The sequence below is a fragment of the Coregonus lavaretus genome (genome assembly GCF_964263955.1).
Source record: "Coregonus lavaretus genome assembly, chromosome: 11".
Lineage (NCBI taxonomy): Eukaryota > Metazoa > Chordata > Actinopteri > Salmoniformes > Salmonidae > Coregonus > Coregonus lavaretus.
Genome location: NC_139998.1, coordinates 5518445 through 5662623, shown reverse-complemented (window position 1 = coordinate 5662623; position 144179 = coordinate 5518445). Strand labels below are relative to the sequence as shown.

Sequence of the window (144179 nt, the reverse complement as noted above, 5' to 3'; positions counted from 1 at the left end):
CAAATTATTTTTACAATGATGGCAAGAGGCAAAAGGCCTCCTGTGGGATGGGGGCTGGGATAAAAATAAATAAATACAAAAAAACTATGGAAGAGAAAAAGGACAACACAGACAGAAGACAACAGCACAAATACAACAGCACAAATACAACAGCAAAGAAACAGTTGATGTGTTCATGTGCATGCAGGCGTGTGTGTGAAGTAAAACAACATGCTTCCTTACATAAGACAATGCAAACTAATGACAACTAGAAACAACTACATCTCAAAAACCTCTTCATCTATTTGTCCTTTGAACTCCTCCAGGGACGCTCCTGGTGTTAAAGGTTGGCTTAGAGGGAATTCCAAGACCAGGGGGCTGAGTAATTAAGGACCTTTTTCCATGCTCGGTTAAAACTTTCAGGACTCTTAGAATAAAACAAGATTGAGAATTGCGCTTATATGTGTTTTCATTTAGAGCTAGAAGAGAGGATAGATAAAATGGCAGTTTTCCTAAAATGGCCTTATAAATAAGAATGTACCAGTGTTTGAGCATGCGTGTTGCTAGTGATGTCCACTCGACAGCACTGTAGAGATCACAATGGTGAGTCAAGAGCCTTCAGTGTAGAGCTTGAGGCTTGCACATAAATACAGTGAACAAAAATATAAACGCAACATGTAAAGTATTGATTCCATGTTTTTTGAGCTGAAATAAAAGATCCCAAAAATGTTCCATACGTACAAAAAGCTTATTACTCTAAACTTTTGTGCACAAATTTGTTTACATCCCTGTTAGTGAGCATTTCTCCTTTGCCAAGATAATCCATCTATCTGACAGGTGTGGCATATCAAGAAGCTGATTAAACAGCACGATCATTACACAGGTGCACCTTGTGCTGGGGACAATAAAAGGCCACTCTAAAATGTGCAGTTTTGTCACACAACACATTGCCACAGTTTTGAGGGAGCGTGCAACTGGCATGCTGACTGCAGGAATGTCCACCAGAGCTGTTGCCAGATCATTTAATGTTCATTTCTCTACCATAAGAGAACATCGTTTTAGAGAATTTGGCAGTACGTCCAATTGGCCTCACAACCGCAGACCACGTGTATGGCATCGTGTGGGCGAGCGGTTTGCTGATGTCAATGTTGTGAACAGAGTCCCCCATGATGGTGGTGGGGTTATAGTATGGGCAGGTATAAGCTACAGACAATGAACACAATTGCATTTTATCAGCGGCAATTTGAATGCACAGAGATACCGTGACGAGATCCTAAGGCCCATTGTCGGGCCATTCATCCGCCGCCATCAGCTCATGTTTCAGCATGATAATGCACGGCCCCAATGATTCAAGGATCTGTACATAATTCCTGGAAGCTGAAAATATCCCAGTTGTTCCATGGCCTGCATACTCACCAGACATGTCACACATTGAGCATGTTTGGGATGCTCTGGATCGACGTGTACGACAGCATGTTCTAGTTCTCACCAATATCAAGCAACTTCGCACAGCCATTGAAGAGGAGTGGTACAAGATTCCACAGGCCACAATCAACAGCCTGATTAACTCTATGTGAAGGAGATGTGTCGCACTGCATGAGGCAAATGGTGGTCACACCAGATACTGACTGGTTTTCTGATCCACGATCCTACCTTTTTTAAAGGTATCTGTGTCCAACAGATGCATATCCCAGTCATGTGAAATCCATAGATTAGGGCCTAATGAATTTATTTGAATTGACTAATTTCCTTATATGAACTGTAACTCAGTAACATCTTTGAAACTGTTGCATGATGAGTTTATATTTTTGTTCAATATAGTATCACCATAGTCCAATACGGAGAGAAAAGTACAATGAATCAACTCCTTTCTGGAGGCAAAAAAAGCAAGCTTTGTGCCATTAATAAAACCCAATAAGCAGCTTGAGTTTCCTGACAAGGTTCTCTAAATGGGTGGTGAAGCTCAACTTCTCATCCACCCAAACTCCCAGATATTTGTACGTTTTGACTTGCTCTATAGAATGTCCTTCCATGGTAGTACTTAATATTGGAAAATATCATGCATTTTGTTTTAGAGGAATTCAGAACAAGCTTCAAATCGTATTTAAAGCTGTTTGAGCTTTTTCAGAAGCCAAAGTCAAAATGTTGCCTCTTGAATAGAAAACAGTGACATCCGCATAAAAATATACATCACCTGTCTCAATATGTTGTTGATATAGATAATAAACAGCAGGGGACCTAAAATGTATCCTTGAAGCACACCCGAGCACAGGTAGTTCACAAACCAGTCCAGAGCATGACCAGTATTCCCAACACACTTCAATCTCTGCACCAAGACAGTGTGGTCCACAGTGTCAAATGCCTTTGACAAGTCTATGAACACAGATACACAATGCAGTTTTCTATCCAGGGCACAGTGAATATAATTCAAACTTTCAAAGTTGCTGTGACAGTGCTGTGGCCAGACCTGAAACCTGATTGCATACCACTCAAAATATTGTTTTCCTGGAGGTAGGCCTTAAGCTGCTTATTGACTAGGGACTCCAATACCTTTGCCAGGATAGAAAACTTAGATATGGGCCCGATAGTTATTCAGTACAGTGGGATCACCTTGTGTGACTCCAGATGTTCCTAATGATCAGTAGCTAGATGATGTGATGTCTGATCTGGACTAGCTGTGACCGCTAACTGGATTCTTTATCGCATGAACGGATGTCAAAACAGCATCAGCATTATGTTACTCTTCTGCTGTCTCTACTGATTTCTCACTGTTTCTCATTGGCAGCCTTCAAATCAAATCAAATCAAATCAAATGTTATTGGTCACATGCGCCGAATACAACAGGTGCAGACATTACAGTGAAATGCTTACTTACAGCCCTTAACCAACAGTGCATTTATTTTAAACAAAAAAAGTAAAAATAAAACAACAACAACAAAAAAAAGTGTTGAGAAAAAAAAGAGCAGAAGTAAAATAAAGTGACAGTAGGGAGGCTATATATACAGGGGGGTACCGTTGCAGAGTCAATGTGCGGGGGCACCGGCTAGTTGAGGTAGTTGAGGTAGTTGAGGTAATATGTACATGTGGGTAGAGTTAAAGTGACTATGCATAAATACTTAACAGAGTAGCAGCAGCGTAAAAAGGATGGGGTGGGGGGGCAGTGCAAATAGTCCGGGTAGCCATGATTAGCTGTTCAGGAGTCTTATGGCTTGGGGGTAGAAGCTGTTGAGAAGTCTTTTGGACCTAGACTTGGCACTCCGGTACCGCTTGCCGTGCGGTAGCAGAGAGAACAGTCTATGACTAGGGTGGCTGGAGTCTTTGACAATTTTGAGGGCCTTCCTCTGACACCGCCTGGTATAGAGGTCCTGGATGGCAGGAAGCTTTGCCCCAGTGATGTACTGGGCCGTACGCACTACCCTCTGTAGTGCCTTGCGGTCGGAGGCCAAGCAGTTGCCATACCAGGCGGTGATGCAACCAGTCAGGATGCTCTCGATGGTGCAGCTGTAGAATTTTTTGAGGATCTGAGGACCCATGCCAAATCTTTTTAGTCTCCTGAGGGGGAATAGGCTTTGTCGTGCCCTCTTCACGACTGTCTTGGTGTGTTTGGACCATGATAGTTCGTTGGTGATGTGGACACCAAGGAACTTGAAGCTCTCAACCTGTTCCACTACAGCCCCGTCGATGAGAATGGGGGCGTGCTCAGTCCTCTTTTTTTTCCTGTAGTCTTTCTCTCCTACTCTTCTGCTGTTTCTCACTGTTTCTCACTGTTTCTCACTGTTTCTCACTGTTTCTTACTGTTTCTCATTGTTTCTCACTGTTTCTCACTGTTTCTCACTGTTTCTCACTGTTTCCTCAGTGTTTCTCACTGTTTCCCACTGTTTCTCACTGTTTCCTCAGTGTTTCTCACTGTTTCCCACTGTTTCTCACTGTTTCTCATTGTTTCTCACTGTTTCTCACAGTTTCTCACTAATTATCACTGTTTCTCCCTGTTTCTCATTGTTTCTCATTGTTTCTCATTGTTTCACACTGTAAGTCTTTCTTTCTGCTCTCCACTACGGAGTTCTGAACAAGACACAAAATACATGTCCATTTATATCTGTTCTCAGAAAGTGGAGCAGTGGAACTGTAATTACGACTAACTGCGATGTGTTTCACTCTAAATGTGATTATAGAGGAATCATGTGTTCCCAGAAGATAAACCAAGCATTTTCTCCCCCTAAAGGCATACCCCTTCATTTGAAAAATCAACAAAACAGGAGCCCTCCCATGGGCATTGTTTACAAACTATGGAGTATAACATATTTATTTTGGGTTCTGATGGGGTTTGACTGTTGAACTAAGCTCATGAAGCATTTATAGGTGATATTCTTCAAGTATCAACAGCTATATCATCAATGGCTATTTTAAAACTCCCAAAATGAATGTACCTATCGCAGACCGTAGTTTTAAGCCTGTTTACCTGAAGCTGTGAAACAAGCAGTTATTGTGGTTACATTCCTGCTCCAATTAGGCACCCAGAACATTGTGTGTGTGTGTGTGTGTGTGTGTGTGTGTGTGTGTGTGTGTGTGTGTGTGTGTGTGTGTGTGTGTGTGTGTGTGTGTGTGTGTGTGTGTGTGTGTGCGTGCGCGCGCGTGCGTGCGTGCGTGCGTGCGTGCCCACTAGGTGCCTACTGTGTGCTTTTGAAGAGTGATGTGATGTAATTAATTATGTATTAGGATGACTGTCAAGGGGCCTGTATGACTTCTGATAGAATTGAACAAGAGTTGAATGGGGTACAAGATGGGCACTGTACGGCAGGATATGCGAGTTAGTGAACAGAAGGCTAAAGTTGTGTGGTGTACTGTACGATTAAGGTGAATGGAGTGAGTGAGGTACTGTAGCGTTTAGCTGTCAACTGAGGAAATAGGGGCTGTGTGCTTCTAAAGAGAGATGTGAAATAATCAGTTATGTGTTAGGATGACTGTTGAGGGGATTGATTTCTACACTTACATGTCTCACACACATAATTGCCGTTTCTGTTTCATTCGTACTTCCTTGACTCTAAATTCGGTATTGCAGGATATAAGAGTTGATGAACAGAAAGTTAAATATGTTGTGTGATACAGTCAGAGTAAATGGAAGTTATTGTAAAGCAAGAGTTAGTTTCAAAACTATAAGCGCAACATGCAACAATTTCAAAGATTTTACTAAGTTACAGTTCATAGAAGGAAATCAGTCAATTTAAATAAATTCATTAGGCCCTAATCTATAGATTTCACATGACTGGGCAGGAGCGCAGCCATGGGCCCACCCACTTGGCATAGCCCCCCCCCCCCCCCCCCCCCCCCCACTCAGACGATCCCGCAGGTGAAGAAGCCGGATGTGGAGGTCCTGGGCTGGCATGGTTACATGTGGTCTGCGGTGGTGAGGCCGGTTAGACGTACTGCCAAATTCTCTAATTGGAGGCGGCTTATGGTAGAGAAATTAACATTAAATTATCAGGCAACAGCTCTGGTGGACATTCTTGTAGTCAGCATGCCAATTGCACGCTCGCTAAAAACTTGAGACATCTGTGGCACTGTGTTGTGTGACATTTTACAGTGGCTTTTTATTGTCCCCAGCCCAAGGTCCACCTGTGTAATGATCAGGCTGTTTAATCAGCTTCTTGATATGCCACACCTGTCAGGTGGAAGGATTATCTTGGCAAAGGAGAAATGCTCACTAACAGGGATGTAAACAAATTTGTGCAAAAAAATTGCGAGTGTTTATTTCAGCTCATGAAACATGGGACCAAAACTTTACATGTTGCGTTTATATTTTTGTTCAGTACATATACTGCAAACATGTGATTGTACAGGGTATAGAGTGGCTTGCGAAAGTATTCACCCACCTTGGCATTTTTCCTATTTTGTTGTTTTACAACCTGGAATTTAAATGGATTTTTGGGGGGTTTGTATCATTTGATTTACACAACATGCCTACCACTTTGAAGATGCAAAATATTTTTTGGGTGAAACAAACAAGAAATAAGACAAAAAAACTTGCAAATTTTAGCTTGCATAACTATTCACCCCCCCAAAGTAAATATTTTTGTAGAGCCACCATTTTCAGCAATTACAGCTGCAAATCTCTTGGGGTATGTCTCTATAAGCTTGGCACATCAAGGCACTGGGATTTTTGCCCATTCTTCAAGGCAAAACTGCTCCAGCTCCTTCAAGTTGGATGGGTTCCGCTGGTGTACAGCAATCTTTAAGTCATACCACAGATTCTCAATTGGATTGAGGTCTGGGCATTGACTACGCAATTCCAAGACATTTAAATGTTTCCCCTTAAACCACTTGAGTGTTGCTTTAGCAGTATGCTTAGGGTCATTGTCCTGCTGGAATGTGAACCTCCGTCCCAGTCTCAAATCTCTGGAAGACTGAAACAGGTTTCCCTCAAGAATTTCCCTGTATTTAGTGCCATCCATCATTCCTTCAACTCTGACCAATTTCCCAGTCCCTGCAAATGAAAAACATTCCCCCAGCATTATGCTGCCACCACCATGCTTCACTGTGGGGATGGTGTTCTTGGGGTGATGAGAGGTGTTGGGTTTGCGCCAGACATAGCGTTTTCCTTGATGGCCAAAAAGCTCAATTTTAGTCTCATCTGACCAGAGTACCTTCTTCCATATGTTTGGGGAGTCTCCCACATGCCTTTTGGCGAACACCAAACGTGTTTGTTTATTTATTTCTTAAAACAATGGCTTTTTTCTGGCCACTTTTCCATAAAGCCCAGCTCTGTGGAGTGTACGGCTTAAAGTGTTCCTATGGACAGATACTCCAATCTCCGCTGTGGAGCTTTGCAGCTCCTTCAGGGTTATCTTTGGTATCTTTGTTGCCTCTCTGATTAATGCCCTCCTTGCCTGGTCCGTGAGTTTTGGTGGGCGGCCCCCTCTTGGCAGGTTTGTGGTGGTGCCATATTCTTAAATTTTTTTTAGAATGGATTTAATGGTGGTCCGTGGGATGTTCAAAGTTTCTGATATTTTTTTATAACCCAACCCTGATCTGTACAACCCTGACCTGTTTGGAGAGCTCTTTGGTCTTCATGGTGCCGCTTGCTTGGTGGTGTCCCTTGTTTAGTGGTGTTGCAGACTCTGGGGCCTTTCAGAACAGGTGTATATATACTGAGATCATGTGACACTTCGATTGCACACAGGTGGACTTTATTTAACTAATTATGTGACTTCTGAAGGCAATTTGTTGCACCAGATCTTATTTAGGGGCTTCATAGCAAAGGGGGTGAATACATATGCACGCACCACTTTTCTGTTATTTATTTTTTTGAATTCTTTGAAACAAGTAATTTTTTTCATTTCACTTCACCAATTTGGACTATTTTGTGTATGTCCATTACATGAAATCCAAATAAAAATCCATTTAAATTACAGGTTGTAATGCAACAAAATAGGGAAAACGCCAAGGGAGAGGAATACTTTTGCAAAGTACTGTACGTGCGTGCGTATGTGCGCACGTGACATGGAAATAATTACCTGTGTCAGTGCTGTACATGTTGCCCCTCAGCTGTGAGATTGTGTGAGATTGTAAGATTGGGCCCTCTGGGCTACTGTAGCACATTAACTAGACAGTCTGGGATATATTGGGCAATAGGAAAATGTATCACTTGGTACACACACACACACACGCTCACACACCGTTAGTTAATGTTTTACTCTCTGTCCCTCGCTGCTTTCTCTCTCTTCTCCTCTCTCTTCTCTTTCTCTTTGCCTATGTTTCTCTCTCTCACCTTGTAAACAATGTTTCCAACGTCTCTCTCGCCCTTCTCCTACCACTTTTTTGGAGTACTTCCACACTGCTCTAAAACAAACGTCTATCCATTTCGTTTTGAAAATAGACCTGACCTGGAGGTCAAGTTGTTGTGCTGGAGGAATGAATCCTGGTCCCGTGTGCGTGTGTGTGTGTGCGTGTGCGCGTGTGTGTACCAAGTGATATATTTTCCTATTTCCCGATATATCCCAGACTGTCTGATGACTGCTGACAATCCGGATATGCTGTTATGCCTTATATAGCCTGAGACTGTTTTTAGCATTAAAGTACTTGGGTAATGACACAGTTTGTGGATAAGGTGTCATATTCTGTCCAATGTATTGACATCGTAAGAACAGCTGTTGTTAGATTGTGGTGTTTTATCACATTTCAGTGTCTCTAAACGGTAGTTTCAGAGTGTTGTTAGGAAAGTTGGGGCACATTGCTGAGTGGTGACTTACTGTAGCTACTTAGACACCATCCCTCCATTCCTCCATCCCTTCATCTCGCCATCCACTGTCCAGCCAATGACTGTAGCTTACTTTCTTTTTTATTTAACAGAAAACACTACATAACAAACAGGACTATAAGGACATAGGAATAGGCACAAAATAGTATTACAAAAAGCGACAACACAACCATGAAACGTGGATGAGGGGGGGGAGAAAGAAGGAAAGAAAGTAGCAGAGGACAGTAACTTACTGTCACCCCACCTTCTAGAAAAAGGAGAAAATAATGTGTGGTTTGTAGTAAAAGGAGAAGAAACATGTCAAAAATCTGAGTTATGTTTGCTAGCTAAGCTACAATGTATATTTTACCAACACTTCCATGGATGGATGTCTTTGTGAATTAATTCATAAACCCCAAAAAACACTGTGTCTTTGTTTACTGTAAGCTTTGTGCGTTTGAGAGATTGACCTTGTTTAGTAAATGTCAGTGCATTACATTCAAGCTTTATGTTGAATAATGAGATTTTTGTTCCTGACCAATGTCAAGTCTGGGCTCTGTGCTCCTACACAATGTATATGTATTTCACTCTACAACTGCGTCAATATGCACAAACTTCAATACACTGTAGGAGCTGTATCACTAGATGGCGATGTTGGATATAATGCTGTAAAGGCCCAGAGGAAAGAGACATCTCTGGAGCAGCTTTTATGAAAGTAAACATAAAATAATAGCCTTGCGGCTGGTTTCCCCGAACAAGATTAGATTAAACCTGTAGATCAGGGATGCTCAAACTTTTGGTTTTGGTGGGCCAAAATATAATCTGAGTGGTGGGCCGCAGATCGAACAAATAGACATTATGTTTTTAAGCAATAAGGTCAGAGGGGGTGTGGTATATCGACAATATACCACGGCTAAGGGCTGTTCTTACGCATGATGCAACGCGGAATGCCACAAACCCCGGAGGTACCTTATTGCTATTATAAACTGGTTACCAATGTAATTTGAACAGTAAAATGTAATTTTTTGTCATACTGTGGCCAATCAGCATTCAAGGCTCATACCACCCGGTTTATAATTAGAAATATAAAAGGTAAACAATTGCTTTTTAGTAAGCAATCATAAAATCACATAAACATTAATGAAATTGTAGCCATATACACTATACTGTATGTACAAAAGTATGTGGACACCCCTTCAAATTAGTGGATTTGGCTATTTCAGCCACACCCATTGCTGACAGGTCTATAAAATCGAGCACACAGCCATGCAATCTCCATAGACAAACATTGGCAGTAGAATGGCCTTACTGAAGAGCTCAGTGACTTTCAACGTGGCACTGTCATTGGATAACTCTGTAGCTCAGCTGGTAGAGCACAGCGCTTGTAATGCCAAGGTAGTAGGTTCGATCCCTGGGACCACCCATACACAAAAAAAATTATGCACGCATGACTGTAAGTTGCTTTGGATAAAAGCGTCTGCTAAATGGCATATTATTATGCCAACAAAAATCGAGTGTTAAAAATCGTCTGTCCTCGGTTGCAACACTCACTATCGAGTTCCAAACTGCTTCGGAAAGCAACGTCAGCACAAGAACTGTTCGTTGGGAGCTTCATGAAATGGGTTTCCATGGCCGAGCAGCCGCACACAAGCCTAAGATCACCATGCGTCGGCTGGAGTGGTGTAAAGCTCGCAGCCATTGGACCCTGGAGCAGTGGAAATGCGTTCTCTGGAGTGATGAATCACCATCTGGCAGTTCGACGGGCAAATCTGGGATTGGCGGATGCTAGGAGAATGCTACCTGCCCCAATGCATAGTGCCAACTGTAAAGTTTGGTGGGAGAGGAATACTGGTCTGGAGGCCACAGCATACAATGACATTCTAGACGATTCTGTGCTTACAACTTTGTGGCAACAGTTTGGGGAAGGCCCTTTCCTGTTTCAGCAGTGCACAAAGCGAGGTCCATACAGAAATGGTTTGTCGAGATCAGTGTGGAAGAATTTGACTGGCCTGCACAGAGCCCTGACCTCAACCCCATCGAACCCCATGACTTATGCCATGTCCATATGATATCCGAGTGAGAGTGACTAATAAAATCAATGGGGGCCCTCTGGAAGTCAGGGCCCCTGGGCACATGCCCTGCATGCCAGGTCAGTAATTTGGTGACGATTAGACTACTACAAGGTTTAGATAGCTGGCTAGACTACCTTACCTAGCAATAAAAATAAAATTGTTTAGCTGACATCAGATAATTGAGTGACATAAGAAGTGGAAAACTGCTGATGCACAACCAAATTTCGAAATTGCACCTTGTGTATTGTAATTTTCTAACTCTCAAATAAAAAACAAAACAAAATCTGTGAGGCAAAACCAAATGTTGTCACGGGCCAAACCCCAGTTTGATCGGTCTTGCTGTAGATACTTCTGGATAAAAAAAAATTACTCAAGGGAGTTCCCTAACAAACTGGGATTTTCGGACACGTGTGAACACAAAAAAACATATACAGTACCAGTCAAAAGTTTGGACATACCTATTCATTCAAGGATTTTCTTAATTTTTACTATTTTCTACAATGTAGAATAATAGTGAAGACATCAAAACTATGAAATAACACATATGGAATCATGTAGTAACCCAAAAAGTGTTAAACAAATCAAAATATAAATGTTATATTTCAGATTCTTCAAATTGCCACCCTTTGCCTTGATGACAGCTTTGCACGCTCTTGGCATTCTCTCAACCAGCTTCACGTGGAATGCTTTTCCAACAGTCTTGAAGGAGTTTCCACATATGCTGAGCACTTGTTGGCTGCTTTTCCTTCACTCTGCCGTCCGACTCATCCCAAACCATCTCAATTGGGTTGAGGTCAGGGGATTGTGGATGCCAGGTCATCTGATGCAGCACAAATGATAGTCCTACTAAGCACAAACCAGATGGGATGGCATATCGCTGCAGAATGCTGTGTAGTAATACTGGTTAAGTGTGCCTTGAATTCTAAATAAATCACAGACAGTGTCACCAGCAGAGCACCCCCACACCATAACACCTCCTCCTCCATGCTTTACCGTGGGAACTACACATGCGGAGATCATCCGTTCACCCACACCACGTCTCACAACGACACGCCGGTTGGAACCAAAAATCTCCAAATTGGACTCCAGACCAAAGGACACATTTCCAGCGGTCTAATGTCCATTGCTCGTGTTTCTTGGCCCAAGCAGGTCTCTTCTTATTATTGGTGTCCTTTAGTAGTGGTTTCTTTGCAGCAAGTCTGTGACTTGAACTCTGTGAGGCATTTATTTGGGCTGCAATTTCTGAGGCTGTTAACTCTAATGAACGTATCCTCTGCAGCTGAGGTAACTCTGGGTCTTCCATTCCTGTGGCGGTCCTCATGAGAACCAGTTTCATCATAGTGCTTGATGGTTTTTGTGACTGCACTTTAAGAAACTTTCAAAGTTCTTGAAATGTTCTGTATTTACTGACCTTCATGTCTTAAAGTAGTGATGGACTATCGTTTGTCTTTGCTTATTTGAGCTGTTCTTGCCATAATATGGACTTGGTCATTTACCAAATAGGGCTATCTTCTGTATACCCCCCTTACCTCCTTGTCACAACACAACTGATTGGCTGAAACGCATTAAGAAGGAAAGAAATTCCACAAATTAACTTTTAACAAGGCACACCTGTTAATTGAAATGCATTCCAGGTGACTACCTCATGAAGCTGGTTGAGAGAATGCCAAGAGTGTGCAAAGTTGTCATCAAGGCAAAGGGTGGCTATTTGAAGAATCTCAAATATAACATATATTTTGATTTGTTTAACACTTTTTTGGTTACAACATGATTCCATATGTGTTATTTTATAGTTTGATGTCTTCACTATTATTCTACAATGTAGAAAATAGTAAAAATAAAGAAAACCCCTTGAATGAGTAGGTGTGTCCAAACTTTTGACTGGTACTGTATATTTATATATATATCTATATATTAGTTTGTTATTACATTTTCACAAGTCACGTGGTTTTCAGACATGTGTGAAGTTTCACATGTACATTTTCCAAGTGTTTTCCCCTCATGAAAAAAAAATCCCCACATGACATTTTTTGTTCACACGTTTATTTTTCACATGTTTATTTTTCACCATTTCCAGCTACAGTGCCTTCAGAATCTTTTCATACCCCTTGACTTATTCCACATTTTGTTGTGTTACAGCCTAAATTCAAATACTCATTTCTCACCCATTATCACATTTCAGGAGAAGACCCAGATGCAGACAGTGTCGAAGTAATAAAAGTTTATTACAAAAACAGGGGGCAGGCAAATGACACGTCAAGGTCAGGCAGAGGTCAGTAATCCAGATCAGAGTCCAAAAGTTACAGAACGGCAGGCAGTCTCAGGGTCAGCTCAGGCAGAGGTCAATAATCCAGGTTGGTGTGACAAGGTACAGTACGGCAGGCAGGGTCAGGGCAGGCAGAATGGTCAAAACCGGGAAAACTAGAAAACCGGAACTTGAGAAAGCCAGGAGCAAGGGGAAAACCGCTGGTAGGCTTGACGAAACAAAACGAACTGGCAACAGACAAACAGAGAACACAGGTATAAATACACTGGGGATAATGGGGAAGATGGGTGACACCTGGAGGGGGGTGGAGACAATTACAAAGACAGGTGAAACAGATTAGGGTGTGACAACCATCTACACACAATACCCCATGTTTTTAGAAATGTTTGCAAATGTACTGAAAATGAAATACAGAAGTATCTCATTTACATAAGTAATCACACCCCTGAGTCAATACATGTTATAATAACCTTTGGCAGCGATTACAGCTGTGAGTCTTTCTGGGTAATTCTCTAAGAGCTTTCCACACCTGGATTGTGCAACATGCCCATTATTCTTTTCAAAATTCTTCAAGCTCTATCAAATTGGTTGTTGATCATTGCTAGACAGCCATTTTCAAGTCTTGCCATAGATGTTCAAGCCGATTTAAGTAAAAACTGTAACTAGGCCACTCAGGAACATTCACTGTTGTTTTGGTAAGCAACTCCAGTGTATATTTGGCCTTGTGTTTTAGGTTATTGTCCTGCTGAAAGGTACATTTGTCTCCCAGTGTCTGTTGGAAAGCAGATTGAACCAGGTTTTCCTGTAGGGTTTTGCCTGTGCTTAGCTCTATTCCATTTATTTTTATCAACAAAAAAAACTCCCTAGTCCTTGCTGATGACAAGCATACCTATGATGTGACGCAGCCACCACCATGCTTGAAAATATGAAGAGTGGTACTCAGTCATGTGTTGTGTTGGATTTGCCCCACACATAACCCTTTGTATTCAGGACATGAAGTTAATTTCTTTGCCAGTTATGATTTTCATATAAGCATTGTAGGCTACTCAACTGTGCCCAGAAAACATGTAACTGCCCACAAACTGAACAGCCTAATTCTAGCTGGCTAGTAGATTGAGATGCTGTCCATTTAAGTAAGTAAGTAAGCCGGTGTTTGGAGGATATATTGGCACGGTTGTTGTTAGGCCCAAGATGAAGTCGAGGGCCGGCAAACTGAGCCAATATATCATCCAAACACCGGCTTCGAGGGCATTATCACTTTTATACAACGGGTTACCAACCTTTTCAATTAATGAAATGTTTTTCATTTTTCATACTATTTCATCCTTCCACAAGATATAGTCCCGACACAAATCTAAGGTTGCTACCCATGCCGGCTGGTCGTTCGTTCTATCGGTTCGGTTGCCAGAGACGCGACCCAGTCGTTCAGTCTTTTTGTTCTGTATCTATGGACACGACCCAGTCGTTCGTTCTAAATGTTCCATTGCCATACTGGCTGAAAACGTTCTTATCCCTTGCTTGCTAGCTAGCCAACTACGGCTAATTTACAGTCACGTCAAACAGTGCAGCCAGAATAACAACAGTAGCTGCATTTGCATTTGCTTAAGCCATTTTCCTAGTGACATTTATTTGGACACATCCATAACAATGAGCTAATGAGGCGTGATTTCGCCTGGCATAGAAAATGTGCTCTCTCGTCAGAACACTGTTGCTCAGAGGAGCTAGCCAACAACACAGCTAACACAATCACTTCAAACTGAAGCTGGAAAGACTGCAAAATAGCTGCACTTCGTTTCGTTTGACCTTTTTTCAATTTACATTTCTTTGTATATATCCATAAAGATGATGCCAGCTGATTCATGATTTAGACTGGCTGAGAAACGCTACCTGCCTGTCTGTCTGTCTCATCCCGACTCCCAACACGTTCATTACTATGGGACAGCTGGAGATCGAATTTGAATATTGAAACAATGTTGCAAATGTCGGAGAGACAGACAGCAAGGTTATTACAAATCTCTGCTGTTGAAAACGAAATGTTAGTCTAAAAGAAATGTGAGATAATGTCTAGATGCTTTTTATAGTGGAGATCAAGTTTAGAAATTGCCTGGCTGGGCTGATGAGACAGTGGATTGCGCAATCAGATGGAACAGAGTAAATAGGCATTTTAACGTCATAGATTTAGCCGGTGCTAACTTGTGGAATAGACACCAGCTGGAATGCGGTTTTAACCAATCAGTATTCAGGATTAGACTCACCCGTTGTATAATCACGCTATATACCCCACGGAGCTCCACTATGTTATTCATGTTTTTCATAATTATTTTAAAAAACCTGACAAAAATCCAGTGTTTCTATTTCAAACAGTTTTGTTATATTTCAGTCTTCTGTGATCTATATAAAGTGTAATATTGGGATGCAAACTCAAAATGTTATACATTTCAACTCTATATCTGACATGGTAAAGGTGTTTTTTTAACCCCATAACCATGTGTGAGGTGAATACGTTTGTTTCAAATTAGACTTGTTTAAGACTACCAAGAATCACTCTGTGTGACCCTGATTGAGCCCACTGCAGTAAAAGGTTAACCATGTTTTGCAAATGCAGCTACTGTTGTTATTCTGGCTGCACTGTTTGACGTGACCGGATGGGTCACCTTAATAATGCTACTGCAACATGTTAACGTCATCTTTTCACATGTGAGGAGAATAATATTACTTCAACCCCACATGTGAACCTGCAAATTAGATTTTCACATGTGAATGTTTTTCACATGTGAAACTACATATCCGATTTTCACATGTGAACGTTTTTAACAAATGTCACATGTGAACTGCAATTCACATGTGAGGTGAAACATGTTATTCTCCTCACATGTGAAAAGGTGGTGTCAACATGTGAACTCTAAATGTAATACATGTGAAAATATGGTTTAATGTGTCAAATTTAAGCTCAACATGAAAACAGCTACAGTACTTCACATGTGAATATGCGATTTTCACATGTGAAACTGCAAGTTTGACAAGGTTTCTTCATTTAAAGGGCTGTTTAGTCCAATCTGTGTCTGGGGAAGTGTCTCTTGAAGTAAAAGGTCTTCAAGAATGTATAGCTGAGTGATCTGAAGTGGTGTTGTGTTTCTACCATAGACTATATGGTTTCAACCATCTATAATTCTATCTTTTTTTCAATTTCTCCCTCTCAGATGAGCCCTGTGGAGATCTGAAAGCGGAGAGCAGCCCCAGCCTAAGCCCCAGCATGGACAATGAGATCACAGCCAAGGAGAGAGGACTACTGGAGAACAACGAAAAGGAGACAATGGACAGAGATCAGGAGGAGGAGGTAGAGAAGCTCTTATATTTGTTGGTGCTATCTTTTGTAGTCTTTATTCGTCTGGCATGCTTATGGAACTTTCTATGGGTCCTGACTTTGTATTCAGTTTTTTTTTTAAATCTGCTGCTGTTTGACATTACATTTTCAAACACATCGTTTCCATGTGCTTGATACCATTCCATTCACTCCATTCCAGCCATTATTATGAGCCGTCCTTCCCTCACCAGCCTCCTGTGCTATCTCTATATCTATCAATCTTTATCTAGGAGGAGGAGAAGGGGAGAAGGGAGCAGCAGGAGCCCCTGTCTGAGGAGCAGGAGCTGGAGGAGTTGAGGAGCCAGGTGCTGCAGCTCCTTCTGGAGTTAGAGGAGGCCAGGGAGATGTCCAACAAACACCAGGAGGCCTTCCACGAGCTACAGGGTAAGAGAGTAGTTGCGAAATGGCTAGCAAATTAGCTGTTAGCTGTGGTTCATTAGCAGTGCCATACTATAGGGCAGGCTTCTCCAACCCTGTTCCTGGAGAGCTACCCTCCTGTAGGTTTTCGCTCCAACCCCAGTTGTAACTAACCTGGTGCAGCTGATCAACCAGCTAATTATTAGAATCAGGTGTGCTCGATTAGGGTTGGAGTGAAAACCTACAGGATGGTAGCTCTCCAGGAACAGGGTTGGAGAGCCCTGCTATACGGTGTCCAATCAAAAACACATATTTTGACCAATGGGTAAATGTTTTTCCTCTAAGAAAACCAATGGTCCAAACCTCATGTTTCTATCATCATCCATTCAAAAGTTATTGGAGTTTTTACCCTTGTAGGATGGCCAAAATTAAGTCAATAGAGGCCAGATGCTCTGCGAGTTTTACTCTCCAGCTGAACTCTTCATCTTTCTTCTTGCAGGAGAAAAAAACAAAAACATTATAGAGGTACGATAGATGACATGTAGTATTTTCATATTTTAGTATATGCTTTTCATATTAATGCGAAATTCATGTTCTAATTTAGAAGATTTCTCACAAAAACAAGTGTATCTCTGTAAAATGTAAACGGAGCACTGAGCGTACTGCAAGCTTTTTATTTTCAAAGCCTTTTACATTTAATTCAGCCCATGTCATGCTATTAAAAAATGTGCGACCCGCGGAACCAACTTTGAAGATGACCACCACGACATGTAAAATCCACAAAAGTTGCTGTGAGAAACCTGCACCGCGCTGTCGACGGAGCTTATTATCGGATGTATTAGGTTAGGAAATCTGACTTTTTGTATGTACTGTTAGAAAAAGACCCCACTGAACGATTCAGAACATAAACAATCATATTGGTCTTGGTAAAATGTATTTTATAACATAAGGAAGTGAAATGTCATCACCGAAGTGGTTTTTCACCCACTCTGGGCAAAGTAGGTGGACACCCTACATACTGCAGTCATATTACCTTCCCTGAGATTACAGGTGACAGACTAGTCTCTTGGTCTGTCCTCAGTTCTTTAGAAATTCTGTTTACAACTTTGTAAATGTTTATCTCAAACAGGATCAGTTCCTCATAGTCACTGAATAGAGAGCTGCATTATGTCTTAGTAATGATGAGCTAGATGTTATGTCTCATACACACTGACTAAGGCCTTAGTGCTGAGGACATAGTGAGCCAACTCAGCTCAGTGAGAACAGCTCATGCTGAGGACTTTTAGAGTGGTGAGCTCAGTATCAGTTGTTTGTCTGGCATGCAGCAGGCATTTCACAGACAGACAGCTGCATGCTCACAGCATGCTCACAGCATGCTCAGACACACAGACACATACACTGACATACACACACACACGCACACACACGCATTCAGCACGCTCAGGGACAGGCTCCATGGAAGCGTCCAGGTTGGGTTGGACCGCACTATGATGTCATCACTCCCCATACGCTGGGGACGGAACGGGATGTCTGGGACACTCCCACTGGGCACGAGCCCTCGGGCATGCTCAGCTGTTCTTCAGGCCCACTGCTGACTCACATGCACACACGCACACACACCGCCACATCCCACCCACTACAGCTGTCTCCCGTCAGGGAGGCGCCTCTAGGTATCCATGGTGAATATTCAACCAAGGCTGAGGTGTGGAGAAGAAAGGTGCTAACTTAGGTCCTCACATAGAATGTCACAGTAGAGTGATTTAGAGGTCTTCACGGATCCACCTCTATCCAAATATACCCGAGACCCCATCCGGGACCCGAGCAGGTCTGGATCCAGAATTCTAATGCCACGGGTCTAGAGGCGGTGAGAAGAGTGGAAGGAACGAGTGGCGGGGACGAAACAATGGTAGTAGAGCCATCACGGCCAGTCAAGGTTTCTCATCAACCGAGGGATCGTGAAATGTTACATGTTAAAAGGTGGACTTTGGATTATTTATTGTAATGGTCATAAACTGTACAGCACAAGCGGAGAAGAAGTTGGAGAAAATTGGAATCATTGTGAATGCAGCTGAACGTTTCTTGGGTCTTCGTGATTTCACAGCCGAGGCCTTGCAAGAAATCCTGTCGGTGAATGTTCCGCCTTCCAAGGCCCCTTAGCCTGTGTAGGGATGTATTTTGGAATGGACTGTGATTGAATAAGTGGGATGTTTTTTTTCTAGTTCAATACCCCGTCCAGCTGGTGGCGGTAATGCACCATTAATATTGGATGCCAACCACCATTAATATTGGATGCCAACCCCCATTAATATTGGATGCCAACCACCATTAATACTGAATGCCAACCACCCTTAATACTGGATGCCAACCCCCATTAATACTGGATGCCAACCACCATTAATACTGGATGCCAACCACCATCAATACTGGATGCCAACCAGCATTAAACCCCATCGAAGAAGAAGATGAAGAGGAACAGATTTAGCTAGCTAGTTTCCAGACTGAAATAAGAGAAATATCTGGATAAATCTTTGGACAAATCTTTTTGCCAGAGCTGGCGCTACAGACGGATATATTTGGTTGAGTAATACAGGACTATTAAAGGCCCAGTGCACTACTTTTGTAAAAAAAATAATATATTTAAAAAAACAAACAACTTTTTTTGATTTGATTTTTTGATTTTTCAGGGGGTGCTGCAGCACCCTCAGGACCCCTACTTCCCGCGGCTATGTGTAGAACTATCATCAACACATGCTTCCATATTCCCCCTTCTCGCTAGGAGCATTTGTGTGCCCAGGCCCCATAGGTATGTCGAAGGGTCCACCCAGGTCACCAATTTAGCTGACCAATGTAGAGAGAGACAAGTGCCTTAGCAGAATGCAATATAAAGCTAGTGTGGTCCAGAGGAGAACTCTACCATTTATGGCAAAAGCCTGGGCTCCGGGCGGGGACAATACAATTCTCCACACTGCATGTTACAATAGCAAAATAATGCTTACACTCTACATTGAATTTAGTCTTTGAGATGCTCAAACAAGCACGTATATCTGTAGTTGGTGTTCTTCAACTCTAAAATGCACTAGACTGTGTAGGACAAAACCAACAAAGACAGGCAAATGCATATGTGGTCCCAATGTCTAAATAGTGACTGCAGGGCTAGTTTAAACTGCAGTAGGATGGTGAGTGAATCACAGGTGAGTGAATCAGTCCATGTGTAGCCGGCGCGGTGTGCTCGTTGCCGACTACTGCGTTGTGTTCCGGTGCACTGAAGACAAGACACTGGCGTACTTGAAGGCACTTTATTGTGTACAACTCTCTCAATCTGTTCAACATCAAGGAGAGAAAATGTTCAAAACTCTACCCTCGACCAGAATCCGCCTCTCTCAGTCGAGTAGAATGCAGACTCAGTATAATCACATTCAAAAATCCAAGGAATAAAATACAACATAATTGGAAAATAAACATCGCATCTGGTGTATATCTTATGTATGTGTCATATTGCATGTTATCTCTGCCAAAAACTCTGAGCTTTTAGCCTTTACATTAATACTGTGCAACATGACATAAACCATCTTTCAAATAGGTAATACATACAGTAATATGCACGAAGCAACATGTAATCCTTCACATTTGAGCTTTTCAGTGCCATTAAACACTAATCAATACATGAAAACATTTTAAATGAACACATATTTTTAACCTGATATAGGGAATACATACCTGTTCAACATCAAGGAGAGAAAATGTTCAAAACTCTACCCTCGACCAGAATCCGCCTAACATAAAAAAAACTACTGAAACGTGGGCTTCAACACAAGAGGATAGAATGACGATCGCTAACTTACAGCTAAACAAAACACGAGGTTAGCTAAGTTAGCAATTTCTCAAACTCTCAAAAATAGCTAAATTCACGACACAGCTTGATTAAATGTATGTACACTCATCATATAATATACATACAAGTTACTATGTGCACTGAAACGTTTTAGTTTTAACAGGTATATCAAGTTTATATCACGCCGAAGTGAACACATACCTCTCTCAGTCGAGTAGAATGCAGACTGAGAAAAGCATGAGACAACTCCGCATATAACCAAACCAACACTCTAGAGGGCGCACTTACACAACTAACTCTCCCAATATCTGTAAACTACACGAAATGCTGAACAATACAATATTTTGGTGAAATCAACTCACAAAATAAAATAAAAAATAGAAAATGAACGGTTGCAAAAATCTGTAATTCTTTGACCTGTTACACATGCTTGGTGAATAGCACTTGGTTGATCTCTGGGAGCAGGACACAGGAGAGCTAAATAGATCATGTGAGACAAAAGTGAGAGACAAGAATATATAAAATAAATCATCACAGCAAAGGAATGTAGTTTGTGAGCTAGAAAATGAACATCCTGACAGTCTGAGGCAGGGTGCGATGCAATCATCCTACTCCAACTATAGACAGGGATAATGTGGCATTAATTATTTGTCAGTATGAATGAAGTTAGTGCGTCCTTCCTTGATCACTGTACTAGATTTACACTACTTGTCCTATAGATTTTTGTAGTCTTAAATTATTACTTGGAATAAACTGATAGCTAAAACACTCCTTGTCCCGGAATGACATACTAGCTAGTGATGAAGCTATCTGCTCCTGGTAGCTAGCAACAGATCTACTAGCAAGCTAACTAACAAGCTAGCTACATTACTAAGGTTCCTGTGTTCTAAGTTGGGAGTCATTTTACAGCTTGCATTGATGGTATCGCGTTTCTATAACTAAATAGTTAGATTAAATAGTTAAAAATATTTCCTGATGATAGCAATTTGTCGGACGGAGATCTCTCTCGAGCTGTCATCATCAGCTGTCTACTACCTTAGATACGAATAACGTGATCAGCAGAGATACAGTACTACAATGGATAGTACACATGTTTTGATTGGTTTACAGTTTAGTGTTCGGCGGCATTTGCCTGTCCAGCTAGCGGACATAAAAGTAAGTATTTAGAAAAACTTGGCAACAATTTACATTGCCAACCAACGGAAATGTGTTCAGAATAAATATGTAAATGTAAATATACACAATATATAAAAAACAGCTAGCTTGCTACGGCCCACCACCTATTGCTGTTGTTCGCAATCAAAAGTCATCAAAGCGGCAATAGGCTACAGTAATAGAGACTGCATGTGGGGCAAAAGTTAGGAGATATCTAATCAATGGAAGATGGAATTAAAATGATGGAATTAAAAGTTAAAGGAGATGCTAGGCTACAACGACCAAGAGCCAACATGTAGGCTGCTACTTAATATTCTGAATGGAGTTGTTGTTGTTTGTAACTGTAGAATGAGAAAGTGCATGCACTGCAGCCTCAATTAGCCTAGCTAGCTAACGTTAGCTAGCTTAACTATCTTCTCCCGGTTTGATGCAGTCAAGACCAGTACTACATAATCATATTTGATGATAAATAACCTAGCTATGGCAGCTATTAGTCTACTATAGCGTGAGTCGGCTTGGTTGGTTGCTGTCTCTCATATCTCCCTCCCTTCTCCCTGCTCCCTGTGTCACAGTACAGCCCCTCCCCTGCCTGCTAGAGCGGCACCTCTCTCTCCCGCCTCTCTCGCTTTCTTCTTCTTCTTGGGTGGGGTTTATTGGTGGCTGGCATCCAACGTTATGGTACATTACTGCCACCTACTGTACTGGAGTGTAGGCCAGAGACAAGGAGAAACTAAATCTTACCTGCAGCCCCGTTTCTCTTAAAAAAAGATAACAACGTATTTGAGACTGTATGTAATGACATTGTACTCAATATACTCAAACAAATGTCCTGTATCCCTTTCTCCCTCATACTAGATCTCAGCCTCTCTCTTTCCGTCTCATACTGCCCACACTGTATCAATACATGCTCCACTGTCTCTGTTTCCTGGCAATAATCACACTTTCCTTTTGGATGCTTTCCTATCACATTTAAAGTCTTATTCAAACGGCTGTGTCCCATCCTTAATCTTGTAACAATAGCCTCCTCTCTTCTCCTCTCGCGCTTTATGAGCTCAGGTTAATAATGTAGCTTAATGATATGCTACTTCCCTCACTCGGATCAGACCGGGTCTGGATCTGACCAGGTTTATACGGAACGGGTCTAGTTGTCCTCAAGTCTGTTCGGAACGTGTCTCTATATTAATTAATTTATGCATATTGGGTCCGGGTGAGAAATCCCCAGGTCCATTTCGGAATTAGCCAACTTTTTGGTCCCGTGAAGAGTAATTCACTACTGTATTGTCACATCACATACAGTGGGGGAAAAAAGTATTCAGTTAGCCACCAATTGTGCAAGTTCTCCCACTTAAAAAGATGAGAGAGGCCTGTAATTTTCATCATAGGTACACGTCAACTATGACAGACAAATTGAGGAAAAAAAATCCAGAAAATCACATTGTAGGATTTTTAATGAATTTATTTGCAAATTATGGTGGAAAATAAGTATTTGGTCACCTACAAACAAGCAAGATTTCTGGCTCTCACAGACCTGTAACTTCTTCTTTAAGAGGCTCCTCTGTCCTCCACTCGTTACCTGTATTAATGGCACCTGTTTGAACTTGTTATCAGTATAAAAGACACCTGTCCACAACCTCAAACACTCACACTCCAAACTCCACTATGGCCAAGACCAAAGAGCTGTCAAAGGACACCAGAAACAAAATTGTAGACCTGCACCAGGCTGGGAAGACTGAATCTGCAATAGGTAAGCAGCTTGGTTTGAAGAAATCAACTGTGGGAGCAATTATTAGGAAATGGAAGACATACAAGACCACTGATAATCTCCCTCGATCTGGGGCTCCACGCAAGATCTCACCCTGTGGGGTCAAAATGATCACAAGAACGGTGAGCAAAAATCCCAGAACCACACGGGGGGACCTAGTGAATGACCTGCAGAGAGCTGGGACCAAAGTAACAAAGCCTACCATCAGTAACACACTACGCCGCCAGGGACTCAAATCCTGCAGTGCCAGACGTGTCCCCCTGCTTAAGCCAGTACATGTCCAGGCCCGTCTGAAGTTTGCTAGAGTGCATTTGGATGATCCAGAAGAGGATTGGGAGAATGTCAGATGAAACCAAAATAGAACTTTTTGGTAAAAACTCAACTCGTCGTGTTTGGAGGACAAAGAATGCTGAGTTGCATCCAAAGAACACCATACCTACTGTGAAGCATGGGGGTGGAAACATCATGCTTTGGGGCTGTTTTTCTGCAAAGGAACCAGGACGACTGATCAGTGTAAAGGAAAGAATGAATGGGGCCATGTATCGTGAGATTTTGAGTGAAAACCTCCTTCCATCAGCAAGGGCATTGAAGATGAAACGTGGCTGGGTCTTTCAGCATGACAATGATCCCAAACACACCGCCCGGGCAACGAAGGAGTGGCTTCGTAAAAAGCATTTCAAGGTCCTGGAGTGGCCTAGCCAGTCTCCAGATCTCAACCCCATAGAAAATCTTTGGAGGGAGTTGAAAGTCCGTGTTGCCCAGCGACAGCCCCAAAACATCACTGCTCTAGAGGAGATCTGCATGGAGGAATGGGCCAAAATACCAGCAACAGTGTGTGAAAACCTTGTGAAGACTTACAGAAAACTTTTGACCTGTGTCATTGCCAACAAAGGGTATATAACAAAGTATTGAGAAACTTTTGTTATTGACCAAATACTTATTTTCCACCATAATTTGCAAATAAATTCATTAAAAATCCTACAATGTGATTTTCTAGATTTTTTTTTCTCATTTTGTCTGTCATAGTTGACGTGTACCTATGATGAAAATTACAGGCCTCTCTCATCTTTTTAAGTGGGAGAACTTGCACAATTGGTGGCTGACTAAATACTTTTTTCCCCCACTGTCCCAGTTATGTATATGGGTGTAAAACCTCAAGGCTTGCTAACAAGACCATTGGTGTGGATGTAGACTTTTAAGGCTTTGGAAATAAATATAATATATGAATAAGGCCAATATCGATGCTTCAGAAAAATGTCACAAGTGAGAATAAACCCCTAGACCATAAACTGCTGACTCTTTCTTTCTCTCATACCTCTCTCCTGTTCTCTCCCTCCCTGTGTGCCTTTACAGGTCTGCTGGAGGATGAGCGTCTGGCCAGTGCCCATCAGGCAGAAGCCTTCGCACGACAGGTCCACAACCTGCAAGGTACTGTCTGCAGCAGATGTATATAGTGCTGAATTTGGTGCCAATAATAAAGCACCAGAGAGGATCAGTATATATCACGAGGCCCTCCAGCATCGGTATTTAGAACGTTTGGGATGTACATATCATGACTCACACGTCACAGCAGCCACAGAGCTGAAACAATTACATGTAAGGCTGTTTGACACAAAGATTGCTAATGGGGAAAATGTTTTGATTGGTAATGAATAGACAATTCATCAATGTCCAATCACCATATGGAATTCCATTGTCCCACCTAACCTCTAATGATAAGTTTACATTTGAGGGGCCATAGAGACAGTGTGTGTCCCAAATTGCACCCTATTATTTATATAGCGCACTACTTTTGATCAGGGCCCATAGGGGATGCCCCCACAGAAAGGCTACATCGACAGAAAGGCTGTGTTGCATAAGTGTGAGGTGATGTAATTGACTGTAAAGTGTTAAATGTGTGTGTCGTCATTTGTCTTACGGGGATCTGAGTCAATTGTCTGTTGTCAATGTCTGGGGCTCACTGACAGCACATTTACAACCAGTTACATCGGCTACTCTTGCAAATCCCAACTTACTTTTCTCCCAGGCACACCCATATGCTCATGCACACTGTTATCAGATCTCCTCACTTATCACTACCTAGCTCCTTGTGGCCTAGAACTAGCACACCTGATTCAACTAGTCAATGGCTTGATGATTATTTGACAGGTTGAATCAGGTGAGCTAGCTCTGGAATAGATCAAATGGAACAGCTAATGGTCCCCAAGGAGAGGTTTGAGGAACACTGCTGTACGTATAACCATTTAAACTCTTGTCCCTGTATGTCTCCCTCCCCAGCCCAGCTGCGTTCAGTACAGGAGGAGATGGACTCTCTAGAGGAGGAGAAGGAGAGTGAGCTGACTGAGGCTCATGAGGAGCTACGCCTCGCCCAGGAGGAGGTGCTGCTTTACCTTATGCTATTTTACTTTACTTAAGCTACTTTACTTTAGACTATTCAACTTTACTTTAGGCTATTCTACTTTACTTTAGGCTATTCTACTTTACTTTAGGCTATTCTACTTTACTTTAGGCTATTCAACTTTACTTTAGGCTATTCTACTTTACTTTAGGCTATTCTACTTTACTTTAGGCTATTCTACTTTACTTTAGGCTATTCTACTTTACTTTAGGCTATTCAACTTTACTTTTGGCTATTCTACTTTACTTTAGGCTATTCTACTTTACTTTAGGCTATTCAACTTTACTTTAGGCTATTTTACTTTACTTTAGGATACTTTACTTTACTTAAGCTACTTTACTTTAGGCTATTCAACTTTACTTTAGGCTATTTTACTTTACTTGAGGATACTTTACTTTATTTTAAGCTATTTTACTTTAAGTTACTTTACTTTACTTTAGGCTACTTTACTTTAGGGCTATTCTACTTTAGGTTATTCTACTTTTTGTTAGGCTGTTTTACTTTACTTTAGGCTATTCAACTTTACTTTACTAGTTCCAGAAGTATGGTATGTGTTCTCTGCAAGTGATGGTGAGTTTGTGACTGTTCTGTTCCTTGTGTTACAGGTGGTGCTGCTGAGCTTGATTGATTTATTGATTGATTATTTGCAGGTTCTGCTTCTGCAGCAGGCGGCTGAGGAGGCAGCGGCCGAGAGTGAGAACGACATTGCGTCCCTGCAGGAGGAGCTGTGTCGCCTCCGGGCCCAGCTGGGGAGGCTCAACGGTGAAGCGCAGGAATACGAGCTGGAGATCACCACTCTGAGAGCAGAGATCAGCATGAAGAGTCAAAGGAGGGAGGAAGAGAGGAAAGGAGGTGAGAGAGAGGGGAGGAGGTGAGGAGAGGAGTGGGAGGAGAGGAGCAGCAATATGAGCTGGAGATCACCACGCTGCGAGTCGAGATCTGGGAAGGTCTTCACAGTAAATTTGCTGATCTTATTATGCCTGACCCCTGACCTTGTCCACCGGCCAGGTCAAAGCAGCATAAGCAAAGGGCTTTTCTAGACCCTTCCTCCCTTCCCTGAGTCACACCCTAACCCTCACCACCAGAGCAGAGCAGTGATGTCATGTATTGGGAGTGTGTCCCTGACATGTCATGGTGCCTCCCCCCTACCTCCCCCCTGCCTTGCCCTGACTAACTCAGAGGGTGACATCACTGTCACCCTTGGTATCCCAAACACACACCCCTATCACCCCACCACCACCCCTGCAGTTCCCTGGGTGAGAGTGAGCGGTGCAGTGTAAAACACGTTTGTAATGTTTCAGCCTTTTCCCCGACCCCTTTTATTAAACCCAAACACTGATTTATGTCTTTGACTGTGAGATTCTAACCATGATGCAGCTAGCAATAACACAGACAGTACCTCATGCACAGGTTTCATCATGTTATCAGTATAGATGCCTAGACAGAGCAGTCTAGGAGTGGGAGAGTCAGTAGGGTTTGGGTCACAGTTTTATGGGTGTCAAATTCCAGTCTGACGTTAGGTTTACAGACAGTAGGTCTTTCTCTTTCTGTGTCTGTCATTGATGTCTATTTACAGTGGGCAGAGTACAGACATGTACAATAGGCTTAATGGTTTTGATGGGTAGGGCACATAAGTAAAGACTCAAGAGTTGATACTTTAGTTAAACCTGCCATGTGCATAGTGAGGAGTGGTACATCTATCATACCCCCACGTTTACCTGTGGTCACACAAACAGAACTTGTGGAGGATGTGTTGCTGTGTAGCTCTTGGGTTGTGTTCATTAGGGGACACAGTAGCAAAATGTTTCAAAATGAGCAACGGAAAACAAGTGTTTCTTATTGGACAAGTTCAGAGAGTACCTCCCTAGATCACTCCGTTTCAGACCGTTTTCTTACGTTTCGTGCCGACTGAACAGGACCCTGATGTGTGACGATCCTGTTGTGTTCTGTCAGGTGACGTAGGTACATTGAGGCAGGAGTGTGTCACGTTGAGGGAGGAGTGTGAGACTCTGAAGGACGACAACAGACGCCTGTCTGAGAGACTACAGCTCCTCCAGCTACAGAGGACAGGGTGAGAAGACACATACAATTATTTGGCCACTTAGTCTGCTTTCATTATCTGCTAACCATTTCAACTGAACAAAAATATAAACGCAACATGCAACAATTTTTTACTGAGTTACAGTTCATATAAGGCAATCAGTCAATTGAAATAAATAAATTAGTCCCTAATCTATCTATGGATTTCACATGACTGGGAATACAGATATGCATCTGTTGGTCACAGATACCTTAAAGAAAAGGTAGGGGCGTCGATCAGAAAAACAGTCAGTATCTGGTGTGACCACCATTTGCCTCATGCAGGGAAACCCATCCTTCGCATAGAGTTGATCAGGCTTCCAGGAATTGTGTACAGATCCTTGCGACATGGGGCCGTGCATTATCATGCTGAAACATGAGGTGATGGCGGCGGATGAATGGAACAACAATGGGCCTCAGGATCTCGTCATCGTATCTCTGTGCATTCAAATTGCCATCGATAAAATGCAATTGTGTTCTTTGTCTGTAGCTTATGCCTGCCCATACCATAACCCCACCGCCCCCATGGGGCACTCTGTTCACAACAGCAAACTGCTCGCCCACACATTTACGTCATTTAGCAGACGCTCTTATCCAGAGCGACTTACAGTTAGTGAATACATAATTTTTTTTATACTGGCCCCCCGTGGGAATCGAACCCACAACCCTGGCATTGCAAACACCATGCTCTATCAACTGAGCTACATCCCTGCCGGCCATTCCCTCCCCTACACGACGCTGGGCCAATTGTGCGCCGCCCATGAGTCTCCCGGTCGCGTCAGAGCCTGGATTCGAACCAGGATCTCTAGTGGCACAGTTAGCACTGCGATGCAGTGCCTTAGACCACTGCGCCACTCAGGAGTACACACAACACCATACACACTGTCTGCCATCTGCCCGGTACAGTTGAAACCTGGATTAATCCGTGAAGAGCACATTATCTTGGCAAATGAGAAATGCTCACTAACAGGGACGTAAACAAATGTGTGCGTAATGAAAATGTCTCTGATCTTTTATTTCAGCTCATGAAACATGGGACCAACACATTACATATAGCGTTTATATTTTTGTTCAGTGTAGTAAAAAGCATAAGATTTCATTGTTGACCATATCAATTCTTCTTCTTCTTCTTTTCACCTAATCCACTTTGTGATTTTCCTCTCTCCTCTTGCTCCACACCAGCTCCAACAGCGTATACCTGTCCCTGAAGGAGGGTGAGATAGCTGGTACGGGAGTGGGGGTGGGCACAGAGGAGGGGGGCATGGCAGAGAGCTATATGACCATGGCTGAGTGCCAGTCTACGAGCCCGGGCACCAACTGCCGCCTGGTGGACGCCTCCATCCAGAAGAACATCTCGTTCGATGGGAAACCCATGACCCCCACCGGCTGGAATGGAGGATTTGGGGAGATCTTCTCACTGAGGGACCAGCTGAAACAGGCTGAGGAGAAGGCCTTGCTGGTAGAGAGACAGGTATGTTATGGTAATGGAACGGTACGGTACAGTACAGTCTGATAGATGGATCTGGAAAGGAAGATTCAGGGAGATCTTCTTTCTGAGGGACCAGGTGATAAAAGGCAGGGGAAGACCTCGCTGGTACAGAGACAGGTATGTTAGTCACCAGACTGTGCCATAGTCACTGTAGTAGTGGATGCCCACTGACTATTAGAGCAGTTTTAATCAGACAGATTCAGAAGAAAACGATAAAGCCACGCTTAGCACAGTAGCAAAGAAAAACAACAGAGCAGCAGCTGCACAACCACTGACTACCCTGACTACCCTGTAAGTAGCTAATGTTCTTTATTAGGCGCTGCAGCAATGGACAACGACAAAATGTACAGACCTGGCCTGTAATATGTCAGGATGAACCTCTGTTCTGAAGTGTTCAACAAGTGTTCTTTCTAGGGAGTGTTTACTTGCCACTGTGCTTCTGCTTGCTATTTGAGGTCTAAGCCGGGTTACTGTAAAGATCTTTGTGACAGCTGTGGATGTAAAAAGGGCTTTGTTAATAAATGTGATTGATTGATCCTTTATGTTCTACTCTGTCTCCCTCAGTGTGATGGGTTGAAGATGGAGCTGCGGGAGCTGCAGGTACTGTATGACTGCAGCCAGAGGGAGAGGGCGGAGCTGGAGGAGGAGCTACTGCACTGCAAGGCAGAGCTTGAGAGGTTGGCTGGAGGGGGGCAGGTGAGAGGTCACACTGGGGTTAGAGGTCAGGGGTCACGATAATGATAGGAGTTAATAATGGTATATTGCATATCTATCAGAAGGCTTTTTGGGGCGTATGGGATCTATTCTAACTATTTCTGACTGTTTTCTGACTTCAACGTTTCTCTGCTTGAGATTTTTGACTGTTGTGTTTTAAACTTTCAAGTTTACGCAAATGAAAACAAGAAATATAGCACACACATCACACCTATTCTGTGTCTGTTTATTCCACGTGTTATGTGTGTAGATACTGTTGAAATATTTTTATTTGAACCTTTATTTAAGCAGGGAAATCCCATTGAGACCAAGGCCTCTTTTACAATCAATACAAATGTACAACATTTACAAATACAACATACAAAATACAAATTACTCCATCATCAACTTACAAAACACAATCATACAAAACAAACACATTCTTCAGTAAAAAGGTAAACAATTAGCTGTCTGAATTGCCCTAGCGGCACCAAAGCATTACATTTTAAAGAGTTCTGGAGATTATTCCACAAGTAAGGTGGACATTTTTTAAAAGGAGATTTACCTAATTTAGTGGAGATTGAAGGGATTTCCAGAGTTAACCATCCCTGAGACCGGGTCTGATAGCTCGTACGTCTGTAGGTTAAGGGAGTATTTTGCTTTTTTACAACCAAATCTACATTTTTTATGTAAATGTAATGTTATAGAAGGGTCCAGACACTTGTTTTGTGATTTCACTTGTTTTTGAGAAACTTATCCCCAACCAACAATTAATTTTCTCATCCTTGTTGTGCAGTATGGTGGTTCTAACAAAACATGAACAAAGGCTCCAAAAACACCAAAATAAGTCCTTTTAGAAACGGAAAAGCTCTCAGTATAGTGATGAAGGTCTTTACATGAAATCCACAACGTTATATTCCAATTTGTTGCAACTCGAGCGATACCTCACTGTCCGTTCTACAGGTAACTGCCAAAATAAAGGAAACACTAGAGTAAACTATGAATACAAAGTACATTGAAAGTAGGTGCTTCCACACAGGAAGATCCAGACACTTGTAGAATCTATGCCAAGGCGCATTGAAGCTGTTCTGGCAACTCGTGGTGGCCCAACGTCCGTTTAAGACACGTTATGTTTACTTTATTTTGACAGTTACCTGCAGCAGCAGGCTAATAGGAGAATGGAACAGCTGGATAGGGGAAACGGCTCGAGTTGCACAAAATGTAATAAACCGTTGTGGATAAAGACAATTGAATGTGGACAAAAAGACCTGCATCACGATACTTAGAGCGTTTCTGTTTCTAAAAGGACGTATTTGGGTGTTTTTTTGAGCATTTGTTCATGTTTTTTCCTCATCCCACAACGAGGATGAGGAAATTAATGGCTAGTTGTGGTAAGTTTCTCAAAAACAGGTGAAATTGCAAAAAAAGTGTCTTGACCCTTCTAGAACATGCCATTTATATGGAAATATAGATTTGTTTGTAAAAAAGCACACTTTTCCTTTAACAATGAAATAAGGTACAGCAGAAGTTAGTGCAAGGGCTTTATAAACAAAGATGGTGCAATGCGTCGATCTATGAGACTTCAGAGAGGGCCAGCCTACTTTTTGATACAGAAAGCAGTGAGGTGTATTGAAACTCTCGCCCATTACAAAGCGCAGTGTGCAATGATAAACTGCCTCCAATGGCTTCAAATCAGTGGCAGCCGCATTCATCACCATAATCTATAACCGGTATGAATGTCGACTGAATGATTTGTTTTCTGCTATTTAACGAAAGGCATGCCCTATTCCTATAAAGGAAGCCCATTTTAATTCTTAACTTGTTAACTAACTCGTCAATATGGTTTTTAAAGATTGCTTTTCGTCAATCCAGATAACCAGATATTTATAAGCAGGGACACGATCAATGTGGGCACCATTCAATAAAACATCAGATAGATTTTTAAGCTTTCTGGAAAATAACATGTACTTAGTTTTACCTGCATTAAGTACCAATTTCAGTTCCACAAAGGCTTTCTGCAAAGCAGAAAATGAAGACTGTAGTTCTGAAAGAGCCTTGTCAAAATAAGGGGCAACAGAGAATACACAACAGTATCATCCAATATTGTTTATATAGATAGTAAAAAGTACAGGGCCCAAAATCGACCCTTGTGGGAGACCTTTAGTAATATCAAGGAAACCTGACTTAACACCATCAGAAGAAACACATAATGTGCTTTCTGTCAGGTAGTTTTCAAACCAATTGCACGCTGCCTGACTCAGACCAATTTCAGACTGTCTACAAATGAATAATGAATGATCAACAGTGTCGAACGCCTTCGACAGGTTTATGAAAAGGCCAGCACAATGCTGCCTTTTGTCCATACCATTTACAATGTCATTTAACACCAAAGAAGCAGCGTATATAGCGCTTTGACCTGGCCTGAAACCAGATTGATGGAAATGTAGAATACATTTTGAAGCTAGAAAATATATAACCTGAGTGTTGATTAAAGATTCAGAAAATGTTGCTAGGCAAGACAGTTTAGCGATCGGGCGATAGTTATTCATGTCGGAGGGATCACTAACTTTGTGGAGAGGGAGCACATGGGCAGCCTTCCAAACCGTAGGGATGATTGCGCAATCAGGGGAACAGAAAGCTGCAGCAAGAAAGGATCAAGCAAATCATCCCCAAATGATTTTTTAAAATATAAATCTTAAGCAAGGCATCTAGCACATCATAAGTAGTAAGTTGTTGAAATGACAACAGGGATTCACTAGAAGATTATGGATCTTCCATTGAGCCAGCTAGAGGCTGGGAGAGGGAAGAGCAGTCAACTGACTGACTGTCAGTTAAACCACCAGTTCTTTCAAATAAAAAACCTGCTGAGATAACATGCGGATGAAAGGTACTTACTAAATGTTTCTCAGTAATGATCCAGAATCTGACACAACTTGCTTAGGCAGTCAGTGCATTAACTGTTTTCCAAAATGTAGACAGATTACCAGAGTCTGAGCTAGAACTCAGAAAGTAGCTTGATTTCGCTTTCTTAAAAGTGGTTATTTCGCAGTTGCCTGAAAATCTACCAACCAGCTACTGAGTCAGTTTTTTCTAGCCTTAACCCAGGCCAGGCAGGCCTGATTTTTCATCGTAAAGAGATCTGAAAGTTCTATAGAGAACCAAGGATTTGTTCTATTTTTTTACTCTAAGGCGTTTGAAGATGAGAAAAATTCTAAAGCCAATTCTGGGTTAGGCATTCAGTTGATCGAGGAAATCGCTGAGTAATACAAATCATGAAGAAACCCTTCGGGAGAATTTTTTTTTAAAAAAAGTTTATCTTCATAATTATACGAGGATCAGTGGTTTTCTGTTTGGTATCTCTAATACATGCAATAGGACAGTGATCACTGAGATAATTTGCAAAGACACCAATGGACAAGTACTTATGTGGGCTTGTTTTCAGAATTAGGTCAATCGGAGAGGATTTTGCTTCTTTGTTTTTTTACATTAATCCATGTGGGTTCTGAAATCAGTTGAGTCAAGTCAAGACAAATATTATTTAAATGATCTGAGGCCAGGGTAAGCCCATTTATGTTAAAATCCCATAAAACTACCAATTCAGATGACAGAAAAGGGCTTAAATACTTGAAATAGAGCTACATATATACAGTGTCTTCAGAAAGTATTCATACCCCTTGACTTATTCCACATTTTGTTGTGTTACAGCCTGAATTAAAAAAAAAAATCGTACACGTAGTGAAAACATATTTTTTGAAACTTTAGCAAATGTATTTCAAATGAAATACAGAAATATCTCATTTACATAAGTATTCACACCCCTGAGTCAATACTTTGTAGAAGCACTTTTTGGCAGAAATTAAAGCTGTGAGTCTTTCTGGGTAAATCTCTAAGAGATTTCAAGCTCTATCAAATTGTTTGTTGATCATTGCTAGACAACCATTTTCAGGTCTTGCCATAGATTTCCAAGTAGATTTAAGTCAAAACTGTAACTCGGCCACTCAGGAATGTTCACTGTCTTCTTGGTAAGCAACTCCAGTGTAGATTTGGCCCTTGTGTTTTAGGTCCTGCTGAAATGTGTCACCAGTGTCTGGTGGAAAGCAGACTGAACCAGATTTTCCTCTAGGATTTTGCCTATGCTTAGCTCCATTCCTTTTCCTTTTAATCCTGAATAACTACCCAGTCCTTAACGATTGCAAGCATACCCATAACATGATGCAGCCACCACTATGCTTGAAAATATGGAGAGTGGTACTCAGCAATGTGTTGGATTGGATTTGCCCCAAACATAACACTTTGTATTTAGGACAAAAAGTGAATTGCTTTGCCACATTTTTTTGCAATATTACTTTAGTGCCTTGTGGCAAACAGGATGCATGTTTTGGAATATTTTTATTCTGTCCAGGCTTCCTTCATTTCACTCTGTCAATTAGGTTAGTATTGTGGAGTAACTACAATGTTGTTGATCCATCCTCAGTTTTCTCCTATATCGGCCATTAAACTCTGTAACTGTTTTAAAGTCACCGTTGGCCTCATGGTGAAATCCCTGAGGGGTTTCCTTCCTCTCCGGCAACTGAGTTAAGAAGGACACCTGTATCTTTGTAGTGACTGGGTGTATTTATACACCTTTGAAAGTGTAATTAATAACTTCACCATGCTCAAAGGGATATTCATTGTCTGCTTTTTGAATTTTTAACCATCTACCAATAGGTGCCCTTCTTTGTGATGCATTGGAAAATCTCCCTGGTCGTTGTGTTTGAAATTCACTGCTCAACTGAGGGACCTTACAGATAATTGTATGTGTGGGGTACAGAGATGAGGAAGTTATTCCAAAATCATGCTAAACACTATTATTGCACAAAGAGTGAGTCCATGCAACTTATTATGTGACTTGTCAAGCCAATTCTTACTCCTGAACTTATTTAGGCTTAACATAACAAAGGGGTTGAATACTTATTGACTCAAAACATTTCAGCTCTTCATTTTTAATCAATTTTTAAAAATGTTTAAAAACAAAATTCCATTTTGACATTATGGGGTATTGTGTGGGCCGTTGACAAAAAAGGATACATTTAATCAAATTTTAAATCAGGATGTAGCACAACAAAATGTGGAAGAAGTCAAGGGGTGTGAATACTATCTGAAGGGACTTTATATTGATAAATGTGTTTATATACATAATTTACTGTATATTATTATATGCTTTGATAAAAGCTGACAATGACTGTCAGATCATATCAAAGAACATGCTTGAGGGCTATGATCTCTGTCTGTATGTGGCACTGCAAATTGCCCTCCACTTTGTCTGTGTCATGCCCTCCCTATGGCAGCACTGTCCCTTGTGTCAAACTGTCTGCCTGTCCCTACTCAGTCTCAGTCTAAAAATACTGTGCTTTGTGTTATATGTCCACATGCTTTATGTGTTTAATGTACACATGGGAAATTAATGAGGAAAGAGTTAGGAGATTTTCACCATGTGTTTCAAGATCTTGTTTTGTGTCACTATTTTCCATTTTTGATTTTTGTTTGTTTTGTCACAATAGACAATTTCAGTCACATATGCACATAAATACTCACACACACTGTACTAACATATTTCATACTTTTTTTCTTAAAATCTTTGTAAGAATCTGGTGGCTTACTTTGGCATAATAAATTCTTATGCACTGTCGATCAGTCGAATCAACGGGATCTATCTATCTACCTTTCCATCCCTACCCTATTTGTATCAGTCCACACCATAACTCCCCTACCCCTTCATAGCAAGGCCATTCATGTTTCATTTTGGATTTATTTGGGTGATTTGTGGTGTCCATATGTAAACGTTTTTGCCCTCCACTCATTTATTATTTTGTTCTCTCCATTCCCCCCTCCATCTTCATCCACCCCTCCCTCCTTTTATTTTCCTCATCCAGTGCAACATCCATTCGTCTGAGTCCCCTGTTCTCTCCATCCCCTTCATAGGAATGATTGTAATATTGGGAGTGGTTTGGTGCTGGTTGTCCGAGCTGGCGTCCCAGAAAGCAAGGTAGGAGGAAGGATACTTCTCTGTCTGTCGGTCCTCTGCATTTTGTTATGTCCATATAGATGTTACTGTATGTAAAGTTAAGTAACTTAAAGTAAAGGGAAGTTACTTAAAGTGAAGTATCTTAAAGTAAAGTAATTTTAAGTAAATAAAGTAAGTTAAAGTAAAGTACCTTGCAGGGGAATGGAAGCATTTTACAAGCTAGGCCATGTAAAACAATCTAAACAAACCCTAAATACATGTTCTGGTTGTTTGCCATACAGAAATTGCTACTTTGAATAACTTTTAATATTTTGACTTCGGAGCCAATGCTAATTTGTGACTAGGCCCTGCCATTAAAATTGCCATGGTATCGACGCAAGCTGCAATGTCATTGACTGGGTCCAAAAATTTGGAAAGTTGATTTATTATTGTACAGTAAGGGGTGACAGCTTTCACATCCCAATATTAAAAGTTTCCACCCTAAAAATGAAACATGACGTGCTACATTATCATGATAATGGTGTGTAGCTACGTTTGTTAGCTAGCTACATAGCTACTGTAGCTAGCTAGCAAGCTTGACCAGAGAGAGAGAGCACTGCATTGTGGGTTTTGAAGTCGATTTAGCTGCAACAGATTTCCACAACGATTTTCACGTTGCTCCCAATCTTATTATAAGGACAGAAACATTTGTTTGCAAAAAATGTTGTTCTCACATATTAGAGTTATTGAACATTGTAAATAATAGGAATTAGTGGTTTGGGGTGGATTATTCCTTTAAGCAAAATTACTATGAAATGCAAGATGTATTTGCATTGAACCCTTGATGCCTATTGTGCAATATAGCTAAGCCCTGTTAAACTTCCAAGTAAACAATAGTCCCTTTTATTATCACAGTACAGTAGCTACGGTAGGCCTAGGCTATGTTGGCTAATAGCCAGTGGCGTAAAGTACTTAAGTAAAAATACTTTAAAGTACTACTTAAGTCGTTTTTTGGGGTATCTGTACTTTACTTTACTATATATATTTTTGACAACTTTTACTTTTACTCCACTACATCCCTAAAACATTTTCCAATTCACGCACTTAAAGAGAAAATCCCTGGTCATCCCTACTGCATCTGATCTGGCGGATTCACTAAACACAAACGCTTTGTTTGTAAATTATGTCTGAGGGTTGGAGTGTGCCCCTGGCTATCCGTAAATTTAAAAACCAAGAAAATCGTTCCGTCTGGTTTGCATAATATAAGGAATTTACTAAGTATATTTTAGCAATTACATTTACTTCTGATACTTAAGTATATTTAAAACCAAATACTTTTAGACTTTTACTCAAGTAGTATTTTACTGGGTGACTTTCACTTTTACTTGAGTCATTTTCTATTAAGGTATCTTTACTTTTACTCAAGTATGACAATTGGGTACTTTTTCCACCACTGCATATAGCTGGCTCTTGGCTCTGAGTGGGGGCTCCATATCATGGAGAGGAGGCAGAGGCTTAATATTATTATTATTATTTCTCAACTCTCAATATTTACAGTTTAACAACGTTTTAACCAAGATGGATTTGAGATAGGAATATGAGCATCGTGGGTAGCGCTCGTCTGCTCTTTGCGGTGATTGCATAGGTATATAGACATGGTTGTAGGCCTATGCTGCAACGTTTTTAGGACATTACATTTTAGTTTTACTGGGGGAGGTCGGGTAATGTAATTATGTGCATGAGCACAAAACACCACATCCATCATTTTTGTCCCATGCGAATCTCCAAGGTCCTCTGATAATACTAGATAATACTGTATAATGACATCCCTGTGTTTTCCGAGACGTTACAGTTTGACAGGTGCTGCTCGCAGTTTGAGCAAGAAAACAAGAACTAATTTGATAAATTGATGCTTAAAACTGTGTTGTGCATATATTTCAAATGAATGGCCTACATTTATCAACTTAAACCGTGAATACTTTTGTTAACGTTTTGTGCCAATGAATGGAAGTTCAACATTGCCAAAAGTCAGTTTAATTAAATGTGCAATAACAAAGTATTGTGCCTAGGCCTATTTAATGATACCCTGGGCCGGCGCCAGAATGCCTTTTTTTTCACGGGAACTCCTATGTGGATATACAGTATGTATAAATATATATATATTTATATATGTATATATTATGTGTTCAATAAATTGTCTTCGTCGAGTGCCTTTGTTACAACTATGAAACAGAAAGCATTGGTGTTGGAACCCGGTATAAGCTTCTTCTTATAACTTCTTATAACTACAACATACAAATAAATACCCCAGCCACCAACAAGCAAGGTCAGCAAGATGCATGGTCAAATGACGAAAACATCAGTAGCCTAAACATCATTACAAGTACCAAGTGTGCTTGATAATGGTGAAAATCATCACAAAAGCAATAACGGCATTATGAATATAAGTGTTGATATGACAGCAGTCAAAAAGTAAACTATCAGTTGGAGCATGTCCATGTCACATAGGCTAAACAACGAAAGCTGTTGAGTGCGTTGCTGATTTTATTTCTTGCTTGAAATGTAGGGCCTGCTCCCCCAGTGATTACATTTTGTGGTGAAATAGCCCGTAGAATATTCACAGGCTTGTTCTATTCCAAACGGTGCCACCCTGCACAGTGCGCACAGGTTCTGGCTTTTCTTTTTAGCTTAGAACTCGGATTTTGTAGAAACGCTAACGAGTGCATCCATTCGTCTAGGTCTTCTTGCCATTGTAAATTACGCACGCTCTCACTGTGTACTCCAAGTAGTCCAGAGTAGACTGATAGAGTACAAAACATTTTGAGATTATAATTAGAATAGATCAATACAATAGAATGGCCCGCCCTGTTCTTCATTTACAATTGGTGATTACATCATTATGCATAGTTCGCTTCCCCTAGCTCATCAACTCATCCATTCTTCCCATCATAATAATAATAATATGCCATTTAGCAGACGCTTTTCTCCAAAGCGACTTACAGTCATGTGTGCATACATTTTTACGTATGGGTGGTCCCGGGGCTCGAACCCACTACCCTGGCGTTACAAGCGCCATGCTCTACCAATTGAGCATACTTTAGCCTACTTACTTAGGCTAATCTCTTACTATACTGAACAAAAATATAAACGGAACATGCAACAATTTCAAAGATTTTGCTGAGTTACAGTTCATATAAGGAAATCAGTCAATTGAAATAAATTCATTAGGCCCTAATCTATGGATTTCACATGACTGGGCAGGGGTGCAGCCATGGGTGGGCCTGTGAGGGCATAGGCCCACCCACTTAGGAGCCAGGCCCAGACAATCAGTGAGTTTTCCCCTATAAAAGGACTTTATTACAGACAGAAATACTCCTTTTATTGTGTGAAATTAGTTTAGGTATAGTTTAGGTTAACTTTCGAGGCAATTATGGGGTGATTTTCAACTGGGCACGGCATCTTCGACTATCGGGAGAAAGAGGGGAGCAGGCCCTACTGTTGAGAGAAGGAGGGGCAACGGGGAAAACCATATATGACATGCCCTCTTAAAACTGTCTATAACACCAGTTCTGTTTGTGATATTAAGATTCTAACAACAACAAGGCCAGAGGGGGGCATGACTTAAAAAATTGCAGAGTAATATATTGCTTACATTCATGAGCAGTCCAAATGACTGCTTTAGCAGTTCTATTGTGGGTTTTATTGTAACGACATGTAACTGTACAAATGTGTTAGCCTGCTTTTTAATGTGGCATGAACACAACCAGTCATGATGTTTTCATCTGATTGTAAAACTGATTGTAATCACTTCAAAAAGTAGGTTACCGTTGCACATTAGTCCAAAATAGCATCCGATCGACTGAAACAGCGCCCTTCTGTCTTACAATATGTAGCCCCATGTATCTGATGCGGTCTGGCAAAATAATTATGTCATGCCATACTCTTCTAGTCCAGACAGCATCAGATACACGGGCTACACATACTGAGACAGAGGGGCGCTGTTTCGCTTGCTCAGATGCTTTATGTGACAATGATGGGTCTTTCTGTCGGCGCGTGTCTCAGTTAAATACATTATCAATATTTAAATATTTTATTTGGATGGGCAAGGAGGTACGTTAGGGCGGGCCAGGCCCCCTAAGACCCGCCCATAACACCGGCCCTGCCCTGGCTGTAAATGTAGGCAATAGATTGCAAAGCAGAGCATCCCCTGTTTCCCATTGAGCTAAACTCTTTGAAAATGGAAAGTTTACGTTCTCATCCATAAACGCATCTCCAGTTCAAGTGTGCTGTTCAGCAATTCACATCAGCAGGATGGGGATATTTTCATTACGAGAGACGTCTACCGTGGTCGCTAAAATAATAATAATAATAACACTTTCTCATTTTAAATATTATGGGGACACCTATACATTTGGCAGCCAAGCACGAGTTATTAGTAAAGCCTATTATGTTCTAGACATATCTTCAAAAACGACGTAAAATAAAAACCTCCAGGCTTCATTCTGTGTTGTTGTTTTTATCGCACTGCTTTGCTTTATCTTGGCCAGGTCGCAGTTGTAAATGAGAACTTGTTCTCAACTGGCTTACCTGGTTAAATAAAGGTGAAAAAATAATAATAATAATTCATAAGAGTCAATAGAAAATAAAAATAATAAAAATAAAGAATTACAGGGGGCAGTTTGGAAAAACGAATCCTGTACTAATCGTCATCTTAAATAACGCACATGCTGGGGTAATACTTACATAAAGGGGTGAAAGTAGATTTCATTTCTTACCGGTATGGGACACCCAAGTCGTGCACAAATTCACTAATCCCCTTTTAAAAAATCTGCAATTCTGGAGTAAAATATAGCAACAATAGCCTAACTGTCAATCCCAAATTCGTGAAAATCACTGGTTTAGGTTGCACATCAGAATATCTTATATTAATTATGCGTTCCTATTTGTAGGTTCTGGGCTTTTTAACAGTTTTTCAAATACAGCCTGGAGTTTTGTAGGCAACTCTCTTAAAAACAATAGGCTAATAACATCCTTCATTGGATTGTGTTGTAGGCCTAGTGCAAGATAATTGTCAAATTGATAAGATGTAAAGGGGACTTTATGTGAGTTGAGTGCTTGCGTGCTTGCGAAGCTCACATTACATACAGCGCCTGTCATCCCAACATCTGATATGTGTTTCTTGCACAGTGAAATTCGCTGATGCAGCTATGTGGGCCTACAGTTTTAGTTAAAAACACCTTGCAAAATATAAGAAATAACTGTAATTGTCTGTGTAGGATAATGGAAAGACACAGTGTATAAAATAAATTGATGGGGAGAGTTTAAAGGTGAAAAAGTAGACCTATGGCTAGTAGGCTATAACATTGTGATGCTGATGTAATTCACAACCATTAGGAAAATAGAAATTCCAGCAACCTGTCACCTACATAATGATTAACCGTTTACCAATTTTAGTTAAGCATGTGGTGGTCAATACTGACACGACATTTTAATTTGAGTGACTAAACTCTAGAAACCCCAATGGTGGAACAAGCACCCCCACGACGCCAGGACAGCGGGGTCACTGACCACCTTCCGGAGACACTTGAAACCCTACCTCTTTAAGGAATACCTGGAATAGTATAAAGTAATCATTTTTCCCCCACCCCCCATAAAAATAAGCACAAGTGGTAAATCCACTACAGGAGGCCTATTAGGCATTATATTTAGCCTACGAATGATGGATATGAATGAGCTTTTAAATAGGTAGCCTACATCTTTAGCCTATTAAACTTCACTGTTCTCCTGCGCAATAACGCACCTCCGCTTGCCTCTCCGCTGACCTTTTAGCTATTCCTCTAAGCTTTTGTTGAGTCATAGGGAAAACTAGGCTACAACTTTTCGGTCAGTTATTTTGAATACGTTTTTTTACTATTAGCATATTTGAGGAGAGAAGCAACCTTGCTTTTGGTTGCTGAATGTAAATACATCATAGGCTAAATAAACTGGCGGGAAAAGTTTGACAGGAGAGAGAGCACAATGGAGTGATCACATCTGCTGCTGCTGGTGAATTGATACATTGTTGCACTGACAGTATGCACCGGACAGGCAGTCTACTGGGAAAAATAAGATCCAAAAGAGTTTACAACCATTAGAAAAATAGAAATGACCTGCAAACCACTTGAGCAACGAGCATTACAGGCCATCATAAAACGGCATTCCAAAATGTTTCTACCCAGTCACTGATGTAATAATATGAACCAAAAAGCATGACGATTTACAGTTACAGTTAGAACCTAGTGTTTCCATTTCCCTTTAAAGTAAAGTAAAGTAAGACAGAAGTGGGTTCAAATCCATCTTGAAGGACCACTAAGACTGTCAGAGATTTTATTTAGGTTACTACTGCTGTTGGTTTGATCAGGTTTTCAGAGTTGACATAGGAGTTGAGATGTATGATTGATACTGTATGTTTAAGCAATAAGGCCCGTGGGGGTGTGGTATATTGGTAATATACCACGGCTAAGGGCTGTTCTTCTGCACAAAGCAAGGCAGAGTGCCTGGATACAGCCCTTAGCCGTGGTATATTGGCCATTAACAACAAACCCCTGAGGTGCCTTATTGTTATTATAAACTAGTTACCAACGTAATTAGAGCTGTAAAAATAAATGTTTTGTCATACCCGTGGTATACGGTCTGATATACCACGTTGTCAGCAAATCAGCATTCAGGGCTCGAACCACCCAATATATAAATGTGGATAATTACTAGTCTGGTGCCAGTCAATTTGTGCTTTAGCCAACTCTCTTCATTCATTGTCATGCAAGGCAGAGAGAAGTTGGCTACAGCAAATACAGTATGGTACCGGACAAGGTAATTGCTAGCTAGAGGGTGGCAATTAGAATGTCACATTTATCATAAGATGTACACTACCAGTCAAAGGTTTGGACACACCTACTCATTCCAGGGGTTTTCTTTAAAAAAAAATGTAAAGTGTAGAATAATAGTGAAGACATCAAAACTATAAATTAACACATATGGAATCATGTAGTAACCAAAAAAGTGTTAAACAAATCAAAATATGTTTTATATTTGAGATTCTTCAAAGTAGCTACCATTTGCCTTGATGACAGCTTTGCACACTCTTGGCATTCTCTCAATCAGCTTCATGAGGTAGTCACCTGGAATGCATTTCAATTAACAGGTATGCCTTCTTAAAAGTAAATTTTTGGAATTTCTTTCCTTCTTATTGCGTTTGAGCCAATCAGTAGTGTTGTGACAAGGTAGTTGGGTATACAGAAGATAGCCCTATTTGGTAAAATACCAAGTCCATATTATGGCAAGAACAGCTCAAATAAGCAAAGAGAAACGACATTCCATCATTACTTTAAGACATGAAGGTCAGTCAATACGGAACATTTCAAGAAGTGCAGTCGCTAAAACCATCAAGCACTATGATGAAACTGGCTCTCATGAGGACCGCCACAGGAATGGAAGACCCAGAGTTTCCTCTGCTGCAGAGGATAAGTTCATTAGAGTTACCAGCCTCAGAAATTGCAGCCCAAATAAATGCTTCACATAAATTAGTTCAAGTCACAGACACATCTCAACATCAATTGTTCAGAGGGGACTGTGTGAATCAGGCCTTCATGGTTGAATTGCTGCAAAGAAACCACTACTAAAGGACACCAATAATAAGAAGAGACCTGCTTGGGCCAAGAAACACGAACAATGGACATTTGTCCTTTGGTCTGGAGTCCAAATTGGAGATTTTTGGTTCCAACCGCCGTGTCTTTGTGAGACGTGTTGTGGGTGAACGGATGATCTCTGCATGTGTATTTCCCACCGTAACGCATGGAGGAGGAGGTGTTACGGTGTGGGGGTGCTTTGCTGGTGACACTGTCTGTGATTTATTTAGAATTCAAGGCACCCTTAACCAGCATGGCTACCACAGCGTTCTGCAGCGATACACCATCCCATCTGGTTGGGCTTAGTGGGACTATCATTTGTTTTTCAACAGGACAATGACCCAACACACCTCCAGGCTGTGTACCAAGAAGTAGAGTGATGGAGTGCTGCATCAGATGACCTGGCCTCCACAATCCCCCGACCTCAACCCAATTGAGATGGTTTGGGATGATTTGGACCGCAGAGTGAAGGAAAAGCAGCCAACAAGTGCTCAGCATATGTGGGAACTCCTTCAAGACTGTTGGAAAAGCATTCCAGGTGAATCTGGTTGAGAGAATGCCAAGAGTGTGCAAAGCTGTCATAAAGGCAAAGGGTGGCTATTTGAAGAATCTCAAATATAAAATATATTTGGATTTGTTTAACACTTTTTTGGTTACCACATGATTCCATATGTGTTATTTCTTACTTTTGATGTCTTCACTATTATTCTACAATGTAGAAAATAGTGAAAATTAAGAAAAACCCTTGAATGAGTAGGTGTGTCCAAACTTTAGACTGGTACTGTACATGCATAAAACATACCAAGTATTTTTGAGTGACAGACATGGGACGGTGGGCAGTTTCACACAGTGCTTTCCAGTATGACATCACTGTTAGATTTTAGATTATTGTTTGTTGTAAGTTCAGCAAATTGTTTAATGCCGAAGATGGACATATTTGTAATTTGAATATTTGGTGACAGTTTTCAGTGTACGAATGGGGTAAATGTGTTTGTGTGAGCATGTTTATTTCATATTTTTCTTTTTTGTATGCCTTACTAAGTGTGCATAGGTCTCTAAAAGCCACCTCTAACCTGTTGTCTCTGCATCCTCAGGGGAGTGATATAGAATGGAACCCTATTCTGACAGTCACAGCTGTGCTTCTGAACATGGCTAGCTTGTTGAGAGCCTTGACCCGATGTTGAGCAGAATGACAACAACTGTATACGGACAAAGACAGTGATGTCTGCTTATAGACCACTACCTTCCATTCCACCCTCCTATCACATCTATCTGGGACCCTACCTGGGCACCAACAACAGATCAGACACCATTCCTCTAATTCATAGCTTGGAAGCAGTAAAATATCTTTAGATGGCAACTATTCAGAAAACCAGAGGAAAATGGGAGATAAAGTGATGTGCTGCCACAGCTTTTCAGCTGAAAACAGATGGATTCATTTTCTCTCCTGTTCTGGGGGACACATGGCAAGACCCAAGAGTGTCTTCATGAAGCTAAGAAGAGAGTGTGAATACATAGTTCCAATGGGAGAGTACCTGTTGCCCCTAAATCTGTCTACTCCTGTAGTATCTTATTCCTTTCCTGTCTCTCTGTTGATGTGCTTTTAGCTCAACTCCTGGTCTTGACAATGGGACTGGATTATTCCTCCTGAGTTTGAATGTCTTGTATTATTCTTATACAACTCTCACCTTGTATCTTTCTACATTTATTTATTATGTTCATATCAATGTTGAGTTCTCTATTGATTTTTCTTTGTGATTGGTCCTCTTTTAACAATAGCAACCTCTGCATCTTGCACAATTGCTGAATTAAAACTCTTAATTCATGATATTGTAAATAAGTCCTAACAACATTTTTTCTTCAAATATAATTATATCTATGTGTAATTAATTATTTAAAGCACCTGTCAAACTCATTCCACGGAGGGCCGAGTGTCTGCAGGTTTTCGCTCCACCCTTGTACTTGATTGATTAATTAAGGTTGCTAATTAGTAAGCAACTCCCCTCACTTGGTTGTCTAGGTCTTAATTGAAAGGAAAAACCAAAAAGGAAGCCCCCCAAAAAAACAAAGACACTAAGCACTCTGTGGAATTAGTTTGGCACCCCTGATTTAAAGGAATATGTCAAATACATGAAATAATTGCATGTCTGTGCCAGTGACTTGTGAATAGCTAAAACCATGGGTTTTTTCTAAATTAAAGTGAAATTAGTCATGAAGATCTAGTCTAGAGTGACAGATACTTTCCCTAAAGGCAATACCTAATTTATAACACATACACTATCACATTTGTTCTCATCAATATACAGTGTTGTGAAAAGGTTTTAGCTCCCTTTCTAATTTTCTCTACTTTTGCATATTTTTTTATACTGAATGTTATCAGATCTTCAACCAAAACCTAATATTAGATAAAGGGAACCTGAGTGAACAAATAACACAACAATGACATACATATTTCATTTATTTCATAAACAAAGTTATACAACACCCAATGCCCCTGGTTGAAAAAGTAATTTCCCCCTTACACTCAATAACTACATCTTGACAGACAAGGTGGAACTTAGTGACTCACCTCCTCCAACAAATACTGTATCTTTCTGCTGCTAAACTTACTGAACTTCAGTCTTTAATTCCTATATGACTGCAATAGTGCATACCTTTAGCTGCAATGACTCCACCCAAACGCTTCCTGTAGTTGATCAGTCTCTCACATTGCTGTAGGGGAATTTTGGCCCACTCTTTACATTTACATTTAAGTCATTTAGCAGACGCTCTTATCCAGAGCGACTTACAAATTGCAGAACTACTTTAACTCAACTACATTTGGGGGTTTTCAAGCATGAACTGCTCGTTTCAAGTCCTGCCACAACATCTCAATTGGGAGTAGGTCTGGACTTCACATTTGTTGCCTTTTAGCCATTTTCATGTAGACTTGAATGTGTGTTTTGGATCATTGTCTTGCTGCATGACCCAGCTGCGCTTCAGCTTCATCTCACAGACGGATGGCCTGACATTCTCCTGTAGAATTCAAGCCTATGTTTAACCACGACCTCACCCACATAGGAGTGTCCTAGCTACGTTTGTCCACAGTCACTGTCACTTATTTTGTTTAACTGAATTTAACTTAGCCCAGGGCACTGTCAGACAGACTTGGGTAAAACATCTCAAATCAGTTCAAATACCTCATCCGTGCATGATTGAGCTTGTTTATTGAAAGCACCAATACAATAGTCCCACAATTGCAAACCACACCCATCTGGCACTCCAGGCAGGCTAGAGAAAACACTCAAAGTATTTTAAAGATTTCAAATAGTATTTGAACCCAGGTCTGTCGCCGGTAAAGCCTGCAACGCTACTGACTGCACTGTCATACTGTGACAGTGGAATCAGCCACCAGAAATGTCAAGCATGCCCCGTCAGTTTATTTCAGATGCCAGATTAAAATGAGTCTGCTCACATGCCAAGCAGGGTCACATTTGGAGGTGTCTCTTACACGCCTTTGATGTCTTCACCAGTTCACCTTGAAATGGGAAATGTTTTGTGCAGTAACACATTCATGTTATATGACCTCTTCGTAATGTTTTGATCATGTTACCTACTTATTTGAATATACAGTAGCAGCTATTCAGACAGTGGGTATTTAACTTTGAACGTGTGAATATCTCAAAACGCCTGTACACACTAATCATAATTGAGTTGTCCCTGTATCCTCTATCTCTTTTATTACTCAAAATACTATTATTATTCAGTATCAGTACTCTCGTTAAAATGTGTAGAGAAAGGAACCTACAGGTGTTTTTATGAGAAGGACAACTGACTTAGTGTCTTGGCTTAGTGTTTGCGCATGTAGTTGAGACTGAGATGTCATTAAAATGGATTGTTCAGATTGTTCTAGTTTCAGCATGAGAATGTTGACAGTCAGCATTCCATAGTTTAATGATGATCTTGTGGTCATACCAGAGATAGTACATTTACTTTCTACCATATCTGGTCATAACATGACGATAAGCATGAGTGTGGTGGTGGCCGAGGGTTGGTAGACCAAGTGGCAGCTAAACCAGTTTGATTGCAGAAGCCATTCTTGAAATTGGATTGTTATGTCAACTATTAACATGTTTTTTTGCTAATTCCAAATATGTCTAGATTGAACCGTCCTATTTGTCACATTAAAATCCAAGGCAGCATTTTAAATGTTTTAAATTCTCTGTTAACACCTGGGAAATTTTGTGATGCAGTAAAAGGTCCTCTGTAGCTCAGCTGGTAGAGCACGGCGCTTGTAACGCCAAGGTAGTGGGTTCGATCCCCGGGACCACCCATACACAAAAAATGTATGCACGCATGACTGTAAGTCGCTTTGGATAAAAGCGTCTGCTAAATGGCATATTATTATTATTATTTATTATTAAAAGCATAGCTATTTCAGAATTTAAAAAAATGCATGCTACATATAGTCTAAGAGAAAAGTTATAGTTAATTTATGTTTAATATGATGTTTCTGTTCTACTTTGTATTTGATGTAAATAGTCAGAAGTGTTATGGAGTAATGGGAGAGATATATTTCTCCATTTGTAATAGCTTTGTAGAAAGTCAATCTATTTTGAAAGAGCAGTGTATATTTGATAGCCAAATGATGCTATATGTAAAATACTATTTATGGTGGGTTTATATTCATAATTGTTTTCAATACCTATGTTTGGTTGAGTAGTCACTGGATGCATATAGAGGTTGTTTTTGGTCTTAGTTGCCAGTATGAGTATGCTATCCCTAAAAATAAACAACCCACCAAAAGCAATACTGATCCTGTATTTCCTAGCATTCTACATTTGCCTCTGTTACAGATACAAATGTATCTTAATTTTCGTTGTGGGACATCTAATAGTAGACAACAGTTAGTTCTCATTCAAGGTCCTACATCTTGACAGACAAGGTGGAACTTAGTGACTCACCTCCTCCAACAAATACTGTATATTTCTGCTGCTAAACTTACTGAACTTCAGTCTTTAATTCCTATATGACTGCAATAGTGCATATGAATGTTGCTTTATCCTGAACATGATTGTTTAAGATTATTTTACCTATACTTCATAGCAAATGCTACTGTATGTATATGAGTTATGAGCCTCTATATTATAGTTCTCAGTTTTCTGCTTTGCATTTGTTTCCCTTTGACTTTGTTGTTTTGAATGTACAGTAGTCGTGGTCATTTTGATACCTGGAGGTATATTTTGTACAGTAAATGATTAGAAAAATAAATTATAATCCATATAATGTGTCAGTGCCAATGATACGTATAAACACATACTGTATGTATGATTAATATATGTGCCTTCAGAAAGGATTCACACCCCTTGACTTTTTCACATTTTGTTGTGTAAAAAAAAAAATCTACAATCTACCCAAAATACTCTGCAATGTTAAAGTGGAAGATTTAAAAAAAAAAAATGTGTTTACACTAATATACACTTGCTCTTTCCAGGACATAGACTGACTAGGTGAATCCAGGTGAAAGCTATGATCCCTTATTGATGTCATTTGTTAAATCCACTTCTATAGTGTAGATGAAGGGAAGGAGACAGGTTAAAGAAGGATTTTTAAGCCTTGAGACAATTGAGACATGGATTGTGTATGTTTGCCATTCAGAGGATGAATGGGCAAGACAAAATATTTAAGTGCCTTTGAACGGGGTATGGTGGTAGGTGCCAGGCTCACCGGTTTGTGTCAAGAACTGCAATGCTGCTGCTTCACTCTACGGTCCGACTCATCCCAAACCATCTCAATTTGGTTGAGGTTTGTGGAGGCCAGGTCATCTGATGCAGCACTCCATCACTCTCCTTCTTGGAAAATAGCCCTTACACAGCATGGAGGTGTGTTGGGTCATTGTCCTGTTGAAAAAAAATGATAGTCCCATTAAACCCAAACCAGATGGGATGGCGTATCGCTGCAGAATGCTGTGGCAGCCATGCTGGTTAAGTATGCCTTGAATTCTAAATATATCACTGACAGTGTCACCAGTAAAGCACCCCACACCTCCTCCTAACTATAATGAACTTATCCTCTGCAACAGAGGTAACTCTGGGTCTTCCTTTCCTGTGGCGATCCTCATGAGAGCCAGTTTCATCATAGCGCTTGATGGTTTTTGCGACTGCACTTGAAGAAACTTTCAAAGTTCTTGCAATGTTCCGTATTGACTGACCTTAATGTCTTAAAGTAATGATGGACTGTAATTTCTCTTTGCTTATTTGAGCTGTTCTTGCCATAATTTGGACTTGGTATTTTACCAAATAGGGCTATATTCTGTATACCCCCCCTACCTTGTCACAACACAACTGTTTGGCTCAAACGCATTAAGAAGGAAAGAAATTCCACAAATTAACTTTTAAGAAGGCACACCTGTTAATTGAAATGCATACCATGTGACTACCTCATGAAGCTGGTTGAGAGAATGCCCAGAGTGTGCAAAGCTGTCATCAAGGCAAAGGGTGGCTACTTTGAAGAACCTCAAATATAAAATATATTTAGATTTGTTTAACCATTTTTTGGTTACTACATGATTCCATATGTTTTATTTCATAGTTTTGATGTCTTCACTATTATTCTACAATGTAGAAAATAGTAAAAATAAAGAAAACCCCTGGAATGAGTAGGTGTGACCAAACTTTTGACTGGTACTGTATATACAGTTGAAGTCGGAAGTTTACATACACCTTAGCCAAATACATTTAAACTCAGTTTTTCACAATTCCTGACATTTAATCCTAGTAAAAAATTCCCTGTCTTAGGTCAGTTAGGATCACCACTTTTATTTTAAGAATGTGAAATATCAGAATAATAATAGTGGAGAGAATGATTTATTTCAGCTTTTATTTCTTTCATCACATTCCCAGTGGGTCAGAAGTTTACATACACTCAATTAGTATTTGGTAGCATTGCCTTTAAATTTTTCAACTTGGGTCAAACGTTTTGGGTAGCCTTCCACAAGCTTCCTACAATAAGTTGGGTGAATTTTGGCCCATTCCTCCTGACAGAGCTGGTGTAACTGAGTCAGGTTTTTAGGCCTCCTTGCTCGCACACGCTTTTTCAGTTCTGCCCACAAATTGTCTATATGATTGAGGTCAGGGCTTTGTGATGGCCACTCCAATAACTTTACTTTGTTGTCCTTAAGCCATTTTGCCACAACTTTGGAAGTATGCTTGGGGTCATTGTCCATTTGGAAGAACCATTTGCGACCAAGCTTTAACTTCCTGACTGATGTCTTGAGATGTTGCTTCAATATATCCACATCATTTTCCTTCCTTATGATGCCATCTATTTTGTGAAGCGCACCAATCCCTCCTGCAGCAAAGTACCCCCACAGCATGATGCTGCCACCCCCGTGCTTCACGGTTGGCATGGTGTTCTTCGGCTTGCAAGCAACCCCCTTTTTCCTCCAAACATAACGATGGTCATTATGGCCAAACAGTTCTATTTTTGTTTCATCAGACCAGAGGACATTTCTCCAAAAAGTTTGATCTTTGTCCCCATGTGCAGTTGCAAACCGTAGTATGGCTTTGTTATGGCGGTTTTGGAGCAGTGGCTTCTTCCTTGCCGGACGGCCTTTCAGGTTATGTCGATATAGGACTCGTTTTACTGTGGATATGTTTCCTTCAGCATCTTCACAAGGTCCTTTGCTGTTGTTCTGGGATTGATTTGCACTTTTCGCACCAAAGTACGTTCATCTCTAGGAGACAGAACGCGTCTCCTTCCTGAGGGGTATGACAGCTGCGTGGTCCCATGGTGTTTATACTTGCATACTATTATTTGTACAGATGAACGTGGTACCTTCAGGCGTTTGGAAATTGCTCCCAAGGATGAACCAGACTTGTGGAGGTCTACAATTTTTTTCTGAGGTCTTGGCTGATTTCTTTTGATTTTCCCATGATATCAAGCAAAGAGGCACTGAGTTTGAAGGTAGGCCTTGAAATACATCCACAGGTACACCTCCAATTGACTCAAATGATGTCAATTAGCCTATCAGAATCTTCTAAAGCCATGACATCATTTTCTGGAATTTTCAAAGCTGTTTAAAGGCACAGTCAACTTAGTGTATGTAAATTTCTGACCCACAGGAATTGTGATACAGTGAATTATAAGTGAAATAATCTGTCTGTAAACAATTGTTTGAAAAATTACTTGTGTCATGCACAAAGTAGATGTTCTAACCGACTTGCCAAAACTATAGTTTGTTACCAAGAACTTTGTGGAGTGGTTGAAAAACTAGTTTTAATGACTCCAACCTAAGTGTATGTAAACTTCCGACTTCAACTGTATGTACAAAATAATATATGGGGGATTGGAAATGATGCAGACAATTACATTGATGGAAGCTACAATCTATCTTCAATTATTTAAGCTGATCTACCCCCTAAATTTTTTTTTAACAAAAATAAAAAATAGTTTTACATGGTACCCAAAAGGGTTCTATCTGGAACCAAAAAGGGTTCTTCAGGGTTCTCCTATGGGGACAGCCGAATAACCCTTTTAGGTTCTAGATAGCACCTTTTTTCTAAGAGTGTACCAATCTTTGTCTATTTATTGAGGCTACCAGACAGCCCTTTTTATTATTTTGTATACAACACATTTTGATTATGTAATAATTAATTTAAACAACAAATTCCAAATGCAAGCATCATAAGTAAATGATCGATTTCAAGCAATTTTGACATACCAAAAGACCAGTAGGCCTATGCTAGTAATTGGTGCTTGATGCCCTATTGCTGGTGAGCTTGCAAAGTAAACAGGTCATATTTCGATCACCAATAAATTTTTGGAGCTGCATATTTATTTATGGCAATCCTCTCGTCTTACAATTTGACGTTTTCGCTGCACCCGATCCTATAGATGTACGGCAAATCAGCAATCTGTTCGCTACCTCAGTGGTTCTCAAACCTTTTGACATTTTTGACCCCAAAAAAGTAGTGGTTCAAACTTGCAACCTCCCACGCACGTGAACGTTTGCACACGTGCTGCGCAAATGTAGCCTGTCATTACAGCCATAAATGGTGATACAAAAGTAAGATACAGAAATATACTGTGATTTACACCTGCATTTTGAGCTGAAAGTCATTAATGTTTGCAATCAATATCAACTATTGATATCATGTCACATTGTCACCTCTGGAGTGCAGAACAAGCAGGATCATATGGCCTACCTGTATGCAATGCAGGTTGCAGGATCGGATGGAAAGCATGATCTGTCTGAAGCGTTTTTCTTCCTCATATCGTAAATAATTCCCCAGAATATTGTAATAAAGTTCGCTTGACCTCCCGAGAGGCAGGGCAAGTACTGGATTGAGCAGAGTAGCGTGACGCTAACACCACCTTAGTTTGGCCGGTATGGTCCATCGTTAGAGGATAGGACACACCAAAACTCCACATAGATATAGCAAACAATGATCTTTATTAAATACACAATTTCAGATGACAGCGTGCATGAAATGCAAGGCAACCTACTAAATTCCTGCAGTCTCTGTAACCCAATCAGGAGTGCTGCAATGACCCGAAGAAGGGGTAAGGCACACAGGCTATTAAGTGCAATAACGTGCTAAAAAGTGACACTACACACTAGTGAGATATACAGTTAAGGAGAACTAAACATCCAAGGCTCTACTACTACTTCACTGCAAACCGGACCTATCCCAATTAAACGCAATTGTACAAACACACAAATTCACTGAATACAGGGTCCTGAGACCCACACGTGATAATAAAGTCATAGAACCCCCCACTTTGAGCTACGTAGTCTGCAATTTCCGTTCTGTTCGCCCCACATAACCCACAATGTATTTTTACAAACACTGATAAAGCTTAGCTAATTAATTTGCATGTCCAAGAACAACAACAAAGCGCAGCACGGTCTTTTCCCAAAAGCCAGGGAGGTGGCTTGCCCTCCTACCAACCCCACTATCTTATCTGGTTCCCCAAATTCCCCGTCACTACCTGTCTTCATCGCCGACTGCCCTACCCAGCAGCGAACGACAACCTCCCACCATTAAGGTGAGTGCAATGCGGATACTTGCAAAGGCTACAAGCCCACCGTTCATCAAAGCACAGCTCCCCCACCAAGACCTGCCTGCGCACTCAGCTCTGCCTTACATCAGTTTCTCAGAGTCCCGGGCAGTCTTGCAAGCAGGCACAGGTTTGAGCAATTAGTTCATGATTTAGTGACATCCTCCCTTACAAGCTGTCCCACAGCTTTGGACCACACTGGTGGCCTCCGGTCTCGCACTGGTCGTGCCCCCTGAGAAGGTTGGGCTCCCGTTGACCTCTCTCCCAATGAAGGAGATTCTGCTGGTGCCTTCCGTTGCTGAAGGAGGCCGGAGACCCATCTCGTGGATGCTGGAGGTCAGATGACCCCTCTTGTGTGGTAGATTCAGCTGGCAACATCAGCCCTGGATACTGGAGGTTGGATGACCCCTCTCGTGGGCTAGATGCAGCTGGTAACACCAAACCTGGATGCGGATCTCTTGAAGTGGTCGTAGGATTCGATACATCCCCTCTCCTGGAGAAGCCACAACAGACAGGACCCACGGCCGGTGATACCCCCGACTAGGTCATGGGTTGACCTCCGACTGCGGGGAGGCATGTGGGGATGAGCAGGAGTTGCTAAATCCCTCTCCACCCCCCCCAGCCGGGGTGTACTGGAGTCTCTGCAAATGAACAAGGAACAAAGGGTTTGAGTCGATTGAAATGAACCACAGTTTCGGGACCTCCCTCTGCCAGTGCTATCCGATACAGTACATCTGAAACCCACTCTAGCACTTTGAAAGGGCCTTTGTAGCCCCCGCCTCCTAGCCTTATTTCGAACCCAAACCAATTCACCTACAGAATAATATCGAAAATTGGCCCGAAAATCTAAGTTAGCTTTCTGCAGACCGGAGGCTATAGCTTGGTGTCTTTTCAATGCCCCCACTACTGTAGACAAAGTGTCAGCCAGTGTCGATACATATTCACTGACAGATGTAAACTTTTCCCTGTGATCTATGTCAAGCGTCACATAGACTGGAAGAACAGTTTCCTGACAAAACAGCACTTTGTATGGGGTAAACCCGATACTTGCATGAATGCTACTGCAATAGGCCATCAAATCAAATCAAATTGTATTTGCCACATGCGCTGAATACAACAGGTGTAGACCTTACAGTGAAATGCTTTTCAAACTGTCCAGCCCAATCAGACCATTCCCGCCCCATACCGGTAAATGTTTTGGGCATAAAGACAGGGCACACAGACGGCATGTTGGGGGGAAGGGGCTGACCATTATGTGGGGCGGGGGCTGCCATCTGGGCAACACCTGCGCCTAAGTTTGGTGTGTCCTCATTGTCTGACATTTTTGTCTAAGAGAACCCACCGCTGCCACCAGTATAATAAAGCTTGCTAGACCACCCGAGAGGTGGGGCAAGTACTGGATTGAGCAGAGTAGCGTGACGCTGCCACCACCTTTGTTTGGCCGGTATGGTCCGGCGTCAGAGGATAGGACACACAAAAACTAAACAAAGATATAGCAAACAATGATCTTTATTAAATACACAAATTCATAAGACAGTGTGCATGAAATGCAAGGCAAACTACTAAATTCTTGCAGTCTCTGTAACCCAATCAGCAGAGCTGAATGACCTGAAGATGGTGTAAGGCACACAGGCTATTAAGTGCAATAACGTGCTAAAAAGAGAAATAAACATCAAAGGTTCTACTACTACTTCACTGCAAACCGGGCCTAGCTCAATGAAACACAATTGTACAAACATGCAAATTGACTGCACACAGGGGCATAATAGCCTACACACGGTCCAGAGACCCACACGTTATAATAAAATCATAGAACCCAATATGTTATATATTCATCCTGTACTGAAGTGCGATGTTACAGCCACAGTAGATATAGACATACAGTGCCTTCGGAAAGTATTCAGACCCCTTGACTTTTTCCACATTTTGTTACGTTACAGCCTTATTCTAAAATGGATGAAATAAAAAGAAATCTACACACAATACCCCATAACGACAAAGCGAAAACCAGTTTTTATAAATATTTGCAAATGTATAAAAAAACAGAAACAGAAATACCTTATTTACATAAGTATTCAGATCCTTTGCTATGAGACTCGAAATTGAGCTCAGGTGCATCCTGTTTCCATTGATCATCATTGAGATGTTTCTACAACTTGATTGGAGTCCACCTGTGGTAAATTCAAACTGATTGGACAAGATTTGGAAAGGCACACACCTGTCTATATCACAGTTGACAGTGCATGTCAGAGCAAAAACCAGCCATGAGGTCGAAGGAATTGTCCCTAGAGCTCCGAGACAGGATTGTGTCGAGGCACAGATCTGGGGAAGGGTACCAAAAAATTTCTGCAGCATCGAAGGTCCCCAAGAACACAGTGGCCTCCATCATTCTTAAATGGAAGAAGTTTGTAACCACCAAGACTCTTCCTGGAGTTGGCTGTCCGGACAAACTGAGCAAACGGGAGAGAAGGGCCTTGGTCAGGGAGGTGACCAAGAACCCGATGGTCACCCTGACAGAGCTCTAGAGTTCCTCTGTGGAGATGGGAGAACCTTCCAGAAGGACAACCATCTGCAGCGCTCCACCAATCAGGCCTTTATGGTAGAGTGGCCAGACGGAAGTCACTCTTCAGTAAAAGGCACATGACAGCCTGCTTGGAGTGGGGTGGTGGCACAGGAATCCTCATCTCTCCCAAGTGGACATTCTCTCTTTTTCCCCTGACCCATCTGTCTATCTCCTCATTTGAATTCCATGCTGTCACAGTCACTAGCCCATTCAAGCTTAACATCCTTGTCATTTATCGCCCTCCAGGTTCCCTTGGAGAGTTCATCAATGAGCTTGACGCCTTGATAAGTTCACCCAAAGTTCTGGGTGACTTCAACCTCCCTACGTCTACCTTTGACTCATTTCTCTCTGCCTCCTTCTTTCCACTCCTCTCCTCTTTTGACCTCACCCTCTCACCGTCCCCCCCTACTCACAAGGCAGGCAATACGCTTGACCTCATCTTTACTAGATGCTGTTCTTCTACTAATCTCACTGCAACTCCCCTCCATGTCTCCGACCACTACTTTGTATCCTTTTCTCTCTCGCTCTCCTCCAACACTACTCACTCTGCCCCTACTCAGATGGTAATGCGCCGTCGCAACCTTCGCTCTCTCTCTCCCGCTACTCTCTCCTCTTCCATCCTATCATCTCTTCCCTCTGCTCAATCCTTCTCCCTCCAATCTCCTGATTCTGTCTCCTCAACCCTCCTCTCCTCCCTTTCTGCATCCTTCGACTCTCTATGTCCCCTATCCTCCCGGCCGGCTCGGTCCTCCCCTCCTGCTCCGTGGCTTGACGACTCATTGCGAGCTCACAGAACAGGGCTCCGGGCAGCCGAGCGGAAATGGTAGAAAACTAGACTCCCTGCGGACCTGGCATCTTTTCACTCCCTCCTCTCTACATTTTCTTCATCTGTTTCTGCTGCTAAAGCCACTTTCTACCACTCTAAATTCCAAGCATCTGCCTCTAACCCTAGGAAGCTCTTTGCCACCTTCTCCTCCCTGCTGAATCCGCCTCCTCCTCCCCCCCCCCCTCCCTCTCTGTGGATGACTTCGTCAACCATTTTGAAAAGAAGGTTGACGACATCCGATCCTCGTTTGTTAAGTCAAATGACACTGCTGGTCCTGCTCACACTGCCCTACCCTATGCTTTGACTTCTTTCTCCCCTCTCTCTCCAGATGAAATCTTGCGACTTGTGACGGCCGGCCGCCCAACAACCTGCCCGCTTGACCCTATCCCCTCCTCTCTTCTCCAGACCATCTCCAGTGACCTTCTCCCTTACCTCACCTTGCTCATCAACTCATCCTTGACCGCTGGCTATGTCCCTTCCGTCTTCAAGAGAGCGAGAGTTGCACCCCTTCTCAAAAAAACAACACTCGATCCCTCCGATGTCAACAACTACAGACCAGTATCCCTTCTTTCTTTTCTCTCCAAAACTCTTGAGTGTGCCGTCTTTAGCCAACTCTCTTGCTATCTCTCTCAGAATGACCATCTTGATCCAAACCAGTCAGGTTTCAAGACTGGTCATTCAACTGAGACTGCTCTTCTCTGTGTCACGGAGGCTCTCCGCACTGCTAAAGCTAACTCTCTCTCCTCTGCTCTTGTCCTTCTAGACCTGTCTGCTGCCTTTGATACTGTGAACCATCAGATCCTCCTCTCCACCCTCTCCGAGCTGGGCATCTCCGGCGCGGCTCACTCTTGGATTGCGTCCTACCTGACCGGTCGCTCCTATCAAGTGGCATGGCGAGAATCTGTCTCCGCACCACGTGCTCTCAGCACTGGTGTCCCCCAGGGCTCAGTTCTAGGCCCTCTCCTATTCTCGCTATACACCAAGTCACTTGGCTCTGTCATATCCTCACATGGCCTCTCCTATCATTGCTACGCAGACGACACACAACTAATCTTCTCCTTTCCCCCTTCTGATAACCAGGTGGCGAATCGCATCTCTGCATGTCTGGCAGACATATCAGTGTGGATGACGGATCACCACCTCAAGCTGAACCTCAGCAAGACGGAGCTGCTCTTCCTCCCGGGGAAGGACTGTCCGCTCCATGATCTCGCCATCACGGTTGACAACTCCGTTGTGTCCTCCTCCCAGAGTGCGAAGAGCCTTGGCGTGACCCAGGACAACACCCTGTCGTTCTCCGCTAACATCAAGGCGGTGACCCGATCCTGCAGGTTCATGCTCTACAACATTCGGAGAGTACGACCCTGCCTTACACAGGAAGCGGCACAGGTCCTAATCCAGGCACTTGTCATCTCCCGTCTGGATTACTGCAACTCGCTGTTGGCTGGGCTCCCTGCCTGTGCCATTAAACCCCTACAACTCATCCAGAATGCCGCTGCCCGTCTGGTGTTCAACCTTCCCAAGTTCTCTCACGTCACCCCGCTCCTCCGCACACTCCACTGGCTTCCAGTTGAAGCTCGCATCTGTTACAAGACCATGGTGCTTGCCTATGGAGCTGTGAGGGGAACGGCACCTCCGTACCTTCAGGCTCTGATCAGTCCCTACACCCAAACGAGGGCATTGCGTTCATCCACCTCTGGCCTGCTCCCCTTCCTCTGCGGAAGCATAGTTCCCGCTCAGCCCAGTCAAAACCTTCCGGAGACATTTGAAACCCCACCTCTTTAAGGAATACCTGGGATAGGATAAAGTAATCCTTCTACCCCCCCCCCCCCCCCCTAAAAAAAAATAAAAAAAATAAATAAATTGTAAAGTGGTTATCCCACTGGCTATAGGGTAATTTGTAAGTCGCTCTGAATAAGAGCGTCTGCTAAATGACGTAAATGTAAATGTAAAAATAAATAAAAATTAGCAAACATTTCTGAAATCCTGTTTTTGCTTAGTCATTATGGGGTATTGTGTGCAAAAACAATTTAATCAATTTTAGAGTAAGGCTGTAACCTAACAAAATGTGGAAACAGTCAAAGGGCACTGTATAGCCAGTAGGCTGATAAAATTATAACCCACCCAAACTAGGCCTTTCTGAAATATGAAAATGATCAATGAAATCATCAGGTAGCCTATTGTTCTGGCAAAGATGTGTCCATATTAGATTGCTAAACTGTATTTTATATGGATAATATGAACGTAGGTAGGCTACTCTGTTTTTGCCAGGCAAAATCATAGTAATAATTAAACAAGTGCTTTCTGGTCACTAATATGGATATGTGCGCCCGCCTTTGCACGCCAATGCTGATGACTGGTCATTGGTTCTGAAGCACAGATTAGATTTATTTTTACAATAATTTGGTGCAATGCCGTAGGCCTATGTTAGTGACCAGATTTATTAAGTGTAGTAGGGTGATGTTGTTACCCTAGATTATGCACAGGCATTTAATTTTGAAGGAGTTGTACAGAGGACTTTTATTTTGATAGAGCAGAAAGGACTGGGTCAATGGGTCACCTCAAGAGATGATTAATTAAAAAAAATATTAATTTGCATTCCGTTGTATGTGTATTATTTTATCACAGCTGGGTTGCTGTCATTTTATTTGATGTAAAAGAACTAAACTGTATTATCTCATGTTTAAAAAAGTGTGTAATGTCAGATTGTATAGTGCATCCTTGGTCCATATAGTGGGTTTGGTCCATATAAAATACAAATGGTAAGCTATGTGAAGCCTAATAAAATATGTATAAAAAAATGTCATCCCCAGGTCGAAGCTTCGGCGACAGGGCCTTCTCCAGGGTTGCCCCTGGGCTCTGGAACTCCCTCCCTCCAACCATCCGTGACTCGCAGTCCATCACTATTTTTCCGTCACTCCTAAAGCCCCACCTCTTTGACAAGACATTCTTTCTCTCCGGCAACTCAGTTTGGAAGGACCTCTGTATTACATTGACATTTAGCAGACGCTCTTATCCACCATGACTTTCAGGAGCAATTAGGGTTAAGTGCCTTGCTCAAGAGCACAACAACAGATTTTTCACCTAGCTGGCTCTGGGATTTAAACCAGCGACGTTTTGGTTACTGGCCGAACACTCTTAACTGCTAGGCTACCTTTGTAGTGACTGGGTGAATTGATACACCATCCAAAGCCTAATTAACAGCTTCACCATGCTCAAAGGGATATTTATTGTCTGCTTTTTTTTATTTGACCAATTTACCAAGCAGTGCCTTTCTTTGTGAGGCATTGTAAAACTTCCCTGGTCTTTGTGGTTGAATCTTTGCTTGAAACTTACTACTCAACTTAGGGATCTTAAAGATAATTGTATGTGTGGGGTACAGAGATTGGGTAGTCATTCAAAAATAATGTCAACCACTATTATTGCACACAGAGTGAGTTCATACAACTTATTATGTGATTTGTTAAGCAAATGTTTACTCCTGAACTTATTTAGGCTTGCCATAACAAAGGGTTTGAATACTTTTTGACTCAAGACATTTCAACTTTTCATATTTAAAAAAATAATTAAAAACCAAATTCCCCTTTGACAATATGGGGTATTATGTGTATCTCAGTGACACAAAATCTCAATTTACTGCATTTTATATTCAGGCTGTCACACAACAAAATGTGGAAAAAGTCAAGGGGTGTGAATACTTTCTGAAGGCACAGGCCGCATAACTATTACATTTTCATTTTACATTTTCGTCATTTAGCAGACGCTCTTATCCAGAGCGACTTACAAATTGGTGCATTCACCTTATGATAGCCAGTGGGACAACCACTTTACAATATATACAGTGGGGAGAACAAGTATTTGATACACTGCCGATTTTGCAGGTTTTCCTACTTACAAAGCATGTAGAGGTCTGTAATTTTTATCATAGGTACACTTCAACTGTGAGAGACAGAATCTAAAACAAAAATCCAGAAAATCACATTGTATGATTTTTAAGTAATTAATTTGCATTTTATTGCATGACATAAGTATTTGATACATCAGAAAAGCAGAACTTAATATTTGGTACAGAAACCTTTGTTTGCAATTACAGAGATCATACGTTTCCTGTAGGTCTTGACCAGGTTTGCACACACTGCAGCAGGGATTTTGGCCCACTCCTCCATTCAGACCTTCTCCAGATCCTTCAGGTTTCGGGGCTGTCGCTGGGCAATACGGACTTTCAGCTCCCTCCAAAGATTTTCTATTGGGTTCAGGTCTGGAGACTGGCTAGGCCACTCCAGGACCTTGAGATGCTTCTTACGGAGCCACTCCTTAGTTGCCCTGGCTGTGTGTTTCGGGTCATTGTCATGCTGGAAGACCCAGCCACGACCCATCTTCAATGCTCTTACCGAGGGAAGGAGGTTGTTGGCCAAGATCTCGCGATACATGGCCCCATCCATCCTCCCCTCAATACGGTGCAGTCGTCCTGTCCCCTTTGCAGAAAAGCATCCCCAAAGAATGATGTTTCCACCTCCATGCTTCACGGTTGGGATGGTGTTCTTGGGGTTGTACTCATCCTCCAAACACGAGTGGAGCGAGTGGAGTTTAGACCAAAAAGCTATATATTTGTCTCATCAGACCACATGACCTTCTCCCATTCCTCCTCTGGATCATCCAGATGGTCATTGGCAAACTTCAGACGGGCCTGGACATGCGCTGGCTTGTTTGGGTGTAGGGACTGATCAGAGCCTGAAGGTACGGAGGTGCCGTTCCCCTCACAGCTCCGTAGGCAAGCACCATGGTCTTGTAGCAGATGCAGGCTTCAACTGGAAGCCAGTGGAGTGTGCGGAGGAGTTGGGTGACGTGAGAGAACTTGGGAAGGTTGAACACCAGACAGGCTGCAGCGTTCTGGATGAGTTGTAGGGGTTTAATGGCACAGGCAGGGATCCCAGCCAACAGCGAGTTGCAGTAATCCAGACGGGAGATGACAAGTGCCTGGATTAGGACCTGTGCCGCTTCCTGTGTAAGGTAGGGTCGTACTCTGTGAATGTTGTAGAGCATGAACCTACAGGATCGGGTCACCGCTTTGATGCTAGCGGAGAACGACAGGGTGTTGTCCAGGGTCACGCCAAGGTTCTTTGCACTCTGGGAGGAGGAGACAACGGAGTTGTCAACCGTGATGGCGAGATCATGGAGCGGGCAGTCCTTCCCCGGGAGGAAGAGCAGCTCTGTCTTGCCGAGGTTCAGCTTCTATGTCTGAGTCCCAAATGGCACCCTATCCTTACATACAGTGCCTTCTGAAGGTATTCATACCCCTTGACTTATTCCACATTTTGTTGTGTTACAGCCAGAATATATACAGTGGGGAAAACATGTATTTAGTCAGCCACCAATTGTGCAAGTTCTCCCACTTAAAAATATGAGAGAGGCCTGTAATTTTCATCATAGGTACACGTCTACTATGACAGACAAATTGAGGGAAAAAAATCCAGAAAGTCACATTGTAGGATTTTTTATGAATTTATTTGCAAATTATGGTAGAAAATAAGTATTTGGTCACCTACAAACAAGCAAGATTTCTGGCTCTCACAGACCTGTAACTTCTTCTTTAAGAGGCTCCTCTGTCCTCCACTCGTTACCTGTATTAATGGCACCTGTTTGAACTTGTTATCAGTATAAAAGACACCTGTCCACAACCTCAAACAGTCACACTCCAAACTGCACTATGGCCAAGACCAAAGAGCTGTCAAAGGACACCAGAAACAAAATTGTAGACCTGCACCAGGCTGGGAAGACTGAATCTGCAATAGGTAAGCAGCTTGGTTTGAAGAAATCAACTGTGGGAGCAATTATTAGGAAATGGAAGACATACAAGACCACTGATAATCTCCCTCGATCTGGGGCTCCACGCAAGATCTCACCCGTGGGGTCAAAATGATCACAAGAACGGTGAGCAAAAATCCCAGAACCACACGGGGGGACCTAGTGAATGACCTGCAGAGAGCTGGGACCAAAGTAACAAAGCCTACCATCAGTAACACACTAAGCCGCCAGGGACTCAAATCCTGCAGTGCCAGATGTGTCCCCCTGCTTAAGCCAGTACATGTCCAGGCCCGTCTGAAGTTTGCTAGAGTGCATTTGGATGATCCAGAAGAGGATTGGGAGAATGTCATATGGTCATATGAAACCAAAATATAACTTTTTTGGTAAAAACTCAACTCGTCGTGTTTGGAGGACAAAGAATGCTGAGTTGCATCCAAAGAACACCATACCTACTGTGAAGCATGGGGGTGGAAACATCATGCTTTGGGGCTGTTTTTCTGCAAAGGGACCAGGACGACTGATCCGTGTAAAGGAAAGAATGTATGGGGCCATGTATCGTGAGATTTTCAGTGAAAACCTCCTTCTATCAGCAAGGGCATTGAAGATGAAACGTGGCTGGGTCTTTCAGCATGACAATGATCCCAAACACACCGCCCGGGCAACGAAGGAGTGGCTTCGTAAGAAGCATTTCAAGGTCCTGGAGTGGCCTAGCCAGTCTCCAGATCTCAACCCCATAGAAAATCTTTGAAGGGAGTTGAAAGTCTGTGTTGCCCAGCGACAGCCCCAAAACATCACTGCTCTAGAGGAGATCTGCATGGAGGAATGGGCCAAAAAATTTTTTAATGCTTCAAGCTCTGTCAAATTGGTTGTTGATCATTGCTAGACAACCATTTTCAAGTCTTGCCATAGATTTTCAAGTAGATTTAAGTCAAAACTGTAACTCGGCCATTCAGGAACATTCACTGTCTTCCTGGTAAGCAACCCCAGTGTAGATTTGGCCTTGTGTTTTAGGTTATTGTCCTGCTAAAAGGAGAATTAATCTCCCTGTGTCTGGTGGAAAGCAGACTAAACCAGGTAGTGACTGTGTGTATTGACACACCATTCAAAGTATAATTAATAACTTCACCATGGTCTAAGGCATATTCAATGTCTGCTTTTTCTATTTTTACCCATCTGCCAATAGGTGCCTTTCTTTGCGAGGCATTCAAAAACCTCCCTGGTCTTTGCGGTTGAATCTGTGTTTGAAATTCACTGCTCGACTGAGGACCCTTACAGATAATTTTATGTGTGGGGTACATATATGAGGTAGTCATTCAAAAATCATGTTAAACATTATTTTTGCACACAGAGTAAGTCCAGGCAACTTATTATGTTAAGCACATTTTTACTCCTGAACTTATTTAGGCTTACCATAACAAAGGGGTTGAATACTTATTGACTCAAGACATTTCAGCTTTTAATTTTTAATTAATTTGTTAAACTTTTGAAAAACATAATTCCACTTTGACATTATGGGGTATTGTGTGTAGGCCAGTGACAAACAATCTCTATTTAATCCATTTTAAATTCAGGCTGTAACACAACAAAATGTGGAAAAAGTCAAGGGGTGTGGATACTTTCTGAAGGCACTGTAGTGCACTACTTTTGACCAGAGCCCTATGGGCCCTGCTCAAAATGCACTATTTATGTAATAGGGTGCCATTTGGGATGCAGGCTCTATGGCTGTGTGTCCCAATCGAGAAGGATGCTGCCTTTTGAGGCAGGACGTCAGAATTGGCATGTCCCAAACCCAAGGTTCCTGGGCATTTAAAATGCTGCCTTCCCATGTATAATTCGCCGGGGAGCAATGGAGGCTGCTGAGGGGAGGACGGCTAATAATAATGGCTGGAATGGAGCAAATGGAATGGCATCAAACCATGTGTTTGATGTATTTGATACCATTTCACTGATTCCTCTCCAACCATTACCACGAACCCGTCCTCCCCTTTTAAGGTGCCACCAACCTCCTGTGCCGGGGAGGATATCCCATAAGACATATGGCGAACTGAAAAATCTAAAAAATTCGGAATTAATGGTGGACACAAGTCCCCGCTTGGGAGAAAATGCTCCAGAGGAATAAGGAATAACTTGGCGAAATGTAAGTATAACGTTTATTTATTCACAAAATTATGTTAAAATGTTCAACAAATTACTTTCATGTGAATTTTGAATTCAAATGTTGAGTAACTGTTGTTTATCAGCCCGTTGCCAAGCTAGCTAGCTAGCTAGCTAACACGTCGTATGCGATAGCTAGCTAACGTTAGTAGGCGATCTTGTCCTGCTTATCGGCTATTTAGAGATGAAGAACACAACTACCTAGACCAAATCGTAGATTCAGCAATGTGTCAATTGTGAAGACCTAGACAGTTTTTAAATCATGAACGGGTGAACTTGCTAGCCAACATGTAGAAAATTATTCCCTATTTGTTTTCAGGGACTAAAGTGGGCACCTGCTCGTGTTTCACTCCATTGCATTGGCTTGGCAGGAGAAAATAGTCCTGGCCGACTCGTTTGGAGATAAGACATGTTACATTTTGTAACATCTGATGTGAGAGAAAAATTTACCTGATTTGTTTGATATTAATACTTAACAAATAGTAAGACATTTCTGTTCTACTAATGCTGTGTTTTTATGGTCTCCACTTAGCTCCCTGCAGCTAATCTGGGTAAATGGTCACTAGAGACAGCTTGCGCTGACAATTGATCTACAGCATGCATTCCATAGACAAGATGTTGTCCTCTGTAGCTCAGCTGGTAGAGCACGGCGCTTGTAACGCCAAGGTAGTGGGTTCGATCCCCGGGACCACCCATACACAAAAAAATAAAATATTTATGCACTCATGACTGTAAGTCGCTTTGGATAAAAGCGTCTGCTAAATGGCTTATTATTATGTGGTGGGTGTAACCGAGATAAAGATAGCCTGGAGGAGTAGAACAAAACCCTTCTTGTTTCTGTTCATCCTTGTATTTGGGAAACTAAGCCGGGTTAGGGGTTAAAACAACACCAGGTGCATATAACCACAAGATAAACCCAAAGTGGCTTATGATGCCCCCGATCTGGGAGGGGTGGAACCAGCCATGACTAAGCATTTTTAGTGTCAGCAGTATAAGAACCAGCATTTTTCTGTAAAGGTTAAGCTCTCGGCAACACACAGAGTGTGTGGTCGACCAGCTTCATTATTGCAATAATTAAATCGATATAGAATAAAGATGATTGTTTGAAGAAATTACAAAGTCTCTCTTACTTGATTAGAATATTCCACGACAAAACATAGGAAATGTAGCCAGCCGAGTTATTTGTGCATTCTGTTGATGAGTCTGTTTAGCAAGCTTGCTTGCTAGCTAGCTGCATGCAGTGTCTGTTTACCTAACACTAACGTTAGCTAACTTTCTCTTGTCACTTTCCCTTCCCATATTGTGCTGCACAATTGGGTTTGGTGTTACTAGTTCAAATTAGAGGCTAAGTTATTCTACTCTTACTGTAAAGAACTGAACACGCCTAAAAATATGCAAAACTGTTAACAAAACGATTGCAGATTAATAAAGGTAGTTGTGGCGACTTGAGCCAGCACTGAAATCTGAGGTTAATTTCTCCCCCCTTGTCTCTGCTTTCTCCAGCTTGAAGGACATCTCACCCTGACACCCTGCAGATGTAAAGAACTTGTTGGGAACCTCCCAGCCACCAGGATAATCACCATATCCCAGGATTTTATTAAGGAGTGTGCAACATCACAATGTTAGACAGAAATAGATTCACCCATGTTATTGTTTATTATGCAATTTTGTCAGGACATTGTAACATGAAGCTAATTCTAAAACACAGATGTGATTTTCTGTCCCAGGGGATTGCACTGTGGGCAAGTCTTCAATTTAGACCACAATTAGTTGAAATGAGGTGTTAGTAAAGGACTGGAACAAAAACTTGTAAACTCCTGTGGCGGTCATGACTAAATTTGGCGGTCATGACTAAATTTGGCGGTCATGACTAAATTTGCCCTTGTCTACTGCACAAACTTATGAATGTTGGAGTTTAATCTCCTTGAGATGTCCCTCACTTGGGAATTACTCATTATGTACAATGGACTGTGTTTTAAGGACTCACGTACAGATACAGGAAAACCAATACCATTTTTAAACATTTATTCAAAATGACAATTGTTGATGTCTCCAGTTTTCTGGATTTGAGGCTTGGGCATCTGGTGCCTGTTGTTCATGTCTGACCCCCTGCAAGGAGAGAGAAAGGCATCAATAATATTACAATACTGTATTCATTTCATTGAATATATATGCCTGTTTGATATGGATTTATATAATTATACTGGACATGGTATCCGTTATCACATGCCAGTATTTGTATCCAATGCATTTAGCTTACATTAGGATGAAGTAGCCTACGCATTATCTAGTTAGATAGCATTATACAATCTTTCAAAATTAGTTATTAACTAATATAAAACCATGTTATCCTGAACATCAGTGTAATTTAATATGCATGGGTGTGATCGTTGTATGAATTAATGAGCTTTCATGGTACTTATACTGGACTGACTGGGTGAATATAGAAATGATCTTGATCCTCCCAAAGTACAAGTGTCTCACCCAAACTGATATTCTGGAATATTCACTGTGATTACTTGTAAAATAGGTATTCTGACCTCAATTGGATTTCCTGGATAAATAAAGGTTAGATTAAATAAATAAAATACTTATAATCATCTCATAATGATCCTGACTAATTACCAGCCATTTTGAGTCAGTTAAAATGTTGATACATAGAGTCGTAACAGATTATAAACCTTACAGGCTCATACATGCTTATAACAAGTTATAAAACAAACTATTGTCATGCAGGTTTTAAGTATAGTATTACAATATGTTTTCTCTTAAGTGTGCTAAAACAACAAGAGGGAATCCTACCCCTGTCCTGTCTAGGGTAGGACTATCCTGGCCATTCTCTGTGTATGTGTCACAGTTATTCTTACCCCACTACTAGCTAGACCTACCCCGTCAAAGGATAGCCTACACTCTGTGTATGTGTCAGACCTGGGTTCAAATAGTAATTGAAATTATTTATAAAACTGTAGCTGGGCTTGATTGAGCTTGCCTGGCACAATGGAACCAATAGAACAGTCGCAAAAGTGCAAACCCTGCGCATCTGGCACGCAGGGCAGGCTAAAATGAACAATTTCAAATAGTATTTGAACCCAGGTCTGGTATGTGTCATAGTTATTCTTACCCCCCTGGTCTACTACAGATGTAGGATCTTAATTTGATCACTCTTGTTGTTGAGAATGTTCCTGCACAGCAGGAAAAGCAAACTTGTTGTGTATTCAAGATTTTAAAAGGCTTCTAAAGTTTGTAATTTCCACTTTAAAATGTCAGACTTGATTTGCCCTAACGAAAAAGGTATCAACCCCTACAAAAAGATGTCCATTAATTATAATCCACATCAAAATTCAAATGTCCTGTTGCTGCAGGATTATTTTCCTGCTGTAGCAAACTGGCTCAAATTAAGATCCTACATCTGTAGGCCTACCCCGTCCATCAAGGACAGCCTAGCAGTGTGGTGGGTGGCATCCGGTGTCACTGCTCTGTCAATGTCTGCTGCTGAGTCACTCACAACAACACTATCTTCAGGATAGCCCACAAGGCCTGAAAACATACAGAAATAAAATAGTCATACAATATTTAAAGCATTTTATTTTACCAAGTTGTCCCTGTAGTAACAGGTTGTTTAGGTCAAAATACCTATTTTTGTAAGGGAGACCTGGTCATTTAGATTTTACTTATCATACTCTGTGGATGACTTCATATAATGGACACTGTACCCTATTTATAATGAATTATAAACCAGGTGCTTCGAGCCCTGAATGCTGATTGACTGAAAGCCGTGGTATATCAGACCATATACCATGGGTATGACAAAAAAATACTATTTACTAGTCTAATTACGTTAGTAACCAGTTTATAAATAGCAATAAGGCACCTAAGGAGTTTGTGGTACATGGACAATATACCACGGCTAAGGGCTGTGTCCAGGCAATCTGCATTGCGTCGTGCATAAGAACAGCCATTAGCTGTGGTATATTGACCATATACCACACCTCCTTGGGCCATATTATACCATGGCATTGTTGAATACTCATTTCTGATTGGCTTGAAGGGCATTCTAGAGTGTGCATTATTTAAGCAATAAGGCACAAGAAGCAGTGCTGTATACTGAATACAGTCACAGGTAAATTGCGTTCTTCGGCCTGACGCGATAGCGGAGGGCCAGTCAAACCATTTACCTGTGACTGTATTCATGATACACCACTGCCTCGCATGCCTTATTGCTTTTATAAAACTGTTACCAACATATTAAAATAACAATGTTTTATATATTTGAATAAAAAACGTTATTTTGATAAGTAAATTCATACAATTTAATTCTTCCACCAGACGTTATAGTCCGGATAACAATCTAGTTGTTCGTTATTTTGGTAATTTGCTACAGAAGCGACCGTATTCTTCATTATTTTTGCAAAGTTGCTTTGCAAAAGGACTGGTCATCCGTTCTAAACAAAATGGTTGCTATGCAGGGCAGGCTAAATAATGATCATGTCACTTACTAGCTTGCTAGCCAACTTCAACTAACAGTCATGTCAAATAGTGAACTTGGAATGATGGTACTGCCCCTGCTGCATTGTCGTTTGTTTCAGCTTTTTAAAATTGGAATTTAATTGGATATGTCCATGATAGTGACATTGATGCGTGATTTGGCCTGGATCAGAAAAAGTTGTCTCGTCTCGTCTGGGGACCGTTCACTCCCTATTGTAAAGAGATCAAAATGAAAAAGTGAAACATTGTTTCCAAGTCGGACAGGCAGACAGTGAGGCTTACATTGACCCCCGCTGTACCAAACTAAATGCTAGGTGGGAAGCAAGGGGAAATAACGTGATTAGGCCTGGCTCGCAGTCGGCATTCCAATTCATCCCAAAGGTGTTCGATGGGTCAGGGCTCTGTGCAGGCCAGTTAAGTTCGTCCACACCGATCTCGACAAACCATTTCTGTATGGACCTCGCTTTGTGCACGGGGGCATTGTCATGCTGAAACAGGAAAGGGCCTTCCCCAAACTGTTGCCACAAAGTTGGAAGCACAGAATCGTCTAGAATGTCATTGTATGCTGTAGTGTTAAGATTTCCCTTTACTGGAACTAAGGGGTCTAGCCCGAACCATGAAAAAACAGCTTCCAAAGGCAGTTGATGTTGCTTCCAAAGGCAGTTTGGAACTCGGTAGTGAGTGTTGCAACCGAGAACAGCACTTGGTAGTCCCGTTGTTGCTCCTAGATGTTTCCACTTCAAAATAACAGCACTTACAGTTGACCAGGGCAGCTCTAGCAGGGCAGACATTTGACAAATTGACTTGTTGGAAAGGAACTGTAATATTATTACTCAAATTGGGTTGTAACACTGCTCGAGGGTCTGCATACCCACATCCATATCCAGACACGCAGTCAGAGCCAGCCCTAGCATTTTTTGGCGCCCCTAAGCGAAATTTTAAAAATGTATACACTCTGGATAAGAGTGTCTGCTAAAATGACAAAAAAAACAATGTTTAATCCATGGACTGTAATAGCCCCTCATTGATTATCTGTTACTTAATTGATATGTTATTATAGGCTCATAACATAACAACATACTGAATGTGACCAACCGGCTCATTTCGGTCTTATGTAGCAAAATTTGAAATTATGTTTTTTACATTGGATAAAAGTAGACTCCGAGCTAGAACATGGTATATCATACACTACAGTTAAGGAACAATGGGTAAGTAATTCTGATTTGAAAGTTGATCAACTTGTAACCCCATTTTTAGAGAAAATTGCCCTTTAATGTTTTGGTACACCTACTGGAGAACTTTCTTTGTCTACACCTATTCAGTATCGTTCACACCCTCTTAAGCCTTAGCCCCACCCATCTCTTTAAGGATTCACATGTGAGGCCATGTGCTAAACAGAGTGAGTATGGTAGTGTACTAAACAACCAAAGATTTTAAGACTAAAGGCTTGTTTATACTACGTCTATCGACATGTATGTATACAGTTGTCGCAGTGACATCATAAACATTCTATTGTCGTCTGACATCAAACTTGTCGTTGTTGTTATGAAAAGTATAAACACAAAAACGACAGGCGGCATGACATCAGTAGCTTGTTGGTCCAAAATAGCATAACTGGTATTTTAACAACAATAAACCCATCCGTTTAAAAATGAATTTAGTATTTGTCAATCTAGCAAACCAGGCAACTAAAAGCAACGTTATAAACAATGTTTTGGTTAGTTTCTAGCTTGTTAGCTAGCTAGCTAACGTTAAGTTAGCTGGCTAGCCAGTTCAAATAATGACCATATCATACAGCTGACAATGTCTTAACTTTAGCTAATTTGTATTCATTATTACAGGAAAATAAACTCACAACAAGATCATTATTTACAAGTTAATGGCAAGCTAATTACAGAAAATAGCTTACGGTTGTGAGTGTAACGAAATAAAAGCAGGGCATTCTACTGGAGAATTTAAGAAATTGGACACTGTCTCGTTGGCCTAACGTTACATCCTAATTTGGTGCAAGTCATGTTGTTCTTCACAATACCGTCTCTGGTAAACACACACTATATCAAATGAAATCTACGTTTATTTGTCACATGCACAGGATACAGAAGGTGTAAAAGGTACGGTGAAATGGTTACTTGCATTGTGGAGTCTTTTGTTTAGGCATGTAGCTAGCTAGCTAAACAATGAACCATAATGCCAACTCATACCATTACTACCCTGCATGAATCTACAGGTAGCTAAAGCTAACCAACTAGGTTCAATGTTAGCTAGTTAGCTAACATTAGGCTATAACTAGCAACGCAAATGGCTCTGAGATACGAATAATATTACTACACAGATCATACACATAACATTAGCTAGCTAGCGAGCCAGCCAGCCAGCTAACTTTAGCTAGCTAGCTAACAGTACGCTTTAACTTGCAATGAAAACGACTTTCTGACAAAATTAGTAATGTATAATATCTGAAAATGTAGCTAGCTAGACTCTCTTACCCGTATACATGGATGAATGATTCTCCCTCTCTGTTGATGCCATGGTTGCCCTTAGTTTGAAGATGTAATCCAGAGAAGTGATTTATACAACAGCCTTCTATGTGTTCTCTTTTTGACTGCCTCTGCATTTTTGCAATCAAACGCCTGAATTTTCTCCATCTCCTTAGCTATCATACTCTGCTTCCACCGGGCATTCCACTGATTTCAAAACTCGGTCCTACAGAAAGCCGCATTAGAAAGGATTACCTCCACATACTGAGCAGCTCATGTTATAGACAGAAATGTGCTACAGACCAATCTGAACTCATCTCTCGCCATGTCCAGCCCATATCTCAGCCAATGATGGCTAGCGGGATGGTTCCTGTCTTTTTCCATGGCTAAACCAACTAGGCTCGTAATTTAACAATTGTATTCATATTTACAGATGGCATACAAGTTTGTTATTAAGGCACATGAAAGTTCACATGTTCCAGAAGGCATTTCTGCCAAAACACGCATTTTGATTTTAAAAAATTGTTTACGTTCAAATGCCTCTCCTGTGAAGTAGAGATGCCTAGTTTCCTGAAACGAGTCACATATAATATGTTAATCAATCACTCTTTTGAACATTCTCAGAGCTATAGGAAACTTAAACAATAGCCAACTTTCCAGACTAATGTCTGGTCTAAATACCATTGGCTCATGCTAGTGTTTATGGTATTTGACTGGGATTACATAATATGACATTACATTTTACATTTTTAGTCATTTAGCAGACGCTCTTATCCAGAGCGACTTACAGTTAGTGAATACATTTTTTTTTTTATACTGGCCCCCCGTGGGAAACGAACCCACAACCCTGGCGTTGCAAACGCCATGCTCTATCAACTGAGCTACATCCCTGCCGGCCATTCCCTCCCCTACCCTGGACGACGCTGGGCCAATTGTGCGCCGCCCATGAGTCTCCCGGTCGCGGCCGGCTGCGACAGAGCCTGGATTCGACCAGGATCTCTAGTGGCACAGTTAGCACTGCGATGCAGTGCCTTAGACCACTGCGCGACTCAGGAGTACATCAAAGTTTCCTCCGGTGTGACCTCTGTCCATTATTTGCCCAGAAGCAAAAAGAAGGGACACTACACTGTTCATGGAGGAACACATTGTTAACCTCTGTGATTTTGTTTATTCAAAATACATATTTCACCCAGAGGTGACACATAATTGTGAATCATACATAATGGAAAGGGAAAATACAGTGGCTTTGTAGCACGATGAACCACTAGCAAAGGCTATGGGACCTCATGTTTTATGAGGCCTTCCTAAACCTCTCTCTTTCTCCCTCTCTTTGAGAAAAAATATTGCCTATCAATTGAAAGATTAGGCTATTACAAGGATTTAGCAAAGTTGTAAAAGGGGCAAAAGGACAAAATAACCATCAAAGATAAAATACCAAATATAAACCACAACTAAGCCACATAATGAGGCCCACTTGATTTTAGGATACGTCATTTTCTTCTCTTGGATCAATTGTTTAACCACTCTGGACATGACACACTAGGCTCCAACCGAGAAGTCCTAGCCTCCCACCACCCAAATTGGAGTGTCTAAAAATAGAACGCACTGTCACAACTGTTGTGCCGCATGCATGGGGTCCGACCCATAGTGAATGAATCACTGCCATATCATCCCTTACGGCCAATCCTGACTCCTCCCGTTATCCACATAGATTAGAAAATAGTCTATGATTGTAGTTATGACATGGGTGTCTACGACGGGTGTGACGTAGTCCCATGGTCCCTTCATATACCCCGCTCTTGCCCACCTCACACCATTCAAGTTTAACTGACTCTCATACAGAACTCACTGAACTACAGTGCGTGAAACCATCTGCTACTCTACTCACCTGCTATAGAACGAACTGAACTGAAGCATCATTTCAACAACAAAAAAAAGCGACATTCTTCTCTGAGCCTATCTCTTAAGAAGCAGCGACTACATTTGTCAAGCCACAGCCAATTAAAAACCATTAGCCGGCCGCGGTGCAGCAGCAAGTGCTGTAATTCGGACCATTTAATTCATAATTGTCCTAACAAGAAGTGGTTCTTCACAATTTATTCCAAAAAGTCTCCAGGGAACGTTTTTTTAAACTCCTCTCTCCAAATTTTGAACTTTTACCACAGCAAGAGTGCGCGCGCGCTTGGAATCGACCGGCTAAACTTTTTTGCAGATAATTTCACACATCCGTCTGACTTTCGGTATAAAAAGGCACACACGGAAACCGCCAGCATGTCAAGCAATAATACACATTACTACGACGACAGCCATCCACCACAGTACTACCAGGGCACCGACAACTTTGAAGGGGACGAGGAAGACGAGATGCCGGCTACAGAGAAGGACCTTGCCGAGGATGCGCCATGGAAGAAAATACAACAGAACACTTTTACCAGGTGGTGCAACGAGCACCTCAAGTGCATCAACAAGAGCATCCCCGACTTGCAAAAGGATTTAGGCGACGGTTTAAAGCTTATCGGGCTTCTGGAAGTTCTGAGCCAGAAGAAGATGTACAGAAAGCACCACAATAGACCCAATTTCAGACAGATGAAACTGGAAAATGTGTCTGTGGCTCTTGAATTCTTGGACAGGGAACACATCAAGTTGGTGTCTATTGGTAAGTGATAATTGAGCTTTTGGGGCAATGTTTTATTTATTATAATTCATCTTTGAGAGAGAGGGAGAGAGAGGGGCTGAGAGGGAGAGGAGGAGAGGGAGTTCAACCAAACTCTGGTGCGTAATCTGGACAGAGGGAATAACAGAACAGAACAACACGTGCCTCTATTTATTTTAACAAAATATATCAAAATAATAGCTTTTTTACTGATTCATAAATCAATTTTCTTTAGGTTACAATATAGACTATACAGAAATGAATTCATTAATTATTAATTAATCAATGGATATACATGAATTATAGACTGTCAGCGTCATTTCAGAAAATATTTTTACTTCACATAATACACAGTAGAGTAATAATATGTGTTTACACAATAGTGGATCTTAGATTGACGACCACATATTATTGAGAGACCGATTTGAATCATTCAGCAAAGTGACTCAGCCTGAGTCTAAACATCCATCCATACTACAGTATTATGGCACCTCTGTAAATCCAGTTTGCAGTAGAGGTGCCTGGGTAAAATCGCTGAGGAAGCCAAGCCAAGCCAGTAAAAAAGCCATATTATGTTGTGATAATTATGTTGTTTGCTCTATAACCCATTCGTTCATACGCCACCGTGAAATACAATAAGGCCTAGACAACAAAAAGACAGCAGTCACACAGTGACAACAGCACATACGTTTGTTTCATCTCAAAACCGGAGAGCAACATCTGTCCAGTGAAGTCCATAAAGCAAATATTCCATGTAACAAACAGTTATATCACCTGCAGCATGGTCAAGGAAGATTTTGAACCACAGAGTTACCGCAAGTCAGCACGTAGACAACAGGAGCACTGCCTCCGGTATTCCAGCACCATTTCAACTTAAACATTTAAACATCATCAAATCAACAACACTATACATGCTTAGTTTTATACACTGAAAACAAACTTAAAGATACCAAAAACAATTTAGTCCAATCAATGTTGCTAAATATCATGTGGCTGGCCATGGCACTGATTTCTCTGTGTGTGTGTGTGTGTGTGTGTGTGCGTGCACGTGAAAGTAAAACAAAACGGTCTACAGCTCTGTCATACAGTACACTTTCAGTTTTAGTTGTCATAGGCTACCTAGCTAAAATGTTTGCTAGCCTAAATTCCTTGCATGGGCAACAATGAACCAGCTAAGTTAGCTAGCTAGTTAACGTGAGCCTACTAAGCTACATCTAAGCTACATATTGAACTTCAATCATCTCAGGCCAGTGGCACAACATATTAATTTATGGTTAGATCAGAATCGCCATTAAAATCATTGGCCTGTACAGAGAATTAAGTCATCCATGGCTTAGGAAATTGACTTTAAGGACTGGACTGTAAGTGGAAGCAATGAAGTGGGGGGCGGCAGGTAGCTTAGTGGTTAAGAGCGTTGTGCCAGTAACCGAAAGGTCGCTGGTTCTATCCCAGAGCCGACTAGGTGAAAAATCTGTCGATGTGCCCTTGAGCAAGGCACTTAACCCTACTTTCTCCTGTAAGTCGCTCTGGATAAGAGCGTCTGCTAAATGACTAAAATGTAATGTAAATGAAAGAGCTGATTTAGCAAGCTAGCTACTGCAGGACATCAACACAAGCTGACCAGAAACAGACAAGTTTTTCTGAAAATTATATTTAGCTTAGGAAGTGATTTGATTGGTGTGAAGCCAAATCCAAACTGGCCTCCCTTGGGGGGCGTTAAGCTGCATCAGGATAACCCACAGTTGAGCTCAGCTCAACGCTGATTGGCTAATTATTTTATAAAAATGTTTATCAAGGGAGGCCAAATGCTTGCTGGCATCAATCAATGAAATGCTACGGCGGTAACATGTTATACTCTTTTGGTCCAGACAGCATCAGATACATGGGCTACACATACTAAGACAGAGGGGCGCTGTTTCCCTCGCTCAGATGATTTCTCCAGTGAGATTCAGCCACTTGCGAATTTACGGAAAATTATATAAAAACACAGAGAGAGACAATATATAATTTTGTATTTTTTTATTTAAAAAAAAAAAAAATTATTGGTCAAATATTTGGGGGGGCCTGGCTTCCCTTGGCATCCATGAATACACACCACTGCCCGTTTGTCAGGTGCTCTACTGATGCATGACTTTCACAAAGTGGGCATGGGTCAGTCATCTCTCTGGAAACTCTTACAGCAGAGGTGCCATTGAGATCACTGCCCCATGTCAGGGCCAAGACTGAAGCCATCCATCCTGGACTCTCAAGGTTGCAAATGTTTTACTCAAACTACTGTGGTAGGCAGTGGCAGGCCATCGCTCTGGGCTCTGGAAATTCAGCAGGACCATGTTAATGAGAATGACACACAACGATGCTGTGCACGCGTTCACAGACAGACACACACAACACACACACCCCTATCACTCTGCACACACTCCACACCTCATAATCACACTCACTAAAGGTCAGAGGAGTGAAGCCAAGGGTTAGAGGGACAGGAAATGGGTTTATGTCGACAGCCACTAACTCTACGGCCTGCTTAACACTAAAGTAGCCTGCTGGTCCCAGATCAGTTAGGGCTGTATAGCCAAATCCTATGGTCATTGTTTTGTATATCAGAGGAATTATGAGAAAGATGATAGGAGTTGGCTATAATGCAAAACTGATCTAGGACCAGGCTAGCTTAACAGTGGGTGCATGGCCAGAATCCTCCTGGGATAGTGTGGAGGTTATGAGGTGAGGTTTAGGCTGGCTGAATGCAGAGAGGTAGCTAAACCCTGGGATGAGTGATTGAGGCATAGATGCTGAACCTTGGACTCTGTGGACCCTGTACTCCCTTAGCAGCAGCCACTAGATAGACATAGACACATACAGTACTTCAAGTGGGCAGAGCTGGTTGCAATAATGTCATTTTATACTGGACAGGTTGTGTACTGGTAGAATAAGCAGGGGACACACTTAGCAGTGGCTTTAGATAAACAGTTATCTCGGTTAACCCAGAGCTAAACTCTTGCGTAACGGGACTATGAGAAGAAACGGGACTATAAGAAGCCTAGCTAGCGTTTTCCAGCCTCACATTTCACTTAGTAGAAGGGTTATTAAACCCATGACATTGGTGACTGATTACTCTCCCCACAAGGCCCAGTGAAATTCCCAGTGTAACCGTCGCTTTGAGCGTGTGGTTGTAAAGGGCACGGCATGTGTGTCGTGATGCCCAGGGGGACTCTCTATGGAGAGCGACGGACCTCATGCCTCTGGAATGTCCCAGCATCCTGCAGTATAGTGTCAGCAAAGAGGTTAGGGGTCATTCACACAATGCCCACCTCGAAGTGAGTGTGTTGGGGAGTGACAGGCGGAGAAGGTGTCCATACTTTCGACCTTGTCAGCTTGACAGAAACGGGACACGATAACAGCAGCGCTGTCATTCCTCTCCTGACGTCTGCCTCTTGAGACTTGATGCAGCAGCACCAAGCCCCGGGTGAACAGTGAACACAAGCCTTTAAATAACGTTTCTGTGTTGTCACAGCAACCTACGGATACTAAATGAATTGATACTGAGCACGTCACTGGCACACACTTTTTGCCAGATGACTGTTTGACCACATGGCACATGGCTGTCCATAAAACCTGATATGGCAGTATTAAAACCACATAAAGCCATGCAGCCCCTCCACCACACCACACACCACATGCCACAAAACACCTCCACTGGCGTATGCCAGTCAGTATAATGGGCCTTATCAAATAGGGCCCATTAGAATAAATAATCATAGACTCAGAAATAAACAACTCACATGACCAGCCTCTCCACTTGATATTGCCTACTAATTGTCTACTGATTGGTTGATGATATCATTGGAAACACTTACACTGAGTATACCAAACATTAGGAAAACCTTCCTAATATTCAGTTGCCCTCAGAACAGCCTCAATTCATCGGGGGATGGACTCTACAAGGTGTCGAACGCATTCCACAGGGATGCTGGCCCATGTTGACTCCAATGCTGTGTCAAGTTGGCTGGATGTCCTTTGGGTGGTGAACCATTCTCGATACACATGGGAAACTGTTGAGCTTGAAAAACCCAGCAGCGGTGCAGTTCTTGACACAAACCAGTGCGCCTGGCACCTACTACCATACCCAGTTCAAAGGCACTTCAATCTTTTGTTTTGCCCATTCACCCCCTGAATGGCACACATACACGGTCCTTAATGGTTTGTATACTCACTGTATCTTCCTCTATCTTATTTACTACTAAACATAGAAACCTGCCATTTTCACATATGTTGATGTTGGGGTGGTGCTGGAGATTATGAATATGAAGTTGAAAAATTTCCCTTATATGTATATGGAATGTATTAGCCTTTTGCACAATGGTTTTGGATACACTTTACTCTCTCCAGTTTATTGTCTACTCTTAATCAAAGTAAGATGTTATTGTTTGGTTTATGTATAGTCTGTGAGTGTGGTTAGTTTTTAAGAGGTACCAAGATAATTGACTATTCTAAGGATACACTGGTTAAGTTTGTTGGCATGATTACTGGTCTTTTTATTGTCCTACTACTTAGTGCATCTTCCTGGATTTATCGCAAACTAAAGGTAACTGATTTTCCAAAGTACTTTCAAAGCAATTGAAATCCGAGTGCTGTTGACTTTGGGAAGGATTCCATATCAACATACTGTATGTCCTCAGCTGTTGAGCTGTTGTTGTCTCTGGTGCCCAACCATGTCCATTGAATCTGTCTGTCTGTATGTGGAATACCAGGGATACTCAGTCACTCTCCTGTTGGAGAGGAGTGTCTGGGGTGGGGTGAGAGAGTGGAAGTCAGGTCAGACTTGATAGATGTGATAGTAAGTCGCTCTGGATAAGAGTGTCTTCTAAATGACTAAAATGTAGATGTAATCTCAAGGCCATTTTGTTTATCTAAAGACTCAGATACCAAACAGTCTATTTGGTCTGAGAAAAAACCATACACGTAACATTGCTTGTTGCCATGATGAATGGGAACCCAAATCTGATCCTAGATCTGTGTTTCTCTCCCCTCCAGACTCCAAGGCCATCGTGGATGGGAACCTGAAGTTGATCCTGGGTCTGATCTGGACTCTGATCTTGCACTACTCCATCTCCATGCCCATGTGGGAGGACGAGGACGATGAGGAGGCCAAGAAACTGACCCCCAAGCAGAGGCTGCTGGGATGGATCCAGAACAAGGTGCCTGAGCTGCCCATCAACAACTTCCACCGAGACTGGAGGGATGGCAAGGCCCTGGGAGCCCTGGTAGACAACTGTGCCCCTGGTTAGTTCATGTGGATTTCTTGTTGCCCGTATATGTCCTCAGAACACACCTCCCTCCCACACACAATACTCTCCCATGGGAACTTTAGTTACTGGTAGGAGAATATCTCTTCATCAGAACACAGTCACATACAAAACATCACAAATGCTCAAGATATCAATTTCTGGTCGAGGCACAAATCCTTGTAACAACTCGCAATGCTCAAGATACCAATTTCAATTTGAGGCAGAAATCCTATGTAACATCTCGCAATGTTAAAGATACCAATTCCAATTTGAGGCAGAAATGTTTGTAACATCTTGGTATGGTCAAGATACAAATTTTTGGTCGAGGCAGAAATTCAGTGTAACATCTCGGTATGCTCAAGAAACCGATTTCCCTAACTGTGCCCCTGGTAAGAACTGACTCCGGAACAGTTTGGTGCTAGTTAATGTGACTAAAGGAGAATGGTAGATCCCTGGTAAGTGCTGTGCCAGGTCATCTCATCTTCCATCAGACACATGGCTGGGAAGTTACTGTGGTGAGATGTCAGGGTCAGCTATGAGTCAGTTGTTGTATTCAATACGGTATCACTTACACAGCCTGGCAGTGGCAGTAGGCCTCGGTGGCCCTGTTTAGCCAGTGGGACAGAGAGAGAGGAATACATTACATTTACATTTTAGTCATTTAGCAGACACTCTTATCCAGAGCAACTTACAGTTAGTGCATACATTATTTTATTTTTTTCATACCCCCTGTGGGAATCAAACCCACAACCCTGGCGTTGCAAACGCCATGCTCTATCAACTGAGCTACATCCCTGCCGGCCATTCCCTCCCCTACCCTGGACGACGCTGGGCCAATTGCGCGCCGCCCCATGGGTCTCCCGGTCACGGCCAGCTACGACAGAGCCTGGATTCGAACCAGGATCTCTAGTGGCACAGCTAGCACTGCGATGCAGTGCATTAGACCACTGCGCCACTCGGGAGACGCGTGACAGAGTGACAGAGACAAGGACAGAGAGAGAGGGAGGGAGAGAGAGAGAAGAGAGAGATTGAAAAATCAACAGAGAGAGAGAGAGACAGACAGACAGAGAAAGACAGGAGAGAAAGAGCTCTAGGACGTCCCTGCCAGCTGTCCCAGACTAAGTGAAGGAGCTCTCTTCAGACTCCCCACACAACACCCCCAAATTTGGGCACGATTCCTCTTCATCTGTCAAGGGAGATGTGCTTATATGCTTGGCACGTCTTTAAAAAGCAGGCCGTTCTGTGCTAGAGACTGATGGCACGAGGAAAAGCTTTGGAGCAGGAGTGGAGATTCACAGAGATGACTCGTCGACTTGAAACGCCTCCAATTTGACCAGAAGTTACAGCACACTCTGACCCTCTGACATGCAGCTTTAAAAAGTCTCCTTTTTGAGTTATAGAACAGAGAGAGGAGTCTAGAACACTGTGGTTGAATGTTTACATGACGTGATACAGCGGCTTTCAAACACCTAACTAGCTACAGATGAGACCATACAAGGCCCTTGTTCCTTACTGAACATGTAATAGCATTTAGGAAGTTGACAAATCCTGCCCTGCTCAAGTCGTTAGAGTTAGTTTGTAATGTATCTATACTTTACAGACATAGTTTTGGTACAGCAGGAGAAATCAGGTAGAACAAGAGTCTTCCCCTCCTTTTTTTTAGAAAGTATTTCTTGTGTATGCCTGACAATATTCTTCAGTGTCCAATTGAAATGTAATAGAATTGAAATATCAATATGGGTGGAGGAGGCTGGGCTTAAGTCCAAAGCTGAAATCACCTGCAACTTGAAACATGAATGTTTTACTTTGGCGAAATGTCAGACATTAGTTCCACTGTCGTAATGCATTCCTTTCAGAAGACCCACCCGTCCTCCCTCCACCCAACAATTGCTGACTTTTTAATCACAATGTTATTCTCAGTTACGGTGAATAACTATGACATAATGAATGTCCTCAATGTCCAGCGTCAGATCAATGTAATGTAAACGTTGTTTAAACGTCACAGTAACGTTACAGTAACACAGCAGCTCCACGGCGTCAATAATAACGTCATAATAAACTCCTGTTGCGCTCTGGGTTCTTTGAGTCAGTGAACTCACTGCATCGCCAACAGCTAATTAAGCATTAGCAGCACAAGGCACGTAAGCACATAGAAATAGAATTACATTGCGGTCCACACATCATAGACCCATTGACTTGAATGGGAATGCTCATTCTAGTAAGTCTATTTCTAGTGTTTAGCCTGTCTGCTTTAGCCCTCAGTGTCCGGCAGGGAAAGTGAAAGGACGTCTGTTGCTTTCGTTGTTTTGAAATCGAAGCACTTCCATTGAGGACTAGCTATACACCTATCTATACAAACTGGAGCAGAGCAGCGTGGGTAAATACATGGTCTCACAGGGTGGTAGGGTGTTAGTAGTAATTAGTAGGAGGGTAGTAATGATGATAATCTTAGTTGTTTCTGTAACCAGATAAGACACTGTTATGTAATTGTTAGCGGATGCCATCTTAACCCTGATTCCATTCTAAAACCCCTGTCTCTCCCTCCTTCTTCCCTCTCTACTTCTCTCCCGTCGTTTCCCTCTCTCTCTCCCTGTAGGTCTGTGCCCTGACTGGCAGGCCTGGGACCCTAACCAGCCTGTGGAGAATGCCAGAGAGGCCATGCAGCAAGCTGACGACTGGCTGGGCGTGCCCCAGGTAAGACACACTACTCTGGGGACAACTGTCCACGGAAAGCCCCTTGAGGCTTGTCAGATTTGTAGTTTAACATGTGAAAATGCAAGTTCACATGTGAAAGTAAATCACATGTATAAATCACATTTGCAGTTTCATATGTAAGAAAACTCCACATGTGAAAATCTCACTTTCACATATGGAATTGCATTTTCACATGTAAAAATCACATTTACAGTTTCACATGGAAGAAAACTCAAATGTGGTGGTGAAATAGCGTTATTCTCCTCACACGTGAAAAGGTGGTGTTAACATGTTGCAGTAGCAATGTTATGTAATGCCATCCTGGAAGAAGGTAACTTAGCCTAACTGAGTATAATAATTAAAGTGCTTTAAAAATAAGGATTTCTTATTTCTGAGCCATCCATTTGGAGTGTTACTCCTGGCAGGCACACTCTCTTCTTCATACATTGGTCAGTGACCGTTGGAAGAAGCCCAGTGAAGAGAAGCTAGTGCTCCATGTCTCCTTATTTATCCTGTTTAACATGTAAAACTAGTGCTGTCAGAGTTAATCAGTTAACTCAAGTTAGCTTTTTGTAATTTAAAGCTAAAAACAACAATGCAACTTTGAGGTTGAGTTTGAGGTTAAAGAAAGCGTGTTCATCGATTTACCTGATTTTGCTAACGGTTACTTTGGACAAAATTAAGAAGTCAATATTCTTGTAATGCTTTCTGTATAAGAAATCTTAAATTAATTGTGATTAATCACAACAAATCCTGCGATGAAGTCAACTTCATTTTTTTATCGTTTGACAGCCCTAGTTGACATTAAAATATAAAAATGCACATGAGAAAGTGTAGTGGACATGAGAAAACCTGGGTTCTAATCCCACGAGTTACAAAAGCACACATGAGAAATGTATATTATCACATGTGAAATGTTGGGAAACCACGTCTGTTTTTCAGATGTGAAAGATGTATGTGAAATGTCACACATGTCCGAAAACCACGTGTGTGACTTATGAAAATGTCACCTGATTTTTTTATTTGTAGATCAAAAAATATATAGGTGACATTTTTTATAGGATTTGTTCACATACGGATTCACACGTGTCCGAAAACCACGTTTTTTCACGTGTCCTATTCACGTGATTTGTCACGTGTTTTTTTGTAAGGGCACATTGTGGAGCTAGTGAATGAAATGTAATGGATGTTTTGGTTAACACAGGGACAATACGTGACAAGGTGTCTTATACTGTCTACTATGTTTCACTTTTACTATAGATGTATTTCTTTGAGTGTTGAGTAGGTGCATGATTATAGCCTTGATTATAGATTGAGATGCTGAGGTGTAGATTTGCCAAATTCATTTCCAAGACTGACACTGTCAGATGTACTATTTGAGTGGGTGTTTATCTACTTGTTCACTTGTTTGTCTGATACACCGCGTGCATAGTCTCAGTGAAACGGCAATTCGTGACATGGCATCACCCTAGGGTGTATATTGAGCTGGCCTAGGGTATAGATTGAGCTGGCTTAGGGTGTAGATTGAGCTGGCCTAGGGTGTAGATTGAGCTGGCCTAGGGTGTAGATTGAGCTGGCCTAGGGTGTAGATTGAGCTGGCCTAGGGTGTAGATTGAGCTGGCCTAGGGTGTATATTGAGCTGGCCTAGGGTGTAGATTGAGCTGGCCTAGGGTGTATATTGAGCTGGCCTAGGGTGTATATTGAGCTGGCCTAGGGTGTATATTGAGCTGGCCTAGGGTGTATATTGAGCTGGCCTAGGGTGTATATTGAGCTGGCTTAGGGTGTGTATCATAGTGAGAGAGAGCCTTGGGTGTCATGGATTCCCAGGCCCCAGGCCTAGGGGGCTGAATTCTCCCCGGGCTGAGGGCTGTCTTGTGAGCTGTAGATGAGGTGTGGGAGAGTGCTTGGCTCTGGGCTAAATCATGGTTTACTGAGGCCACAGTCGTTAACCCTGCTGTACTGGGGTCAAGATAGACAGATAACTTTACACCACACTGTGATATGGCCAACAAACAGGGAGGGAGGGAGAAAGAGGGAGTGGAGGAGGAGGAGGGAGACAATGAAATAGAATAGAAATAGTATCTATGCAATGTGGAAATGTGCCTTCACATTGGTATACAGAACACACAAACAATAGAGAAATCAAATGTATTTTATGCCATTTCTTAAAGACTATTTACAGTAAAGACCAGACAACAATCCTCTTTAAGGGTGAATACAGATGTGCTTTGATCTATTCTCCCCATGGGGCAAAAGGGTTTAAGTCAAGTAAGACAATTGTGGCTATATTGACCCCTAACCCAGTGTTTCCCAACCTTTTTTTAACCGTGGCACACCTTGATGGGATAAAAAATTCTGCGCCACACCAAAAATTTCCCTATTAATTAATTTAGTGGTAATGACCTCCTTCTCATCAGATCCATACTGCAAATCCTCTATTTTCTGTGACAATTTTTTTTTTACAGATTAAATTGTGTTTATTTGAACTATTGTCATAGTTCTTTACTCATGATGATTAATCTGTGTGTACCTCTTTAAGAGCGTCCGGTGAATCCCCACTAGGAAGATATTTGTTTAGCTCTGGTAAAAAAGGTATTTCGTTTTTAACGGTTTGGGCTACAGACGAGCGGTTCTGTGCATTGGGGTGCAATCACGGACACAAAGCGTTTGTTTTGTTACAGCTAAGCCTAATCAGACTTGCCTGTGCTAATGGTTCTCACAGGCAAAGTAAAATGATAGCCTACAAATGACTTTGCTCATGATGCGCTCCCCTCAAATGATAACGTAACAACAGCCTGAGCGCACCAGACTTGAAACAGCGATACAGACGTAACCATATACCATTCAATGTATTATCTGAGCGGTACTGTTACTCCCAAGTCAAAATTCCATATGCATTCCACAGGAGTGTGAGTGTTCCAAAAAACTATCAAGATCAGGAAACCTTTCGCGGCACTCCTGAGTTCCTCAAGGCACCGGTTAAAAACTACTGCCCTAACCCATGACCTTCTGCTTGTTGACTAGGTAACTAACCTTTCACGCTCTCCTTGTGGCCTAGGTGATCAACCCTGAGGAGATTGTAGATCCGGAAGTGGATGAACAGTCCGTGATGACCTACCTGTCCCAGTTCCCAAAGGCTAAACTGAAGCCTGGCACTCCCCTCAAACCTAAAGGGGTTCAGCTGTACCCCAACAAAGCCAAGGCTTACGGACCAGGTGGGTACCACTGGGATAGGGACCATACTTTAGCACAGTGGTGTGTTGAATCTAGCACTGATTTTGTAGATAAAGAAAATGTTACTTGCGTAAGTCTTGAGGTTGTTTTACCTACTTTATTGAATGCACTGATTGTAAGTTGCTCTGGATAAAAGCATCTCCCCGATGACTAAAATGTAAAGTAATGTAAGTGAATCAGGATCTCTGATAAGCATTATGTATTGTTTCATATACTGCCCATAGACTCAAACACCTCTAACGCTCTATTTTCCACATATTTTTCCTAACTATAAATTCTGCTGGAAATTCGTGGACATTGGACAATAAAGTGATATTCCTCTCTCTCCCATAGGTATTGAGCCCCATGGAAACATGGTTCTGAAGCCAGCAGTGTTCACAGTGGAAACTCTGGAGGCAGGTCAGGCTGAGGTGCTGGTGTATGTCACGGATCCTGAGGGACACACTGAGGAGGCTAAGATTGTCTTCAACAACGACAAGAACAGGACCTACACCGTCATTTACATCCCCAAGGTTGAGGGCGCCCACAAGGTAACTGATCACTACCATCAATGTCCCATGTAGATGTATTTTCCTTAACTTTACATTCTTACTTGACTTGACTTTACTATACACACATCTCATCATCACAATATACTACTAGCCCATTGGAACTCTTTAAAGGAAAACTTAAAGGCCCAATGCAGTCAAAATCAATTGTTTTGTATCATATTGTACAACAGCTGATGAAACTAACACTTTAAAAGTGTGAAAAGATTTGATCAGTGTTATTTCCTGATAGTTGCTGGTTGAAAATACAATCTACACAGGACCTTCTAATCACCAGGTTTGCATGGGCAGGAGGTTTGGCTTTCCATGGTGACATCACCATGCAGTAAATTGGTTAATAAACCAATAACAAAGTTCCAAACCTCTGCCAATAACAGCTAGTTTTCAGTTTTTCCCTCCCCACTCACACCACTCCCAGACTGTCTATTGTTGCCCACTTTAATGTAAATCTATTACAGTAAGCTAATGAATGGTTACCCACAAACTATTTGAATTATTATTTTATTTTTTCAGTCTGCATTGGGCTTTCAAAGGAACATTTGACTGGTTCTCTCCTCAGGTGAAAGTGCTGTTTGCTGGGCAGGATATTGATAAGAGCCCCTACACAGTGAAAGTGGCCAAGGCCATAGGTGATCCCAACAAGGTCCAGGCCAGAGGACCAGGGCTGGAAGCTACCAGCAACATGGCCAACAAACCCACCTACTTTGACATATACACTGCAGGTAAGGAGTGAGGACACACCAGACAAGGAAAACATTAGTAGCAGTGATCAGATGAGTTCCTTGCAAAACTGGTAAAACTAGAGAAGGAATTTACTGAGAGGGCCCAAAACAATGTTCCACGTTTCCTTGTTTTGATCACATGGTTGGTTAACAGTGTTTTGATTGGTGTCTTCCTGTTATCTTGTCTAGGTGCTGGCAATGGTGATGTGAGTGTTGTCATCGTGGACCCTGAGGGGAAGAAAGACACAGTGGAACTGATCTTGGAAAACAAGGGGGACAGTGTTTTCCGTTGCACCTACCGGCCCATGTTGGAGGGCCCCCACACCATCCACGTCCTGTTTGCCGGTCAGGAGATCCCTAAGAGCCCCTTCAAGATTCAAATCGCAGAGGGTGAGTTAGCACTGAGCCAACTGTCACTAACAGTCACCAACTGCCACTACACAAATTACTGTTGTTGACACTACTGTCGCATTGTGTCATTCCGTTGTTGATCTATCACTCTCTAGTTCCACAGTTGTTTCAATCACTCGCCGCAGCCAACATGTCACCACGACGACGACCAGTCAGTGTTATGTTGAAGTTCAACCAACTTCCTGTCTGTGATTTTTAGCTCCTCCCTCTATCGTGGGTCCTCTTCCAGTTCAGATAATCCCCCTGTCTGCCTTCACCTCTCCCGGTGGGGAGAAGGGCCCAGAGGGCAAGAAGGGGGGTGTCCTTACCCCCAGAGGCAGACCAAGTTAGTATGGGTTGTCTAGGTTGAGGCCTGCGCCCGTTGTGCCCACTGGTATGCTAGCCGGTCCCCACCATCCCTATGCACAATGTCTTGTGCCCTATGCCATTTGCCCTATGTCCTGCAGATGCCCTGTATGCTTCCTGTGACAGGGGCAATGCCATGCCCTCTGAGGGCCAAGAAAGAGTGCCTTGCTTGGGCGGTTGCTGCCTTGCCTGTGGCAGCTTGATGTTGGAGACAGATATCTCATACATCTCTATTATGTAGCGAAGTGAATGTTCTTAACTTGTAGGAAACTTTCCAGGAAAGTGATTTTAGTCTAAGTGAGTCAGTGCTTCCCAGATTGCATTATGAAATGTTTTGGCTTTTTGTGTTTCCTTGATTTTTGGGTTAGCGTTCCTAGGTTTCATTGCTTCAAACTATTAAGTATAACCAAGCCTGCAATCAATGTTTCTATTAGACTGAAATGTTGTTAAGTCAGTTGATGCCTGGAAGCTCCATTAATTTGTTCATGCTGCAACCAATACATTATTGTTTTGATATATGTGTATTATACAATGTGAGTGTACTACATTCAGCATTGTGCTATTCCTATACTGCATTGTGTCAAAGTTCAAATCTGGTATCCTATGGAATTGATTGACTGATTATGTTAATTGTCCTTAATGAGGAAATTCATTACAGCATCTTGCCTGCATCATGTTTGCATACGACATTGTATCGTATGTGAATGCTCCTGCCAGCTCCATTTGGTCCTATACTGCTAGGTTAGTCTGTCAATCTGTCAGTCTGTGTACCACTCTCCTTAACCACCCTTTTCCTTCTCTCCAGCCATCAATGCCAACGCGTGTCGTGCCACAGGCCGAGGCCTTCAGCCGAAGGGGGTGAGGGTCAAGGAGGTGGCAGACTTCAAGGTCTTCACCAAGGGAGCCGGCAGTGGAGAGCTCAAGGTCTCAGTGACTGGACCAAGTAGAGCCGAGGAGCCAGTGAAAGTAAAAGATATTGGTGATGGTGTCTATGAATGTGAATATCTTCCTAACCAGACTGGTAAATTCACCGTCAACATCACCTGGGGAGGACAGCCCATCCCACACAGGTAAGGACTTTCAATAAGCTGTTGTAAATGCTTATAAAGGTGTATAAATGCTTATTAATTATAATGCTTTTTAATGTTTTATTAGTGTTTGTTAATGATTAAATACTCATTAATAATAGCATATAAACTATTTATAAAAGTTATCATAATGTGTTACTTTACTACACTTCCCAATGACCAGCACCTACATAGTCTCCTCCAACATACCCTCCTTTCCTGAGCTGTGTAGTTATAATCATGACCTGTTTCTGTGTGTTTCTTCCAGCCCCTTCGATGTGGAGGTGAGTGAGGTGGCAGGCCCTCAGAATGTGAGAGCTTGGGGTCCTGGTCTGCTGACCGGCCGGGTGGGCAAGTCAGCTGACTTCGTGGTGGAGGCCATCGGCACGGAAGTGGGAACTCTGGGTAAGCCAGGACATGAGGGACATGGGGCATTATGGGTAATGTAGTTGAACAAGTAGAGTAATGGATTAGATTACAGTAACAAAATCAAACCTCTTTAGTGGAATTTATCTTTACATTTTCTAAGAAAAGGCACACTACTTCTTCATAGTCACAAGTTCAGTTGGTATTCTAACAGGTGCAGAGGAAAATTACCTATATGCCTCTTGAGGATTGGGAGACTAAAGTCAAAAGTTCTGTCTCCAGGCTTCTCTATCGAGGGTCCATCCCAGGCTAAGATAGAGTGTGATGATAAGGGTGACGGCTCCTGCAATGTCCGCTATTGGCCCACTGAGCCAGGTGACTACGCTGTCCATGTCATCTGTGATGACGAAGACATCAAGGACAGCCCCTTCATGGCCCACATCCTCTCTGCAACCAATGACTGCTTCCCTGAGAAGGTTATCTCCTCCCACCACTCCAGCCTAGCTCCACCGTTACAGGAGTAGTCTTTATGACACACAAAAACACACTGATGTACAAACAAACACACACACATTTAATCGTACCTCTGTGCACCTCGCATTAAAGTGTACCTCTCTGCTGCAGGTGAAAGCTTTCGGTCCAGGCCTGGAGCCCACTGGGGTCATCATAAACAAACCAGCAGAGTTCACCATCGATGCCCGTGAGGCTGGCAATGGCCATCTGAAGATCTACGCAAAGGATACAGAGGGCGTCACGTTCGACATTAAGATCGCTGATAAGGGAGACGGGACCTTCTTGTGTGTGTACGTCCCCACCAAGCCCATCAAACACACCATCATCATCACCTGGGGAGATGTCAACATGCCCAACAGCCCCTTCAGGGTGAGTAGGACCGACCCACTGGGATCCTGTGTGTTATTAAACCGCAATAGCCCACTGAGCTAAGGGCATTAGGTCAGGGACGGGGAGCCAATGCAAGTCTTCAGGTCTCAGACAAGTTTACACAAGCCCAGCCTCTGTCTGAATAACATTGCGTGTGTCTGTGTGTATAGGTGATTGTTGGAGAGGGCTGCCATCCAGACAAGGTCAAGGTGTATGGTCCAGGAGTGGAGAAGACAGGACTCAAGGCCAACGAGCCCACCTACTTCACTGTGGACTGCGCAGAGGCTGGACAAGGTATGTGTGTTAATAGGAAATACTACTCAAAGTGTTCTTCTGCTTGTTCCTGTAGAAGAACCCTGTAGGGTTCCAGGTATAACCTTTTCACCCTGTTAGAACCTTTTTAAAACCCTTTCTTCCATAGAGAAGGCAGTTGAGCATTGTCTTGCACTTCTGCCAATACCAACCTAACTTTAGTGCCTGCAACTGTAGAAGATCAGAAAGTTATTGATACTGATAGGCACAGTATTATGGGATTTCTTCATAAGTAGATATACAATTAATTACTAATGTGTATCTATTGACCTCCAACAGGAGACATCAGTATTGGGATCAAGTGTTCTCCAGGAGTGGTGGGTCCTGCTGAGGCTGACATCGACTTTGACATCATCAAGAACGACAATGACACCTTCACTGTCAAGTACACCCCCCTCAATGCAGGGAAATACACCATCATGGTGCTGTTCGCTGAAAAGGTGAGACTAAAACTACACTACCCAGGGTCCTTCAGTAGAGAGTTACTGTTACTAGGGACGTCAAACGTTCAGGCTGCTGCACAGACACTATGGAGGCTCTAATCTAGAGCGCCCAGTTAAATTGTGTTTGAGAGCATTTTTAAACTCTCTAAATGGTTAAATCAGTGAGAAATAGATGTCATTGTTGCAATATTTTGTGAGTGGGCAACATATACTATCATCTTAAATTGACATGTTGAATTATTTTGCCAATTACTGTGTATTTTGCGCTTATTTCCCTAATGTGGACATTTTGTGTTACTACCTTACACAACCTTGCATTTTCACCTCATAAAATTGAGTGAAATTACACATCCTTTTTACCTCAGATTGGTCATGTTAGAATAAAAGTTCAGTCATCACGATGACATAAGATTGATTGCTTAAAACAGATCAATATCTTTGGTTTTGTACCTTTGATTTTGTCACATGTGCTGGGATGCGCAGGACTTGGGGCGGTCTCTCTATAAAAGTTGCTGGCCACACACCAATATATGGTTTTGACAGTCAAACTATCAGTTAAATAGCAGCCAACCGTTGTCACTATTGATATCCTATGCCGCGTCGTGATATGTTTAAGTTAACTAACAGAAAAAGTGGTCTGTTCCCCTTTCCATGATGGCAGCCTCCCGAAATCAACATCCGACATTCTAAAATATAGATATAAGCCTTCTACAAGTTCTCATCTAACCAACCATGTATAGGTTATTCCAAGTTTCCGTGTGGCATTTGAATAGTGTTAGTTTAAACAGCGCAACACCCCAAACGTTTGTCCCCTGTTCTATAGATTTCGGCGTGATATCGATGGAAGTGATTAACAAAAAAAAGTGTTGTGTTACACTTACCGGGTTGGCGACCCACTTGAATACAAATGCAACACTTCAAAATGTAGCTAGCTGTCTTCTACAAATTGTCCTCTAACTAACCAGTAATGTACACATTATTTCCAGATTCCGTGTGGTTTTTGAGCTGTCTTAGTTTTAACAGGACGTGCAACCTCATCTACCCCCTCTAGCGCAGTTGAACTCAACGTGATATTGACATGACTGATTGACAAATAAGTGTTGCATTTCTCTTTCCGTTTTGGCGATCCCAAATCAAAATGCATCACTCCAAAATGTAGCTGACTGTCGTCTGCAGATTGTTCTCTAACCAGTGATGTAAAAAATATCTCCAGTTTCTATGTTTTTTTTTAGTTGTGTTAGTTTCAGCAACGCGTACAACCTGATTTCCCCCCTGATCGATAGGGTTTTTGGTGCGTGTGCAGTTTATAAGGTGCTCATTTACAAAAACACAAGTAATATGATTACTATTGTTGCACATGTACTGTATGTGTAGATACTACATTTTATATTTCATTTTTCAATATATCACGAACTGCTTTTGCATATTGGTTATTAATTTGGACATGTTAAAACTTTGACATTGGGCTATTTATCAAAATGTCTTGTCAACAGGAAGTTACGTTTTAGGAATATAAATTGAACTTTCAACATTAATTTCCAATGGTATTGTACTTAAGCAGTTAAAAACTGCTGAATGAGTCCAAAGACGTGCTACTATTGAAGCATTTTGATGATATACCAGAAATTACCAAAACGGGTTTGCCGTGCCTACTGTTACTATGTGGTTTAGCATTAGAACTACACTACCTGTGCTGGGGGATTTTGAAGGAGTCAGGCGCAGGAGGGTAAATCACAGAATAACAGGATTTATTCCGGAATACAGAGTACGCAGTAAAGCGTCAAAACAGTCCAGTGCACAAAACAGGCGCACTGGAACCAACAAGGCAACACAGGGAAAATAACCCGGCGATACAAAATACAAGGAGCTCCACCGAGCTTCACTATCCTCACAATAAACTATCACACACAAAGACAAGGGGGCAGAGGGAACACTTATACAGGTACTGATGAGGGGATATGAACCAGGTGTGTGTAATAAACAAGACAAAACAAATGGAAAGATGAGATGAGGGGCGGCAGTGGCTAGAAGGCCGGTGACGACGAACGACGAAGCCTGCCCGAACAAGGAGAGGAGGCAGCCTCGGAGGAAGTCGTGACACTACCAGTCAAAAGTTTGGACACATCTATTGATGAGACAGCCTATAGGGAGGAGGTCAGAGACCTGACCATGTGGTGCCAGGATAACAACCTCTCCCTCAATGTGATCAAGACAAAGGAGATGATTGTAGACTACAGGGAAAAAAAAGAGGACTGAGCACGCCCCCATTCTCATCGACGGGGCTGTAATGGAACAGGTTGAGAGCTTCAAGTTCCTTAGTGTCCACATCACCAACAAACTATCATTGTCCAAACACACCAAGACAGTCGTGAAGAGGGCACGACAAAGCCTATTCCCCCTCAGGAGACTGAAAAGATTTGGCATTGGTCCTCAGATCCTCAAAATGTTCTACAGCTGCACCATCGAGAGCATCCTGACTGGTTGCTTCACTGTCTGGTATGGCAACTGCTCGGCCTCCTACCGCAAGGCACTACAGAGGGTAGTGCTTACGGCCCAGTACATCACTGGGTCCAAGATTCCTGCCATCCAGGACCTCTATACCAGGCGGTGTCAGAGGAAGGCCCTAAAATGTGTCAAAGGTTCCAGCTACCCTAGTCATAGACTGTTCTCTCTGCTACCACACTGCGGTACTGGAGCACCAAGTCTAGGTCCAAAAGGCTTCTTAACAGCTTCTACCCCCAAGCCATAGGACTCCTGAACAGCTAATCATGGCTACCTGGACTATTTGCATTGCCCCCCCCCTCTTTTACGCTGCTGCTACTCTGTTTATTATCTATGCATAGTCACTTTTACTCTACCCACATGCACATATTACCTCAATTACCTCGACTAACCGGTGCCCCCGCACATTGGCTCTGTACCGGTACCCCCTGTATATAGCCTCCCTACTGTTATTTTATTTTACTGCTGCTCTTTAATTATTTGCTATTTTAATTTTTTACTTATCTATTTTTTACGTTGTTTCTTTTCTTAAAACTGCATTGTTGGTTAAGGGCTTGTAAGTAAGCATTTCACTGTAAGGTCTACACCTGTTGTATTCGGCGCATGTGGCAAATAAAATGTGATTTTATTTGATTTTATTTGAATGCCAAAAGTGTGCAAAGCTGTCATCAAGGCAAAGGGTGGCTATTTGAAGAATCTCAAATATAACATATATTTTGATTTGTTTAACACTTTTTTGGTTACTACATGATTCCATATGTGTTTTCATAGTTTTGATGTCTTCATTATTATTCTACAATGTAGAACATAGTAAAAATAAAGAAAAACCCTTGAATGAGTAGGTGTGTCCAAACTTTTGACTGGTACTGTATAATAGTTCTAACTACTACTCCTTAATGGCACAAAAGTTTCCGTAGTTGTGATCTGTATTCGATTAGTTTTTGAGTTTTTATTAAAAAGTGTACAGCAACAAAACCATTCCATATTTGTGTTACAGGAAATCCCCATTAGTCCGTTCAGAGTGAAGGTGGATCCTTCCCATGATGCTGGCAAAGTGAGAGCTGAGGGCCCAGGACTCAACAAGACAGGCGTGGAGGTGGGCACTCCGACCCACTTCACCATCTTCACAAAGGGAGCAGGCAAGGCCAAGCCAGAGGTCCATTTCACAGCAGCAGAACTGAAGGGAGAGGCTGTCAGGGACTTTGAGATCATAGACAACCATGACTACTCCTACACCGTTAAGTACACCACTGTTCAACAGGGTCAGATGACCATCTCCGTCACCCATGGAGGGGACCCCATTCCCAAGAGCCCCTTCAATATTACTGTGGCTCCTCCTGTAGATCTGGGAAAGGTCAAGGTTACAGGACTGGACACCAGTAAGTTCTCAACATTGTACACAGTAACTTTATAACATAAAGCCCAAAATGTAATTAATTTGAAAACTTGATCTTGTTTTCTTATTTTTTTCTCTTCTTCTTCGGACCATGTACATCTGACATTGCCCTAGATTATAGCTATATACTGTAGCTAATTCTTATCTGCGATGGTGTTGTCAATAGTTTGAATGAGTAGCTGTTAAAACTGATGAAAAGATGATTTAAACGTGTTTGTTCTTGTTATTTTACAGAGGTGGAAGTCGGCAAGGACCAAGAGTTCTACATCAACACCCAGGGAGCCGGAGGACAGGGCGAGGTGGCTGTCAAGATGACCTCACCCTCTGGCCGACCAATCCCTTACAAGCTGGATTCGGACACAGCCAATGGTGCCCACTCGGTGAAGTACATCCCCCCAGAGGAGGGGCCTTACAAGGTGGACGTCAGCTATGATGGCAACCCCGTCCCTGGATCCCCCTTCGCTGTGGAGGGAGTGATGCCTGCTGACCCATCAAAGGTAAACGTGACCACAACATTTGACCCTATTAGCTTCAGTGGGATCTGTTTTCATGTAAGGCTCATGAAAAGACAGTAACTGTCCGCTGACTGATACTCTGAAATGCAATCTGAACTGAAGCTTAATGAAGCATTATGGATGTTTTTTGTCCTTATGGTCACACAACTGGCATCAACTTCTTCTTGCTTCTTTATGAACATTATGAGTCTCTCTAACATCTATTAACTTTATCCTTCAGGTGCGCGCATACGGCCCAGGCCTGAAGGGAGGCATTGTGGGTAAACCAGCCCTCTTTGCCATTGACACCAAAGGAGCGGGCGCCGGCGGGCTGGGCCTGACTGTGGAGGGACCGTGCGAGGCTAAGATCGAGTGCCAGGACAACGGGGACGGTACCTGCTCAGTGTCCTACCTGCCTACTGAGGCTGGAGAGTATTCCATCAATATCCTGTTTGGAGAGCAGCACATCCCTGGGTCTCCTTTCAAGGCGGCTGTTAAGCCATGCCTGGACCCCAGCAAGGTGAGATGAGATGATGAGATGACACTTTATTGAATATACTTTAAGCCTTCGATATGCCTAGTTATTGATTTATTGATATGCCTATTTGTTTTGTGCGATTTACTGATGCACTGTTCATGTATTTAGGCCGATTATATATTTTTTATATTTTCATTTTTTTTTTAAGGATTGTATGACATCACATTTTAGATTGTATGTATGTTTCTGCATATGTAAAAATATCAAATAAATCTAAACCTCAACCTATCCCTAAACCTACAGGTAACAGCCAGTGGTCCAGGCCTAGTGAAAGCCAAGGCAGGGGAACCAGCCTACTTCACAGTGGACTGCACCAGTGCCGGAGAGGCTGAGCTCACCATCGAGATTGTCTCTGAGTCCGGGGCTCAGGCCGAGGTCCACATCCAGAAGACAGCCGAGGGGACCTTCTCTGTCACCTACATCCCTCCTTTCCACGGCACACACACTGTCACCATTAAGTACGGGGGTCATGTGCTTCCCAAGTTCCCTGCGGTCATCCAGGTGGAGCCGGCTGTTGATACCAGCAGAGTGCAGGTCTATGGACCAGGGGTGGAGCCCAGAGGTAAGGAGGAATAGGTGTGGAGTGGTCTATCTCTGCATGCATATTGCCCTAGCCTAGGTAAAGTAGGCAAAGGCTGCTATAGCTAAAGGCCACAAACTATTTAACTATAATTTGGTAAAGGCCTCTACCTAAGACTAGCTAGCTACTATACACAGTAGTTTACGAGCAAAACAAAGCATAGCTTACTGATAAAGGCCATATAGCTAAGGCTACTATAGCATACTGGCAAAAGATACTATAGCTAAAGTCTACTTTAGCTTACTGGAAAAGGTTACTCTACCTAACACTACTGTAGCTAACAATGACATGCTAACAATTACAGTCGCTAACCATTTTCCCTACGATCATCTACGTCTATAGGAGTCATCAAGGAGGTTACCACTCACTTCATTGTGGATGCCCGCAAAATGACCAAGAGCTGCGGTGACCACGTGAAAGCATGCATCATCAACCCTTCAGGCACCAACACGGACACCTACATCACAGACAAGGGAGACGGAACCTTCAGAGTGGAATACACTGCCTATGAGGACGGTAAGAACATGTAGAAGATGACAACTTTTCTGATAGCTTTCTGATAGCTAAAGTTAGGTTGCTTGGTAGGATATGTTTAGTAGCTATCCGGCTCCAAGGACCATAAAGTGACAAAGTAGATGTACACAGCCCATCACGTTACTTGTTCTTTCATTCAGCTTTGTTCAACAAGGAATCCTAGAAAAGAGTGATAGAGAGATAGTATCAACAGGTGTTTGAGCGGAGGGTTCATTTAGGACTAGATAGATAGAGTAGATAGAGAGGGTATAAATACAGAATGAGGCAGAGGAGGTGATCTGAGGGGCTTAGAGAAGGGAGACAGAGAGGGGAGGTGGGTGTTATAAATAGAGTTAGTGCTGGAATAGAACATAACCTCAGGTATGTATGATCTGCTCTGTCCTGCTCTGAGCCTCTTCTCTCAGATACAGGAGTAATGGCTAGCTGGAGGTATTAATAGAAGAAGCCCTGCACAAAAAGCTCTGACTGTGTCTTTGATAGATATAACTTAATTGCCCTGCACAGTAAAACCAGCTTGGCCATCATACAAAATCATGTACAGTATATCTGCCATGAAATCACCTGTAATCATGTGTATCTGTTTAGTGAGAGCACACACACACAGCACTGTGATATATTGAAACCCTCTGGTTGGTCTGTCTGTTCCAGGTATGCACCTGATTGAGGTGCTGTATGACGAGGTGGCCGTCCCTAAGAGTCCTTTCAGGGTGTCAGTGGTGGAGGGATGTGACCCCACCCGGGTCAGGGCCTACGGGCCAGGACTGGAGGGAGGACTCATCAACAAACCCAACTGCTTCACCGTCGAGACCAGGTACAATCACGGCCAAGGAAAAGATTGCATACACACATCCTATGTTTCTGAGCAGGTGCTGGGTATCAAATAATATGTTCAGCAAATGCTAAAAAGAGACTGCACACTGCAATCTATGCTCCCATGTGGTTTATTGGTGACAATGTTTCATAACATATTTTCTAGTTAAGCACATAAGAACACATGATCACAGGCAAATTATTCACAAATCTAATGTCTTTAAATTCTTCCAATAATGAGAAAGCCTTTCTGACTGTGCCTTCCCTATGAAAGCAATGTAATTGATGTGAAATTACCATTCAAGTTTAGCATTGTCTGTGTTCTCTAGGGGTGCTGGTACAGGAGGACTGGGCCTGACCATAGAGGGAACGTCAGAGGCTAAAATGACCTGTAAAGACAACAAAGATGGCAGCTGCAGCGTAGAGTATGTTCCCTTCACACCTGGAGAGTACGACGTCAACATCAACTTCGGAGGACACCCCATTCCAGGTAATGCCTCATACACATACAAGTTCAAGGTTCAAGTTTTATTAGTCGTATGTACAGGATACACATGGTATACATCAAGGATGGGCAACTGATGGGGGTGGGGGCCACAAAACATCTGAACTCATCATGAGGGGCTGCAGTAGCTCGCAGGTCTGCGTACCCACATCCATATCCCCACATGCAGTCAAAGCCGGCCATAGCCTTTTGGGGGCCCTAAGTAAAAAAACAACAACATTTTAGAGTGAATTTCCTGCAATTCTATACATGTTGCCATGAGGCGCAGAGAATATGATTGTTTTTATTTCTTTTTTATAATTTCATGCAATTCTACTAATTTTGCAATGGGGTGGAGAGATTAATTAGCCGTTTAACAGCTAATTTCCTGCAATTCTACTAATTTTGCCATAGGGGTGGAGAGAAGTGTTTGTAGTTTTGATTATGATATCTGAGTGAGAGTGACTAACTAAATCGTTGGGGGCCTCCCGGTCTGTAATTTTACCATGATTTCTACAAGTTTAGATAGCTGGCTAGACATTGGCTAAATTGAGTGACTGTCAGTGACTAACATAACAATAGAAAAACTGTTGATACACAATCAAATTTCAAAATAGCACCTTGTGTATTCTACTATTCTAACTCTCAACATTAAGTTGAGACCCCGACTGAGTTCCCCACCTGATTTTTTAAATATAAATACAGTACACTGAACAAAGTATAAACGCAACATGCAACAATTTCAAAGATTTTACTGAGTCACTGTTCATATAAAGAAATCAGACAATTGAAATAAATAAATTAGGCCCTAATCTATGGATTTCACATGACTGGGAATACAGATATGCATCTGTTGGTCACAGATACCTTTAAAATAAAGTAGGGGCGTGGATCAGAAAACCAGTCAGTATCTGGTGTGACCACCATTTGCTTCATGCAGCACGACACATCTCCTTCGCATAGACAACTGTTGATTGTGGCCTGTGGAATGTTGTCCCACTCCTCTTCAATGGATGTCGAAGTTGCTGGATATTGGCGGGAACTGAAACACGCTGTCGTACACATCGATCCAGAGCATCCCAAACATGTTCAATAGGTGACATGTCTGGTGAGTATACAGGCCATGGAAGAACTGGGACATTTTACGCTTCCAGGAATTGTGTACAGATCCTTACGACATGGGGCCGTGCGTTTCATGCTGAAACATTAATAATAATAATAATATGCCATTTAGCAGACGCTTTTATCCAAAGCGACTTACAGTCATGCGTGCATACATTTTTTTTATATTTTTTTGTGTATGGGTGGTCCCGGGGATCGAACCCACTACCTTGGCGTTACAAGCGCCGTGCTCTACCAGCTGAGCTACAGAGGATACATGAGGTGATGGCAGCGGATGAAAGGCATGACAATGGGCCTCAGGATCTCGTCACGGTATCTCTGTGCATTCAAATTGCCATCGATAAAATGCAATTGTGTTCGTTGTCTGTAGCATATACCTGCCCATACCATAACCCCACCGCCACCATGGGGCACTCTGTTCACAACGTTGACAACAGCAAACCGCTCCCCAAACGACGCCATATCTTCTATCTGCCCGGTACAGTTGAAACCGGGATTCATCCGTGAAGAGCACACTTCTCCAGCGTGCCAGTGGCCATGGAAGGTGAGCATTTGCCCACTGAAGTCGGTTACGACGTCGAACTGCTGTCAGGTCAAGACCCTGGTGAGGACGACGAGCACGCAGATCAGCTTCCCTGAGACGGTTACTGACAGTTTGTGCAGACATTCTTCAGTTGTGCAAACCCACAGTTTCATCGGGTGGCTGGACTCAGATGATCCCGCAGGTGAAGAAGATGGATGTGGAGGTCCTGGGCTGGCGTGGTTACATGTGGTCTGAGGTTGTAAGGCTGGTTGGACATACTGCCAAATTCTCTAAAACGATGCTGGAGGTGGCTTATGTTAGAGAAATGAACATTACATTTTCTGGCAACAGCTCTGGTGGACATTCCTGCAGTCAGCATGCCAATTGCACACTCACTCAAAACTTGAGACATCTGTGGCATTGTGTTGTGTGACAAAACTGCACATTTTGAGTGGCCTTTTATTGTCCCCAGCACAAGGTGCACCTGTGTAATATCATGCTGTTTAATCAGCTTCTTGATATGCCACACCTGTCAGGTGGATGATTATCTTGGCAAAGGAGAAATGCTCACTAACAGGGATGTAAACAATTTTGTGCGCAAAATGTGAGCGAAATAAGCTTTTTGTGCATATGGCCAATTTCTGGGATCTTTTATTTCAACTCATGTTTCATGGGACCAACACTTTACATGTTGCGTTAATATTTTTGTTCAGTATATATAATTTGTTTTGTGTGTGTAGTTTTGGGAAATTGATCCGCGGGTCTACAAAAGAACGGCCCACGAGTTGCCCATCCCTGGTATACACCGTCCAACGCAATGCTTACTTGCAGGTTCCTTCATGACAATGCAACAACAATAATAAATAATAAAAGATAAGACTACTAACATAAAGTGAATGGCTCAGTAGAATAGAATAAACATTTTAGCATAAGTATAATACAGGGAGGAACTATTGATAGTCCAATAATTGATAGTCCCCACATATACGCACATACAGACACATACGCTTACACACTGCATGGAGAAGAAGAAGCAGAATCATCACGAGAATACAAGTTTCAAGTTTATTTGCTATGCATAATAAATACAGTGAAAATCTTACCCGAGCTCTCACGATAAAAACACCATAAAAACACAATATCCAATACTTCTCAATATCTCTCTCTTCTACATTATTATTATTTATTATTATTATTAATATATTATTATTAATACCTTCATCCCTATCATCCTAATAAAAAAGCTGACCTCTCTGTGACCTCGCTGTGTCTCTCTGTGTGTCTCCTGCAGGCAGTCCGTTCCGCGTGCCAGTGAGGGACGTGGTGGACCCCAGTAAGGTGAAATGTTCAGGCCCAGGGTTGGGTGACGGAGTCAGAGCCCACGTACCTCAGATCTTTACTGTGGATGCTACACAGGCAGGACAGGCAAAACTGGAGGTCCATCTCACAGGACCATCAGGTAAGAGGAACTCTACATACTTTACTCACGCTCAAGCATAAAAAAACACCCATAAACACACACACACATACACATGCATGTTTGCATACACTGACTTATTTGAAGGTAGCTAATCTGTCCTCTTTTCCCCATAGGTTCAGAGCCTGTTGCTGTAAAAAACAATGGTGATGGTACACACACAGTCAATTACACCCCAGTTCAGGATGGCCCTTACACTGTGTCAGTTAAATACGGAGACCAGGAGGTTCCTCGCAGGTGAGACAGACTGGACAAAACTAGATTTACCAGAAACCCTTACTGTAATATCCTCATTTACTTTTCTGTAGGCAATTCATACATTTTAATTAGGGTCATGAAATATGATTGTATTTTTCCCCCCGCTCTCTCTCTCTCTCTCTCTCTCTCTCCATCCACAGTCCATTCAAGGTGAGATCTCAGCCTGGTCATGATGCCAGTAAGGTTCGTGCCAGCGGTCCAGGTCTGGACAAGTCAGGTGTGCCCGCCAGCCTGCCAGTGGAGTTCACAATCGATGCCCGCGACGCAGGAGAGGGACTGCTCACTGTACAGATACTGGTGAGTACAATCCCCCCCCCCTCCACACACACACACACACATGCACACACCTCACACACATTAACATCCTCTCCCCCTGTAGGATCCTGAAGGCAAGCCAAAGAAGGCTACCATCTATGACAACAGAGATGGGACCTACACAGTGTCCTACGTACCAGACTCCACCGGCCCTTACACCATCATCATCAAGTATGGAGGAGATGAGATCCCCTCCTCTCCCTACCACATCTCAGCCCTGCCCACTGGAGACGCCAGCAAGTGTCTGCTCACTGGTACACTTCTCCTTTTCCCTTCTCTTCTCTTTTATCATTTATTTTCAATAATCTGACCATTTTCTCTCTTCTTATTTCCAGTGTCTATCGGAGGACATGCCCTGGCATCAGGTCTGACTAAGATGCAGGTGCACGAGGAGGCCATCGTCTCTGTGGACGCAAAGGCTGCTGGGAAGGGCAAGGTGACCTGCTCGGTCACGACCCCAGAGGGGGTGGAGCTAGACATGGATGTGCAGGAGAACCGTGATGGAACCTTCGACATCTACTACACCGCTCCAGAACCCGGCAAATATGTCATCACCATCCGCTTCGGAGGACAGCACATACCCAAGAGCCCCTTCCATGTTACGGTGAGTACATGTTAGTAACATAGATTTGTGTGTTAATTAATATATATACTTTATGTGGCGCTGAGCACATATGAACATTTGAGTCATTTCGCAGATGTTCTTACCCAGAGCGACTCACAGTTAGTGCATTCATCTTAAGATTCTGTAGCTAGTTGGGACAACCACATATCACAGTCATAGTAAGTACATTTTTCCTCAATAAAGGAGGGGAGTGCGACGGGGGTGCTGATTATTTAAGATACTCTTTCAAGAGGTAGGTTTTCAGATGTTTTCAGAATATGGGTATGGACTCTGCTGTCCTAGCTTCAGGGGGAAGCTGGTTCCACCATTGGGGTGCCAGGACAGAGAAGAGCTTGGACTGTGAAGAGCGGGAGTTGTCAACCGTGATGGAGAGGTCTTTGAGTGGGTAGGCCTTCCCCGGGAAGAAGAGCAGCTTTGTCTTGTCAAGGTTGAGCTTGAGGTGGTGGGCCGACATCCAAGCTGAGATATCTGCCAGGCACGCAGAGATGCCTGTCGCCACCTGAGTGTCAGAAGGGGGGAAGGAGAAAAGTAGATGAGTGTCATCCGCATAGCGATGATAGGAGAGACCATGTGAGGATATGACGGAGCTGAGTGACTTGGTGTATAGAGAGAAGAGGAGAGGGCCTAGAACGGAGCCCTGGGGGACACCAGTCGTGAGAGTATGTGGTGCAGACACAGATCCTCTCCACGTCACCTGGTAGGAGCTGCCTGCCAGGTAGGATGCAATCCAAGAGTGTGCAGAGACGCCCAGCCCTGAGAGGGTGGAGAGGAGGATCTGATCTTTCAAGGTGTCGAAGAAAGTGGATAGATCTAGGAGGATGAGAACTGAGGATAGAGATTTAGCTTTGGTAGTGTGGAGAGCCTCCATGACACAGAGAAGAGCAGTCTCGGTTGAGTGACCCGTCTTGAAGACTGACTGGTTAGGGTCAAGAAGGTCGTTCTGAGAGCGATAGTGAGAGAGTTGGTCAGAGACAGCACGCTCAAGTATTTTGGAAAGTTTTTGACGTCAAAGGAGTCGAGTGTTGGTTTCTTAAGGAGGGGAGCGACTCGGGCCATTTTGAAGTCAGAGGGGATGCAGCCAGTGGTCAGGGATGAGTTGATGAGAGAAGTGAGGAATGGGAGAAGGTCTCCAGAGATGGTCTGGAAAAGGGAGGAGGGGGTGGGGTCGAGCGGACAGGTTGTCGGGCGGCCGGACCTCACTAGTCACAGGATTTCATCTGGAGAGAGAGGGGAGAAAGAGGTCAAGAAGTAGGGTAGTTCTGTGTGTGTGGGACCAGTGGACTCAATAGGCTGAGTGAATGAGGAGCGGATGTCGTCAACCTTCTTTTCAAAGTGGTTGACAAAGTCGTCTGCAGAGACGGAGGGTGAGGAGGTGGATAATTAAGGAGGGATGAGAAGGTGGAAAATAGTTTCCTAGGGTAAATTTAGAGTGAAAGAAAGTGGCTTTAACAGCGGATACAGAGGAAGAGAAGGTAGATAGGAGGGAGTGGAAGGATGATAGGTCCTCTGGAATTTTAGTTTTCCTACAATTTTGTTCAGCTGCCCACACCCTGTTCTGTAAGCTTGCAATGAGTCACTCAGCCACGGAGCAGGAGGGGATGGCCGAGCTGGCCGGGAGGAAAGGGGACAGTGCAAGTCATAGGATGCGGAAATGGAGGAGACTAGGATTGTAGAGGCAGAATCAGGAGACAGGAGGGAGAAGGATTTAGCAGAAGGGAGAGATGATAGGATAGAAGAGGAGAGAGTAGTGTGAGAGAGAGCGAAGATTGCGATGGCGAAAGACCATCTGTCTAGGGGCTGAGTGGCTAGGTTAGGAGGAAAGGGAGACAGAAAAGGAGCTGGGTTGCAGTGAGATTAGTAGGCAAACAGCCTCTAGTAAAGATGAGGTCAAGTGTATTGCCTGCCTTGTGAGTGGGAGAAGACTGGGAAAGGGTGAGGTCGAAAAAGGCAAGGAGGGGAAAGAGAGAGTTGGAAAGAATGAATCGAAGGCAGACGTCGGAAGGTTGAAGTCACCAAGTACGAAGAGCGGTGAGCCATCTTCAGGAAATGAGCTTATCAAGGTGTCAAGCTCATTGAATAACTCTCTAAGGGCACCTGGTGGGCGATAGATCACAACAATGTTAAGCTTGAGTGGGCAAGTGACAGTTACAGCATGGAAATCAAATTAGGAGATGGACAGGTGAGAGAGGGAGAAAAGAGATAATCTCCAATTAGGAGAAATGAGTAGCCCTGTGCCACCACCGCGACGACCAGATGCTCTCGGACTAAGAAAGAAAACGTAGTCAGATGAAGAGAGAGCAGCTAGTGTTGTCTGCGGTGATCCATGTCTCCAGCAGGGCGGAAAAGTCAAGGGACTGCAAATCGTCAGTTCTAAACGCTGCCAGAGACCAGGAATTCCACATCGGTTGTGCGCACAGGGTACACTCAATTAGAAAGTCTACAGGGAGAGGAGCGAACTGGGATAGAAAATACACACATAGTTGGCAAAGTTACAAAATAAAATAAATGAGATCGTCTGAAAATAACTAGGTAAGATACTCATTTTGTTTTACATTTACATTTTAGTCATTTAGCAGACGCTCTTATCCAGAGCGACTTACAGTTAGTGCATTCATCTTAAGATACCTAGGTGGGACAACCACATACAGTTGAAGTCGGAAGTTTACATACACTTAGGTTGGAGTCATTAAAACTCATTTTTCAACCACTCCACAAATTTCTTGTTAACAAACTATAGATTTGGCAAGTCGGTTAGGACATCTACTTTGTGCATGACACAAGTAATTTTTCCAACAATTGTTTACAGACAGATTATTTCACTTATAATTCACTGTATCACAATTCCAGTGGGTCAGAAGTTTACAGGTGTACCTGTGGATGTATTTCAAGACCTACCTTCAAACTCAGTGCCTCTTTGCTTGACATCATGGGAAAATCTAAAGAAATCAGCCAAGACCTCAAAAAATATATTGTAGACCTCCACCAGTCTGGTTCATCCTTGGGATCAATTTCCAAACGCCTGAAGGTACCATGTTCATCTGTACAAACAATAGTATGCAAGTATAAACACCATGGGACCACGCAGCCGTCATACCGCTCAGGAAGGAGACGCGTTCTGTCTCCTAGAGATGAACGTACTTTGGTGCGAAAAGTGCAAAACAATCTTAGAACAACAGCAAAGGACCTTGTGAAGATGCTGGAGGAAACAGGTACAAAAGTATCTATATCCACAGTAAAACGAGTCCTATATCGGCATAACCTGAAAGGCCGCTCAGCAAGAAAGAAGCCACTGCTCCAAAACCGCCATAAAAAAAAAAAAGCCAGACTACGGTTTGCAACTGCACATGGGGACAAAGATCGTACTTTTTGGAGAAATGTCCTCTTGTCCGATTAAACAAAAATAGAACTGTTTGGCCATAATGACCATCGTTATGTTTGGAGGAAAAAGGGGGCGCTTGCAAGCCGAAGAACACCATCCAAACCGTGAAGCACAGGGGTGGCAGCATCATGCTGTGGGGGTGCTTTGCTGCAGGAGGGATGGTGCACTTCACAAAATAGATGGCATCATGAGGAAGGAAAATTATGTGGATATATTGAAGCAACATCTCAAGACATCAGTCAGGAAGTTAAAGCTTGGTCGCAAATGTGTCTTCCAAATGGACAATGACCCCAAGCATACTTCCAAAGTTGTGGCAAAATGGCTTAAGGACAACAAAGTCAAGGTATTGGAGTGGCCATCACAAAGCCCTGACCTCAATCCTATAGAAAATATGTGGGCAGAACTGAAAAGGCGTGTGCGAGCAAGGAGGCCTACAAACCTGACTCAGTTACACCAGCTTTGTCAGGAGGAATGGGCCAAAATTCACCAAACTTATTGTGGGAAGCTTGTGGAAGGCTACCCGAAACGTTTGACCCAAGTTAAACAATTTAAAGGCAATGCTACCAAATACTAATTGAGTGTATGTAAACTTCTGACCCACTGGGAATGTGATAAAAGAAATAAAAGCTGAAATAAATCATTCTCTCTACTATTATTCTGACATTTCACATTCTTAAAATAAAGTGGTGATCCTAACTGACCTAAAACAGGTAATTTTTACTAGGATTAAATGTCAGGAATTGTGAAAAACTGAGTTTAAATGTATTTGGCTAAGGTGTATGTAAACTTCCGACTTCAACTGTATAACAGGCATGGGGGGGGTCTGGTGAGAGAGTGGTGTGGAGCATTCTGGTGGACAAAACTAACATTGGGTAATCCTTCACTTAATGTTTTATAACTTGCTGTTATCATGTATGAATCTTTATAATGTCTTATAAGGGTGTAACAACATTTTAACTGACTCAAAAAGGCTGCATTAAAGTTCAATTTGTACTTTGTATAGACATAGCTTGCTATAGTTACTCATACATGTATGATATTATATTTTTGCTGACCATCATATTTCTTTATTTGCCCTTTTAGGCAACAAAGGAGCCCGTTGTCCATAGGAAAGGCATGGATCAGTTCCGCCCTCTCAACCTGGTCATCCCATTCACCGTACAGCAGGGACCGATCACAGGTACAGGGACTTTTCCGGAATATTTTCCAAATTTCCCAGGTTTTCCCCAAAAAAAAACAGTTAAAGGATTCCCTCTCTGCTTATGCAAGGATGCAAAAATTCCTTCATGATTCCAGGAACTCTCCATCCGGGATTTGGGGGAAACCTTGGAAATGTGGGAAACTTTACAGAATTTGGTAATCCTAACAGACACTCATTAACACATAAAACAGTACACAGGTACAGTTGAAGTTGGAAGTTTACATCTTAGCCAAATACATTTAAACTCAGTTTTTCACAATTCCTGACATTTAATCCTAGTAAAAATTACCTGTCTTAGGTCAGTTAGGATCACCACTTTATTTTAAGAATGTGAAATGTCAGAATAATAGTAGAGAGAATGATTTATTTCAGCTTTTATTTCTTTCATCACATTCCAAGTGGGTCAGAAGTTTACATACACTCAATTAGTATGTGGTAGCATTGCCTTTAAATTGTTTAACTTGGGTCAAACGTTTCGGGTAGTCATCCACAAGCTTCCCACATCCTGACACAGCTGGTATAACTGAGTCAGGTTTGTAGGCCTCCTTGCTTGCGCACGCTTTTTCAGTTCTGCCCACACATTTTCTATAGGATTGAGGTCAGGGCTTTGTGATGGCCACTCCAATACCTTGACTTTGTTGTCCTTAAGCCATTTTGCCACAACTTTGGAAGTATGCTTGGGGTCATTGTCCATTTGGAAGACACATTTGCGACCAAGCTTTAACTTCCTGACTGATGTCTTGAGATGTTGCTTCAATATATCCACATAATTTTCCTTCCTCATGATGCCATCTATTTTGTGAAGTGCACCAGTCCCTTCTGCAGCAAAGCACCCCCACAGCATGATGCTGCCACCCCCGTGCTTCACGGTTGGGATGGTGTTCTTCGGCTTGCAAGTCCCCCTTTTTCCTCCAAACATAACAATGGTCATTATGGCCAAATAGTTCTATTTTTGTTTCATCAGACCAGAGGACATTTCTCCAAAAGTACGATCTTTGTCCCCATGTGCAGTTGCAAACCGTAGTCTGGTCCCAAGGATGAACCAGACTGGTGGGGGTTTACAATTATTTTTCTGAGGTCTTGGCTGATTTCTTTTGATTTTCCCATGATGTCAAGCAAAGAGGCACTGAGTTTGAAGGTAGGCCTTGAAATACATCCACAGGTACACCACCAATTGACTCAAATGATGTCAATTAGCCTATCAGAAGCTTCTAAAGCCATGACATCATTTTCTGGAATTTTCCAAGCTGTTTAAAGGCACAGTCAACATAGTGTATGTAAACTTCTGACCCATTGGAATTGTGATACAGTGAATTATAAGTGAAATAATCTGTCTGTAAACAATTGATGGAAGAATGACTTGTGTCATGCACAAAGTAGATGTCCTAACCGACTTGCCAAAACTATAGTTTGTTAACAAGAAATTTGTGGAGTGGTTGAAAAACGTGTTTTAATGACTCCAACCTAAGTCTATGTAAACTTCCGACTTCAACTGTACCTGTAGATAATCTTACTGCTTCAGACACAATGACACACTCACTTCCCTTTCCTGTAATTTCCAGGTGAGGTGCGTATGCCCTCCGGTAAGACGGCCCACCCCCACATCACAGACAACAAGGATGGGACCATCACAGTTAAATTCAACCCTACTGAGAAGGGTCTGCACGAGATGGACATCAAGTATGAAGGAAACCACATCCCAGGTACAGTACACTTCTGTCTGTCAAAACCAGAGGAGAAAACACCTTGTGTTAGCCTGTCTTCAAACTAAACCCAGACTCAATGTAAGCAGTTATGCTCAATTAAAGAGACTTTCTTATGTTCATATTTCTACAAATTTTTTCAGGTCAGGTTTTTAAACAGGCATATTTACGTACAGTGGGGAAAAAAAGTATTTAGTCAGCCACCAATTGTGCAAGTTCTCCCACTTAAAAAGATGAGAGAGGCCTGTAATTTTCATCATAGGTACACGTCAACTATGACAGACAAAATGAGGAAAAAAAATCCAGAAAATCACATTGTAGGATTTTTAATGAATTTATTGGCATGTGATGGTGGAAAATAAGTATTTGGTCAATAACAAAAGTTTCTCAATACTTTGTTATATACCCTTTGTTGGCAATGACACAGGTCAAACGTTTTCTGTAAGTCTTCACAAGGTTTTCACACACTGTTGCTGGTATTTTGGCCCATTCCTCCATGCAGATCTCCTCTAGAGCAGTGATGTTTTGGGGCTGTCGCTGGGAAACACAGACTTTCAACTCCCTCCAAAGATTTTCTATGGGGTTGAGATCTGGAGACTGGCTAGGCCACTCCAGGACCTTGAAATGCTTCTTACGAAGCCACTCCTTCGTTGCCCGGGCGGTGTGTTTGGGATCATTGTCATGCTGAAAGACCCAGCCACGTTTCATCTTCAATGCCCTTGCTGATGGAAGGAGGGTTTCACTCAAAATCTCACGATACATGGCCCCATTCATTCTTTCCTTTACACGGATCAGTCGTCCTGGTCCCTTTGCAGAAAAACAGCCCCAAAGCATGATGTTTCCAACCCCATGCTTCACAGTAGGTATGGTGTTCTTTGGATGTAACTCAGCATTCTTTGTCCTCCAAACATGACGAGTTGAGTTTTTACCAAAAAGTTATATTTTGGTTTCATCTGACCATATGACATTCTCCCAATCCTCTTCTGGATCATCCAAATGCACTTCAGACGGGCCTGGACATGTACTGGCTTAAGCAGGGGGACACGTCTTGCACTGCAGGATTTGAGTCCCTGGCGGCGTAGTGTGTTACTGATGGTTGGCTTTGTTACTTTGGTCCCAGCTCTCTGCAGGTCATTCACTAGGTCCCCCCGTGTGGTTCTGGGATTTTTGCTCACCGTTCTTGTGATCATTTTGACCCCACGGGGTGAGATCTTGCGTGGAGCCCCAGATCGAGGGAGATTATCAGTGGTCTTGTATGTCTTCCATTTCCTAATAATTGCTCCCACAGTTGATTTCTTCAAACCAAGCTGCTTACCTATTGCAGATTCAGTCTTCCCAGCCTGGTGCAGGTCTACAATTTTGTTTTTGGTGTCCTTTGACAGCTCTTTGGTCTTGGCCATTGTGAAGTTTGGAGTGTGACTGTTTGAGGTTGTGGACAGGTGTATTTTATACTGATAACAAGTTCAAACAGGTGCCATTAATACAGGTAACGAGTGGAGGACAGAGGAGCCTTTGAAAGAAGAAGTTACAGGTCTGTGAGAGCCAGAAATCTTGCTTGTTTGTAGGTGACCAAATACTTATTTTCCACCATAATTTGCAAATAAATTCATTAAAAATCCTACAATGGGATTTTCTGGATTTTTTTCCCTCAATTTGTCTGTCATAGTTGACGTGTACCTATGATGAAAATTACAGGCCTCTCTCATCTTTTTAAGTGGGAGAACTTGCACAATTGGTGGCTGACTAAATACTTTTTTCCCCCACTGTATATGAACGTTAAATAAACATTGATGAACATTGAACAAACTTTTTTCTGTCTGTCCATTCCTCCATTATCTCTCTCCCCCTCACAGGAAGCCCCCTCCAGTTCTATGTGGATGCTATGAACAGTGGTCTGGTGACAGCGTACGGCCCTGGCCTCTGTCACGGCACCGTCAACAAACCTGCCACTTTCACCGTGGTCACCAATAACGTTGGAGAAGGTACTTCCAATTACTATTTATGCAATTCTTTATTCTTATTTCAACCAATACTTTTGTAACACAGTTAATACTTTTTAGTATTGACTTGTATTTTTCCCGCTCTGTCAACAATGACGGGAAAACATTTCTCCATCTAATCCTATGTAGACAGTTGAGTAAAACCCCATCTCTCTCTCTCTCTCACTCACTCACTCACTCACTCACTCACTCACTCACTCACTCACTCACTCACTCACTCACTCACTCACTCACTCACTCACTCACTCACTCACTCACTCACTCACTCACTCACTCACTCACTCACTCACTCACTCACTCACTCTCTCTCCCTCCTACCACCCCTACAGGTGGTCTGTCCCTGGCGGTGGAGGGTCCTTCTAAGGCAGAGATCACCTGTAAAGACAATAAGGGTGGAACCTGTAATGTATCCTACCTGCCCACCTCACCAGGAGACTACAAGATCATCGTCAAGTTTGACAACAAACACATACCCGGCAGCCCCTTCACTGCTAAAATCACTGGTGAGTGGGTCTGGACCAGAACACTCAGGGGTGTATCCACATACAGCCACAATACCACTCATACTTTCGCAGTGAAATCATTGGTACATTGATAAATCATATGTGTTTTAGGGCGCTACATAAAATTATATTTGGGATGGTTAGTAAAGGGTTAGCAAATGATTTGTAAGTGTAAGTAAATGGTCAGTCATTGTGAGTGAATGTTAGTAATTGTTTTTCCATGTTAGTAAATAATTAGTTAATGGTTAGTAAATGGTTTGTAAATGGTTTATAAATGTTATGTAGTTAGTAAATGTTAATAAATGGTTTGTCAATCTATTTTCCATTTCTCTCTATCCAGGTGATGATTCTATCAGGACGTCCCAGCTCAACGTGGGGACAGCAGCAGACTTGTCACTGAAGATCACAGAGTCTGACCTGAGCCTGCTGACGGCTAGTATCAGAGCTCCATCAGGCAATGAAGAGCCCTGTTTGCTCAAGAGACTTCCCAACAGACACATAGGTGAGATACTACTCACTAACCTGGCATGAGCCTGTGATTTTCAATAACATGGCTCTGGTGGGTAGAATAAATGGTTTGGTTTCCTTACTCTGAAGCAAAGTAACCTTTCTCGCCGTGTGAACCATCAGTCTTGGGACTCTCGACAGACGGACAGAGAGCACTGAGTTCAACTTTCTGGAAGCATAAAACGATGACAGCAATGTCAGAATGTGTGAATCCTTTAACTAATCCCTGTTTAAATACTCTGTTCCAATATCTACTTACACACTCCTTTCCTCCATCCCTCCATCCGCAGGTATCTCCTTCACCCCTAAGGAGGTGGGAGAGCACGAGGTGAGCGTGAAGAAGAGCGGTAAGCACGTGACCAACAGCCCTTTCAAGATCCAGGTTGGCCAGTCAGAGATTGGCGAGGCCAATAGGGTCAAGGCTTTTGGTAAAGGACTGGTGGAGGCCCACACCTTCGATATGGCTGAGTTCTTTGTGGACACTAGGAATGCCGGTAAGGCTGTAGGAGCATGTTAGCCATATTAAAGGAAAGATTCACCCATTTTGAATGTTATAGTTTTTGTGCATCTCTGAGCGATGTTCTATCGATTCCCAGGGTCATTTCAAGTGTTCAGGTGTATCTGAGCTATTTGATGTTCAAGCAGGCGGAGATACAGCCGGGATGACGAGTTTTGCATCAACATTCAAAATGGGTGTATCTTTCCTTTAAGCTAATCTAACCCATATCTGCTAAAGTTCATAGACAGATACACCCATTGCCTTACATCTTTAGCTCTTTCTGCCCCCCCCCCCTCTCCTCACTCTCTTTCTCAGGTTATGGTGGTCTGGGGTTGTCGATCGAGGGTCCGAGTAAAGTGGATATTAACTGTGAGGATGTGGAGGATGGAACGTGCAGAGTCAGTTACTGCCCCACAGAGCCAGGCAACTACATCATCAACATCAAGTTCTCTGACAAGCACATCCCAGGTTAGTGTTTCCTTGTCTTACTTCAGTTCTGTAAATTGAAATATGATTTTATGAAAAATGTGTGAAATTAGTAAATGAACTTGGTTTAGGTGAGATTGCATTTCATTATCGAACAACATTGTCAGACACTGTTACCTGTGATTTCTTTGTTGTTGCAACAATTCCGGTTTCAGACCTCTCATTGGCTGATCCTCTGCCCCTACAGGAAGTCCTTTCACAGTGAAGGTGACAGGAGAAGGAAGGATGAAGGAGAGCATCACCAGGAAGAGAACTGCCCCCTCCATCGCCTCTGTAGGCAGCGCCTGTGGCCTCAACCTCAAAATCCCTGGTGAGCACAGCCTGGTGCGCGATATCTAATGTTAAGGAAGTCTCTGGTTTTTGCTCACCTGAATTAGAATACCTCATGATAAGCTACAGACAGTACTATTTACCAAGAGTTTTCATCTATAGAAAGATATGGTATGGCATATAGAAGCAAACCGGATGGACATCATGAAAATGATCGGAGAGGTTGAGGGTAGAGGAAGTTCAGGAGTAAAAACAAAAAAAATAGAATTATTGTAAAATTGACTGTGTCCATAAAATGTATATACAGTGGGGAGAACAAGTATTTGATACACTGCCGATTTTGCAGGTTTTCCTACTTACAAAGCATGTAGAGGTCTGTAATTTTTATCATAGGTACACTTCAACTGTGAGAGACGGAATCTAAAACAAAAATCCAGAAAATCACATTGTATGATTTTTAAGTAATTAATTTGCATTTTATTGCATGACATAAGTATTTGATACATCAGAAAAGCAGAACTTAATATTTGGTACAGAAACCTTTGTTTGCAATTACAGAGATCATACGTTTCTTGTAGGTCTTGACCAGGTTTGCACACACTGCAGCAGGGATTTTGGCCCACTCCTCCATACAGACCTTCTCCAGATCCTTCAGGTTTCGGGGCTGTCGCTGGGCAATACGGACTTTCAGCTCCCTCCAAAGATTTTCTATTGGGTTCAGGTCTGGAGACTGGCTAGGCCACTCCAGGACCTTGAGATGCTTACGGAGCCACTCCTTAGTTGCCCTGGCTGTGTGTTTCGGGTCGTTGTCATGCTGGAAGACCCAGCCACGACCCATCTTCAATGCTCTTACTGAGGGAAGGAGGTTGTTGGCCAAGATCTCGCGATACATGGCCCCATCCATCCTCCCCTCAATACGGTGCAGTCGTCCTGTCCCCTTTGCAGAAAAGCATCCCCAAAGAATGATGTTTCCACCTCCATGCTTCACGGTTGGGATGGTGTTCTTGGGGTTGTACTCATCCTTCTTCTTCCTCCAAACATGGCGAGTGGAGTTTAGACCAAAAAGCTATATTTTTGTCTCATCAGACCACATGACCTTCTCCCATTCCTCCTCTGGATCATCCAGATGGTCATTGGCAAACTTCAGACGGGCCTGGACATGCGCTGGCTTGAGCAGGGGGACCTTGCGTGCGCTGCAGGATTTTAATCCATTACGGCGTAGTGTGTTACTAATGGTTTTCTTTGAGACTGTGGTCCCAGGTCTCTTCAGGTCATTGACCAGATCCTGCCGTGTAGTTCTGGGCTGATCCCTCACCTTCCTCATGATCATTGATGCCCCACGAGGTGAGATCTTGCATGGAAACCCAGACCGAGGGTGATTGACCGTCATCTTGAACTTCTTCCATTTTCTAATAATTGCGCCAACAGTTGTTGCCTTCTCACCAAGCTGCTTGCCTATTGTCCTGTAGCCCATCCCAGCCTTGTGCAGGTCTACAATTTTATCCCTGATCTCCTTACACAGCTCTCTGGTCTTGGCCATTGTGGAGAGGTTGGAGTCTGTTTGATTGAGTGTGTGGACAGGTGTCTTTTATACAGGTAACGAGTTCAAACAGGTGCAGTTAATACAGGTAATGAGGGGAGAACAGGAGGGCTTCTTAAAGAAAAACTAACAGGTCTGTGAGTGTCGGAATTCTTACTGGTTGGTAGGTGATCAAATACTTATGTCATGCAATAAAATGCAAATTAATTACTTAAAAATCATACAATGTGATTTTCTGGATTTTTGTTTTAGATTCCGTCTCTCACAGTTGAAGTGTACCTATGATAAAAATTACAGACCTCTACATGCTTTGTAAGTAGGAAAACCTGCAAAATCGTCAGTGTATCAAATACTTGTTCTCCCCACTGTAGTATGTATAAGCTGGATGTAGAGGCCTAAGCGTTGCTGTTCACTAGTTTACTACAATTAGGGAAGGGGTGGTGGGGTTGGAAGATAATAAAGAGAAATATATATTTTTAAAGGATGTGTATGTGTATGTATGTATGTGTATGTGTGTATGTATATATATATATATATATATATATGCATATATATATATATATGCATATATATGTACATATGTATATATATATATATATATATATATATATATATATATATATATATATATATATATATATATATGCGAGGAAGAAAAAAAACATATGGGGGATTGGAAGTGATGCAGACAATTACATTGATGGAAGTTACAATTTATCTGCAATATTAAAGCTGATCTACCCCCTAATCAAAGTGTTTTCATCTATATGTTTCGTAGCTGTCTATTTACCACCACAAACCGATGCTGGCACTAAGACTGCACTCAATGAGCTGTATAGGGCCATAAGCAAACAAGAAAATGCACATTCAGAGGCAGCGCTTCTTGTGGCCGGTGATTTTAATGCAGGAAAACTGAAATCAATTTTACCTCATTTTTACCAGCATGTCACCTGTGCAACTAGAGGTGACAACTCTAGATCACCTTTATTCCACACACAGAAACCATAATCAGATCATAACTCTATTCTCCTGCTTCCTGCTTACAAGCAAAAACTCAAACAGGAAGTACCAGTGACGCGCTCAATATGGAAGTGGTCCGATGAAGCGGATGCTAAGCTACAGGATTGTTTCGCCAGCACAGATTGGAATATCTTCCAGGATACATCCGATAACATGGAGGAGTTTACCACATCAGTCACCAGCTTTATTAATAAGTGCATCGACGACATCGTCCCCACAGTGACCGTACAGTACGTACATACCCGAACCAGAAGCCATGGATTACAGGCAACATCCGCACTGAGCTAAAGGCTAGAGCTGCCACTTTCAAGGCGCGGGACACTAATCCGGACGCTTATAAGGAATCCCGCTACTACCTCCGACGAGCCATCAAATAGGCAAAGCGTCAATACAAGACTAAGATCGAATCCTACTACGCCGGCTCTGATGCTCGATGGATGTGGCAGGGCTTTTAAACTATCACGGATTACAAAATGAAATTTAGCTGTGAGCTGCCCAGCGACACAAGCCTACCAGATTAGCTAAATGCCTTCTATGCTCGCTTCGAGGCAAGCAACACTGAGCCATGCATAAGAGCACCAACTGTTCCAGACAACTGTGTGATCTCTCTCTCCATAGCCGATGTGAGTAAGACCTTTAAACAGGTTGACATTCGCAAGACCGCGGGGACAGACAGAATACCAGGCCGCATACTTAGAGCATGCACTGACCAGCTGGCAAGTGTCTTCACTGACATTTTCAACCTATCCCTGACCCGGTCTGTAATACCAACTTGTTTCAAGCAGAACACCATAGTCCCCTTGCACAAGAACGCCAAGGTAATCTGCCTAAATGATTATCACCCTGTAACACTCACACATATAGCCATGAAATGTAAGAATGCTGTTAATTGACTACAGCTCAGCATTAAACACCATAGTCCCCTCCAAGCTCATCACCAAGCTCAGGACCCTAGGACTGAACACCTCCCTCTGCAACTGGATCCTGGACTTCCTGACGGGCCGCCCCCCAGGCGGTGAGGGTTGGCAACATGCATCCGCCATGCTGACCATCAACCCTCAGGGGTGTGTGCTTAGTCCCCTCCTGTACTCCCTGTTCACCAATGACTGCATGGCCATGCACGACTACAATACCATCATCAAGTTTGCAGATTACACGCCGGTGGTAGCACTGATCATCAACAATGATGAGGCAGCCTATAGGGAGGAGGTCAGAGACCTGGCAGTGGCAGTGTGGTGCCAGAACAACAACTTCTCACTCTACGTTAGCAAGACAAAAGAGCTGATCATGGACTACAGGAAACGGAGGAGCAAGCACGCCCCCATCCACATCGATGGGGCTGAAGTGGAGTGGGTTGAGAGCTTCAAGTTTCTCGGTGTCCAAATCACTAAGGAATTAACATGGTCTACACACACCGACACAGTTGTGAAGATGGCACGACAGCGCCTCTTCCCCCTCAGCAGGCTGAAAATATTTGGCATGGGCCCTCAGATCCTCAAAGAGTTCTACAGCTGCACCACTGAGAGCATCTTGACTGGCTGCATCACCACTTGGTACGGCAACTGCTACAGAGGGTGGTGGGTATAGCCCAGTGCATCACTGGGGCCAAGCTCCCTGCCATCTAGGACCTATTTTATTTTTATTTTTTATTTTACCTTTATTTAACTAGACAAGTCAGTTAAGAACAAATTCTTATTTACAATGACGGCCTACACCGCCCTATGGGACTCCCAGTCACGGCCGGTTGTGATACAGCCTGGAATCGAACCAGGGGGTCTGTAGTGACGACTCAAGCACTGAGATGCAGTGCCTTAGACCGCTGCGCCACTCAGGAGCCAGGTGGTGTCAAAAATTGTCAAAGACTCCAGCCACCCAAGCCATAGACTGTTCTCTCTGCTACCGCACGGCAAATGGTACCAGTGCACCAAGTCTGGAACCAACAGGAACAGCTTTTACCCCCAAGCCATAAGACTGCTAAACAAACAAGACTGCAAAATAGCTAATCAAATGGCTACCCGCTGCTGCTACTGTCTCTTATCTATCCTGTTGCCTAGTCACTTTAACCCTACCTATATGTACATAGCTAACTCAATTACCTCGTACCCCTGAACATCAACTCGGTACTGGTACTCCCTGTATACCAACCATGGGGCGGCAGGTAGCTTAGTGGTTAAGAGCGTTGTTCCAGTAACCGAAAGGTTGCTGGTTCTAATCCCCGAGCCAACTAGGTGAAAAATCTGTCGATGTGTCCTTGAGCAAGGCACTTAACCCTAATTGCTCCTGTAAGTCGCTCTGGATAAGAGCGTCTGCTAAATGACCAAAAAAAAGGTTATTTTTACGCATTGTTATTCTCTGTGTATTTATTCCTCTTGTCACTATTTCAAATTTTTTGTTAAATTTTTTATCTTTAACTCTGCATTGCTGAAAAAGGACCCGTGAGTAAGCATTTCACAGTTAGTTTACACCTGTTGTTTACGAAGCATGTGACAAAGAAAATTTGATTTGATTTTTATTTTATACATGGTCACAATGTGGTCAAGTATTACTCTCATGGTGCTGAAGTACCCCACATTAATATTACCCCTATCACTCGACTCTCAATCAACTTTCATACAGCTTTCGCTAGCTAGCTTAAAAGCTAAGCTAGCTAGCACGAGTCTTCAAGTATAGCTGGCATCTAAGACTAGCCAAGCACTAACCATTCCTGCTTTCTCTCCACCAATAGGAAACTGGTTCCAGATGGTGTCAGCCCAGGAGAGGATGACTCGCACATTCACACGCAGCAGCCACACGTACACGCGCACGGAGCGCACAGAGATCAGCAAAATGCGGGGCGGCGAGACGAAGAGGGAGGTGAGGGTAGAGGAGAGCACCCAGATGGGAGGACCAGGAGGAGCCAGTCCATTCAGAGATGTTTTTGGAGAGTTCCTGGGCAGAGAGAGTCTGGCTAGCTTTGCTGGGATACCCGCTACAGTCACACCAGGTGAGAATGAATGAAGAAAAAAATACTAATTTACTAACACTCAACTGTTGTACTTGTTTTTCTTTTATTGATTTTACAGATAGGGGCTATATTGAACAAGGTTTTACTTTCAATGTCATAATCGATATGTGGTTGTTTTACCTACACTCTTAAAAAAAAAGGATTACAAAAGGGTTCTTCAGTTGTCCCCAGAGGAGAACCCTTTTGGGTTCCATGTAGAACTCTCTGTGGAAAGGGTTCTACATGGAACCCAAAAGGGTTCTATCTGGAACCAAAAAGGGTTCTTCAAAGGGTTCTCCTTTGCGGACAGCCGAAGAACCCTTTTAGGTTCTAGTGTACTTTAGTTGAATGCACTGATTGTAAGTTGCTCTGGATAAGAGTGTGTGCTAAATTACTAAAATGTAAAAAGCCAGTCTGACCCCCTCTATCCCTCGCTCATCCCTCCTCTAGGTGAGACCGCTACCCAGGGTAGTATGACGGCCCAGGTGACCAGCCCTGGTGGTAAAACAGAACAGGCAGAGATCATAGATGGAGGGGACAGCACCTATAGTGTCCGCTTCGTGCCCCAGGAGATGGGGGCCCACACGGTCAATGTGAAGTACAGCGGGCAGCATGTCCCCGGTAGTCCCTTCCAGTTTACAGTGGGACCCCTGGGAGAAGGAGGGTCCCACAAGGTTCGGGCCGGAGGCACTGGGCTGGAAAGAGGAGTGGCAGGAGCACCAAGTAAGTAGCCTGACCTGACCTTCTCTGTCTCTGAAAAAATAACACTTAACTGTTGTACATGTCCTTTCCTTTACACTAACTAGCACTGATTTTGCATATAGCACATATATTTTGAAGAATGTTTTACTTTCAATAAGTTATTTTTTACCTACTTTAGTTGAACCAGGTTTCAACCCGTCTCTCTCTCTCTCTCTCTCTCTCTCTCTCTCTCTGTCTTTCTCTCTCTCTCTCTCTCTCTCTCTCTCCCCCTCTCCCCCTCTCTCCCTCCCTCCCTCCCCGTAGCTGAGTTTAGTATCTGGACGCGGGAGGCCGGTGCAGGCGGTCTGTCCATCGCTGTAGAAGGGCCCAGTAAGGCTGAGATCTCCTTTGAAGACAGGAAGGATGGATCCTGTGGGGTGGTCTACATCGTACAGGATCCAGGTGAGATAGGGTACAAAAACCCCATCCAGCTCCAAGGACCAACAATTGAGCAAAGTATTTGGACAGTGACACTTTTTTTTTTTTGTTGGGGGGGGGGGGGGGCTCTTTACTCCAGTACTTGCAAATTATACAATGACAATGGGGTTAAAGTGCAGCCTGTCAGCTTTAATTAGAGGGTATTTTCATCCATATCGGGGAAACTGTTTAGAAATTACAGCACTTTTTAGGCAACCTAAAGTATTTGGTAAAAGTAAAGTATGTATTAAAGTAGTCAAAAGCTTAGTATTTGGTCACATATTCCTAGCAAGCAATGACTCCATCAAGCTTGTGGCTCTACACATTTGTTGGATGCATTTGCAGTTTGTTTTGGTTGTGTTTCAGATGATTTTGTTCCCAATATAAATTAATGGTAAATAATGTATTGTGTCATTTTAGAGTCATTTTAATTGTAAATAAGAATAGAATATGTTTCTGAACATTTCTACATTAATGTGGATGCTACCATAATTACGGATAATCCTGAATGAATTGTGAATAATAATGAGTGAGAAAGTTACAGAGACATAAATATCATACCCCACAAAAATGATAACCTCCCCTGTTATTGTAATGGTGAGAGGTTAGCATGTCTTGGGGGTATGATCTTCGTGCCTCTGTAACTTTCTCACTCATCCTTATTGACGATTCATTCAGGATTATCCGTAATCATGGTAGCATCCACATTAATGTAGAAGTGTCTAGAAACATATTATATTCTTATTTACAATAAAAGTGACTCCAAAGTGAAACAGTACATTATTTACCATTCATTTCTATTGGGCACAAAATAATCTGAAACAAACCAAAACAAACTACAAATGGAACTAACAAGTTTGTAGAGTCACAAGCTTGATGTAGTCATTGGGTGTTAGTAATATGGGACCAAATACTAACCTTTTGACTACACACATAAGTGAACGTCCAAATACTTTTGGTTCCTTAAAATGGGGGGAACATGTACATAAAGTGCTGTAATTTCTAAATGGTTCACCCACATTGTATCATTTCAAATCCAAAGTCCTGGAGTACAGAGCCAAAACAACAAAAAATTTGTCACTGTCCAAATACTGCTCTAAGAAGCTACATAGCACTAGACTAGGCAGTAGGTGCTCTAAGAAGCTACATAGCAGTAGACTAGGCAGTAGGTGCTCTAAGAAGCTACATAGCAGTAGACTAGGCAGTAGGTGCTCTAAGAAGCTACATAGCAGTAGACTAGGCAGTAGGTGCTCTAAGAAGCTCCATAGCAGTAGACTAGGCAGTAGGTGCTCTAAGAAGCTACATAGCAGTAGACTAGGCAGTAGGTGCTCTAAGAAGCTACATAGCAGTTGTCCCCAGTTAGAGGGACGAGGACACAGCAAGAAACAAACACACCGACTACAAGGCGTCAGTCTTTCCCACAGCTTATCAATGAAACAGATAAGCTCTCATATTCAGCAGAGACAATGACAGCTATTGATTGGATAATACTATACTGAAATATTTTTTTGTCATTTACACCGTGTTTTTCTCCTTTCCTTCTCCTACATTTCAATAATCTGATCACTGTTATTTTGGTCTCTAACTCCCTGGTTCCGCTGTGTGCCCTCAGGTGACTATGAAGTGTCAATCAAGTTCAACAACGAGCACATCCCAGACAGCCCCTTTGTTGTTCCCATAGCAACGCTGTCTGACGAGGCATGCCGACTCACTGTCACCAGCCTGCAGGTAGGAACACACACACGAACACACACGCACACACACACACACACACACACAAACAGAATCACAGAATTACTTATTGTGTTAGAACACTCCTCACAAGGCCATCATTTAGCATAACAATAGTTGCTTGTTGGTCGGGCTTTGTTTGTCCTTGGAAGTGTAACTGGAGGCGTGGGCTGTAGCAGTAACCAAGGCTATTTTATTATGTTGTTGTTGTTTAATGGTGAGAGGGATGAGAAGGATCAACTGTCCCTCTTCTAATATGTGGGGTCTTACTCATGGCTGACAGTATTGCTCATCACCCCCCAATGGGACAGACATTAACACCTTCTCCCTCTTACTCATCCCGGGAATCTCTCTACTTATCTCCTTATTGTTATTTCATATACAAGATGAGTCACAGTCCCACAAACACATTCTACACACACAAGACAAGCTAACAGAGCTTTACCAGATCCTGACCCTGTTTTTCCTTCCTCCTCCCCTCCTCCCCTCAGGAGAAGGACCTAAAGGTGAACCAGGAAGCGTCGTTCGCTGTGCAGCGTAACGGGGCAAGGGGCGTGGTCGATGCTAAGGTCCACACCCCCTCCGGCTCAGCAGAGGAATGCTACGTCACAGAGCTGGACAGTGGTAAGATAGAAGGATAGGTTTGGTATTAGACCTCACAGTTATATGGTTCCTTACTCTGAAAGTAGTCTATGGGCCAGGAGAGACTGTAATTCACTACTCCTACCTTCAGCTAACTACAGCCACCACTAACCAAAATTAAATGGGAGAGATGGGGACAAATGTGTTACTTAATGTTGAACAGTTGGCTGTAAAACAAAACATGAACTTTATACCATTACCATTATATGTATTTAATATATCTAAATCACTCCTATTCCCCAGACAAGAACGCAATCCGCTTCATTCCCCGTGAGAATGGCGTGCACTCCATCGACGTCAAGTTCAATGGCAGCCACATCCCTGGTAGTCCGTTCAACGTGAGGGTGGGGGAGGCAGGACAGGCTGGAGACCCAGGCATGGTGACAGCATATGGGCCTGGACTGGATGGAGGATCCACAGGTACATATCTTCTCCTTATCTTCTTACTCCCGCTGTACACAGACCCTCTGCTACTGACAACACATGTAATAAATCAAATCAAATCAAATGTTATTTGTCACATGCGCCGAATACAACAGGTGTAGACCTTACAGTGAAATGCTTACTTACAAGCCCTTAACCAACAATGTAGTTTTAAGAAAAATAAGTGTTAAGTAAAAAATAGATAAGTAAAAATAAAACAAATAGTCAAATAGCAAATAATTAAAGAGCAGCAGTAAAATAACAGTAGCGAGGCTATAAACAGGGGTACCGGTACAGAGTCAATGTGCGGGGGCACAGGTTAGTTGAGGTAATTGAAGTAATATGTACATGTGTGTAGAGATAAAGTGACTATGCATAGATAATAGCAGCAGCGTAAAAAGAGGGGGTGGGGGTAGACATTTGATTAGCTGTTCAGGAGTCTTATGGCTTGAGGGTAGAAGCTGTTAAGAAGCCTTTTGGAGCTAGACTTGCCGCTCCGGTACCCCTTGCCGTGCGGTAGCAGAGAGAACAGTCTATGACTAGGGTGGCTGGAGTCTTTGACAATTTTTAGGGCCTTCCTCTGACACCGCCTGGTATAGAGGTCCTGGATGGCAGGAAGCTTGGCCCCAGTGATGTACTGAGCCCTACGCACTACCCTCTGTAGTGCCTTGCGGTCAGAGGCCGAGCAGTTGCCATACAAGGCGGTGATGCAACCAGTCAGGATGCTCTCGATGGTGCAGCTGTATAACTTTTTGAGGATCTGTGGGGTCTGTCATCAATGATTAATATACATACAGTATATTCATCATTGGTTGTAGTGACGTCATTTCAACCAGCTTTGCCTGTTATGATGCTGTCTTAAAATGATGTATTATGAATGCTAGGTCTCCTCACCATGTAGTCTTTCTCTCTCCCTCTAGGTGTAGCCTCAGAGTTTGTAGTGAACACCTGTAATGCAGGGTCGGGTTCCCTGTCTGTGACCATCGACGGTCCCTCTAAGGTCAAGATGGACTGTTCTGAGTGCCCCGATGGCTACAAGGTCATCTACACACCCATGGCCCCTGGCAACTATCTCATCAACATCAAATATGGAGGACCCAACCATATAGTGGGCAGCCCCTTCAAAGCCAAAGTCACAGGTGTGTGTTCGGTGTGTGACGTGTGTGTGCAGCTTGGCTGCCAGAGCTTGATGAAAAGGATGTTTGAGGTTTTTGGTATAAAACGAGACACTCTGAAAAGTTAAAAGTTCCTATAAATTATGTAAGGAATACAAAGTAAATAAATAACAAATTACGTAAATGTTACATAAATAATCATTTTCTCTCATCGGGATTGTAAATTGAATAGTCACTGACTTCAATGCTGAAGACTGAGTGCATTCTCTGAAGCACTGGCAAAATGGAGAAAATAAGGCTAGATGTGTTGTTGTGAAGTTACAAAGAATCCCTCCGAGTATGAGGAATCTATGCTGTATGAATATGTTGAGATGGGGAATACAGTAGCCTACAGGTTGGCAGTGTTGTTCTAAGTAGCCTCCCACCCTCTCATAAGAAACCCCCATCCATGGTGCTCTTGTCTGTACTGAGGAGGGGAAGTGTTAGGTTATGTAATGTCTGATTTGAGTCGTGACTGCAGCTCTCCCTCCCTCCCTCAGGTACCCGTCTGTCTGGTGGTCACAGCCTTCACGAGACGTCCTCGGTCCTGGTAGAGACGGTCACTAAGACGTCCAAGGTGGCAGGAGCGTACAGTTCCTTGTCCTCCTCCTCCTCCAAACTGACCTCAGACGCCAGCAAGGTGGTGTGTCGAGGCGGCGGGCTCACCAAGGCTCTGGTCGGACAGAAGAATATATTCAATGTGGACTGCAGCAAAGCAGGTGAGATGGACAGACTCGAGGAATAGATACACACACAAACATGTAACACACACACACATACACACCTCTAGTACCATTCCTAACCCTCCCCTCCTCCAGGTACTAACATGTTGCTGGTGGGAGTGCACGGTCCCAGGACCCCTTGTGAAGAGGTGTATGTTAAACACATGGGCAACCGCCTGTACAACGTCACCTACACTGTCAAAGACAAGGGCAACTACACCGTTATCGTCAAGTGGGGGGATGACAGTGTCCCTGGCAGCCCCTTCAAAGTAGCTGTGCCCTGAAAGAACTCCGATCTCCAACCCTTGAAATATCACCCCTGACCCCAATTTCACCCCCGACCCCCACCCTGCTACGCTGCTCTGCTACACTCCTCGATGGACTACTGTAGAACCCCCTTTCCCAATGTGCACAAAAAAATGCAAGGACGTTTTTCTCTCCCTCTCCCCTATAAGGAAAAAATAAGATTTCAACCTTTATTTAAAAGTTGTGCTAACGTTTTTGTATTAACTCTAACTGTTACTGTTTAGAGAAAAGTTGTAGGTGACTAGTGTGGTGTCATAGAGTTTGAAAGAGGGCACACTTATATTTTTCACATTGATAGTTTCTATAACTGCATGGGCAGAGCGCCCTCTATCTATCTCTATGTGTACTGTCGATGTGTTCCAAGTCATGTTGGTCAAAGTATTTTGATTGGTCCAAGACCCTGTTCCACCAATAGAAAGGGATTGTTCTGTAGCAATGAATGGCTTAATGTGTGAATGTTATAAACAGAAGATAATTTGCTATTAAACAGTATTAAATATCATATGGTTTTGTATGCTTAAAAAAAGAGAAACATGTATTTTTGTTATATTAACATATTTTTTGGTAAACTCTTTGCAGATATAATAAAGATTTAACTGCTGCCTTGCCAGAACACCAGTGGGTTTAGTTACTGATTTTGACTGAATATGAGAGTGTTCTTATGAACACGCCCTGGAGCATTTCTAGGATTTTAAGATATTTTGGGCTCAGCCCAGAGCCAGTCGGGGGTCCGGGAATGCATGAATTTGGTGCACTTTGACATTTACATTGAGAGATTAGAACATTGAGAGATTAGATATTTTTCCGGTAATTTGCACCTTCCCACCTGCCACAGCAGACACTGCTAGTACTCAATTAAAGTAACAACTGTGGGTCTCTCTACTCTGGAACATTCTCTACTCTGGAACACATTCAGTGCCAGTCAAAAGTTTGGACACACCTACTCATTCAAGGGTTTTTCTTTATTTTGACTATTTTCTACATTGTAGAATAATAGTGAAGACATCAAAACTATGAAATAACACATATGGAATCACGTAGTAACCAAAAAAGTGTTAAACAAATCTAAATATATTTTAGATTTTAGATTCTTCAAAGTAGCCACCCTTTGCCTTGATGACAGCTTTGCGCACTCTTGGCATTCTCTCAACCAGCTTCATGAGGAATGCTTTTCCAACAGTCTTGAAGGAGTTCCCACAAAAGATGAGCACTTGTTGGCTGCTTTTCCTTCACTCTGCAGTCCAACTCATCCCAAACCATCTTAATTGGGTTGAGGTCGGGTGATTATGGAGGCCAGGTCATCTGATACAGCACTCCATCACTCTCCTTCTTGGTCAAATAGCCCTTATACAGCCTGGAGGATACATTGTCCTGTTGAAAAACAAATAATAGTCCCACTAAGCGCAAACCAGATTGGACGGCGTATCGCTGCAGAATGCTGAGGTAGCCATGCTGGTTAATTCTGCCTTGAATTCTAAATAAATCACAGACAGTGTCACCAGCAAATCACCCCCACACCATCACACCTCCTCCTCCTCCATGCTTCACGGTGGGATCCACACATGCAGAGATAATCTGTTCACCTACTCTGCGTCTCACAAAGACACAGCAGTTGGAACCAAAAATCTCATATTTGGACTCATCAGACCAAAGGACATATTTCCACCAGTCTAATGTCCATTGCTCGTGTTTCTAGGCCCAAGCAAGTCTCTTCTTCTTATTGGTGTCATTTAGTAGTTGTTTCTTTGCAGCAATTCGACCATGAAGGCCTGATTCACACAGTCTCCTATGAATAGTTGATGTTGAGATGTGTCTGTTACTTGAACTCTATGAAGCATTTATTTGGGCTGCAATCTGAGGTGCAGTTAACTCTAATGAACTTATCTTCTGCAACAGAGGTAACTCTGGGTCTTCCTTTCCTGTGGCGGTCCTCATGAGTGCGAGTTTCATCATAGCGCTTGATGGTTTTTGCGACTGCACTTGAAGAAATGTTCAAAGTTCTTGAAATGTTCCATATTGACTGACCTTCATGTCTTAAAGTAATGATGGACTGTCGTTTCTCTTTGCTTATTTGAGCTGTTCTTGCCATAATATGGACTTGGTCTTTACCAAATAAGGCTATCTTCTGTATACCACCCCTACCTTGTCACAACACAACTGATTGGCTCATACGCATTAAAAAGGAAAGAAATTCCACAAATTAACTTTTAACAAGGCACACCTGTTAATTGAAATGCATTCCAGGTGACTACCTCATGAAGCTGGTTGAGTGAATGCCAAGAGTATGCAAAACTGTCATCAAGGCAAAGGGTGGCTACTTGGAAGAATCTAAAATATAAAATATATTTTGATTCGTTTAACACTTTTTTGGTTACTACATGATTCCATATGTGTTATTTCATAGTTTGATGTCTTCACTATTATTCTACAATGTAGAAAATAGTAAAAATAAAGAAAAACCCTTGAATGAGTAGGTGTGTCCAAACTTTTGACTGGTACTGTATTTCTCTGTCCTCAGTTTGATTGAAGGCCTCAATCTGTATTTTTGCCTTGTAACTGATTACTTCTAGAAAGAGAGAAGGAACGACACATGATCACGATGAGCTAAATACTATTTTAAAGCATGAAATATCTAATTGTTACAAAGACTGAATGTATGGGCTACATTTATGAGAATGATTCATGCATTTACCTACCTTATCAATCTTGAAGACGATACACACATTTTTACTTAAAAAAAGTATTATGAGTGAGTGCACCACAAACATATTTCCAGGGTGTTCATGCATCCTCCTCCCAATACAGCCTCTACCAACACCATGGGTAGGGGAAGGGTATCCATCTGCAAAAGTGAAGTTTTTTTTATGTCAAATCAACTCACATTGTTGCTAGCTAGTTAGCTACCTTAGCTGTTGTGCTAGCTAACATCAAACTGAACCGTGACACTAGCATATAGACATGCATATTGGTATTAAAAGACAGTAACGTATTCACCTAAAAATAAGTGTTTAAGCAAACATTCGTTAGCTATCTACCTATCACATTAATTGTGTAAAAATACAATAGCTAATGATTAGCTGCAGTAGCTAAGCGCTAGCCAGTCAGTTAGTGGTGCTGACAGATTGAAACTGGTATCAACAAAATGTGTTTCACTCTATCCCATAAAACATGACATTGCTAACTAGGAATCATTTAGGTAATAAAATGTTAAAGTTTATTAGGAAGTTTAATTAATAAGTTAGACACTCATTGTTAGGTACTGCAGCTAGCTAGATAGCTTGGTTTCCATTTTCCAACAGATGTTTCTAATTCCCTTGATTGGTCATCAACGGTTACTGGTCTTGGAACTCATGTGTTCATCAGAAATGGCTTCTGGTAAACTGTTTGCCACTAGTGGTAATACATATTATTATTGCCAAAGGTTTGCCTGCAGATTCACCACTAACATTTTGTGGCACACTAGTTAGTTTGCAGCAAATTTGCCACAAACTTGTGGGAAGTTTGCAGTAACAAATTCATTTTTGTAAGGGTAAGCAGTGTCTTAATTTAACACTGTTACGGTGTCTATATTGGTCCACAGACTCAACACTTTAGTGTAGATTTAAAGGTCCCAAACAGTGGAAATAATGTTTTTCATCAAATTGGATGATATTTGGATGAAGCCAGTTCATAGTAGTTTGACCCAAGTATGTAAAATGACTGTAGCTGGTACAATGACAAAGTTGATCATAAAGTTACTGGTCCCCTCCCCCCATGTCAAATGCTTGGATTCAGGAGGCAGGCATTACTTCCGGCATTATGCAACGTCGCGTCTTATAATCTTAACTGTACTGAACAAAAATATAAATGCAACATGCAACAATTTCAAAGATTTTGCTGAGTTACAGTTCATATAAGGGAATTAGTCAAATGAAATAAATTCATTAGGCCCTAATCTATGGATTTCACATGACTGGGAATACAGACATGCATCTGTTGGTCACAGATACCTTCAAAAAAAGGTAGATCAGAAAACCAGTCAGTATCTGGTGTGACCACCATTTGCCCCATGCAGCACGACACATCTCCTTCATAGAGTTGATCAGGCTGTTGATTGTGGCCTGTGGAATGTTTTCCCACTCTTCAATGGCTGTTCGAAGTTGATGGATATTGGCAGGAACTGGAACACACTGTCGTACAGGTCGATCCAGAGCATCCCAAACATGCTCAGTGGGTGACATGTCTGGTGAGCATGCAGGCCATGTAAGAACTGGGACATTTTCAGCATCCTGGAATTGTGTACATATCCTTGCGACATGGGGCCATGCATTATCATGCTGACAACATGAGGTGATGGCAGCGGATGAATGGCACGACAATGGGCCTCAGGATCTCGTCACAGTATCTCTGTGCATTCAAATTGCCATCGATAAAATGCAATTGTGTTCATTGTCCATAGCTTATGCCTGCCCATACCATAACCCCACCGCCACCATGGGGCACTCATTGACATCAGCAAACCGCTCGCCCACATGACGCCATACACGTGGTCTGCGGTTGTGAGGCCGGTTGGACGTACTGCCAAATTTTCTAAAATGACATTGGAGGCGGCTTATGGTAGAGAAATGAACATTCATTTCTCTGGCAACAGCTCTGCTGAACATTCCTGCAGTCAGCATGCCAATTGCACACTCCCTCAAAACTTGAGACATCTGTGGCATTGTGTTGGGTGACAAAACTGCACATTTTAGAGTGGCCTTTTATTGTCCCTAACAAACGGTGCACCTGTGTAATGATCATGCTGTTTAATCAGCTTCTTGATATGCCACACCTGCCAGGTGGATGCATTATCTTGGCAAAGGAGAAATGCCAACTAACAGGGATATAAACACATTTGTGCAAAACATTTGTGAGAAATAAGCTTTTAGTACGTATGCAACATTTCTGGGATCTTTTATTTCAGTTCATGAAATATGGGATCAACACTTTACATGTTGCGTTTATATTTTTGGTCAGTGTAATTTAAATGTGAAATGCCTTAAAACCGTCATCACGTGCACATCGTACGGCTGTGTTTACAAACCGTATGATAGCTTGAGCAGAACGTGGCAGAATGATACTGGTAACTAACTCCTTGTGACTTTTAGCTAGGAAGCTACTTACCAGCATGCCGGAAAACGCACACTGTGTTGTGACTGGATGCCATAGTGTTAATTTAACGTGACACTATTTTCAGAAGAATGAAGACATCAGACAGCAGTGGCTGCTTTTCATTTCAGGTGTACAGGCTGCACCGAAAATTACGATCATGTCATACGTGTGCAGTACACATTTCAAGCAAAGTTGCTTTATCAATTGGGGAGAATATTTGATGGGTCTTGACAGGAAGCTAATCCTGAAGACATATGCTGTACCATCATTAACAGTGGATCACAGGATCTTGCAAGTGATGATCATAATGTATGTATCAGAGTTTTTTGAGTCTGACACGGTGGCTGTGGCTGTAACTGTAGCTGTGTCTGCTTTGCCCTGTGAACGGTATATTTTCTGTAACACACCTGATAGTCATGTTTTTTGTTCATCCATCCCTAAGTCCCCTATAATGAGTATGAGAACTGCCAGCACACAGCTGACATGATGGAATGTTGTCCACAAAAGGATTTGCGGTGTGTATAGTATTTGTAATTTACCCATGAAAATCATATTTTTGTCAGATGTTACTATGGTTTACTGAAGTATAATTACAAGCATTCCATATGTGTCAAAGGGTTTTATTGACAATTACATTAAGTTTATGCAAAGAGTCAATATTTGCATTGTTGACCCTTCTTTTTCAAGAACTCTGCAATCCGCCCTGGCATGCTGTCAATTAACTTCTGGGCCACATCCTGACTGATGGCAGCCCATTCTTGCATAATCAATGCTTTGTCAGAATTTGTGGGTTTTTGTTTGTCCACCCGCCTCTTGAGGATTGACCACAAATTCTCAATGGGATTAAGGTCTGGGGAGTTTCCTGGCCATGGACCCAAAATGTTTACGTTTTGTTCCCCGAGCCACTTAGTTATCACTTTTGCCTTATGGCAAGGTGCTCCATCATGCTGGAAAAGGCATTGTTCGTCACCAAACTGTTCTTGGATGGTTGGGAGAAGTTGCTCTCGGAGGATGTGTTGGTACCATTCTTTATTCATGGCTGTGGCTTAGGCAAAATTGTGAGTGAGCCCACTCCCTTGGCTGAGAAGCAACCCCACACATGAATGGTCTCAGGATGCTTTACTGTTGGCATGACACAGGACTGATGGTAGCGCTCACCTTGTCTTCTCCGGACAAGCTTTGTTCCAGATGCCCCAAACAATCGGAAAGGGGATTCATCAGAGAAAATGACTTTACCCAGTCCTCAGCAGTACAATCCCTGTACCTTTTGCAGAATATCAGTCTGTCCCTGATGTTTTTCCTGGAGAGAAGTGGCTTCCTCACTGCCCTTCTTGACACCAGGCCATCCTCCAAAAGTGTTCGCCTCACTGTGCGTGCAGATGCACTCACACCTGCCTGCTGCCATTCCTGAGCAAGCTCTGCACTGGTGGTGCCCCGATCCCGCAGCTGAATCAACTTTAGGAGATGGTCCTGGCACTTGCTGGACTTTCTTGGGCGCCCTGAAGCCTTCTTCACAACAATTGAACCTCTCTCCTTGAAGTTCTTGATGATCCGATAAATGGTTGATTTAGGTGCAATCTTACTAGCAGCAATATCCTTGCCTCTGAAGCCCTTTTTGTGCAAAGCAATGATGACGGCACGTGTTTCCTTGCAGGTAACCATGGTTAACAGAGGAAGAACAATGATTTCAAGCACCACCCTCCTTTTAAAGCTTCCAGTCTGTTATTCTAACTCAATCAGCATGACAGAGTGATCTCCAGCCTTGTCCTCGTCAACACTCACACCTGTGTTAACGAGAGAATCACTGACATGATGTCAGCTGGTCCTTTTGTGGCAGGGCTGAAATGCAGTGGAAATGTTTTTTGGGCAAAGAGGGACTTTGCAATTAATTGCAATTCATCTGATCACTCTTCATAACATTCTGGAGTATATGCAAATTGCCATAATAAAAACTGAGGCAGCAGACTTTGTGAAAATGAATATTTGTGTCATTCGCCACAGGTCCTAATCCAGGCACTTGTCATCTCCCGTCTGGATTACTGCAACTCGCTGTTGGCTGGGCTCCCTGCCTGTGCCATTAAACCCCTACAACTTATCCAGAACGCCGCAGCCCATCTGGTGTTCAACCTTCCCAAGTTCTCTCATGTCACCCCGCTCCTCCGCACACTCCACTGGCTTCCAGTTGAAGCTCGTATCTACTACAAAACTATGGTGCTTGCCAACGGAGAGGTGAGGGGAACGGCACCTCCTTACCTTCAGGCTCTGATCAGACCCTACACCCAAACGAGGGCACTACGTTCATCCACCTCTGGCCTGCTAGCCCCCCTACCTTTACGGTAGTGTTCTCTGGCAAATGCCAAACGTCCTGCACGGTGTTGGGCTGTAAGCACAACCCCCACCTGTGGACGTCGGGCCCTCATACCACCCTCATGGAGTCTGTTTCTGACTGTTTGAGCAGACACATGCACATTTGTGGCAGGGCTCTGGCAGTGCTCCTCCTGCTCCTCCTTGCACAAAGGCGGAGGTAGCAGTCCTGCTGCTGGGTTGTTGCCCTCCTACGGCCTCCTCCACGTCTCCTGATGTACTGGCCTGTCTCCTGGTAGCGCCTCCATGCTCTGGACACTATGCTGACAGACACAGCAAACCTTCTTGCCACAGCTCGCATTGATGTGCCATCCTGGATGAGCTGCACTACCTGAGCCACTTGTGTGGGTTGTAGACTCCGTCTCATGCAACCACTAGAGTGAAAGCACCGCCAGCATTCAAAAGTGACCAAAACATCAGCCAGGAAGCATAGGAACTGAGAAGTGGTCTGTGGTCACCACCTGCAAAACCAGTCCTTTATTGGGGGTGTCTTGCTAATTGCCTATAATTTCAACCTGTTGTCTATTCCATTTGCACAACAGCATGTGAAATTTATTGTCAATCAGTGTTGCTTCCTAAGTGGACAGTTTGATTTCACAGAAGTGTGATTGACTTGGAGTTACATTGTGTTGTTTAACTGTTCCCTTTATTTTTTTGAGCAGTGTAAATATTTTTACATTGTTTGCAAACTGATATGTGACACGAATTAATGCCAGAATAGCATGCCAAACAGGCCAATTATTATTATTATTATTATTATTATTATTATTATTATTATTGTGTATATTTTTTGGGGGGGCTAAACAGGTAGGGCTCTGCCCTGAATGACAGGTTGCCACTGATCATAAGTCAGAACAGTAAATAAAAGGAAATTAAACGTACTACTCTTAACAAAATGTACCTTTTCAAAAACGTTACAGGCTACGTAGACAGGCTCCTGGATTCCCTCTTCAAGGATGGAACCCTTGATCCAGCGCCGTATGTGGGGAAGCAGTGTGAGCTGCCCATCCTAGGGCCCATGTCTGTCCAGTGTGACAAGGAGGAGGCCATAGCTGGATTTCTCTCCCGCTTCAATCTTGGGGATGACTGAAGCCAAGTGGGTGACTGAAGCCTGTTTGATTGAAGCGGGGTACATGGGTCCCCCTCCTCACCCGCTCCCCTCCCCATCAATCTCTGTAGTTGGTTGCATTTCCTAAAGCCAAAGTAATTCACTTTTCCATGATACGATATCACATTTTGTTACTTTGTATTGTTTTTTTCAAGCATTCGGACGGGAGATGAGTGTTACAAATTGTAAGAATCATTGGGGTCATACACACTGTAGTGTGGCCGGGTGCCTATATTAGGCTTATGGCTTTAATAAATAAAAACATCTGTCAAATGATGTCTCACCATTATTTCTCACCTTTATTTATCATGAGTGTTCATGTTGATCAATATTTTGGCTATGCTGGCCTATTGTAAATGATCAAATAAATGTCTGATTTCGTACATACAATTCTAAGTTCTAGCCAAAGTCTCTATCAAACTACCTGGTTGTAATTCTTGCTCCCCTGTTTAAAGGGGGTATGCTTGAGGCACTCCGCTATTTCTGCCTCAACGGAGGAGATCGTCGCATCCTTGTGGCATCTGATGCAGGCCTCTGTATGGCAATAAAGGACAAGTCAGTAACAAAATACTATTTGATTTCTGAGCGCATCAGACTGAAAGGTGTCTTTTGGCAGAACATTTGAAAAAAGAGCATAAGTGACTGTTTGAACTTAAAAAGACAGTGGCAGAACGCTACAGCTGTTAAGCTGTAAACAGATGCTGAATAAATTATTGTAAAGTAAATCAAACGTTTCTTAGTTAACTGTACTGAGAGAGATTTATTTATAACTAGTCATTATACTGGTAAACCAATGTTATATTATCAGGAACGTAGACAAACAAGTGAAATAAACAGGACAGTTGCCTGTCGAATTAGAGAAGGTAATGTTGTAATTTTCCCTTTGTAGCATGTACTTACTTATTATAATCCTCATGATGTGCAGGTCTGAAAAGGCCATCTTCTTGGAGGCTGATACAGTGCATTTGGAAAGTATTCAGACCCCTGTAAATGTTCAATTTCAGTTTTTTATCTTTAAGAAATTTGTAAGAAAAAAAAAAAAAGGTTTTTGCTTTGTCATTATGGGGTATTGTGTGTAGATTGATAAGGGGAAAAAACGATGTAATCAATTTTAGAATAAGGCTGTAACGTAACAAAATGTCGAAAAATTCAAGGGGTCTGAATACTTTCCGAATGGAGAGTATATGAGATCTGTAAGGATAAAAGAGACATGGCAGTATAGCTGTAATGCATTGTCGTATTGCAAAGCAGTAAAAATTGTCTTTCACCTGGCAATTGCTTAATGATCGTATGTCCACGTCATGTTCTTTATGTTATCTATTCTGTTGTGACAGCATACCAATTGTTTCTGGAAACTCACCTCTGTTGAGATGCGTCTACAGAATTTCTGGAATTTTAAGGCCAAGTGGCAAACAATAATGCAGGTACTAGGGATGGGGGTTGTGAGCATGTGGGTCTGGGCAGAGGAGATGTAGTCATTATTTGTGTTTGTCTGTAAGTTGTTGTTCATATGTATAAGTTTGTTTTTGGAGTGTAAAAGAAAAGGGGAAAAAGAGGGTTTGGAAATCCCCAATGGAGGACAGAGGGGTTGGTAGCATCTCTAGTTCCTCGGTTGTAGCTGAAGGGCGGGTGTTAGCGTGAAGGAGCATCACTTGCTCCAGCTGGTTCTCAATTATGATGACAAAATGCAAAACATACTCACTATATAACATTGAAGTTAGATATTGTGTTTGTGTGGGGATACAAATAAAATATCAAACGTGAAACCAATTCATTAGTTGCCTGATACAGGACTCTTAACAAAAAGGGCCCGTGGCCTAACGATATGAATGATCAGATTGGCTCAGATGAGATGAGCCATATCACACAAGTCATGATCATATCAAAGAAGTGAAAGGATATCCCATGACTGTCCACATTATTATAGGGCTTTCCCCTGTAGAGCTACATTTTTATGGAATGGTCTGCCTATCCATATGAGAGACACAGACTTGGTCTCGACAATTAAGTCTTTACTGAAGACTCATTGTTAATTATTTATGCATAGTCACTTTAACTCTACCCACATGTACATATTACTTAAACTACCTCAACTAGCCGGTGCCCCCGCACATTGACTCTGCACCGGTACCCCCCTGTATATATAGCCTCCCTACTGTTCTTTTATTTTACTTTACTTCTGCTCTTTTTTTCTCAACACTGTTTTATTATACTTTTTTATTAAAAATAAATGCACTGTTGGTTAAGGGCGCTAAGTAAGCATTTCACTGTAATGTCTGCACCTGTTGTATTCGGAGCATGTGGCCAATAACATTTGATTTGATTTGATTTGATATCTTCAGTAGGTCCTATGATTGAGTGTAGTCTGGCCCAGGGGTGCGAAGGTGAACGGCAAGGCACTGGAGCGACGAACTGCCCTTGCTGTCTCTGCCTGGCCGGCTCCCCTCTCTCCACTGGGATTCTCTGCCTCTGACCCTATTACGGGGGCTGAGTCACTGGCTTACTAGTGCTCTTCCATGCCGTCCCTAGGAGGGGAGCGTCACTTGAATGGGTTGAGTCACAGACGTGATCTTCCTGTCCAGTTTTGCGCCCCCTCGGGCTCGTGCGGTGGAGGAGATCTTTGTGGGCTCTACTCAGCCTTGTCTCAGGGTAGTAAGTTGGTGGTCTGTTGATATCCCTCTAGTGGTGTGGGGGCAGTGCTTTGGCAAAGTGGGTGGGGTTATATCCTGCCTGGTTGGCCCTGTCTGGGGGTATCGTCGGACGGGGGCACAGTGTTCCCCGACCCACCCCTGTCTCAGTCTCCAGTATCTATGCTGCAATAGTCCATGTGCTGGGGGGCTAGGGTCAGTCAGTCTGTTACAGTATATCTGGTGTAATTCTCCTGTCTTATCTGGTGTCCTGTGTGAATTTAGTATGCTCCCTCTCATTCTCTCTCTCTCCCTATCTCCCTCCCCTCCCGGAGGACCAGAGCCCTAGGTTCATGCGTCAGGACTACCTGGCCTGATGACTCCTGGCTGTCCCCAGTCCACCTGGTCGTGCTGCTGCTCCAGTTTCAACTGTTCTGCCTGTGGCTAGGGAACCCTGACCTGTTCACCGGACGTGATACCTTGTCCCGGACCTACTGTTTTCGTCTCTCTCTCTCTCTCTCTACTGCACCTGCTGTCTCGACCTCTGAATTCTCGGCTATGAAAAGCCAACTTATATTTACTCCTGAGGTACTGACCTGTTGCACCCTCTACAACCACTGTGATTATTATTTGACCCTGCTGGTCATCTATGAACATTTGAACATCTTGAAGAACAATCTGGCCATGTAAATGGCCATATACTCTTATAATCTCCACCCAGCACAGCCAGAAGAGGACTGGCCACCCCTCAGAGCCTGGTTCCTCTCTAGGTTTCTTCCTAGGTTCCTGCCTTCCTAGGGAGTTTTTCCTAGCCACCATGCTTCTACATCTGCATTGCTTGCTGTTTGGGGTTTTAGGCTGAGTTTCTGTATAGCACTTTGTGACATCTGCTGATGTAAAAAGGGCTTTATAAATATATTTGATTGATTGATTGATTGATATGATAAGCTATCACAAGAATCAATGTGCAGGATATGCAGAATACTTACTGGATATCATTGGGAACGATTGTTGTGATGTCGGTAGTAATAGTAGTAGTAGGTTTTATTGGTTTCTCACAGTCATAGACTGAATTGTAAACCAATTTACAATCATAACATTAATCATATATAATTATCAAATAGTAAAATCCGAAACTAGCAAAACATTTAATATGTTGGGGATGTCGCTGGGAGAGGTTGTTGTGATGTGGTTGGGGATGTATTGTGCACAAATATGGTTACATCCCTGTTAGTGAGCATTTCTCCTTTGCTAAGACAATCCATCCACCTGACAGGTGTGGCATATCAAGAAGCTGATTAAACAGAATGATAATTACACAGGTGCACCTTGTGCTGGGGACAATAAAAGGCCACTCTAAAATGTGCAGTTTTGTCACACAACACAATGCCACAAATGTCTCAAGTTTTGATGGAGCGTGCAATTGGCATGCTGACTGCAGGAATGTCCACCAGACCTGTTGCCAGAGAATTTACCATAAGCTGCCTCCAATGCCATTTTAGAGAATTTAGCCTCACAACCACAGACCACGAGTAACCTTGCCAGCCCAGGACCTCCACATCCGGCTTCTTCACCTGCGGGATCATCTGAGACCAGCCACCTGGACAGCTGATGAAACTGTGGGTTTGCATAACCGAAGAATTTCTGCACAAACTGTCAGAAACCGTCTCAGGGAAGCTCATCTGCGTGCTGGTCGTCCTCACCAGGGTCTTGACCTGACTGCAGTTCGGCGTCATAACCGACTTCAGTGGGCAAATGCTCAGCTTCGATGGCCACTGGCACGCTGCAGTAATGTGCTCTTCCCGATTTCAACTGTTCCGGAAAGACAGCAGACAGTGTATGGTGTTGTGTGGGCAAGTGGTTTGCTGATGTCAACGTTGTGAACAGAGTGCCCCATGGTGGCGGTAGGGTTATTGTATGGTTATGGTATGGGCAGGCATAAGCTACAGACAACGAACACAATTGAATTTTGTTAATGGCAATTTGAATGAACAGAGATACCGTGAGGAGATCCTGAGGCCCACTGTCGTGCCATTCATCCGCCGCCATGACCTCATGTTTCAGCATGATATTGCACGGCCGAATGTCGCAAGGATCTGTACACAATTCCTGGAAGCTGAAAATGTCCCAGTTCTTCCATGGCCTGCATACTCACCAGACATGTCACCCATTGAGCATGTTTGGGATGCTCTGGATCGACGTGTACGACAGCGTGTTCCCATCCAGACAATATCCAGCAACGCCATTGAAGAGGAGTGGGACAACTTTTTACAGGCCACAATCAACAGTCTGAGGCAAATTGTGGTCACACCAGATACTGACTGGTTTTCTGATCTACGCCCCTACCTTTTTTTTAAGGTATCTGTGACCAACAGATACATATCTGTATTCCCAATCGTGAAATCCATAGATTAGGGCCTAATTTATTTATTTCAATTGACGGATTTCCTTATATGAACTATAAGTCAGTAAAATCTTTGAAATTGTTGCATGTTGCGTTTCTATATTTGTTCAGTGTTGGCTATTTGAAAAGTAAAACAGTAAGACCTAATAATGAGCCACTGAGCTACCTGTAAATGTATTTAATCATCCAAGAAATCAATTTACTGCTGTCTTTGTTGGAGCCTTCCTTGTGACATTGTATATGCACTATTCTCCAGTGGCTCAGAGCTTTAGAATAGTCATCTATACCATAAAATAAAATTTCAGTTGAAAAGGGAAATGTTGTGATTTGTTTAGCATGAAAGTTTACTTCTAAGGCACAACTATGCTTATTACCTCAAGTTTGATAAAAAATACATTTTAACTCTAGATTAATTTGGTACGAGTGAAATGGAGTAATTCAGCCACTTGTTCTTGTCTGGGTCGTCCCCCCTCTTGACACCACTGAAAGGTGAATTCGTCTCCCAGTGTCTGTTGGAAAGAAGACTGATCTAGGTTTTCCTCTAGGATTTTGCCTGTGCTTAGCTGTATTCCATTTATTTTTATTCAACAAATGACAAGCATACCCCTAGCATGATGCAGCCACCACCATACTTGAAAATATGATGAGTGTTACTCTGTGATGTGTTGTGTTGGATTTGCCCCAAACATAATGCTTTGTATTCAGGACAAAAAGTTGTTTTTTTTGCCAAATATTTGGCAGTATTACTTTAGTGCCTTGTTGCAAACAGGATGCATGTTTTGGAATATATGTATTCTGTAAACGTCCTTCTTTTCACTCTGTCATTTAGGTTATAATTGTGGAGTAACTACAATGTTGTTGATCCATCCTCAGTTTTCTCCTACCACAATCATTAAACTAATGTAACTGTTTTAAAATCACCATTGCCCTCATGATGAAATCCCTGAGCTTTTTTTTGTACACATCTAGCAATCGGTGCCCTTCTTAGTGAAGCATTGAAAAACCTCCCTGGTCTTTGTGATTGAATCTGTGCTTGAAATTCACTATTCGATTGAGGGACCTTACAGATAATTGTATGTGTGGGGTACAGAGGTACGGTAGTCATTAAAAAATCATGTTAACCACCATTATTGAACACAGAATGAGTCCATGCAACTTGTTATGTGATTTTTTAAAGCACATTTTTACTCCTGAACGTATTTACTTATTTAGGCTTGCCATAACAAAGGGGTTGAATTCTTATTGACTCAACACGTTTCAGCTCTACATTTTTTATTAATTTCTAATGTTTTCTACAAACAAATTTCCACTTTGACATGTTGAGGTATTGTATGTAGATCATTGATACAAAATCTAAATGTAATACATTTTTGATTCAGGCTGTAACACAACAAAATGTGGAAAAAGTAAACGGATGTGAATACTTTCTGAAGGCACTGTATGGCAATTATAATGTTATTAAACCCCCTATAGTCGATTTCAGTGGCCCCCAGAAATCTGCGGAGCTAGAGCGGTGTTTGGCAGACCATGAGACATCCCCAAAATCGGTCTTCTCACAAAATCGTCTGTATCGTCCTGTAACGTGTATGCTGGGAGTCGGGAAGCTAGTACAGAGAGTGAATTTAATAATAAATTAAAGATGGAACTAAACAAGAAACACGAGTAGCGTACAGACATGTAACACAAAAACAGAGTCAATAACACCTAGGGAAGGAACCAAAGGGAGTGACATATATAGGGGAGGTAATCAGGAAGGTGATGGAGTCAAGGTGAGTCTCATGAGGCGCAGGTGCGCGTAATGATGGTGACAGGTGTGCATAATAATGAGTAGACTGCCGACCTCGAACGCCGGAGAGCGAGTATACGTGACAGTACCCCCTCCTTGACGCGCGGCTTCAGCTGCAGGACGCCGACCAGAGGGATGGTCCCAGGGACCAGGAGCGGGCCGATCGCTTCTGCTGAGGCGCGGAAACCAGTCGAGCCGGCTGAGGCATGGGAGCCCGACGAGCCGGCTGAGGCATGGGAGCCCAACGAGCTGGGTGAGGCATGGTAGCCTGCTGAGCCAACCGAGGCTTGTGAACCTCTCAAGCCAGCTGAGGCATGGGAGCCTGACGAGCTAGCTGAGGCATCCCCGGTAGCTTCGGCAACGGAAGCTTGACGAGCCAACCGAGGCTTGAGAACCTGTCGAGCCAGCTGAGGCATGGAAGCCTGACGAGCCAGCTGAGGCATCCCCGGTTGCTTCGGCAGCGGCACTCGGACCTGACGCCACCAACAACAACAAAAAAGAACTCCCTGATGCTTCCCTTTGGTGAGGTGTTATTCTGTAACGTGTACGCTGAGAGTCGGGAAGCAAGTACAGGGAGTGAATTTAATAATAAATTAAAGATGGAACTAAACAAGAAACACGAGTAGCGTACAGACATGAAACACATGGGCAAAGAACCAAAGGGACTGACAGATATAGGGAAGGTAGTCAGGAAGGTGATGGAGTCCAGGTGAGTCTCATGAGGCGCAGGTGCACGTAACGATGGTGACAGGTGTGCGTAATAATGAGCAGGGACTGGGAGATTAGTCAGGATCGAGGGAAAAATGAATGGAGCAAAGTACAGAGAGATCCTTGATGAAAACCTGCTCCAGAGCACTCAGGACCTCAGACTGGGGCAAAGGTTCACCTTCCAACAGGAGTGACCCAGCCAGAGCCAGGACTTGAACCCGATCTAACATCTCTGGAGAGACCTGAAAATACCTGTGCAGCAACACTCCCAATCCAACCTGATAGAGCTTGAGAGGTTCTGCAGAGAAGAATGGTGTACCAAGCTTGTAGTGTCATACCCAAGAAGACTCGAGGCTGTAATCGCTGCCAAAGATGCTTCAACAAAATACTGAGTAAAGGGTCTGAATACTAATGTAAATGTGATATTTCCGTTTTGTATTTTTTATAGATTTGCAAAAATTTCTAATTTCTGTTTTTGCTTTGTCATTATGGGGTATTGTGTGTAGATTGATGAGGAAAATAACCTATTTAATAAATTTTAGAATAAGGCTGTAATGTAACAAAATGTGGAAAAAGTCAAGGGTCTGAATACTTTCCGAATGCACTGTATATACAGTAGAAGAAAAATATACTACTAACACATAATAAATACTACAGTTTTACAAAGGGAATACTTGCATATGATGTGTTTGGTTGGTGCAGTGGGGTGTGTGGGGTCACTTTGATACAAGGGAGGGGAGTTGTTATGTGTCCTTTCACATCTCGTTTTGAGTGTCATCATCTTCTTTGTATCGAAGTGGTATTGTCTGTGAGATAAAGATGAAAATGGTATTACACGTTCATGGGCAATCGTGTGTATTGTCTGAATTCCTACTTTAGCAGCATGGTGTAGAATATGAGACATCTTACAGACACGTTAGCTAGCTAGCTAGCTAGCTACAACACACAGGTATAGTTACTCCAAGACTAATATGCGTCATCAAGCCAAATTCATTCCTTTACTCTTTGCCATCATCATCAAAACATTTCTCCAGTTTTGCTCATAATGAGAGGCACCAAGGCTAGTTAGGCTAGTTCGCTAGCTAGCTATAACGTTAGACTACAGTACATTTTAGGTATAGCAAACAACACAGCTAGCTAGCTAGCTTGGCTTGTAGTGGTTCTAGCAAGCCCAGTTATGGCCGAATCGATCACCAAATTGTACTGTACTGAACAACACTGCCTCGGTTAAAACCAGTTAAATATAACTAACTGTAATACAAAATTTAATCTACGTAATCCCCAAAAGTAATTATTTATCATGAGAGGGCCATAAACAATAACTAGTAATGCTGCATACTCAAAGGTTAAAACTCACCTTTCAGATATAGTTTTTTAGAAATTGCTGAGGTTTTGTCATTTTTGAGGATACAAGCTCAAGTACAAAGTACAAATGTGATAAAAATATGAAATATTTTATATGACATATTTCCTATTCAACAAAACTATGAACAAGGCCTGAAATGACTTATATGCTTTCTTAATATAATTAGTATAATCCAATTATAAAACAACTAACTATAAGATTTCACCTTCCTTATAGCTGTAAAAAAACATATTTGTATTGTAGTATCTGAGGTTTTCATATTGTTGGTTAGATGAACTTTACTCTACATTGCTGAAACATCTGGAAAGTGTGATTATGGGGGCCCCCTAAAACAATGGAGATTCAGATATGTGGAGGCCAGGGATTGGTCTATTGCAGGGTTCTTCAATTCCGGTCCTGGAGGGCCGAAACACCTCTGTTTTTCATCCTCTCCTTCTAATCAAGGGCTAATTCAGACCTGGGACACCAGGTGAGTGCAATTAACTACCAGGTAGAAATAAAAAACAGAAGTGTTTCGGCCCTCCAGGACCGGAATTGAAGAACCCTGGTCTATTCAAATCACGCCACCTTATGTTACATGGAGCATAGGATATATATACCATGTTTTAACAAAGGGATGGGGAGAGTGATCATATTTGGGATTGGTTTTGTTGCTCTCCAGATTCTGCATAATCTGTAAATTGATGCTGAAATCTTTGATATAATAAACCTTTATAATCAAAGTACAGTGTCAGCGGATTTCTTATCAACACATCATCGCCACATCGTTGTTCGGACACCACAGAAATTGGCGCCGAGGATTTTGGGACGAGTTGCGTCTGTTTCAACGTTCCATCATGGGCTCCGAGCTGACTCCCGCTCCAGAGGCCGGCAAATAAGGTGAGATTTCTCACAACTTTGGGCGCTGGTCAGTTCGTGTGGCTGTGTGTGCGTTGAGGGGATGCACCGTGAAGAACCTGTGTGTGCCATGCTGTGATTGCTGTGTGATGAGATTCCGTTCTAAATTTCTAAATTTGTTCGCGTTGGAAACAACGCAAACAGGGGGGAGTGTGAATATAATACAGGAACTAAGGAAAAAAGGAATAACGTTTAGGACATCGCTGATCTATGGAAGCCCTCAAATGAGGCGATCATTAGATGGGCCGCAAATCCTGGAAAGTCACTAGGTGAATTTTCGGGTCTGTTCCAAGGAACTGGAGATTGTAGAATACAAATTCAATTGTATGTTACCTCTCGGTATATAGTTGACGAGCTACTGTAAATGTTGTTATTTCTTGATGATGTTTTGATAGTTTAATTAATTTATAAAAGTCTGTTAGCATAGAAGCTAACTTCGGCTAAAGTTAGCTCCAGTTAAGCTAGCCTGTCGTAGTCATGGCGACAGGACCAACGAATGTTCACACAGTGTAAACAAAGGGAAACATTGTAACTTGCTGTTTTTAGGGATATGTTGAGAATTACATGATGAAAATATATCTATGAGATAAGATGATAATGAATACCTTTTTACACAATTTGTACAAGTTTTGTTTTTGTATGTTGGCAATTAAAAATTGTCTAAGAGTAGCCAAGTCAGTTGAATGAGAGAGAGCCAACTGAAAACTGTATTGAATAGAGAAGCACCAGATGAACTATTTTAAATATTCAAGGTTTCAGACTTCCTTCATTCTTCTCACCATACCCTATCCAGGTCCCAAGGTTTAAGAGGGTACACTACACTACTAGACCATGTGTGTTGTGGTTTTCACTATGAGCTAAAGGGGTTTAAGAGGGTACTAGACCTATGCTTTACCATTGCAGAGCGAATAGTCAATGTTGCATCGAGTACCATAAATTAATACATTTTTGGTAACTTTACCCGAAAAACGGTGGGACGCAGACCATCATATTATATTGTAAACAACTGCCATGCTTTTATGTTTCACTACATGCTGTCACGACTTCGGCCGAGGCTGCCTCCCCTCCTTGTTCGGACAGGTTTCGGCATTCGTCGTCACCGGAGTACTAACCACTGCCGCCCCAATCATCATCACAATTGTCTTGTCAATCACACACATCTGGTTCTAATACCCTAATTAGTCCATGTACAGTGAGGGAAAAAAGTATTTGATCCCCTGCTGATTTTGTACGTTTTCCCACTGACAAATAAATGATCAGTCTATAATTTT

At 42.5% G+C, this 144179-nt stretch overlaps 1 protein-coding gene across 1 annotated transcript; it reads left to right on the top strand.

Moving 5' to 3' along the window:
* Positions 1-73945: 73945 nt before the first annotated feature.
* On the top strand, positions 73946-124496 carry LOC311136783 (filamin-C-like; the record flags this gene model as incomplete). The annotated part of the gene is made up of 42 exons (XM_084171060.1): positions 73946-74330; positions 79356-79604; positions 82206-82303; positions 85362-85518; positions 85871-86067; positions 86645-86807; positions 86997-87197; positions 88369-88633; positions 88899-89035; positions 89279-89472; positions 89621-89878; positions 90049-90172; positions 90470-90630; positions 94133-94514; positions 94766-95028; positions 95267-95545; positions 95807-96125; positions 96486-96659; positions 97326-97488; positions 97817-97977; positions 100908-101075; positions 101210-101330; positions 101492-101648; positions 101731-101920; positions 102002-102270; positions 106754-106850; positions 108434-108574; positions 110428-110556; positions 110904-111077; positions 111418-111579; positions 111875-112078; positions 112399-112555; positions 112761-112879; positions 118125-118382; positions 118833-119105; positions 119388-119525; positions 121153-121268; positions 121763-121895; positions 122157-122333; positions 123257-123475; positions 123991-124209; positions 124309-124496. The coding sequence occupies 42 exons, from the start codon at positions 73946-73948 to the stop codon at positions 124494-124496; spliced, it is 8139 nt and encodes a 2712-aa protein (XP_084027186.1).
* Between the last annotated feature and the right edge of the window lie 19683 nt (positions 124497-144179).